We start from the raw sequence: 124,223 nt of genomic DNA, 5'->3' as shown, positions 1-124,223 counted from the left end.
TAACCCTTCAAATCAGCCCCACCATATAATATCATTATGGCTGATTTAAATCAAATTATCTTCTATGCCAGTTCCCCTGGTCCTCAATTCCTTGACCTTTCAAGTATTGATCTGCCTCCTATTTAAATCCGTCCAACAATCTAACCTCAATAAAAGCCTTTGGGTGAGAAAATTGCAAAGATTCATCAACTTCCAGGACAAGATGGATGGGACAGGTTTAAAGGGATATGGGCCGCACGCAGGAAGTGGGACGAGTGTAGCTGAGGCATGTTGGCCGGTGTGGGCAGGTTGGGCCAAAGAGCCTGTTTCCACACCATATGACTATGACATTCTTAGGTATTTGGAGTGTGGGAGGAAACCGGAATCGCACGCAGGTCACGGGGAGAACGTACAAACTTCATACACAGACAGCGCCTGTGGTCAGGATCGAACCAGGGCCTCTGGCGCTGAAGGGAAGCAACTCTACAGAAAAAACTGATACTCTAGGTATCAGTTTTAAATGGCTGATCCTTACCTTGAACCTTACCTTCACTTGCTGTGACTTTCCCCACTAGCGGAAATATTTGACCATCAACTGTGTCATATCCCTTTAGGATGCTTTCAGCGTTTAGTTAGAGCTCTTAAAGATAGCGGAGTCAAGGGATATGGGGAGAAGGCAGGAACGGGATACTGATTGTGGATGATCAGTCATGATCACATTGTATGGCGGTGCTGGCTCGAAGGGCCAAATAGCCTAATCCTGCACCTGTTGTCTATAAGATCACTCTCGTTTGACTAAATGGAATAAAGATCCAGGTGCAATCCTGACCGTGTCTGTGTGGGGTCTGCACATTCTCTGTGACTGTGCGAGTTGTCCCTGGGAGCTTCTCTCTTCCTCCCACGTGCCAAAGCTGTGCAGATTGTGAATTGGTTGTTGTAACTTTCACGTGGTCTGGATGGAATGATAATTGGAAAGAATACATCACGGAGAAAAATAGTGGGGAGGTTGAACTGCTCTGCGAGTTGGCCTGGACTCAATGGGCCAAAGGTTCGCCTTCAATGTTGGAAGGAAATGTGAAAATAACATCTGTTCTACCGAGCAGTTTGTTCAGCTTGATTCTATTGCATGTATATTTTGGGTTCAGAATTGATTCCAAATTGGGATCAGGTGCACAGATGCACATTTATGGCATGAAGCACACTAAACACATATTATCTTCTACGCCAGTTCCCACTGATCCTCAATTCCTTGACCTTTCAAGTATTGATCTGCCTCCTATTTAAATCCGTCCAACAATCTAGCCTCTATAAAAGCCTTTGGCCGAGAAAATTCCCAAAAATCATCAACTTCCAGGAGAGGATGGATGGGACAGGTTTAGAGGGATATGGGCCACACACACAGGCAGGTGGGACTAGTATAGCTGGGACATGTTGGCGAGTGTGGGCAAGTTGGGCCAAAGGGCCTGTTTCCACACCGTATGACTATGGAACATAGAAACATAGAAAATAGGTGCAGGAGTAGGCCATTCGGCCCTTCGAGCTGAATAGAAATTCCTAGGTATCAGTTTTAAATGGCGGATCCTTATCTTGAACTTACCTTCACTTGCCTGTGACTTTCCCCACTAGCGGAAATATTTGACCATCAACTGTGCCATATCCCTTTAGGATGCTTTCAGAATCGATCAGAGCTCTGGTAGAAAAAGCCCTAAAACCCAGACAGTGTAGTGTAGCCAGATAAAGATGCCAACTGTGAAGAGCACTATGCCAAATGTATCGTCAGCAGTGCAGTTGTGAAACTGACCACACCAGCTAGACTCCTTCATAACCTTTGATAGGCACAAAATGCTGGAGTAACTCAGTGGGTCAGGGACAGTTTCTTCCCAGCTGTTATCAGGCAACTGAACCATCTTACCACAACTAGAGAGCAGTCTTGAACTACTGCCTACCTTACCCCACACTATCTTTGATCAGACTTTACTGGCTTTACCTTGCACTAAACGTTATTCCCTTATCATGCATCTGTGCACAGTGAATGGCTCGATTGTAATCAGGTATTGTCTTTCCACTGACTGGTTAGTATGCAACAAAAGCTTCTCACTGAACCTGTACATGTGACAATAAACTAAACTAAGTTAATTAAAGGTACACAAAATTGCTGGGGAAACTCAGCAGGTGCAGCAGCATCTATGGAGCGAAGGAAATAGGCGACGTTTCGGGCCGAAACCCTTCTTCAGACTGATGGGGGGGGGGGGGGGGGGAAGGAAGGAAAAAGGGAGGCGGAGGAGCCCGAGGGCGGGCGAATAGGAGGGTGGGAGGAGACAGCTAGAGGGTTAAGGAAGGGGAGGAGACAGCAAGGGCTAGCAAAATTGGGAGAAGTCAATGTTAATGCCATCCGGACGCAAGCAACCCAGGCGGAATATGAGGTGCTGTTCCTCCAATTTCTGCTGTTTCTCACTCTGGCAATGGAGGAGACCCAGGACAGAGAGGTCGGATTGGGAATGGGAGGGGGAGTTGAAGTGCTGAGCCACCGGGAGGTCAGGTTGGTTATTGCGGACTGAGTGGAGGTAATTAAAGCATCTCTGGAGAAAATTATTAGATGACATTTCAGGCTGGGACCCTTCTTCAGACCCAGTCCCAACCAGATCCATTCTCTCCAGATATGCTGCCTGCCCTGCTGAGTTACTCCAGTGTTTTGTATTAATCAGCATCTGCAGTTCATTTTAATAACATCCTTGAAATGAAAAACACCTGACCAATAGTACAAGGCCAATAGCTGGCACAAGAAATTGCAGAGGCTGGAATCATGTGGGGGAACTCAGCAGGTCAGGCAGCATCTGTGGAGAGAATGTAGTTGAATGTGGTCCTGACCTGAAGACATCCGAGGAAAGGCACGGACCCGAAACGTTGTCAGTCCATTCCCTCCACAAATGCTGCTTGAGTTGCCGAGTTCCTCCACCTCTTTGCATTGAGAGCAGCTGTTCTGGACATTGAAATCTCCAGGTGGTGGGGTGAGCTCACATGCAGAGTGTAGAGTGAAATATTTTGGAGGCTGCATGTGTCATTATCATGCTCTCCACTGCATGCCTTCCCATGCAATCACTGCATGACTGGAGGGACAGAGTGGTGATCTTCCCATTCAGAATACAGTCCAACCTCTGCTTACCTGGCTGCGGAAACGTAGAAATGGCCACTTTGTTGAATGAGAAGTATTTGGCTTTCCTTCCCTGTCCATCCTTCACTTTGATGGGATCATGCCGCTTAATAAGAGAACAGCACTGTGCAATAAAACAATATGGTGCTTTTAAACAACGATCAGCATTTCCATTTAATAAAGAGCAATGGTAATATCACTCCTCAATCACACATCATTACAGGAATAAATATTAGGAATAGATGGTCACAAATGGTAAATGCTACATTCCTGTTTGCACAGCTGGTTCTGCAGCTGCTGACGGTTCCAAATCCTCTGGATGATTTAGAAATAAAACAGCCATTGGTGACAACAGGCAACATTGGCAATTACCTACAACTAATGAAGTGAATTGATTGCTTCTCGAGATGCCTTCATCATTCATCAGAATTTTACAATGACTTCTAGAAGACTTCCGTTGTAGGCTTCCTTGCACCTGCTCTAACCTTGAGCCAAGATTATCCATGGGCGGCGGCACAGTGGCTCAGCGCCAGAGACCCGGGTTCAATCCCGACTACGGGTGTTTGTCTGTACACTTTCCCCATGTGTTTTCTCTGGGATCTCCAGCTTCCTCCGACACTCCAAAGATGTACAGGTTAATCAGCTCGATATCATTGTAAATTGTCCCTAGAGTGTGTAGGATACACAAGGTATTAGTGTGCAGGGATCAGAGTTTGGTAGGCTTGGATAGAGTGCATGTGGAGAGGATGTTTCCACTAGTGGGAGAGTCTAGGACTAGAAGTCATAAGCCTCAACATTAAAGGACTTTCCTTTAGGAAGGAGATGAGGAGACATTTCTTTAGTCAGAGGGTGGTGAATCTGTGGAATTCTTTGCCGCAGAAGGCTGCGGAGACCGTCAATGGATATTTTTAAGGCAGAGATAGAAAGATTCTTGATTAGTACGGGTGTCTGGGGTAATGGGGTTAGGAGGGAAAGATAGATCAACCATGATTGAATGGCGGAGTAGACTTGGTGGGCCAAATGGCCTAATTCTGCTCCTATCACTTATAACCTTATGACTCGGTGGGCTGAAAGGCCTGCTTTGTGCTGTATCTCTAAACTAAGCTAGGCTATTAAATGAAACACTTTGTAGTTGACGGGTCACTGAGATAATGGAAGCCACACCAACACAACGTTCTCCACGTTCGATAGAACATGATGGCGGCTGCGGCTCGCCTGCAGTCTGTCTGTTTTTACTTTTTTTGTTGTTTTCTTGTGTCTTGTTTTAGTTACATTTTAGTTTATTAGGCTGTGTATATGTGTGTGTGTGTGTGGGAAGGGGGGGGGGGGGAACATGTTTTTTTGTACCTTTCTTCGGGGGAATGTGATTCTTCTTGTTGTATCCCCCTTCTCTGCCGCCGTCTGCGCTGAGGCCTAATGGCGGAGCTGGCGGCCTCCAACTGCGACCGACCTCGAGGCTCGGGAGGCAGAGCCAGTCAGGACTTACCAACGCGAGGCTGGCTGACCGGAGCAGTGGTGGCATTCTGGCGTTCCGGTGGCGGTGGCCGGCGTTCCGGCGGCGGTGGCCCGGCTTCAGGGCTGCGGCCGGCAGCGGCGACCTGAATTCGGGGTTCGGCCGCAGGCCCAGTGGACGACATCGTCGGGAGCTCGTAGGTCACAGGTTGGTGACCTGTTTTTTCCAGAGCTCCCGCAACTACAGCTGTGTCCGCTGGACTGGAGGGCGGCAGCTTCGGCAGCTTCTGCCACCCTGGGCCACGGAGCTTGAACCGGCCCGTTCGCGGAGTTCGGTTGAGCTGCGGGACTGACTCACCATCATTCGGCGGGGTCACAACAACGGAAGCCTGGATCGCCTCAGCGCAGAGAGAGAACAAGGAGGGAAGAAACTTCTGCCTCCATCACAGTGACGAGGTGCCTGGCGAACTCACTGTGGTGGATGTTAATTTGTGTTTATTGTATGTTTTGTTATTTATTATTATATGTATGACTGTAGGCAACAAAATTTCGTTCAGACCGAAAGTTCTGAATGACAATAAAGGAATCTAATCTAATCTAATGATCTAGAATCTCTTCACAGCAGCCTGCCCTCTCACACCCACAACAATTAACCAGTTTTATTTTCCCCACATTCCCATCATCTTACCCTGAGGTTTTAACACTCACCTGGGCAATTTACGGAGGCCAATTAACCGACTTACTGCATGTGGGCGGAAATTGGAAGCAGCTGGTAGAAACCCATGGAGTCAAAGGGAACTGTGGGACTTGGGAATGGGAAATGCATGTGTCAAATGTAGAAACATAGAAAATAGGTGCAGGAGTAGGCCATTCGGCCCTTCGAGCCTGCACCGCCATTTGATATGATCAAGGCTGATCATCCAACTCAGTATCCCATCCCTGCCTTATCTCCATACCCCCTGATCCCTTTAGCCACAAGGGCCACATCTAGCTCCCTCTTAAATAAAGCCAATGAACTGGCCTCAACTACCTTCTGTGGCAGAGAATTCCACAGATTCACCACTCTCTGTGTAAAAAATGATTTTCTCATCTCGGTCCAAAAAGATTTCCCCCTTATCCTTTGTGACCCCTAGTTCTGGACTTTCCCAACATCGGGAATAATCTTCCTGCATCTAGCCTGTCCAACCCCTTAAGAATTTTGTACGTTTCTATAAGACCCCCCCTCAATCTTCTAAATTCTAGCGTGTACAAGCCGAGTCTATCCAGTCTTTCTTCATATGAAAGTCCTGACATCCCAGGAATCAGTCTGGTGAACCTTCTCTGTACTCCCTCTATGGCAAGAATGTCTTTCCTCAGATTAGGAGACCAAAACTGTACGCAATACTCCAGGTGTGGTCTCACCAAGACCCTGTACAACTGAAGGATGGGAAAGGAGGAGAGTGACTGGGAGAGTGGGAGATAATGGGAGAAATGTTGCACATCAAAACGGGGGTCAGGTTACAGGAAAGACATTGCGATCTTTTATGGATAACTAGTGAGGAAACAAGGTGTGTTTAATGCCTCTGTTGAAGGATGCACTTCCAACTGTGTAGCATTCCTTCAAAACAGCCCTAAAGATTCAGCCAAGAGTTCTCTGCGCATGTCTCATGCGATGGGGAGTTCAGTTGACAAGTAAACATAAACTCAATTTCGTACTTACACAAATAATTTGAGTGCCATAGGAGGAGTTAATGATCCTAAGTGCGTTGGCAATTTCAAACCAAAAACCTGTCACAATAAGAAAACTTTGCATGTAATTTGAACAAAATGTGAGAACTGATGGGTCAGCCAGTTTTCAGTAACAATGATCAAGTGCGTAGCTCATTGGACATAATCTCCGAGCAATAGATTATCCAGTTGGAGCCCGTTAATCCTAAAAGTTGCCTGCCAGGAAATGCTATGCATGGATCAGGATTGTACAAGAATTATTTTTCCATAACATTTAACATTCTTTGCAAAATAGCTTATTGTACACAGTTAAGTTACCAACTTCATGATTGTGCTGCGCTCATTCCAGTGTACACGAGGAGCAAATCTAGTGCTATACAGTTATGCAATGAATTCAATATACGAGCCATGTATACTATCTTTGGATCAGAGATGCATGGGACTGAACAGAAAATGAATTTCGGAGCTCAAGTATTGCATTTGGGCATCACGGTGGCGCAGCGGTAGAGTTGCTGACTCACAGCTCTAGAGACTTGGGTTTGATCCTGACTGCGGGTGCCATCTGTACGGAGTTGGTACGTTCTCCCCGTGACCTGTGTGGGTTTTCTCCGGGAGCTCCAGTTTCCTCCCACACTCCAAAGATGTCCAGGTTTGTAGGTTAATTGGCTTGGTAAAATTGTAAATTGTCATTGGTGTGTGTGGGATGGGGTTTGCGTGGTCGACATGGACTGGTCGACTGGTCAACGGAAGGGCTGTATTTCTAAATTAAACTTGGATTTTTTAAGTGCAGGAAGAAACTGCAGATGCTAGTTTAAATTGAAGATAGACACAAAATGCTGGAGTAACTCAGTAGGCCAGACAGATTCTCTGGAGAAAATGAATAGGTGACGTTTCGGGTCGAGATCTTGAGTCTGAAGAATGGTCTCGACCCGAAACGCCACCCATTCCGTTTCTCCAGAGATGCTGTCTGACCTGCTGAGTTACTCCAGCTTTTTGCGTCTATCTTTGGGTTTTTTAGAAACTAATTTAAATAATACATGCTGTGTACATTCATATTAGCTTGGCCAAAAAGATATTCTACTGCTTGGGTGCAGGAGTTGCAAGTTTCTGCTTTTGGTGGTGTTAAATGAAGAGATTGTCTTTTTCTGTAGGAAGTGTGCCTAAAGGGCCTGTCCTATTTACGTGTCCTTGGCACGCAAATTACGCGACCTCGTGGTCGCGTTGATGCGCACGGGCATCGTATGGCCGCGCGGGGCCGGACCCACTGAGAAGCACGGAGGGGTATGTAGTTGTGCGAGGTATCGCGCGGGGCTCTGAAATATTTGTAGCGAACGAAATCTTCGCGCGCCGACGGCCTGTCACGTAACTGACAGCCAAAGTGGGACAGGCCCAAGATCCTGGCGCGACGCAATGTCTCACCTCCAACAGCAGCATATGCAGGTAAACGATCACCGAACTCAGCCTGGGGCTCACGGCCGTTGAGGTCCGGATCCGCCCCCACTTCTACTCCCAGTGCGGGGCCAAGAAAATTGAAGATAGACACAAAATGCAGGAGTAACTCAGCGGGACTGACAGCATCTCTGGAGAGAAGCAATGGGTGACGTTTAGGGGCAAGACCCTTCTTTTCAGACTGAAGAAGTCTCAATACGAAACGTCACCCATTCCTTCTCTCCAGAGATATTGCCCGTCCCGCTGAGTTAATCCAGCTTTGTATCCATCTTCAAATGACGACACACGCTTCAGACGGCTATGCGTACGCATGAAATCGCGCGCGACCTTCGCGGCTCAACGCGACCACGAGGTCGCGTAATTTGCATGCCAAGGACACGTACGTGGGACAGGCCCTTAAAGTATCCTAGTTGATACAGCTGAAGGATTATCTGGCTCCAAGCAAATGGACTGTAGACCTCTGATCCCAGCACAGTACATAAGCAAATTGTCAGTTATTTGTAGTGCTCAGCTTCTCCCCAAAACTTGAAAGCTCCGATTCTTTTAAGGACCAAGGGTGGTTTTAGTTTAGTTTAGTTTAGAGATACAGCACGGAAACAGGCCCTTTGGCCCACTGAGTCCGCACCAGCCAGCTATCCCCGCACATTAACCCTACCCTACACACACTAGGGAACATTTTTATACCAAGCCAATTAACCTACAAACCTGGTAGACACAAAGCGCTGGAGTAACTCAGCGGGGCAGGCAGCATCTCTGGAGAGAAGGAATGGGTGACGTTTCAGGTCGAGACCAGAATAAATCAGCATTTGCAGTTCTTTCCTCCACAACCTACAAACCTGGACATCTTTGGAGTGTGGTAGGAAACTGACGATCTCGGAGAAAGTACAAACTCCGTGCAGAAGCACCCGTAGAACCTGGTTCTCTGCCACTGTAAGGCAGTAGCTCAACTTCTGCGCCACCATGCCACCCGTGTTCCTGAACAGAATGAGGTCAATTATCCATCGTACTTCTGCAGCTAGCTTCAAATATTGGTTATCCACTTTTAATGCAATAACCTATGCTTTCTCCAAATCATATTTCTATTTCCCATTTAATATAGAACATAAAAGATACAGCACAGGATCAGACCGCTCTGCCCACAACATCCATGTCAAACATGATGCCAATCTAATCTCATCTGATCTGCCGTATAATGTGGATAAATGTGAGGTTATCCATTTTGGTGGCAAAAACAGGAAAGCAGACTATTATCTAAATGGTGGCCGACTAGGAAAAGGGGAGATGCAGCGAGACCTGGGTGTCATGGTACACCAGTCATTGAAAGTAGGCATGCAGGTGCAGCAGGCAGTGAAGAAAGCGAATGGTATGTTAGCTTTCATAGCGAAAGGATTTGAGTATAGGAGCAGTGAGGTTCTACTGCAGTTGTACAGGGTCTTGGTGAGACCACACCTGGAGTATTGCGTACAGTTTTGGTCTCCAAATCTGAGGAAGGACATTATTGCCATAGAGGGAGTGCAGAGAAGGTTCACCAGACTGATTCCTGGGATGTCAGGACTGTCTTATGAAGAAAGATTGGATAGACTTGGTTTATACTCTCTAGAATTTAGGAGATTGAGAGGGGATCTTATAGAAATTTACAAAATTCTTAAGGGGTTGGACAGGCTAGATGCAGGAAGATTGCTCCCGATGTTGGGGAAGTCCAGGACAAGGGGTCACAGCTTAAGGATAAGGGGGAAATCCTTTAAAACTGAGATGAGAAGAACTTTTTTCACACAGAGAGTGGTGAATCTCTGGAACTCTGCCACAGAGGGTAGTCGAGGCCAGTTCATTGGCTATATTTAAGAGGGAGTTAGATGTGGCCCTTGTGGCTAAGGAGATCAGAGGGTATGGAGAGAAGGCAGGTACGGGATACTGAGTTGGATGATCAGCCATGATCATATTGAATGGCGGTGCAGGCTCGAAGGGCCGAATGGCCTACTCCTGCACCTAATTTCTATGTTTCTATACCCTGCCTGTCAATGTGCCTAATCTAAAGGCTCCTAAACACCAATATTGCCTCTGCCGCCATCAAGAGAGATGATGACGGTTTCCCACAGTGAGTTCAGAGAGGTTGCTGATGAGCTGGTTCCTGATGGCAAACCCAGCACCATGGATCCTGGGCTCATCAACAGCTTTTCCTTTCCAGAAGAAAATGTAGCCACCCTTCTCCTCCTTCAGTTGCCTCTCGTCTGCCTGCCGGGTTTCAGAAAGGGCAGCTACGTCAACCCGGCATCTTCTCAGTTCGCTTGCGATGATCGCGGTTCTCCTCTCTGGTTTGTTACTGGTTGCACTATCCGTCAATGTGCGCACATTCCATGCTCCAAAGTTCATATTTCTGTGTTTTTGACCGCGTGTGGTGATACTTCTGGACGCGGTAATCCAGTCGGGAAGTTTGAGGCAGGCTATTTTTAGGGCACCTTTTCTAGCCCTTTCACCAAGTCAGGTGAGTAGAGTGGATCCTAAAGAGGACTGCTCAGTCGTGGGTGCAGCTGCCGAAGGGCCCATCTGCCTCATTCCAAGAATCCAGCGGCTGAATCTAGCACCCATCGCCTGATGTGCCAGCTCATGTCTTGGGGCTTCCAGATCTCACAATCCTGCCCTCGTCACCACTTGCTGATCGCCATAGGGGGTTAGGGTGGATTCCTTATATAGAGGACGTCTGCCTCCATCAACACCTCTGATGTACCTTGCACCCACCACATACTGTTAAAAAAAAGATGTCTCTGCACATCTCCCTTAATCTTTGCTCCTTTCACCTTAAAGTTGTGCCCTCTAGTCTCTATTTCCACCCTGGGGGAAAAATGTTCAGATTTTCTATCCTATCTATGCCTCTCGTAACTTTATATACGTCTATAAGGTCCCAATCCTCAATAATGCAAGTAGGTCCAACCTTCTTATAATCAATACCCTCTAATCCAGTCTCCACCTGACTTGGCATTGATAAACATTTTACCCAAAGCATTCATATTCTTGAGCCTTCCTTCGTGTCATGAAAACCTGAAGACAAATATAAAATTTAAGTACCTGCCAGTGATTGGAAACACAAATCTGCCAACAGCTATGGCTTCAAGTTCCTGTCCCACTGGAATGAGAAAAAAACCTTGGCTAACAATGCAGTGCACTACACGGGAGGTGCTACATTGTCAGTGGAACCAGCTTTCCGATGAGATGTAAACCTCTCAGGTGGAAACAAAAGATCTTGTGATATTGTGCTACGATAAGCAAGCATTCAGAGTCACAGTCATACAGGCCACCCAACCCAACTCATCCATGCCACAGAGTTCCATAAATTTGCGTTTAAACCCATATTCCTCTCATTAGTTTCAAGTACCTGTCTAAATGTTATTCTACCCGTCTCAAACATTTCCTCCGGCAGTCCAAACCCCTGTATGAAAAAGTTGCCTCTCAGATTCCCATTACAATTTCCCCCCCTCATATTCAACCCAAATCCTTTAGTGCATGATTCCTCAATCCTGGGCAATATACTCAACTATCACTTCAAGATTATTATTTTTTTTACTGATGCTGCTCATTTTTAAATAAACCACACATTGGAAATACTTTTCACTTTTGGCACCAACCAGTTTAATTTTCCATGCCGGAATTAAAAAAAAAATATCTGCCAACAGCTGCCCTGATGCAAATTCTCACCAGTTTCTTCTGAATATTTAGCTCTGCACTAATATCTTGGTGATGCTACAAACAATCTGCTGGAGGAACTCAACATCCTTGGGTGGAAAGGAAAGAAACCTTGCATCAGGGTTGTTTATAACCTGCAACTTGAAGTTACGTTTGTTAAATTGTCAAAGGTCGGTGTAATTAATGTTGACAGGACTTCGCTGATCCCATGGTAATCAACAAATAAAAGTTCACCAACCTGAAAAAAGAACATTTATTCCCATTATGTTTTCCTGCCCTTTCAATGAGTCCTCCAAGTATTTCAACACTTCATCACTCTTTGTATGCCTTCCGTTTGACGTAATATTTTTTGCGCGGTATTTTATTAAATGAATTTTGAAAATTCAATGCAACATCCCAAAACGTCACGCATTCCTGCTCTCCTGAGATGCTGCCTGGCCCGCTGAGTTACTGCAGCTTTTTGCGTCTGTCCTTACTGCTTTATTTTTGTTACATTATCGAAAGAAAACCAAGAGTTCATTTTCTTCTGTGCAGAAACACGTCAAATCTACCAAATCAAATTTTATCTCTTTGTTAATAATAGATTGCAGTTTTTTCCAAAAGCCAGTTGTCAAACTAACTACTGTGTAATTCTTTATTTCCTCTGTCTCTCTTACTTGCTACTTTCCAAAACTCGGGCAGTGTTCCAGAATCTAGCAATTTTGTTCGGATGATCAACTCTCACAACCCAAGGAAGTCGATTGTCGGTTCCAATGGATTTGTTGCCTTTTGAGACTTCTCCAGTGCTTTTCCTTCCCCAATATTATTACAAACAACATTTGTCATCTTCATTATGCCCGTGGCTCTTTGTTTCCTAGAAATTCTTCATCACCACCTTTGTGAATACAGAGGCGAAGCACTTAATGAATCAAGACTTTCTTATTTCTGCAAGTTCTTCTGCAAGCTTTGTATTTTCATTTTCTTCTCTTTATTTCCACATACATACTAGGTTTTCTTTTTTCACACTAGATTACTGCAATATTTCACAATTTTTTTTCCATCAACCATCTCGTCTTGTTTTTTAAAACACTGTAAATCCTCAAGGCATCTAACCCTCTTGCTATCAGTCAGTCATACAGAATATAAACTAGTCCTTCGACACAAAATCCATATCGACCATCCAACACCTGCTTATATTGATAAAACATTTATTCTCCCTACTTTCCCAGCAGTGGTGTAGAGCTGCTGCCTTGCGCCATCAGAGACTTGGGTTCAATCCTGATCTCGGCTGCTGTCTGTGTGAAGTCTGCACGACCTCCATGTGACTGTGTGCGCTCCGGTTTCCTCCTGCATGCGGGTTTGTAGGGTAACTGGCCTCTCTAAATTGCCCCTGGCATGTGTAGGAAGTGGATGAGAAAGTGGGATAACACAGAACTAGTATGAACAGGTGATCAATGATCAGCATGGACTCAGTGGGCCGAAGGGCCTGTTTCCATGATGTTATCTTTCAATCAATCCTCCTCCCAGAATCTATCACTGAACCACATAGCAGGGGCAATTTATAGCGGTCAATTTACCCATCCACCCTATTTTGGATTTTATTACAAACCTCTTTTAATATACTCACTTTAATCTCTCATTGGCCACAAATGGAGCAATTTTACCTTTGTTTTTATTTCTTTATAGGTGACATAATGAAATGTTTCTTTAATTGTTTGCCCAAGTTTATCTACTGGGCAAGTTTTTAAACTCAATTATAGCGAAGTCAAAACAAAGTTTTGACCAAGGGGAGTTGATCGGGTATCCTTGCCCAGAGATATTTTTTATTTCATTTGGACCCCTTAAACAAGCCATACTACTTTTAATATACTCACTTTAATCCATCACATCGCTGTGGCCACAACTGGACTCAATTTCAAAGTCACCTTTGTGGCGATTTGTCCTTCTTTATAGGGTCGCACATAATGAAAGCCCCCGTTTGCTTTAGAGTCCCGCGGCCATTCCAAGCCGCGCGGGGCGGTGGTGTCAGGCCCCGCTCCAGGAGTTTGCCCAAGTGGGCGGGGGACGTTAACTCGGGCGCGGGGGAAGTCTGAAAAGCGGCTCCCTCCAGGGACCCGCGGGCTCCCGGTGCCGCCGTCCACAGACCTGTCGTTGGAACTCTCCGGTAGCAGCAGCAATTAGCCGTAGCAGAAGCAGCAACATGGCTCCACCCGCTCCGGACTCGGCCAGCCCCCCGCGACGGTGACGGTGAGTCGTAGCAAAGTATGTTGAAACACTCAGTTGCGGCCCCACAAAATCACGAGGGGAGGGTCTGATCAGGGAGATTTAGAATCCCCCCCCCCTCCCAGAACACTCTTGCCCACATAAAAGGACAGAAAATTGAGAACCAGAGAGGCCGCTGCTGGTCGCGCCGCCCACCGGATCTTAAGGAGAATTGAGAACCAGAGGACATGGGTTTAAGGTGAGGGGGAAAGATTGAATAGGAACCTGAGGGGTAACTTTTTCACACAAGGAGTAATGGGTGTATGGACGAGCTGCCAGAGGAGGTAGTTGAGCCAGGTACTATTGCGACATTCAAGAAACATTTGGACAGGTACATGGACAGGTTTAGAGGGATATAGGCAGAATGCAGGCAGATGGGACAAGTGTCGATCGGACATGTTGGTCGGTGTGAGCAAGTTGGGTCAAAGGGCCTGTTTCTATGCTGTAAGACTTGGGTCACCTAGCATGGATCAGCAAAATACCTTTAAGAAAAGGCAAATATACATATTTATTTTAAGAAATCACAATACTACATTAAAAAAGTTGTGCCAGCATTGTCCAAACTGGATTCACTGTAATTCATAACTGCTGCTCATTAAAAAGCACTCTGAAGATGGTTTATGAACCAGAATGACCTCTGTCCATTCTCCCCTTAGATGCTGACTGACCTGCTGAGTTCCTCCTGCACCATGTTTATTTTGCTCACTTTTCTCAGCTTGGAAATACTGAGAAAATATTGGGGGATAGCAGACAAAGACAAAATCACACAATACCGCTGAAATGTATATTTAATACATTTGACCATTCTTCATAAGAAGGCAACAGTGGATGTTTCACATTTCAGTTAGAATAAATTAGGCATAAAGACAAAAGCAGAATTAGCAACAGAAACAGCCCATGGTACCAGATACCACGAGGTTGTCAATGTTTAAGAACTTTCATTAAAAATTTTCTTTTACATATTTTACCCTATGCCAATATTTAGCAATGCCCATGTTAGCACTAAAAGATGACTTCTAATTAATCAATGTGATTAACATACTGATAGCACTTGAAGATATTTCAATACATGTGATTCATTACGTAATGCTATCAATGCTACCTGATAAACCCATAAAGGTAATATGTCTTAATTGCTGATAACGTAATCAACTTTAGTCTTGTCAAAATGTGAGAGATTGCATATGTTTAAAAAGTCAGAAATGCAGAAACAGGTTGATATTGAAAATAACGTGGTGTTTTGTCAGCCCTGGGAACATAGCAAACATTGCAGATATGACAAAACATTGCACAAAATGCTGGAGTAACTCAGCAGGACAGGCAGCATCTCTGGAAAGAAGGAATGGGTGATGTTTTGGGTCGAGACCCTTCTGATGAAGCCGAGTTACTCCAAGCATTTTGTGTCTGTCTTCGGTGTAAACCAGCATCTACAGTTCCCTCCTACACATAGAAAACATTGCATTTACACAACAAAAATCAAAGCCCTCCGTGTCAATTTTAACCTAGCCTTGAAAGTGATTAGATCCTACTAGATGTTTTCTATCTCCTTCTGGAAGACATACTGAAACGGAAGACTGCTTATGTCCTTCTGAGCAGGCAAGATTTAGTCAAGTCAGAAATATTTACTTTTGTGCTGCATAAAAGCATTAATGGAGCTTGTTGGCCTTCATTACTACGCTGATCCTCTCGTCATACCAGCTTAGCTTTAGCTTAGTTTAATTTGAATTGAAGCAAAAAAATTCCTGTGAGAAAGAGCTAATGGAATCAACAGATTATTTTCTTCAAAATGATTAATAAACAGCTGCAGCAACTTTGATATATGTCCTGTGGTAATATATAAATTTATAAACTCTTTAAAAAAAAAAAACTGTCCAACAATGAACCTCTATCATATCTGCAAAACTATAGGCAAGCAAGGTGGAATTCAGTCATTTATTGGCAATATTCTTGGATATGTTGAATGATAAATACTTGTGATTCAAAATGTTTGATGCACTTCACATTTTGTTTTCTCGCAAAACAGTTAAATTACCATTTTCGCTTCAATTCTGTGAGTAATACAGTGTTAAAAGTAAAACAAACAAATCAAGGACCAAAAATGACAATTAATATTTTGTTGGCAAATAGCAGTAATTCAGCTAGATTCGGTAAGAGGATGCGTTGCAAGTTTTGGTCTTGATTATATAACTACTAGGATGGTTTCAGATCAACACACAGAAATTGAATTTTGACCTCTTAAATCACCCCCTTCACCAGGTGAGCAGTTAAAATGACTTCCATGTTTTCACCCTCCCCATCAGAGATAAATCAGCCATGATTGAATGGTGGAGTAGACTTGATGGGGCCCAACGGCCTAATTCTACTATCACTTATGCCCTAATGAGCATCTGCCTGATTATTACTTTTTTTGTATCTTTAATTAATTTGTTCTATATCTCTTTATATTTCCCGTTGCCCTTTCCCCTCTTAGTTTGAAGAAGGGTCCCCACCTGAAACATCACCTATTCCTTTTCTCCACAGATGCTCCCTGACCCGCTGAGTTACTCTAGCTTTTTGTGTCTATTTTTGGTTTCTATCAGCATCTGCAGTTCCTTCCTACATAATCTGCTCAACAGTTGGAGTGGGCCTCCAAACCTAAATATTCCATCTACAGAAGTCAGATTATTATTGTTCAACAGACAGAGGGGGTTCTAAAAAAAGTATTTGCCTTTCTTGGCACCTTGACAATTGTAGCTAGTTTTTAGTTTTAGAGATGCAGCGTGGAAACAGGCCCTTCAGCCAAACAAGCCTGCACCAACCAGCAATACCCACACATTACCCTACCCTACACGCACTGGGGACAATTTTACATTTATAACCAGGCCAATTAACAACCTACAAGCCTGTACATCTTTGGAGTGTGGGAGGAAACTGAAAATCTTGGAGAAAGCCCACGCAGCTTTTGAATACCAATTTTCAAAACTTTGCATTGTTTTCAAAGTTTAACATAACTTTTAAGGTAAGTTATAATGTTTAATTTTTAATGAGGTGTAATGACATTTATCACTTGCACAACTTTGGCTCTTACAAAAATCCAGCCAGGATTCTCATGTGGACGGCTTTGTAAGAGGCACAAGTAACTTCCTGATCACCGTGTTTAACTGTGATAAACAAGTCATTTGAGTGAGGTGACAGTGAGTTGCACACAGTGCCATGAAACAAGTCATCCCATTTCAGCAAAAGGTGAAAAATCTTAATGGGGGACAAAACTGCTTGAAACAGAAAGGCGCAACTTGAACCCACTGTTAAGTTTGAACAACTAAAGAAGAAAAAAATGCATCTTTGATCACTTGCCAAGTGGGTATGTGACTATTATCAGCTGGCTACAATCATCTCTGCTCATTTGATTCCAATAACCCCGTTCCAAAGCAGAAGATCAAGTTACATTTGTTGATATTTTGTGATGAACCTCCACCTCGTAATAATGAACCTGAACAATTTTGCTGGATATTAACAGCTTACAATAATGGATTTTAATGCATCCAAGAACGTCATTCTTTTAGCTAACCACAATATTGTACAACAATAGCCAACATACCAAATCAGCTATGGATAATTTAGAGCTTAAGAATGCTGTACCTTATAAATCTGTAGACGCCTCAGATGAAAAACAAGTCATGGACAGAAAAGACAAACAATTTATATAAAGAACAATGGTGCAGATTGTTAACTTGTTTCTCTCTCACTGATACAGTGAGCTGTAATTAGAATCATTTTACAGAAAGGCCTGCAATAATTCAAAAGCCCAGAACCCAGAGTTGCATAAATTATACCAACAGAATTATAATACAAAGTCTGGTAGATCATCAAACTGCCAAACCACTGCCTTTCACACACAAATTATACATCCCTTGGCACTGACCAACATGAAATACATTAAGGTATGACTGAAGTAACTGGTGTTACTGTGCAGATGAGGTGTTTGCGAGAGTTATTTCAATTTTCAGGGAAATGTCGTGTACCCCTGGAATGCAAATGAAAGTCTGCTGTTCCTCTGAGGGCCTAAAGTAAATTCACTCATCAAACAGTGAATGGGTGAGACGATTCAGCCATTGAGAGTATATTAATTTCAAGCTTCAAACCAGAAGTCTGCAATCAAGTTTCTGATAGGTTATAACGTAAAATAAAGAATGCAAACTGGTTTTAAGACCTGTCTTCACAACTGTGACATTCAATTATTTTACATGGAGTTAGCTTTTCAAACAGAAAAAAAAATGTTTTCATTGATAATTTGATTAGGCCTCTACAGCAGTCATTAATCTTAATTTTAGGAAGTTTCAGCACAATAAGATCTTGATCCTTCATAGCTGGATGGTGAGGGAGGTGGAGGGAAGAGGCAGGGAAAATATTTTTTAATTTCTTCTCAATGCTCAGGATTCATGATCCACAGCAAATATTGCCAACCACTAAAGCTACTTCACATATGCAGTTAAAGGCAGTGTGATCAAATAAATGTATTTATACCATGGCAGGTATGACTTTGAACAGTCTGGAAGAGTCCGCTTTTAATACACAACACTGCTATTTTATTTCTTTGGAGCTGTACTGAAGAGGTTTTTACTTTAATCCTCCCATGGAAGGATGTTATGAAAAGCCATTACAGTTTGCACTGACACAAGGCCCATTAAGATCCTGCAGGGAAACTAAGATTCGATGCCTCTGTGAATTCCTTCTGAGCTATAATTGCTCGAATAAGTGACAAATATACAGTACCTGCTTTCAGCAACAAAGCACACCGCGGCGAGTTTATAGCTAGCTTTTTGGAAAGGGGGAAACTTATTCCTACTCGTTGGGCCAATCGCTCCCCAAGTCGATTTTGGGCTGACATTCTTGCAACTTTCACAGGCTCAGCTGAAAGCTGCACATTTACGATATGCAATTATATCTCTGGGAGCTTTATGCACACAGTACAAGATCCCTCTGTGCTCGAGTAGTCTATAGTGTAATGTTCACTTTAAAGTGCTTTAGTGGATTAGCTCCAGTTTTTTTTATTGCTTGAGGAGATCTTTAAGTACAGTCCCGGCACTGGAGTCTGATGACACTGGTAGGGGTGTGAAAGTGGGAAGGGCGCTGGAGATTGGTTTCATGAGGAGATGCGGAGACCCAGCGGAACTGGCAGCTGCTGAGGTCATGAGAGGCACAGCAGCAGATCGTGGAGCCAAGAATGGACTGGACTCTGGTTTCTTCAGTTGACCTGCTCCAGATGCGCCTGTAAATTAAAATTAGTAGCATGATTCATGATACCAGTGAAATCATATACTAACGCACAAATGTTTCATAAAAATAATAATGGACATCTTTTTTGACAGAGATCTCAAACTGCGCTACATTGTCCATTTTGAACCACTTGAAATAACATTAAACCATTGACTTAAAGGTATCACAACTTTGGCCAATACAACTTGCAGATTGACAAGGAAGGCAAAGTGGGTGACACATAAAAGCTGGTATCAAAGCTTTCCAATTAGGAATTAAACATTCAAATAGCTTTAGAAACGTAGAAAACAGGTGCATGAGAAGGCCATTCGGTCCTTCGAGCCAGCACCGCCATTCAATATGATCATAGCTGATCATTCAGAATCAGTACTCTGTTCCTGCTTTCTTCACATATACCTAGATTCCGTTGGCCCTAAGAGCTGTATCCAACTCTCCTTTGAATACATCCAGTGAATTGGCCTCCACTGCCTTCTGAGACAGAGAATTCCACAGATTCACAACTCTCTGGTGAAAATTTTTTTCCTCAACTCAGTCCTAAATGGCCTGACCCTTATTCTTTAAATTGTGACCCCCCTGGTTCTGGACTCCTCCAACATGGGGACACTTTTTCCTGCATCTAGCCTGTCCAGTCCCTTAAGAATGTTATATGTTTCTATACGATCCCCTCTCATCCTTCTAATTTCCAGTGAATATAAGCACCTTTGGTTCTAATCCGTTGATATCATTCAATCTGGTACTCGAAGAACCTTATAATAAAGGTCAACACCTTACTAATTGGTGGATGTACCTGCATGTTAACCTCCGATGTTTTTATACCAGCACTGTCACACTTCAGCATTTACTACTTTTTGAACTCTTAAACAAACATTTTCTATTTGTAATTTTAGTTTAATTTAGAGATACAGCACGGAAACAGGCACTTCGGCCCACCAGACATTAACACTATCCTACACACACTAGGGACAATTTTTACATTTTCCAATCCAATTAACCTACACTGTTTATCTTTGGAGTGAGGGAGGAAACCAAAGATTTTGGAGAAAACCCACGCAGGTCATGGGGGGAACGTACAAACACCGGATAGTCTGCACCAGTAGTCGGGATCGAACCCGGGTCTCCGGCGCTGCAGGAGCTGTAAGGCAGCAACTCTACCGCTGCGCCACCTTCACAATTGTTTTCCTCCAGAATTAGTTCTATATTCTGTGGTATTTACAACACAGAAATAGGTCATTCAGACCAGCTGGGATAACCCGTAACATATCTCCAAGCTTCCTCTCAATCTTCTCCCACATCAAAGCAGCCTATCTATGATGGCTCTGTGCGATTGAGCTCATCTACCTCTTATGGTAGCAAGTTCGAAGTTCTTTCCATGCTTTTGAGAAATTAAGATTCTCCCAAACTCTCTACTGCATGGATTAGAAACTACGGCTATTAGTTTTGGTCTCTAAACGGGAGGACTTTGTTTATACATGATTGAAAGGATTCCAACTTGTAAATTGCCATTCTCCAGTGCCTCTGGATCCTATTCATTACAGAAATACAAGGCAGCACTTAGTATGTTTGAACAAAGTTTTGTGTAACATTGCTGGCTTTTAAATTCTATCCTTCCAGAAATAAATCCAAATGTTTGGTTTAACAAAATATGGCTATTTTAGAAGAAGGGTTCTGAAGAAGGGTTTCAATAGACAATAGACAATAGGTGCAGGAGTAGGCCATTCGGCCCTTCGAGCCAGCACCGCCATTCAACGTGATCATGGCTGATCATCCCCAATCAGTACCCCATTCCTGCCTTCTTCCCATATCCCCTGACTCCGCTATCTTTAAGAGCCCTATCTGGCTCTCTCTTGAAAGTATCCAGAGAACCGGCCTCCACCGCCCACTGAAGCGGAGAATTCCACAGACTCACAACTCTCTGTGAGAAAAAGTGTTTCCTTGTCTCCGTTCTAAATGGCTTGCCCCTTATTCTTAAACTGTGGCTCCTGGTTCTGGACTCCCCCAACAGCAGGAACATGTTTCCTGCCTCAACCCGAAACGTTACCTATTTCCTTTGCTCAATTTTCCAGCATCTGTAGTTCCTTCTTAAACGCTTTATTTTAGTTGTCTAGTTTATAGATACTGCGCGGAAACAGGCCCTTCGGCACACTGAGTCCACGCCGAGCAGCAATCCCCGCACACTTACACTATCCTACACCCACTAGGGACAATTTATAATTACACTAAGCCAATTAGCCTACAAACCTGTACGCCTTTGAAGAAAACCCACGTGGGTCACGTACAAACTCCGTACAGACAACATCTGTAGTCAGGATCAAACCTGGTTCTCTGGCGCTATAAGGCAGCAACTCTACCGCGACATCACCGTGCCGCCCACCAGTGTTATTAACCAGTGTCACGACTTTCATAGTTATTTGCAAATCTGTACTCATAATTAAATGCAGAAGAAATACATAAAGTAAATGATAAATGTCTGTACCAGATGTACCACTGGCTTGCTGGCTAGCTGCAGGTGTGTGTCCAAGGGGGTGAATGTCATAAATTGGAAGCTTTGGTGGCGGAAGGGAAGGTCGAGATTCTATTTCCAGGAACTTCACAAACATTTCCGAGAAAGACTGCAAGACAAAAATCATAAAGGTCCTTGGTATAATAATTCATTTCATCAGTACCAAAATCACAAATAATACACACCAGGTCGGTCTGAATGAATTCATCTTTGCACGTCAAAATTAGCAACACGAATAAGGGATAAATTCAGAGAAGTGATTTAGAATCAGAAATAAACCATTTATAATGTTATGCCTGTGTATTTGCTCTACCTCAGAACCAACTAGTTCAAGGGTTCCCGACCTAGGGTAAATATACCCCAGGGGGTAAATTTCGCCTACCCAGGGGGTAAATTTGTTGATTCTGGATTAGTACATATTTTTTCTCATTGACTGACTGTTTGGTTCTGGTTCTGGTGTCTGTTCATCATTAGTTGTTCATAAATAAGTGAAATACCATTGTTACGTGCTATTAGAGTTGCCCGGGTTAAACGGGACAAAAAGGGTTGGGAACCCCTGCACTAGTTCAATATGATTTCACTTTATCTTAGTTTAGTTTAGAGCTACAGCATGGAAACATGCCCTTCGGCCCACTGAGTTCGTGCCAACCAGCGATCCCTATGCACAAGCACTATCCTACACACTGGGAACAATTTATAATTTTTTTTTAACCAAAGCCAATTAACCTACAAACCTGTACATCTTCAGATTCAGATTCAGATTCAATTCAGATTCAATTTTCATTGTCATTGTCAGTGTACAGTACAGAGACAACGAAATGCATTTAGCATCTCCCTTGAAGAGCGACATAGCAAACGATTTGAATAAAAAATAAATAATAAGTGTCAGGGGGGGGGGGGTGGGGATTGGCAGTCACCGAGGTACGTTGAATTGAGTAGAGTGAAAGCGGGTGGAAAGAAGCTGTTCCTCGACCTGCTGGTTCGGCAACGGAGAGGACCTGTAGCGCCTCCCGGATGGTAGGAGGGTAAACAGTCCATGGTTGGGGGGAATTGAGCAGTCCTTGGCGATGCTGAGCGCCCTCCGCAGACAGCGCTTGCTTTGGACAGGATACTCAATGGAGGGGAGCAAATGTGGAACCGTATAATGTGATGCGTTGGGCAATTTTTGGTGGCACCACCCTCTGCAATGCCTTCCGTCGGGGGAGACAGAGCAGTTGCCATAGCATACTGTGATACAGTTGGTAAGGATGCTCTCGATGGTGCAGCGGTAGAAGTTCACCAGGATCTGAGGAGACAGATTGACCTTCTTCAGTCTCCTCAGGAAGAAGAGACGCTGATGAGCCTTCTTGATCAGAGTAGAGGTATTGTGGGTCCAAGAGAGTGTGAAAGGAAATAGGAGCTTTCGGAAAAAATGCTCATGGTCACAGGGAGAACATACAAACTCTGTACAGAGAGCACTCTCAGTCAGAATAGGAGATAAGTTTCATTGTAAGTGTGTGCACACAAAATTCGACAGTGGTGGAGCTGTTGCCTCACAGTGTCTGAAATCCGGGTTTGATCCTAACCTCAGGTGCCGTGGATGTGGAGTTTGCACATTCTCCTCGTGCTTCAGTGCTCAGCTATTTAGACAGAGACTTGAATCCATAAAACATGGGCTCTGAGTCACCTCTGTGCTAAGGATGATACTTCAATTTTATTAAGGAACATCAGAAAATAAATTGTGTAACAATTTTGAAAGCTGCTCTCCCACAACAGCTGAAAGAGCCATGCTGTTCTGGAGGGAGCGCATCAAATGCTCATCAGATTCCTGGGTTGGCACATCTGATCTAAGACAACAGATTACGACAACTGGGCTCATGTTTAATTAACCCTAACCCTAATGCTGCCTGGCCCACAGAGTTCCACCAACACTTTGTGTTTTTCTCAAGATTCGAGCATATGCAGTTGCTTGCGTCACCCTGAAACATCTGTTATTGCTTTAAAACCACAAATATATAAGAATTTATGAATAGAGTTGCACTTACATTGTTGAAGACTGTCTGCTGATTTGGCCTTTGTGGGGTATTTGGTACACTTTGGGTTCCACTAGCTCTGCTACCAAGCCAACTGGTCACCCATCCCGTAACGCCACGATGTTCACTCTCCAAGAGCTAGTAAAATAAATGTAATGTTATTTCAGTTTTTAGTTTAGAGATACAGCCCGGAAACAGAACCTTCGGCCCACCGGGTCAGCGTCGACTAGCGATCCCCGCACTTTAACACTATCCTACACCCGCTAGGGACAATTTTACATTTACCAAGCCAATTAACCTACAAACCTGTACGTCTTTTATGTGCGATATATTATCAGACACGCGAGAGTAATGCAATCAGCTTTTTGCTACAGTTTAATGTGAAGGCTCGCCATTCCTTCATTATATTTGTCTAAAGTATTCAGGAACTGGCTCCTGCTTGACAGCGAAAATGAGATGCATAGCTTTTAGCTCCACAAGATGTGAGGTTCAACATTCGACAGCTTGGAATGTGCTCAAAGACCATCGTAATTTTAATGCCAAACTAAGGCTAGATTATGTCTCATTCATAATTTATAAAAAGCAACTCCAGCACGCTTACAATATAACTGCTAGTCTATTGCAGAGGGCAGTTTAAAGTCATCATCTGCCAAACGTAGACTGGACGATCGTATCACGGAACACCTTCGCTCAGTCTGCCTGAACCTACCTGATCTCCCGGTTGCCGGACACTTTAATTCTCCTTCCCATTCCTACATAGACCACGTCACCCATTCCTTCTCTTCAGAGATGCTGCCTGTCCCACTGAGTTACCACAGCTTTTTTGTGTCTACCTATACAAACCTTTCTGTCCGAGGTCTCCTACATTGTCAGAGTGAGGCTAAATGCAAACTGGAGGAACAGCATCTCATATTTCACTTGGGCAGCTTACAGCCCAGTGGTCTGAATAATAATCTCTCCCATTTCAGATAGCCCTCTCCCTCTATCCATCCCCCACATTAGTCGCACTAGCTTCTCGTTTTCATCCTACAAACAGCTAACAATGGCCTGTTTCCTTTATTCTCGTTACTTTCATGTATATCTTTTATTCATTGTTCTTTATCTCTCCACATCATCATCATCTATATCTCTCGTTTCCCTTATCCCTAACCAGTCAGAAGGGTCTTGACCCGAAACGTCACCCCATTCCTTCTCTCCAGAGATGCCGCCTGTCCCACGGTTTCTCCAGCTTTTTGTGTCTATCATTGGCTCTTATTGTCTTGTGTAGTGTAGAAAAGGTCTCAATGCCATAATGCATTAGTACAGTTAAGATATGAGTCAATGTAAATACAGTACATGATAAAGTACTTGCTTGAGTTTAGAAGGACCTTATTGAAACTTACCGAATAGTGAGAGGACTGGATAGAGTGGATGTGGAGAGGATGTTTCCGTTAATGGGAGATTCTAGGACCAAAGGTCCTAGCCTCAGAATTAAAGGAAGTTCCTTTAGGAAGTAGATGGGGAGGAATATCTTTAGTCAGAGGGTGATGAATCTGTGGAATTCATTGCCACAGATGGCTGTGGAGACCAAGTTAACCGATATTTTTAAGGCAGAGATAGATAGTTTCTTGATTAGTCCGGGTATCAGGGGTTATAGGGAGAGGGCAGGAGAATGGGGTTAAGAGGGAGAGATAGATCAGCCATGATTGAATGGCGTAGAAGACTTATTGGGCCAATTGGCCTAATTCTGCTCCTAACACTTATGAATGTGAATGGTCAAGTGGAGGTTTTAACTTACTACTCTCAGTTGTTAGTCCAGGATTTATAGTTATAGTCTGGTATCTTAATGACTACTCCACAGCTACATCCTCATCAGTCATCAACTACACTAGATACATACCTGACTAATCTCTTCTCGCCTTAATCCCAGGACACTTCCCATCAGTCGCATTGCTTCATTCCGCTTGTTTTTCGGAGTGTGAAAGTAGCCGACAAACAAATTTCTCATCAAAACCCTTGGAAAGAAAGAACAAATAGTTAATGACGTAAACACTGTAAATGACAGATCTGCATCTGGACTAGTTGGCAAGCAAACTAGCATTGACTTTACTTTATGTGCATGGTGCAATTGTAATTTAAATAAAATCTGGCAAGGTACTGAACTGTTTAATGTAGGGAAAGATGTCCTAAAAGTGATCTCTTTTTAATATAAGCACATGTGCTTAAGTCAATGCATTCATGTGTTTAAGGACACCTCAACAAATAAAGAATTAACTTCTGCGTGAACAAAATGGACTTCCGTGCAATTTTAACATCCTTGTAACATTCCTTAGTTGCTCACCTTGAAGACGCATTGAAGAAATACACCTTCAGACTGAGTGGTGCCAACCTGAAACATCACCTGTCCATGTTCTTCAGAAATGTTGCCTGACCCGCTGAGTTACTCCAGCACATTGTGCCTTTTTTGTTGCCTTTGAGCAGGTGAAGTTGAATTGCTGCAATCCTAAGAGTGAGCATCCACCCACAACATTGGCAACAAAGAATTTCAGTAATTCAGCCCAGAGATTAAGTATGAGATATGCCAATTTAAGCTAGCATGTGATTTGGTGCGACTTGAATTTTGGTAGTTTCCTCATACATTTACTATCATTGTTCTTCTAACAGCGAAGATGATAGCCAATTATTGCACATGATCACCCAATATTGCTGTTTACCAATGCTGCTTCCCCTACACCCCTAATGTAATAAGTTGGAACATCAGGTGTTAATTTATTTTAGTATGACAAAAAACATGCGATACTGTTCTGAAAACAAGTACTGATGCTGCTTACTTATCAATTTTCCCTTCATTGTTGTTGACCAGGCTCAATAATTTTCTCTGGCCATCTTCCAACATGTCCTTTTGAGCAACAACTGTAAAAGAAATGGACACCATTTAGCAAAGAGCCAAAAGTAGCCTAAACACTCAAAATGGACAGGCAGAAAATTCTGAATCGGAGAAAACATTACTTCTCACACCACATTCAGGAAATTGTTCAACTTCAACCAATTAGGATCAGAAGCTAAAGACAAAAAGTGGCTGATTTAGAGGTCACTGTTAGACAGACGTATTATTCAAGATGACATTGCCAAAACAACTTGGATATGTTATATTCACAATTGGATAGGAAAGGGAAAGACTCAAGTTTTGGAAACAAGCAGTTCCCGATTTCATTTTTATGCTGCAACATCAACTAACACAATATAAACAGCATAACTATACACAGTCAACTGTGCACAGCATATCTAGCCTGAAACAAGAGTGTTGATTGAATCAACCTTAAAAGTTGTAATTATCGCATTTGATACAAAGAATATGTTACTGCCAGCAGCGCTTGGCCAGGAGCCTGGTGCGAGACCGGTCATCCTTCCGCAGCTGCGTCGAAAACCTGGCTGAGGACTCGGTCCTCCAGCGCTCAGTCCTCACGAACACTTTGCTCAGTCCTCACTAACACTTCACAATTAAAATTATCTCATCTCTGAGACTAAATGCAATGGCTTTAAGGGCTGGTGTTGCTCTGTGCTGAGATACAAGGCTCAGGAGGGCACCCTAGCCTACATGGCACAATATGTGTGAGCATGACTTTGCTGCACCTATCCCTCGCCGTACTTGTGCATGTAACAAAGTCAACTTGACGTATGTATGACTGAGAACCAGCAGTGTTTGCACCATGGATTGACGGAAGGCTTTGATCCGGAGATTTCTCTCATCACATTAAGCTGGCTGTTGAGTTCGTAACCACAGAAATCTCCCAGCTGGGGGAAAGCTGTGTACAGACAAAGAAGGGGTACTGCAGCTTCCATCGACTTCTAGTGATGGTCTGGTCAGGGTGTAGCCGAGGCCCAGATCTCAGTGCTGAGCAGCTGCACTGCGCCCACACACACTGACCAACCCAATGGCAGCCACCACAGACAATCTCCGCACATCGCCTCAATCTCGGCCATTGGGTCATGGGACAAAGTGATTAAGTTTCCATTCCTTCGGGAGCACCGGAAAAGGACAGGGATTTGTACTGAGATGGTTTTTTTTTTGTTTTTTTTTTTAAAAAGGTGCTGGGGAGTACGTACTTTGGGTAGTCAGACTATGGGACCCAAGACCTATAAAATCAATCAGCACCCCATGGAGAGTGCTATGTATGACACCAGCACAAGAACAAATTGAATATTAAAGCATATTGTTTAAGTTTTTACTAAAACCCTCTTTCCACCTGTCTGGCAACAGATTTAGTTTGCTAAACCATCTACGTAGTTCAAAAGATTAAAAGCTGGAATCGTTTTACAGCATTTTCTGAACACCTTCACTCTTCCAAACAAAAAAAGGGTCTCAGCGCTCCATATATAGCTATAAATTCTTTAAAATGTTTTCAATAAGTTTCACATTTTCCCAACAACTGAAGAAAATTAAAAATCTGCAAGGGATTAATTCTGATAAGGAAAAAAAAATGACATTAATTTATATCGAAAACACACATTGCATTTATGATGATAACTTTGTTAAAAGATCAAATTAGAAACAATGTTATGTTGCAGCAGCAATAGTGATCGATCAGGAATCTTCTTAGGTTGGGATCATGCTGAGAATCACGGTGACACAGCGGTAGAGTTGCTGCCTTGTAGCGAATGCAGCTCCGGAGACCCGGAAACGGAGTTTGTACGTTCTCCCCGTGACCTCGTTAGTTTTCTCCGAGATCTTCGGTTTCCTCTCACACTCCAAAGATATACAGGTTTGAAGGTTAATTGGCTTGGTAAATGTAAAAATTGTCCCTAGTGGTTGTAGGATGTGTTAATGTGCGGGGGTCCCTGTGGGCGCGGACCCGGTGGGCCGAAGGGCCTGTTTCCGCCCTGTATCTCTAAACTAAGCTAAACTAAGATAATCTGAATTAAGACCCACTGCCGAGTTAAATTAAAATGGAGCATCTCATCTCTATTGGCAAAGAATTCTAAATGCAAACCACCCATTATGGATGCTTTCAAGAGAGAGCTGGATTGGGCTCTTAAAAATAGCGGAATCAGGGGATATGGGGAGAAGGCAGGAACGGGGTACGGATTGAGGATAATCAGCCAGATCACATTGAATGGCGGTGCTGGCTCGAAGGGCCAAATGGCCTACTCCTGCACCTATTGTCTATTATATAAAGTGATTTCTTCATGTCACTATTGCTTATTTTGCAAATCATCCGTCAGTTCTTGACCACAATTAGGAATGGCTTGTCTCTATCTGCATAGAGTAAAGGCCCTGTCCCACTTTCCCGAGTTACTCACGAACTCTCCCGCGTTTTCCCCTTGATTCGAACTCAGGGAATGTCGGGTAATGTCGGTAGCAAGCCCGTAGGAGCCCATAGGAGTCCGTAGATGTTTCGCAGCGGCTCGAAATGCCAGCCGTAGGAACTCGGGGCATCAGGTAAGTTTGGACGTTTTTTCAGCATGCTGAAAAATGTCCAGGAGTAAAAAAATGCCCCAAAAGGGGTGAAGCAGGAAGTGCTATAATTTTTTGTGCATGTCCATAATGTTTGCTTTAGTAGTCTTTTTAGTGTACTATAAACCTTGGTAAAGATGTACTAAAATACCATTTTGAAGTTCATATTCACCTTGAGCGCTCTCTCTCTCTCTGTCTCGCCCCAATTCCCTCAACACTTTTCTGGATTATGCTACAACTAACATTTTATCACTGAATAACCCAAGGCATTCCAGAATGCACTGGCTTATGATCTGATGAAGAATGAAGGAAGCAAGCTGCTCAACAGTTTTGATTTACAGACTAATCCACAACATAAGAAAAGTCTGCCTTTTAACACTGTGAAGATATTTAATTATTTAACCCCACTGCTCCCGCTGTTATGAAAATGGACCAATGCCTTTTTGTTATTTGATATACATGACACTTAGATGCATCTTATTTTTATAAGATTATTAAACCAACTGGAATGCCTTTTTCCCCTCAAGTTACCCATGATCTGTCACATCATTTAATTTAGGAGAATTTGCTAAAACCTTAAAGGTCAACCACTTGCCTATCAATTGTTACGCAGAGGTATCATTTATGAATAAGGCATCCTCATTATTTTAAAAATAGGAGGCAAACATTTTTGGGTGACCACGTTTTAAATGTGGTGGTTAATGACGTTTTCACAGTAGAGCACATGAACATGCCGAAGGTACACACAAAATGCTGGAGTAACTCAGCGGGACAGGCAACATATCTGGATAGATGGAATGGGTGATGTTTCCGGTCAAGACCCTTCTTCAGGCAGAAGAAGAATTGGTTCAGTGCTTTGTTTCCTTTGCACCATAAAATGACACAAAGAATCGTCAATCACAGTTTGCCGCATGGAAAATGGCACTTGTATGTTCACATTAAAGTATGTTCACATTAAAGTATGGAATTGTTTGAATACTGCAACAAATACTGAATACTGCAACAAATCTGCCATGTTGCAACCTATCTATTTTCATACATCTGTGAGCATTTCCACTCCGGCTGAAGAAGGGTTTCGACCCAAAACATCACCCATTCCTTCAATCTATCAGAGATGCTGCTTGTGCATTTTGGTCTATCTTCGGTTTAAACCAGCATCTGCAGTTCCTTCCTACAACATGAACATGTCCTTTGGAGGAAGGATATGTTTTAATAACTAATAGCGCTGGTTCCCATGAATCTCTGTGAATACAACTAAAAATGAGCCATATTGACCGCCTGCATGTTATATACAATATATTTCCACTATAGAACACACTATTCCCAACGCTATGTTTACATGGGATATTTTCACCAAAGAGCACTGGTTAGAAATGCTCCAATTAAGTGGAAAGAGCAATCCAAAATATTGGAATAGATCAACTTGCATGGCAAATCCCCAATTTCATTTAAATCTATTTACTCGGAGTGGAAATGCTCACAGGTGTATGATAATAGATAGTTTGCAACATGGCAGATTTGTTGCAGTATTGAAACAATTCCAATTTTAATGTAAACATATAAGTGCAATTTCCCATGTGGCATATTGTGCATACGAACAAAGCACCGAACCAATTAGTTTGCACAGTCAAGTTTATTTCTTCCTTGGACCATGCAACAATTTGTTGTATCACAGACTCCATCTAAACATAATCCCCCGAAAAAATGTCTGGTAACTTCACCACGATTATTGGAAGAACTGCTGAAATTACGATCCATTCACACAATTGCCTATACGTTTTATACTTTTCTCTAAATTTAACATGCTTTGACTAGCACGTTAAAAATCTCTTGGGATGCTTTTCCACATTGCTTTATATGCACAGGTTGCTGGGTATGGTTTTCAGATTTCTCCAAGAACATGGGACGGGAGAAATGCATTCTTCTATTGCTTTGCAAATAACTGCCTGGGAGGGCTTTAAACCTTTATGTCTTTCTACAATGAAAATGAAAGAAGCTGTACTCAAAGGGTTAATAAAGGGAAGAATTTATATATTCATTTCCCTGTTCGAGCTGACTTCCTTTTATATTTGCTGCCAATTGTTTATTTATCTGTGGCCAAGAAGGCATTTTTTTAAATTCGACTTTTGTTGCCAGCAATCCAGACACACGGCTGTTTACTATCAGTCAATCAACTGCATGCCTTTTTCACAATTTTGAGCCATTGCTTATTTTCTTTCAACCTATCCACACAATGTTATGTCCATATTTAGCAAACTTGCTTCACATCCATATCGGGTACATCCAAAGAAATGCAAGAGGCCAATTTGAAAGTGGAAATTGATTTAGTTTGAAGCTTTAGAGATACAGTATGGAAATATGCCTTTCAGACCACCGAGTCTATGCCGACCACTGATCATCCGTCCACACTTGTTCTATGTTATTCCACTTTCTCATCCACTAATTACACTCCAGGGGAATTTACAGAGACCAATTAACCTACAAACTCGCACATCTTTGGGATGCAGGAGGTGACCAGAACACCCAGAGGAAACTCATGCAGGGAGAATGTGCAGACTCCACTCAGACAACACCCGAGGTCAGGATCGAAACTGTGCCTCAGGCGCTGTGAGGCAGCAGTTCTACCAGCTCTGTGTCAATGGTCACAAAGCTTTTAAATGCTAATACTTTATGTGTTGGTCAGAAATGAGTTATCTATTTTGGTTTAATGAGTTATCTATTTTGGTATGTTTTTAATTTATCCACTCTATATCCCAATGTGGAAAACATTGTCATGGAGTCACATGGTACGGAAACAAGCCCTTTCGTCCAACCTGCCCATGCCAACCTAGATGCCTTTCTACCCTAGTCCCTCCTGCCTGCATTTGGCCGATATATTTCTCTAAACCTAGCATTTCCATGAAACTGTCCAAATCTTTTTTTTTTTTTTAATGTTGACATAGTACCTTGTCTCAACTATTTTCTCTCGCTGCTCGTTCCATATACCCACCACCTTCTGTGTGAAAAAGTTGCCTTGCAAGTTCCTTTTAAATTTCTCACCTCTCACCTATGCCCTCTGGATTTTGACTCCCCTACACTGGGAAAAGACTGTGCATTCACCCTCATGATCTTGTCCGTCTCTAACATCACCCCTCATCCTCCTGCCCTCCCAAGAATATAGTCCTAGCCTGCCCAGCCTTTCCCGAGAGCTCGGGCCTTCAAGTTCCAGCAACATTCTCCGAGACGGCAGTAAAATGAGCTCCCAATGGCTTTTTGAGAGTTTGCAAACCCCTCCAATGATAAAAGAGAAACATTGACATTTTGCTACAGAATTGCTACTGTAACAGTTAAAACAGTTAATGCAGTGATGCCCAATTTAAATTATTTGAACTCAGCATAACTAGTGCTAACTCTGAAAACTTGCAGCAGCTGTATGAACTGAGTGCAGTTGTGTTAGGCCCAAAGAATCCATAACCATAAAATATCAATTGGTGGTGAATTATTGAGGATTCAGGTACTTTGAACACACATCATGGACGTGATATTTCTCTAACCCACAGCCAAGATGACATGCATTTATTTCATTTCATGATTTTGTTATCACTAAAGTTATCAATTAGGATTTCATTGTCCTGCCAAAGTAAATTTAATGCTCAGATCAATTGTTAAGGACACTTGCCCGTCTCCAGTTTATTAATAATAGTTGCAAAGATTGACTTTCAGATACATTTGTAAAACTTTTCTAGAAAAATCAATTAATAGCAGCAAAAATTATGAATTACCTTCCTTTTGAAGATATTCCACCTGCTCTTCTTTAAGATCCAATTGGTCAGTTAGTCTTGACGCAGAATCCAAAGCAGCATTTGCTTCCTGTAAGTGCTCCTGCAGCAAGAGGAACAAAATTAGTGATCAAAGCTACCAGGAAACTTACTGCTTTAATTCACCTGGAACAGAAAACCACCAACGATGATTATGAAATTAGCAAATCGTTGTATCAAAAAAATTAATTGGTTCAGCACAAGACTGAAAACAAAGATATCTGTCATCTAAGAATGCACAGCATGGAAACAGGCCAAATAGCCCAACTCAAATGTGTGGTGCCACAACAATTTTGGATTCAACTTGCCAACTTAGCTTGGATCCTACGCACCCTCGCCTTTTGAACAAGTCTTTCATGTGGAATCTTGTTATAAAGTTCTTACTGAATCACACCTACTTCTTCTTGCGTATGGCGTGCACAGCCTAAAGATGTAGGTCAAGGGTAGACATCCAGGCCAGGACAGCATCAGTTACTGGGTGGATGGCTTTGATGCCCCCAGGGAAAAGCCTCAGTGAGCAGTCATTCACGATACGTGGGATGGTCTGGTCTGGATGTCCGCAGTCACAAGCAGGACTGATGATGGGCTGTTCTTATGCAGGTGATGGGCTGTTCTTGCATGGAGGGTGCGGATTCTGTTCAAGGTTAGCGATTGCTTGCGATGGAGTTCAAATCCTGGTGGTTTCACTGTGGGGTCTGTGATGACCTCTCCGTTGTTGGTGTTATTATTGATATGCACTTTATTAGATTTTTAAATCATTCATTGTCACACAGGATCTGCTCTTGACAAAGTCATTTTCACTGCCTCGCATTAGTCGCACCATTTCTAAAATTGTGTGGCACCACACATTTGCTGTCTTCCAGACACATTTGCTGTCTTCCAGACATCTACAGCAGTTTTTGATGCAAATTATCTCATTTTAGAGATATTGACAACACCACAATATACTAGCCCATCCCTGATGGCTATTTAAAAGCAGCAACAAGCCATCTTCTTGGATCGCAACAGTCCCTCTGTTCAAGGTACTCCCACAGGTTTGTTTTTGTTGGGTGCAGTGTTCCAAGATTCAGATCAATCTGATGAGTTTATACTAAACCAAGGCAAGTATATCCTTTCAAGTAACCCACCTATGGTCTCACCAAAACCCTACAATCACAGCGCAGGTTCCTTACTATTTAAAAGCATAGCATTCTCTAACTGATATTTATACATCCATTTTTAAAAGAAAATTCTAAGACAACACATTCATCTGCACAGTCACCATTTTATGAAGAAAATGCTTTTATCGTCTTTCCAAAGTGAATACCCTCACAATTGTCCACATCATACTGTATCCGTCATTGCTTAAGCTATCAACATCTGTTTCTTCATGCTTCACATCTCCTCGCAGCACACTCTCTCAAGCAGCTTAATATCAACTACAAAATCTGGACACACGGCACAACATGGACATTTCTTATTGCACATTTAACAGCAGCAATGCATTCACTGGAGACAATGGGTTTGACTTTCAGAGGGAGAGTACAACCTGCAGTGAGTGCTATTGCATGAGTTTATTTAGCCCATGCAATTTAGTTGTTAAAGGAAACATAGAAACATAGAAATTAGGTGCAGGAGTAGGCCATTCGGCCCTTCGAGCCTGCACCGCCATTCAATATGATCATGGCTGATCATCCAACTCAGTATCCCATACCTGCCTTCTCTCCATACCCTCTGATCCCCTTAGCCACAAAAACAAAAACACTGTGATCTACAGCATCATTACAGTTTCAGACACTGCAGGATATTGCTGATGTAGGATCTCACAAAACCGCTTATGGTGAATTAAGTCAAGTCAAGTCAAGTTTATTTGTCACATACACATACGAGATGTGCAGTAAAATGAAAAGTGGCAATGCTCGCGGACTTTGTGCAAAAAGGCAAACAAACAAACATCCAAACAAAGTACAAACAGAATGGAACAGAATCACATATTCTTTTACATATTAAATATTGTGGGCGGAAGAAAAAAGGGAAAAAAAGAGCAATTTTTTTTTTAAAAAGCTGTAGAGTGGTACAGTAAAGTTAGTCCCTGGTGAGATTGGAGTTTACAGTCCTAATGGCCTCTGGGAAGAAACTCAAGGAGGAACTATCTCTTGCATACTACTATTCTACTATTACACATGAGCTTGGTTGCAAAACGCATACAACTTTATCCCTTACCTCTAATTCTGCAACTGTTTTCTCAAGACTTAATGCCTTCTTTTTCCACTCTGCAATGTCCTTCTGATATTTCTCCAATTCGGTTGCATACATTGCTTTTTCCTCTGCACATTGCCAAAGAAAATATACATGAACATAAAATGAGCAACGCCTATCTGCTTAATCATGGAATTTATTATTATAGCACGGTATCAGAGATCTTATTACGAAAAGAAACAGAATGTTTAGCAAGCTGTCATAGCAGAAAGCAGGAAAATAAATTCACAGTACAAACATATAATCATTGTGTGCTGGCCAAAACATCATTAACTACAATAATAAGGCCAAATATTTACACCCTGTTTTGCAATGAATTAACTGACACACAATATACTGGAAATGCTACATTTGGTTTTAATGTCCCATGTTTAAAGTGATTCACATCACAAAATGTGGAGAATTATTAAGACTAATGGCTCAGATGGAGGCTACTAGTCAGCCCACCGTGCTTGCACTGGTGAAATGAACAAAATGCTGGTGTAACTCAGAGACAGACAGCATCTCTGGATAGAAGGAATAGGTGATATTTCAGGTTGAGGCCCTTCCTACATATGCTTGCACTGGCTCCTTGATGGAATAATCCACAAGCTAGTTTTCACTCCTGTATCAATCTTGTATTTCCTTTGGTTTCATCATTATTCCCAACTATAATGTTCCCATTAACCATAATCTGTACTGCAAGAATCCTGCATACAAAATATTTTTAATTCCTCTTTTCTCACATGATGCACATTTAAAATTGATCTTTGCCTCAATACCAAATCCAAAACCTGTCAAGGCTTTGCTGTAAGCTCCCTATGGCCTTAACAAGCCTTTCATACAACATTTCTAAATGTAATGTCTTCGCTCCTATTACTAAATCCCATAGTCTGATCAATCTGTAGTTGTACTTTCATGATATATGCTCTGAGTTTTTCCAACATTTAATATAATCCCTCCAGAAATAATAACCACACCGAGCCATACTAAATTGCAACTGCCATGGACTACCCCATTCCATAATTTATGTGGTTTGACCATTTTGAATATTCATTAGTTCTAGCAACAGTCATAAACCTTCTTTACATCCTGGTGACATAATAGGTCAGGTCGGGGGGAGTTTCCCCCCGCCACAGGGTACCATGTAATCCCGTACTACCTGCTCCATGGTCGGATAGTCGGCGGCTAAACAGTCTCCCCCACCTAGTTTGCAGGTGAGGAGGGGGCTGTGGACCCCCAGCAGGACCAAAAACAAGACCTGTCAAAGGGCGGATGAGCTTCGAGTGTCACTGTCAGACATAGCATTGTAAGGAATGATGATAAAGCACACACACACACACCAAATCCTATACTTCCAGCGGTGGAAGTCCGCAGGAACTGGAGGACAGAGATGTGTGGTGCGTCCGTCACCGTTCCCGTCGGAAACCAGCGCCACTGTGTCGTTAATGTTTTCAACGATAGAGCAAGGCATAAATATTTGGCCTTATTATTTTATTAATGATGTTTTGGTCTCCACACCGATGATATGTTTGATCATTAACCCTTGATGAGTGAATCTAAGAACTATTGGGGAGAAGGAGACAGCTGTGGAGAGGGAGCGGTGGAGACAGTAAAAGCGATGGCTGACAGGAAGAAGCGGCAGCTGGTAAGAGGGGAGTGAGCCCCACAGTGACTGAGCCGCGTCATGTTGGCGGCGGTCTAAAGAGAGCGTTGTCGGCCAGGGGCGACCACGTGAACCGCAGCAACAGCCTTGACAACTAGATGGTGCAGCAGATGGTTTAGAAAGGCTCGCTAGTGGACTTTGTGGAAGATGTCGGCGACTTCGGCTTTCGACCGCCTCCCACGGTCTCACTCAGCCGCTCAGTAGCACAGCGAAACTGGAGTAGCAGCGAGTCCTGGCCACGGTTTTAGAAACATAGAAATTAGGTGCAGGAGTAGGCCATTCGGCCCTTCGAGCCTGCACCGCCATTCAATATGATCATGGCTGATCATCCAACTCAGTATCCTGTACCTGCCTTCGCTCCATACCCTCTGATTCCCTTGGCCACAAGGGCCACATCTAACTCCCTCTTAAATATAGCCAATGAACTGGCCTCAACTACCCTCTGTGGCAGAGAGTTCCAGAGATTCACCACTCTCTGTGTAAAAAAAGTTCTCCTCATCTCGGTTTTAAAGGATTTCCCCCTTATCCTTAAGCTGTGACCCCTTGTCCTGGACTTCCCCAACATCGGGAACAATCTTCCTGCATCTAGCCTGTCCAACCCCTTAAGAATTTTGTAATCTTCACAGTTTTATATCTGTGAAGCTGACAGAATGCCCTTGCCATCCACCCGTTGCAGTAACACATAGTCAGTCATGTGAATTGTTTACGTATGCGCGAGTCTACTTAAGGCGTCCATTATGCAAGTTGGGGAGTGCCTGCAACTTGTAAAATATGACATATATAATGAATGTTCAGAGCCCATGAAGTACTGAGTCACAGAGAGACCTTGTGTACAAGGGATTATATGTCAAAAATAGGTGACCTTTTGGGCCAGAACTCTTCTTCTGAAGAAAGGTTCCGGCCCCAAAACGTCACCTATCTTTTTCTCCAGAGATGCTGCCTGAGCCAGTCTGCTACTCCAGCATTTTGCCCATCTTCTGTTTGCCTTCTTCATTGTCTACATGTTGCAAATAATTATAATGTTTAGAATGCAATTAAATTGAGGTACAAAAGCGGGATAAATCTGAACAAGTAAAACTATGATGTAATCACCCATCTGATTTAACTCTTTTCTAAACCGCTTGCGTGGTTTAATCTCAATCTTACCCTTTTGAAACTGCTCTATCACCATCTGCAGGTTGGTTAGTGACATTGCGTACTGCTTGACTTGATCTTGAGATGTACTCAACTGCATCACCGCTTCGTCGCGCTGTTTTGCAATAACCTGAAGCTGTTCTTGCAAGGACTCCACTTGAAGACTGGCTTGGTGGCTGTTGGAAAGAAATGCACGGCCTTTGAATTTTTTTGACAAACATAACTTAGGAATGAAATAAAATTATTTGGACGAACAGATCTGCGAAGGTGAATTCATACCAATTAAGCACATTGAACACCCTTGCCTCACTGAAAATAAATCAAGTAGCAACTAATTTTCTATTATCACTCAGATCACACCTTCATACCACATTTACAGTGAAACTGCTTATTCACTTTCAATGTGTAATTTGATAATTCCATTCACGCTCCAATTGATATGTAGAAAAATTGTGCAAGGCTTTTCTGATTTCAAGCAAACTTTATTAAAATTGCCTCCCCCTTTATTTGCTTGGAGGAAATAGTTTTCCTAGAATGCATCCCTTGGTTAAATATGTTGCAATCTCACTGATATTGGATCTCGTACAAGCTAAACAAAAGGATGAATTTAGGCCAACATGAAGGAGATGCTACAGTATGACAGAAAGCTTAATCTAGTAGAAGGTGACATACCAATCATCTTCCTTTTCAAAAATACATTGCCGTTACTAAAATGATAGGCTGGCTAACCTTCAAATCCACCTCAACTAATATTGTGGAAGTTTTATTAACACCACTGCATCCACCGATTACCTGCCACGCTTTGTCTTGCCTCTCCTCCCACCCAGCTTTCTCCCCCACTTCCTACAATTAGTCTGAAGAAGGGTCCTGACCCGAAACGTCACCTCCCCATGTTTTCCGGAGATGCTGTCTGACCTGCTGAGTTACTCCAGCGATAAGACACAGAAAGCTGGAGTAACTCAGTGGGTTAGGCAGCATCTCTGGAGAATAGGGAATAGGTGACGTTTCAGCTCGAGACCCTTCTTCAGACCAGCATTTTGCATCTTTTTGTGTAATCAGCATCAGCAGTTCCTAGTTACTACCACTGACAATGGAGTTTCATTGTGAAGCAAAAACCCATGGAGGTCATGGAAGCAACTTATCCACATAAATTACTATTTAAAAATCTCATGTTTATTTTTAAAGGATTGCTTCTACCTAGCACTTTCCACCGCACAAGAAGATGATGCCAACTTTTTCTCCAGGAACGTAATCTTCCTCCTCAACTCAGTCTCCCGGTCTTCGGCTGCCAAGGCCTCCTTGGTGTACGATTCCTCCATCTCAAGTAAGTGGCTTCGGAGCCGCTGCAGTTCCTGGTTTAGACGCTGCTCTTTATCACGCATATGCTGCAACTGAAGAATAAGTGTTTCTATCATAGTGGACTAAAGTCCGATATACTAATCATTCCTTCTATCACAATGGCGAACGACGTGAAAATTCAGAGACAGGTATTAAATAAAGATAAGAAAAGACCATACAATCGTAGGACCAGATAGGAATTAAACCAAATGCACTCCTATTTTAACTGCAGAGGTGGAGAACGTTTAATTCAATGCTTCAATAGCGCTTTACTGTCTCATGTACCTAGGCACAGTGTCATTCAAATTTTTAATTAAGTTCAATAAAATTCTTACAAGTGTCATAGTCATACTTAAGTACAAGTGCGCAAGGTAGCAGATTACACTGAGGCAGTACACAATAGTTGCCAATGTTTTGGGCTCCCACTCAAGTTTCAAAGTTCTTCAAAATGTAGTCAAAATGTTGGCCAATTCTCCTCCTGCAGTCATTACATTTATGGCCAACTGCTTTCAAGCTAGTGATAAACTCGATTCTTCAGAATTGTCTGATTATGCAAGGAATATATGAATTTTTTTCTCTGTTTTTCAAAGTAACATTTAAGTGATTCTCTAGTTCCTAATCAAAATCTCACTAGCAGCCCAGGACAATGAAAACGTTCTAGCCTGAAAAGACATTCAGTGCCATACCCAGTGCATTAACACAGCCTTCTCACCCGCTGATAACAAATTTAGTCCAAGCTAAAAATCTCTATAAATGTGGCGTTTATATCCCCAGTACTGCAAGTCTATCTTAGTCAAAAGCACTCGAAAATGCTACTTCATTATTAGAATATACTATGGTGCTGCATTAGAAAAAAGTGGGGTAAGTAATTAAGCTACTGAATTAACAGCCAGAGTTTTAGACAAACGACTCAAGTTCAGAACTCATCGTGGCACCTAAATCTTAAATTCAAAGTATTAATTAATATCTTGAACTGTAAGTATAAAGCGCAATTCAGTAAAGGCAATCATGAAACTACTAGATTCAGAGAAGCAAAGATGTCATTGTTCCCATTATGGTCTTTGTGTGACTCAATACTCAAGTTATTGATTTAACTTTCTACTCAGTTCTGAGGTGATAGACAATAAATACCAGCATTGTTAGCAACTAAAACATATCTGGGATGGATGAAGAATTCAGCTTTTGTTTTAAATTTGACAGGATTAATCATCACTTATTGCCCGAGTGACAATATGATGCCACACCCTTGAATTGTGTAGCGTTGTTACAAAACCTACCATCAGCGGCGCTGCAGATCTGCCACTACCTGTGCGTGCCATTCCAGAGGCTTTGTGTGTGGTGGTGGGGGGGGGGGGGAACAAGGGACGGGATTAAAATGCATGTTTGTAATGGTTGTCGGAGAGGGATTTTCTCGGGCTGCTAGCTGATGAAGAAAAATTGTTTGCACTTCCGTTCCCGCTTTAAAAAAAAAAAAAATTGCTGGACGATTGCATCGCTGGATTGAACTGAAACACGACTTCTAACGCCTTCAACATCACGGAACGCAATATCAGGACAAAACAAAAGGTATGTCGTTTATTTAACATATTATCTTGCTTTTTGGTGTGGCTTCATTTTAATCTTATGATGCGAAAAATGTTATTTAGGCCCCCGTACAAATCGCCCATGTCTTGCCTACCGATATGGGCTTAAACTTTATGGCAACGGCAGCATTCCAATCGATCACATTCCAGAAACATCCACTCTCAAGATAATCAGATTCATTATTTTTTTGTATGTTCATGTCATAAGAACATCTAAATCATCTATATCTTGTGTTATTGTCTATCCATGATCAATATTTTCATACTAAATAGTACAAAGTACAGTTTTAGTCAGATGTATTGTGCAAAAAATAATGATTTTGATTATCTTGAGAGAGGATGTTTCTGGATTAATTTATGGGAATTAAACATTAAATTCCTAAATTTGGCATATAAATTCATGACAAAGTGAGATTTAAAAATCATGTTATATTGTGAATTCTTGTGTGAATGGGATCAGTTTGTTATTTGTTATTTGGATACTTAGGTGATTTAAAAATGTTAGCCTTTTCTTAAGAAATGAACAGATTAAACATCTGGCAATTGAATTTAGATGAATTTAATTGCTTAGATGAAACTGATGAATATGATTTTTTTGTTGGGTTTTTACTATTTGTTTTAGCGTTTAACTTTATCATTTCTACCTTTTTTTCTAAATCTGCAAATAACTTGTTTCTGTTAATGCTATCAAAGTGGGGTTTTTTCTTTACATTTTAAACAGACGACTCTGAAGAAGAAATGCAAAATGCAAAAATCAATCCAAATGCCCAGTAAAATAGACTGATTTACACAGCATTCGCAGAGATTATCCAAATTTGGACTACACCAAATGTGATGATCTACAAGACATTCTTAATGGGAAAGTAGTGGGCAGAAAGATATGTCATGTGTGGTTTGAAGAGCAAAAACTTGTTGTTTACAATGCCAAAATTGAAAAGTTGAGGAAAAACAAGGTGTACAGAGTAGCTTGTTGGTTACAATCTGAGGAGTATGATGATGCTACTGATTATCATATGCCAATATACCAGCTGGCAACTGATCTTCTCCATAAAGCCTTGGTCTTTTGCTAGAAATTGTAATTTATTTACCTGTCTGTTACGGACTTACAGCATATAATGCAATAATATTAAAGTTCTGATCTTGAGAATATCACATTTTTGAATTTTCAAGGCAGTCTGGGTGTTTATTACTAGTTCCGTCACAATGGTCAATTTTGTAATTAGCTTCAATTAGGTAACCAATTATATGCTTTAATTTCAGGTCACCCAAGTAAGATGTTTCATATTTGTTTCAGAATGCTTTAATCTATAATAACTGAAAATGTCATTCAGTTCTCTTAATCTTTAAGAAAGTTATGGGCTTTTGACTGTCCTCGATCACAGCTTTTGTGTTAAGTCAATGGAAAAGCAAGAGGGAACAAGATGCTAATTTCCGAGTATGAAAATGACCATAATGTTTTAAATACTGAAGATATGACAGTGAATTAGGTATCAAATTAAAGTTATTTTTATGCTTTATCTGATGGGATAAATTACAGGCTTGATTTTAAAAATCTCAAAATTTTGTAACATTTCTAAATTGTGCAGATCCTTTTGTGAAAGTACTCCACCTACTGCTGGGCTGGAAGCTCCAGTATTCTGACCCAACAAAGATGAAGGAACAAAATGATAGAGATTTTGGAGGGGATGTTAGAGTAGTTAAGGCAAGTGACTGTGGAGCATTTCGTAGTTAGGGCCAAATGAAGCCACAATGTGCTGTTCTTGGTGAGAGTGTATGTTAAGGGAGATGCACTGCCAGATATGAAGAGTTTTATTAATTGATGTCAAATGTAGGCAGTTCCGTTCTGGCTCTCAGTGCTCAGAAAAGTACCAAGAGCACAAGTACCAAGCTCCTAATGTCAAGATGGTGATTGCGCCAAGTACGTTAGTTCTGTGCTATTGAGAGTGCTTTGGGCCTGCAGTTACTTGGGGAACGGTTAATCAAACATTCAAGGAGTTTGCACAGCTGGGCTAGGTTTAAAATAAAAACAAACTGCCGAAAATAATCAGCAGGTGAGGAAGTGTCTATGGAAAGAGAAAGAGTTATAGTTGCAGACTTATAAATGTTTCATCACAACGCACAACACTCTTGCTGTGCTTCCCTGGTTGTGTTCGGCATTCTGATGCATTGCTCTGCCATTTTCAGTTATAATTCCACATTCCAACAGCGACAATATTTTGTTTTGTAACTGGATTGAAATCCTGGCTCCTGACATCCAACAGTCACACCTCTTTCAGCCACGCTCAACATGCCTTACCAGATGTATAATGTTTGAACTTAACCACCATTTTGATGATATCTTACTTCATTCACTAATGCAGTGGCTTCCATTTGCTTCTGTTTGAGGGCCAGCATAACTTGGTCTCTCTCATGCTGAAACATTCCTGCTTGCTCCTGCATCGATTTGACTTCGTAAAGCAGTTGATTTAATTCGCCAGTCTTCCCCTTCAAGTTGTAAAATAAAACTAATCAATTCTAAACAAATGTCATCGCTAGAAAGATAGCATTTTTATATGCCATTCACAAAATACATTATAAAATACATTTAAGATAGAGAACTGCACAAGGGTTTTTTTGGGGGGGGTTTTGCGCTATTTTGTAAAATCTAAAAATTGTGCCCCTTGTTTTATTAGGAATTATACTATCAGCAGTAGCATTTTCACTTTTTAAATAGTTCTTTTGGTATCTAACACTAAATTTGAAAGCACAAAGTTCCCTTTTTTAAGGATATCATCCAAATGATTGCCGACATGCATATGGTAACTGAGAAAGATTCTATTCAGTATTCATGGTGATTGAAGCATCCCAAGGCCATCTCGCTATTATCAGCAAGATAACGAGATCAAGGAGAGCCACTGCTCGAACCCACTTCAAAAATCCATGCTAGAGATGCTCTAGGGAACCCATTATTTTAGATGGAAATACAGAATCCAACCACTGTAATAGAGGTAATAATTCTCAGACCAAGAGGGAATGTAACCATGCTAGGATATATGTGCATCGTCTTTTTAAACTAACAAAGCCAGCAAGCTGCAAAGTGGCAATGACTTAAAAATTTGATACTCGAGCATTGCAATTGACAATTCTTCTAATTGGTAAAGAAATGTGGGACAGGGTCTCTTAAAATATTTCAACAAAACAACATTGAGATTCTCCTTCAACACAGATGGAGATGGAAACCAATAAAAATATCATACTTTCCAGATAAGGTTTTGCATTTACAGAGAAAATAATATTATTAGAGAAGAAATTGTAGCCCTGACTGAGATATATGAATCATCGCTAGACAAGGGAAAGGTGCCAGAAGACTGGATGGTGGATAATGTTGTGCTTCCATTTAAGAAGGCTGCAAAAAAAAAAAGCCTGGGAACTATAGACCAGTGACCCTAACATACGTGGTAGGCAAGTTAATGGAGAGGATTCTAGATGCATTTGGGTAGATAGGTACTGAATGGTGGTAAATTAGCATATTTTGTACATGGAAAATCACGTCTTACAGGTCTGGATGTGTTGCGATGAAGAACCAAAAAAGTTGACAAAGACAAAGCTATGGATATTGTCGATATATACTTCAGCAAGGCCTTTGACAAGCTTCTACATGGAAGGCTGTTCTGAAAGGTTAGATTGCATGGAATCCAGGGAGATTTAGCTGACTGGATAAAGAATTGGCTTCATGGAAGCAGAGGGTGATGGTGGGAGTTATTTTTTGGATGGAGGCCTGTGACAAGTGGTGTGCCTCAGGGCTTGGTGCTGGGCCTATTACTGTTTGCGGTTTGTATAAAAGATTTGGATGAGAATGTATAAGGCATGATTAGAGAGTTTGCAGATGACACTAACGTGGGTGGTATCGTAGACAGTGTCAGGTAGATAGGGTAGTCAAGAAGGCTTTGGGTACACTGGCCTTCATCAGTCAGGGTATTGAGTATAGAAGCTGGGATGTTATGTTACTGTTATACAATATGTTGGTGAATTTGGAATATTGGATTCAGTTTTAGTCACCCTGGCAGAGGATGGATGTTGTTAAGTTGGAAAGAGTGCAGAAAAGATTTATGAGGATATTGCCAGGACACAAGGGCCTGAGCTTTAGAGAGAGGTTGGGCAGACTAGGACTTCTTGGAGCTGAGAGGTGATCGTACAGAGGTGTAAAAGATCATGAGAGGGAAAGATAGGGTAAAAGCACAGTCTTCCACACAGAGTAGCGGAATCAAGAACCAGAGGACATAAGTTTAAGGTGAGAGGGGAAAGATTTAATAGGAGCCTGAGGGGCAACATTATCAGAGAGTGGAGGGTGTATGAGTTGCCAGAGGTAGTGTGGCAGGTACTAAAACAACAGCTATGACATTTGGACAAATTCATGGGTAGGAAAGTTTAGAGGTTATTAGGCCAAACATAGCAATGGAACTAGCATAGATGGGGCATCTGGTCGCCATGTGCAAGATGGCCAAAGGGCTGCTTTTGGTGCTGTGTGACTCTAGGACTCTTTGTTGTAATTAACTGACCAAATAATATCACTTACAGGATTAGCATGATCACTTTAGACAGAAATCTACCCGTGTGGGTGTAAATGGTGCAACAAAACTTAAGTTGTGCTCAGTACATTTGAGAAGCTTTACAAAATCCAGTACCAGCCTAATTTGCATCCTTAATAAGAATGCTTGGACAACAGAGGATTCTTAAACTGGGGTGTGATTGATAATGTTTGAGTGTTCTTGCCTGACTATATATTAAAAAAAAAAAATCCCATTATTAGTTACAAATATTACATGCCAACAATTCTGAATGGAAATGTCTCAATATATTTCTACTCAGTTGCTGCAAATTCTCCTTAAACCTCAATCCACAAATCAAAAAAAGTTCTGAACTAACCTCCTCTTTTTCTTTTAACACCTTTTCCAATGCAGAAGCTTTTTCTCTCATGGAATTTGATTCAAACTCTTTTTCTCTCAACATCATGGAGAATTGCATGTTAGTCTCCTGCAGGGCTCGGAATTCAGTTTCCTTTTCTCGGGACTTGGCTATGATTTGGTCATTCTCCTCTTGAGACTTCCGGATGTCTATTTCCAAAAGCAAAACTCTTTCCTTCAGATTAGTGACAGCCTGCTTTAAAACTTCATTTTCATTGTCCTTGTTTCTCAAGCAGCCTGTAACTGACAACAACTGATCACTTTTCGATTTGATGAGAAGGTCTTTTTCCCTGAATGATCTTTGCAACTCTGCATTCTTGTCTTTCATTTGCTTGACCTCCAGAGCTACATCGCTTTTTCCATTCACTGGCTTTGGTGCTAATGATTCAGCACTATTTTGAAATGCCACTATTGTGGCTTCTTTCCCTTCCAATATTTTACTCAAACGTTCCACCTCTTGCTGCAGTTCTTTTATTTGGTTCAAGTTTTCCACTGATGAATTTCCATGGGAAGAAGGTTCCATGTGCAATATTCCAGTGCTTGTTGCAACTACTTGTGGTTCTGGGGGCACACTGTCCAACTTGTCCAAGATCAGATGCTTGGTACTGCTGAGCTGCCCGATGCTTTGCTGGACCTCTGCAAGCTCTTGGCTAAGGGTCTGCAACTTCTTCTCCTTTTGCTCGTAACTATGAATTAAACTATTGTAGTCTATCTGAAGCCGAGAGTTGCAGTCTCCATCTGTAGACAGTCGACCCTGAAGCTTAATGAGCTCATCCTGGAGCTGAGCCGACTCGTGCTGCATGTTTTGAACAGTGGTGATCACCTGCTGCTTCCACTCCTCCATCTTCTTCACTTGCTGCTTTAATTTGTCACGCTCTTGCAAGAGTTCTTCAAACTGATTGCTGCTCACGAGGCCTGACTGACCATTAGACCCCATTCCGGAGGTCTGCAGAACAGTGACCAGAGTTTGGCATTTCTGACGAAGAGCATCAATTTCTATATCCTTCTCACGGATAATCCGAGACAAATTCTGGATCGTTTCCCGTACCATGTCCTCACCCTCATTTTCAGCCTTATTGACCATCCTCAGATTTTCTTCCTGAAGCTTCAAAAGCGCAGCTTCCTTCGCGGCAATAATATCCATCATTCGGTGATATTCAGTCTTCAGTTGGCTGTTCTCCCTTGTCTTTTCATTTAACACAGCCAACACTTGCTCTCTCTCCATAGCATACACCTGCAATTGCTGCTGTAAGTAGGCCACATCCGCACCCATCTGCCCGTGGATGCCAGAGGTCACCCTGGCATTAAGAGTTTGGATTTCCATGTTCTTCTGCTGAATGATGTGAGTTAGCTTGACCACTTCATCCTTAAAAAGAGAGAGCTGATCCAACTGCTTAATCAGAGCCAAATTCTTCTCACTCAGTAACTTTATCTCCCTTTCCTTTTCTTTTACACCGTGAACTAATCTATCAATCTCCACTTTAGACAAATCATGCTTTTCATTTCCATTTTCTCCATTCACTGTTTGCACTTTAATCTCTTGGAGAATGACTGGAGCATCTGTGGGAACAACCTGAAATTCCTTTTGCATTTTCAATTGGTTGATGGATTCCTGAAGGTTGCCGATTTTATCATCTTTTTCGGAAATGATCTTTTCATAGGTTGAAGTAATTTCCTCACACTGGGTTTTGGCTTCGTCCCCTCGATCCTGCGCAGAACGCTGAAGCTGCAGAACATTCTGCTTTTGTTCCTCCACAGACTTTTTGTGAAGCCTTACTTCCTCTTCCAGACTGTTCCTTTTGTTGTTCAATTCAGTTATTTCGGTCTCCAGCTCTGTTATTATATCAAGAGTCTTGGGTTCAGCAATGGGCGGAGACCTACTCTGTTGGTCCCCAAGTCGATCTATTTCTTCCTTGAGGTGGTTATTCTCCTCCTTCATCACGCTTAATTGCCGATCTCTCTCCTCGAGGTTGTGTTTCAGGGATTCACATTCTCTAAAAATCTTTACGTTCTTTTCAATCTCTTGCTGCAATTCTAGACCTCGTGCCTTTAATGTTTCAACAAATGTCTCTTTTTCTTTCAGGAGATCGGTCAACTGCTGCTGTCCCTCCAAACTAGATTTCAGCATTTCTTTGGTTTCGTCATGGTCCAATTCCAACAGCTGCTTATTACGTTTGAGTTCTTCAATCGTAAAATCCTTCTCTTGGATCGACTTGATTAAACGGTTGTGCTCTTTCTGCAAAGTCGTAGCATCTAAACTTTGGGCCTCTGTTAATTCCTTGATGGTCTGCTCGTACTTTTGTGCTTCCTCATTCAGCCGTTTCTCAGCCTGGCTCAGCTCTGACTGCAGCTGGACTTTCTCCATTCTCACTGCCTCCAGCAAAGTGCTGGTTTCCTTCGAAAACTCACTATTACTGAAAACGGTCTCATCAAGTTGTTCTCTAACTCTGCCCAAGGTTACGTTGGCCTCATCGTTATCTGCAACAAGTTTTTTATTTCGGATTTTAAGATCGTACAGTTCTGTTTGCAACTCATCACTAATACACCTCGTTTCCAAAACCTGTTTCCTCAGCTCTGAAATTTCTCGATCTTTATCTTGGAGTAATTCTTCTTGACACACATTGCTTGGAGTTTGCTGAACTGCTTGGGTTAACTCCGTTTTGGCCACCGCTAGCTGAGATTCTGTGTCCTGTAGCCTCCTTGCCAGACTTGTGACTTCGGCCTTCATGCCCGAATTGTCCACCTGTGATTTGTGTAGCTTCTCCGTTAGGTCATTGACTTTCATGTCCAGCTGCTGCTTGCTCATGTGCAACTCATTAAGTGCAAAAGCACTCTGGCTCAGCTTGCCTCTCTGAGTTTCCAGCTCTTGCACCATTGATGCTTTATCAGCCACAAGGATCTCCAGCTCCGACTGCAGTTTTACGATCTTTTCTTCCGAATCTTTTCGTTGCTGCGCCAGTTGATCTTTGGATCTAATTAAATGCTTCAGGAAAAGTCAAGAATTATAACGTTATTCAAGCAGGTTTCAACTGCATTTCTAATGGTGCATTGCATTGGTATAAATTGGTTCTAACATTTAGCCATTTTAGTAGGAGAGTGTGTGTGTGTGTGTGTGGTGCGTGATGTGTGGTGCTTGGTGTGCGGTGTGTGTGTGTGTGTGCGCGCGCGTGCGTGCGTGCACACACACACACACACACACACACACACACAGCGCGCGCGCGTGCATCACTTACTGGCAGGCAGTCCACAACTATGCTGGAGAAAATAACAATTATTTTAGACTCTAGACTTGAGATACAATGCAGAAATAGGTCTTCGGCCCACCGAGCCCACGCCGACCAACAATCAGCCTGTACATTAACACTATCCTACACATTAAGGACAATTTACACCTTTTTACCAAAACCAATTAACCTACAAATCGATACGTCTTTGGGGTGTGGGAGGAAACTGGAGCACCTGGAGAAAACCCAAGCGGTCACGGGAAGAACGTACAAACTCCATACAGATGGCGCCCGTAGTGAGGATCGAACCCAGGTCACTGGCGCTGTAAGTTTTCACGAAAGAATAAGATCTAGCTCTTGGGGAGAACAGAATCAAGGGATATGGGAAGAAAGCAGGAACGGGGTATTGATTTTGGATAATCAGCCATGATCATATTGAATGGCGGAGCTGGCTCGAAGGGCCTACTCCTGTACCTATTTTCTATGCTTCGATCTATATTTCTATGTAAGGCAGCAACTCTGCCGCTGCACTACTGCATTGGCTAACCAAACTATCAAGGAAAAAAAAACCTTATCGGCACAAATTTCTCCATCACCCCAAGTTATCCTTACCACTGCTACAACAGAACGGAAAAAGTAAATGACCCCAAAAATATGTTTACAATTTAAACATTCATCTCATTCAGGAAAATGTTACCAATTTGTGAGCGTTATAAACAAAAACTAAAGTACTATATTTCCATATTTACACAACATGCAACCAATATAGTTCCATGGTGAGTACCCAATAAAATTCTGATTCAGGCTCCAATATTATTCTTATGCCAAGGCTCTTGGCCACAAGGAGGGAATCAGTAACAACCAACCGAATAATAGTAAGATTAAACGAGTACTTACCAGTATGAAGTTTGATCTGTATTTTATGAGGAGTTACGGTGAGGTATTACGTGAAGATCCCAGCCCAGTGCGCAGGTGCGGCATACTTCGAAGCAGCGGTGTGAAATCACAGGATAGACACAATATTTGAAGTAAGATAGTAAAGATCATGAGACATCAGTTTATTAGTTTGATCTATATATTGAGGGTGGGAGCGGCGGGCACGTAATACCTCACCGTAACTCCTCATAAAATACAGATCAAACTTCATACTGGTAAGTACTCGTTTAATCTTACTATTTTACTTCGGAGTCACGTGAGTGATTCCGTGAAGACTTCAAAGGTCTGTGATTTCAAACCGTGTAACAGTTTTTATTTCACTCACTGCCGAAGTTTTTGAGGGAGGAAGTGTTATCGTAATCAACCAGTGGATCTGCTTTCACAAGAAACAGAAAGGTATTTGTTAACAATAACAACATAAAGAGCTCCCCTGAGCTTAAATTAATATTGCAGTTTGTAATATTCTTTCTGCAATTAAATCAGGTTTATCAACGGTTTATAATAAAAAATGTTCTGAATGTCGTTCCCTTGACCATTCTGCCGTTTTGAGAATGTGGTCAACCGGGATGTCCATTCGTTCAGCCGCTGATATCAATGCTGCCCTAGTGGAATGGGATTAAAATGTATTATTATCTATTCCGGCAGCTTTCAGTACCTGTTTGAGCCACCTTGGAGTGGTTGGCTCGTACCCCGTCTTGGGGTTTCTGTGGTTGACCCATAGGCTTTCCTCTCCCTCTAAGATTGTGGGTTGTGTCTTTATATTGTAGTAGATGGGTCACCACACTCAACCTGGACTCTGGTGGGTAGGCCCGGAATCCCACCAGTGAATTGGGCGTTCCTGGTCCATATAGCCATATAACGATTACAGCACGGAAAACACAGGCGATCTCGACCCTACTAGTCCGTGCCGAACTCATAATCTCGCCTAGTCCCATATACCTGCGAGTTAGATTTTTACCAGACCTAGAATATGAACGTGATGCGTCTGGGGTAATCACCATGTTATCCAGTCTAGTTTTATGGAGTGACTGGGCTCTGTGAGCGTGTACGAGAGCCATAAGCATGAGCGTTTTTAACATAGATTGAGCAAGCTGAGGGATCTGGCTGGTGCCATTCTCTGAGATATGTCAATATCACACCAATATCCCATACATGGGTATACCTGGGTTTTTGGGGCTTATTATTATAGTTGCCCTTCATAAGTTCAGTGGATGGGATCCCATGCCCTTCAGTGGATGGGATCCCATGCTCTGCTGTCATGCTGTTTTAGATAAGCAGATAAGGCGCTCCATGCTGTATTTACGGCACTGTAACTCACCTTTTAGTCATGGTGTAGATGTTCCAGGAACTCCAATACGTCAGTGGTTGAATAGTTTGTTGTCCCTGCGTCGTGGCAGTATTTTACCCATGTTAGCTTTTGGTGACTGTTCGCAGGGATGCCGACATGGTGGTAATGGTTCCTTTGGATAATCCCAGTCCCTGGTAAGGTCTATTCAAAACCTGCACCCAGGAGTTTGATGTTTTTCTGGCATGGGTGGCTTGTGCCTGATACTGGGTTGAGTCAGCAACCATGGTCCACTATGGAAATCCATAGGTGACTCGCCCACCGTGTCGTGATGAACTGGGAACCATGGCTGTGTAGGCCGGTCGGGCACGTTCAATATCTCGGAGACAGATCCCATCTGTATTGCGAAGTGCCCGACTGATGAGGCAGAAGGGAGGAAGGCAAAGCAGAAATTCCCCCTTCCAGCGTGTAGGCATCTATCGCTGCTGCCTCTAATCTGGTTCCTAAGTCACATACATAGGTTACTGGTGATTCCGTCTTGTGCAACCAAATTGATATCTGGCTTTCAAACTGCTTAATACCTTTAGCAGATATCTTGGGTTTGACATCGATTCAATGTTATCATAAATTTTACCCCGTGACATGGTGTCTCCCACTGTGTTCTAGCTTCCTAGGACATAGGCAGCTGATAGTTAAAATGTCTTTTGACACACCATTGCCAGATTTGTTTGACCAATTTGTTGCACAATAATGATTATTATGCTCCCCATATGGTTGATATAAGCCACCACCATAGTATTATCAATCCGTAACCACATATGTACGTGCTGCATTTGAAATGCATATGCTTTTTAGCCCAATAGGCGATCACCAATCCCAAGTAGTTGATGCCCGGTGTGTGTAGTAACGATGTTTGTGAATTGGTCCATCTGTTACCTGTGCTGGATATGGAGTTTAGTTGCTCCCCAGCCTAAAGTACTGGCATCGGTTTTTAATAACCAAGTTGGGATTGGTGATGATAATAGGGCTGAAAACTATGCCAAATATATGTCTGCCCACCACCGTAATTGTGATATAGCTTCAGTGGGTACATTCATGATTTGATTATAGTGACCCAAGTACCTTGGCAAAGTAACAGTCATATGGACGGAATTATTATTGAAGCCCAGATAATCCATGGTAGTTAACGCTTCAATTCTGGTTTATCTGGGCGTAGGATAAACCTCAGAGCTTTAGGGAGCTGTTTCGTAGCTAGAACTGCTGCCACAGCTAATTCCTTTGTTTCCCCTAATATGAGGATATCATCCAATATATGCCATGATTATGCTTGTTTTCTTAATATTTTCATGGCCATTTTTTAATATTTATAATAGTTTAGGGCTGAGGTTAGACCATAGGGAATGCTCTATGCTCCCGTAGTTGCCCTAACCGGGATATCCATTATCCAGGTAAGATTTTTTAGGTATCTATAATGATCCTAGTGTATGGGTATAAGATAGTTAGCATCTTCCATATCAATGCTCCCCATAGGTATCCTTTGGAGATCAGATGTCTGGCAGTGACAAAAACCCGTCTCCATCTTAAAGTGTATATACTCAACAGATTTATTTAGTGATATTAGATCAATGATGATGCTACATTCACCATCTTTTGTAGTTTTGGTGAATATATTCGATACAAATTCCAATGGTTCATGTTTACTCCCATGATCCGTTTAGTAATGAGCCTTTCTAGTTCAGCTTGACCTTCTCACTTCTCTTTCTTAGAGGGAGAAAATGCCCTTTGGGCGCATTGCTGAACTGGCGGTAATATGCCCAATTTGAATTCGTTTTTATCCACTAATACTGTTGAGTATATTTTAGTTATTTGTGACAGCATCCCATGCTTTATCAACAAGTGTAAATGCCCCCCCCGCAGTTAGTAGAACACCCTTATTTAGTGTAAACTGGGAGGAACCAGACTACCTACCTCCATGTTTATTGTTTTTTCATGAAGGCCTAGTTTGCTGGTATGCTGGTGCTGTCGGTGGGGCGGCGCATTTTCCCACGTTCCGCTCTGGGCCCCTGTCTAAAAGAACTTTGGGGGTAATGTGAAGCGGTCGCCAGGCTTTCACCAGTCCTTGTTTGATATTGCTGGTGGATGCCGAGGGGTGCTGCCAGCTGGGTGTTGGATGCGATGTCCTGCTCGTTCCATGGCCTGCCCTCATGAGGCGCACAGGTTTAGCTGCCTCTCTTCCCGCAGCTGCGGTTTGCATAGCCCCGTATATTTGGGGTTGCGGGCAGGTCTTATATGCACCATTGTTCAGTCGAGTATCCCAAATTTGGGAACATCTTAGGCGTCAGCACCCTGGTAGTGCAACGGGATAGTCTCATCCTGGGAGAACCACCTTGGTGATCATGGCGTCTCGCCTGCCAGGTGAGTATGATCCGTGGAAAACGAGCAAAGGCGGTGACATCTTGACCCTTCTGTTAGGAGCTTCAGAATTCGCTGCTTTTAGCTCTTGTCTGCGAGTCTGCTGACCCAGCTGCCTGCGGATTTGCCTCTAGAAAGGCCTGCTCCTGCAGGGCTTTGTTGGGAAGATGGTCGCGTGGAGGAGCCATGTAGTGGCCCACGACACCCAGTGGCTCTTCCTGATCCTGCTCCCCTGGCATACTGCTGTTCTCGTCCGCCTGCCCAGCGTTTAAGCCAGCCCAGCCCTGGCCTCCTTAGCTAGCCTCAAAAGAGGGAGCAAAAGGGTGTACTATAAATTGGAGGAGGCATAGCTCAAACTCCGCTGTTTCATCAATCCCTCGTCAAGGGAGATGGCTAGTGCAATAGCACTGGGGTAGGAGTGTCAGCTCCCTTGGCATTCAGCCAGTGCCCCTTTTTTCCTGGAGGTGTTGAACTCCATGACCTCCTCTGGCTTGGGGAGACAGACATACTTATTTTTGCTGTCTCCAACCTGTTCCAGTTTGGAGGAAGTTGGCTCCTGTAGAACCTGTAAATTGGTAAGATTTTTGTCTTACCTGTATGTAGAGGCTGCCTGCCGTTTTTCAGGCGGCATTGTAGCGGTTCCCGGGCGGCGATTCTCCTTGTCAGGAGTCTGCAGGGCTGCCGGTCGGGTTTTTTAATTTCCCGCCGGTCCGCTGCTGTTAACCAAACAGCTGTTCAGCGGACCGGCATCAGCGCAGCTCCCTGCAGCGGTCCGCAGCCTGTGCGGTCCCGTTAGCGCCTTTCCCCCTCCACTGTCGGCTCCTTCGCTGGAGTCGAACGGGGGCCGCTTCCTCTCTACTTTGCTCCCCCTGGAGCAAAAAAACCACAAGGCCCGATTAAGGTAAGTACTTACCTCACGTCCTTGGATGCGGGAGCTGCCGACTCCCGCTGGCCGCGTTGCACAGCTGTGCGATAATGCCGCACCTGCGCACTGGGCTGGGATCTTCACGGAATCACTCACGTGACTCCGAAGTAAAATTCAAGTGTCTGCAAATACCACTGTATTGAAATAGAGTTGAGATCAGATTGCTTGCTCATCTTTTCAATCGGATTAGGTGAGAAATAGATTTGACCGAAAATGACAATTCAAAAGTAGACCTTTCTGTTTACATTGTGCCCATGAAGAAAATATTTTCTGCCATAAACGCATTTATGGATGCAAATGAAAATTAGTTTTGACACTTTACACCAGGAGCTGCACTTCACTTCAGGGGCTGCAATGCGTGTCTTTTAAATTATGAGTCTCTTATAAATAATGAACAGTACCAGACATACTTCAGTAGCTTCTTGATTCTGTTTGTCCAATTCTTCCAACTCTGTCATTAACGTGTCTCTCTGCATGGATATCTCCGTCAGCTCACTCTCTTTGGTCAACAAGTTGTGTCTTAGCTCACTCACTTCCAAGGCCAGACTATTAAGGTCAGATTCATTCCGCTGGCTAGCCTGCAGGTTCGCGAGCTCCTGTTGGAAAGCCACCTGCCATTAAAAAGTGTACAACTTTGCTTATTATTTGCACTCAATACCACACAGTTTGAAACACATTCAAGTGATCATATTGGCATTTGTAATGCCATATTGATCAAGAGATCGGCAATCTAAAATATGTGAAGCATTCAAAATGAATTGGAAGATCTTTAGTGCATTTTTACAACAAAGATCATAAGACTGTTAAGTAAGTTATTTCTGAGCAATACAATATTCACATGGCATTAAAGCATTAAATCCAAGGAAGAGGCATACAAATTAGCCAGAGGAAGTAGCAAACCGAGGACTAGGAGAAATTTAGCACTCAACGGGAGGACAAGGGGGATAAGAGGGGGGAAGCATGAAAGAAAGCTTGTGGGGAATATAAAAACTGACTGTAAAAGCTTCTTTAGATATGTAAAAACACAAATATTAGTGAAGACAAATGTAGTGATCATTTTCCAATGTTCTCTCGACTCTGGATCAGTTCCTGTGGATTGGAGGGTAGCCAATGCAACTCCACTTTTTCAGAAACAAGTGAGAGAAAACGGGGAATTATAGCCTTACATCGATATTGGGAAAGGTGCTTGGAGATGTCGATTATTAAAGATGTTATAGCAGCGCATTTGGAAAGCAGTGACTGGATCGGTCAAAGTCAGCATGGGTTTATAAAGGGGAAATCATGCTTGACTAATCTTCAGGAATTTTTTTGTGGATGTAACAAGTAGAATGGATATGGGAGAGCCAGTGGATGTGGTGTATCTGGACATTCAAAAAGCCTTTGACAAGGTCCCACACAAGAGATTAGTGTGCAAAATTAGAGCACATTGTATTGGGGGTAGGGTATTGGCATGGATAGAGAACTGGTTGGCAAACAGGAAGCAAAGAGTAGGAATTAACGCGTCCATTTCAGAATGGCAAGCAGTGACTAGTGGGGTGCCGCAAGATTCGTTGCTGGGACCCCAGTAATTTACAATACATGTTAACGATTTTGACGAGGGAATTAAATGTGACATCTCCAAGTTCGCGGATGACACAAAGCTGGGTGGCAGTGGGAGTGCGATGAGGATGCTATGAGGAGGCTGCAGGGTGACTTGGACAGGTTGGGTGAGTGGGCAGATGGAATATAATGTAGACAAATGTGAGGTTATCCACTTTGGTGGCAAGAACAGGAAGACAGATTATCTGAATGGTGTCAGATTAGGAAAAGAGGAGATGCAACGAGATCTGGGTGTCCTTGCACATCAGTCACTGAAAGAAAGCATGCAGGTACAGCAGGCAGTGAAGAAAGCTAATGGCATGTTGGCCTTCATTGCAAGACAATTTGAGTTTACGAGCAAGGAGGTTCTACTGCAGTTGTACAGGGCCCTGGTGGGACCGCACATGGAGTATTGTGTGCAAATTTGGTCTCCTAATTTGAGGAAGGACATTCTTGCTATTGAGGAAGTGAAGCGTAGGTTCACCAGGTTAATTCCCGGGATGGCAGGACTGACATATGATGAAAAAAATGGGTCGACTGGGCTTGTATTCACTGGAATTTAGAAAGATGAGAGGGGATCTTAAGAAAATGTTTAAAAATCTTAAAGGATTGGACTGGCTAGATGCAGGAAAAATGTTCCCGGTGTTGGGGGCGTCCAGAACCAGGGGTTACAGCTTAAGAATAAGGGGTAGGGAAATTAGGACTGAGATGAGGAAAAACTTTTTCACCCAGAGTTGTGAATCTGTGGAATTCTCTCCCGCAGAAGGCAGTGGAAGCCAATTCACTGGATGTTTTCAAGAATTAGATTTAGCTCTTAGGGCGAAAGGAATCAAGGGATATGGGGAAAGAGCAGGAATCGGGTACTGATTTTAGATGATCAGCCATGATCATATTGAATGGCAGTGCTGGCTCGAAAGGTCGAATGGTCCTGCACCTATTTTCCATGTTTCTAGGGTTGTTAATATTAGTTTATTTTCCATACAATAGAACCATTGGAAACTATAATATTTCCAGTCAACTCAGTTCACTGCTGTCCAAAATAAAGGTCGCACTATTACCCTGTAAGCACATACCAAAACCTAAGAACTTAAGTGTGGGTGACACCTGACACAATTCAGGGTGCGTAGAAATATCAGCAAGGAGATTGGTGACAATTTAACAAGTAAACAACCACACTCTAGCAAATCTAGGCAATTATGCTTTGCAAAGTTATCAGAAATTCAGTCACAACATTTTGAACTGCCAGTAACATATTCATTTCTCCAGATTTTCCATTATTGTGCCAAATAAGTTGCCGATTTATTAACGGTGCTTTTCACCTTCCTGTGACAATGGGTACATGTACATAGACTTGTTTCTGATCTTCAATTGCCAGGCATTTTGTTTTGGGGGATACACCGATGTCAAAAATCTCCATTTATGTTTCTTTGCCCTGGGAATCGTCACTGGTTGATTATTAGACAACACAGGATGGCTGTTAGTCTTAACTAGAAAGGACTTTACATATACAATAAACTCTTCATATGTAGCATATTGAACAAGATAACTCACCTTAAAGTAAGTGTGTTGTTACCACTCTGCTGGTTTGGGCACATGCCATATCACAAAGGACAAGAGATTTGGATACACAAGCATATGTTTCACAAACAACTTTCAAGAGATGTTTGCAACTGCTGTTACCACAGATCTTATTCTCTCCACAACCTAATTGATCTACCCTAATGGCCTTGATAAAGCCGTTTGTGATACAGAAACCATCTTGATTTTCAAACACCACTTTCAAAAAGCATTCAAATGTATAGCAATCTGACAAAGGTCAAGTTACAATGCCAACCTTTTCTTTTTGTAGCTCTTCTTTTTCATGGTTCAATAAGTGCAGGCTTGCTTTCAGTTCTTGAACATCTTCTTGCCCATTAAAATTATTCTTAACAAAACACAACAAAAATTAAGCTACACAATTTTTCGATCAAATATTAAAGCAGCTTATATGATAACGTATAATAATAATAATAATAATTTATTTATAGAGCACTTTAAAAACAAACATAGCTGCAACAAAGTGCTGTACATCACAAATCATTGACAAAAAAGTTAATACACACCAAAAATAACAATCAAAAGAAATAGTAGGAAAAGACATGTAAAATAAAGAAACATCAAAAACACCACAAACAGAAGCAAAGCCTCAGGCATGGTCAAAAGCCAGGGAGTACAAATGCGTTTTAACACTGGATTTGAAGATGGACAGTGAGGGGGCCTGTCTGATGTGCAGCGGCAGGGTGTTCCAGAGTGCCGGAGCAGCAACAGAGAAGGCTCTATCCCCTCTGAGCCTCCGACTAGACCTCGGTACCTCCAGGAGCAGCTGACCAGCTGACCTGAGGGACCGGGCAGGAGTGTATGGGTGGAGCAGCTCAGAGAGGTAAGGCGGGGCGAGCCCATTCAGAGATTTAAAAACAAATAACAGTAACTTAAAATGAACCCGAAAGTGCACCGGGAGCCCGTGTAGGGAGGCCAGAATTGGCGATATGTGCTCCCTCTTTCGAGTCCCTGTTAAAAGGCGAGCAGCAGCATTCTGAACCAACTGGAGTCGAGCCAGTGAAGAACGAGCAACACCAAAATAGAGCGCGTTACAGTAATCCAGCCTAGATGTAATAAAGGCATGGATTACTGTCTCAAAATGCTGCCGCTCGAGAATGGGCTTCACCTTCGCCAGCTTCCTTAGGTGAAAGAAGCTGGACTTAACCACCGCGCATATTTGGCGATCTAATTTAAAGTCACTGTCCATCCTAAAACCCAGGTTCACAACTGTATGATAAATGCAGTATGTTATAAAATGTTTAAAACCTTTTGAACCAAAGGATATTGGAATCTTATTTCCCTCGTTTTGATTATCTAAAGTCTGTGACACTGTGCTGTAATTTTGACCAACCCCTGATCCGAATTAAAATAAGCACGACAAATTAAAAGATCTGAGATCACAATCCATCCAGGGCAGAGCATAAGAATAATTAAAAGTGTGAAAAACTATCAACGCTGAGGTGGTGGTAGCTCTCACAACATTTAGGAAGTACAGAGAAGGCCACAGGCCAAGTGTAGGAAAATGGGATTAATATGGATGTGTGCCCACATATCAGTGCAACCGTGGGGTGAATGGCCTGTTTTCATTCTTTTGAAATTAAAATGTTCAAAGATTTTGGGATTTTTTTTGTTCAACTAAAAATTCTTAAGTTATTTTGAATGTCATCTAACATGCATATGTCAAAAAAAATTATGGTTGTAACTCATTATTTATTGATTAATACTTCATACAGATATTAATTTACTAATTGAAATTTGTCCTTTGAGCTCTTCAAATGAACATTCAACTCAGACCCGCTAAGCTTTCTATTATTTACTTTTTACAGATAACCAAGGTAGAGTTTACAGTGCCTCATAACATACAACTTTAAACTACTCATCAATAATGATCACTTTGGTTTACATAGAAACATAGAAAATAGGTGCAAGAGTAGGCCATTCGGCCCTTCGAGCCTGCACCGCCATTCAATATGATCATGGCTGATCATCCAACTCAGTATCCTGTACCTGCCTTCTTTCCATACCCCATGATCCCTTTAGCCACAAGGGCCACATCTAACTCCCTCTTAAATATAGCCAATGAACTGGCCTCAACTACCTTCTGTGGCAGAGAGTTCCAGAGATTCACCACTCTCTGTGTGAAAAATGTTTTTCTCATCTCGGTCCTAAAGGATTTCCCCTCTATCGTGCACCCTTGTCCTGGACTTCCCCAACATCGGGAACAATCTTCCTGCATCTAGCCTGTCCAACCCCTTAAGAATTTTGTAAGTTTCTAAAAGATCCCTATGTGATTATGGGATTGTCACTATGGGATTAGCAGGATAACCCAAATTCAGTATACACTTTTTACCTTACATACCCCATTGCCTTTTTAAGAAAGAGCAGGAATATTTAAAACAAACATCAGATAAAAAGACATTACTCAGGAAGCCACTGGCAAATACATACATCGTGAGAGTTATTTGTTCCTTTCTGGTCTTTCTCTGTATCTGTAACAGTCAATGTGGAAAATATTGTTAAATTATAAAGGAACAAAACTCATCTTTATTCACCCTTGCAATTCATCAGCTAAGGACACATGGTTTCCGTAAATGTGAACTATTCAAATTTATCCAAATGGAAATGTATTACATCAGAAGCAGCCTGAAAATAAAATCTTAATCATTCCTCCTCTCAAGGTTGTACGTCCTCTTTAGTTAGTAATTAGATAATTTAACCAAAGGTTTGCTGTCTGATTTAGAGGCGACATAAATGATCACAAAAAAACACTCAATTCCGATCAATAAAGTCTGGATCCAGTCAGGTGTCACACCAGCCTCATTTAAAGCACTGACATTTTATAGTCTTGGAAGTACCAAACGCTACCAAAGTAATTAAATCATATACTATGAAGATTCGTACATAAGATGCAGTGGCATTAGCACATTATCCTTTCAACTGTGGAGTGATTGAATCCAAATCCAATTAGAAGCAAAGAAAATAGGTGCAGGAGTAGGCCATTCGGCCCTTCGAGCCATTCAATATGATCATGGCTGATCCAAAAATCAGTACCCCGTTCTTGCTTTTGCCTTGATTCCGTAAGTCCGAAGAGCTACATCTAACTCTCTCTGGAAAACATCCAATGAATTGGCCTCCACTGCCTCCTGTGGCAGAAAATTCCACAGATTCACAACTCTGGGTGAAAACATTTTTCCTCATCTCAGTCCTAAATGGCATACACCTAAAGAGCCTGTCCCACGAGCGGTCGCATGTGGCAAGCGCGACCTAATGTGGTCACTTGAGCCGTACGGCCTAGCGGGGCTGGTCCCACTTCGATCGACGGAGCCGTATGGAGTTGTGCGGAGCTGGTCCCGACATTACGCGGGGCTCCGAAAAACTAACACTGTCCAAAAATTCCGCGCGGCAACAGCCTGCCGGCCTGCAGCCCCATTGAGGTCATACGCACCGCCTCGAGGGGCGAGCACAGCGTCTCGGCGCCGTACGCAGCGTCTTGACGCCGTACGTCAGGCGCGAACTTCCCGCGGACTTCGCTCGAACTTCACGTCAACTCGTACAGGATCACTCGACCTCCACGCGGCCATTGCTTCCGGTTTGGTCGTGCTTGCCGCATACAGTCGCACGCTCGTAGGACAGGCCCTTAATTCTTAGTTAATAGGCTGAAAGCCAACCTCAAAAGGATGTTGCATCAGATTACTCTAGCTCATCTTCAACATAGTTGCTAGTATATATATTTGCCCAATATACACAGTTGTTTTTCTTTCAGATACAATTTGTATGATTGAAAGTCCATGCCAAGTTAATTCCCCAGTAAAAATGGTGTTGTGTTGTGATGGAGACAACACAACTTCAGGCACCTTGACCTTTAGAGGTCTATGAAGCAAAAAAAATCACCTGCAATTCCCTTCCTTAATGGAAATATGGTGAAAATAAAGAAATTGTAAAAGTGCATGTATATAGACTAGGGTGGTTTTGAGCATGGCCACCAGGTCACCGCACATTTAAAAAGCCAGTCATGACAATTTAACCAGGTATACACTTTGCACGTAATTTTGTTGTTAAATAATTTAATGTAAATACTCCACAGGTGAGACACATATACTTTCACATCATCACAAAATGAACATTTAAATGTTATTGTTATAATTGTCAATAGTTTCTCTGTCAAATGACAATGCATCTTAAAGCAGTTACTTCTAACCTTGCAATTGCTGCTCCAGCTCCTCAATCCGTTCCTCGTATTCGGCAAGCTCGCCCCTGTGTCGATTTGTCAGAGTAGTTATTTTCTGCTGATGTACATCCTGGAGAGTAGACAACTCATGCTGATGCTCATCAATCTCCCGACTGAGCTGTTGCTTCACCTCCTGTCATAATGAGCCAATTGGAAATCATTAGTGCCACATCGACCAAGCATTACTATTATTAATATGTTTTACGAGGGACATTAATCATGAAGTGTATGATTCCAATTCATCTGGGAAGCTGGCTACAAGTTCATTGGAATGCTGCAACTATTCATTGATGAAACACACATACCACTAGATTTTCACATAAGGGAGTTCATTTCCACATTTCCACAGGCAAAATTAAAATAGCTTAACTATATTTTTTAAATGTTGTGCATAAATGCATTTAAACTGAGTGATAAAGAGCTACTAATCTTAACAATGATGATTAGTGTTTGGTGTTCATCTCCATTGGTAATTTAACATCCTCCCGCTGTAAGGCTTTTTGACAATGTACCAGATGCATAAATTTTGCAATTTTGTTTAAAATAACAAGCATTCTTCATACTTTTAAAAGATATTCAATGAGTGGAAACATGCTAAACAACGTAACGGATCACTTGAATACCTGAACAGGTTTGACCAATGGACTCCATGAGTTGACGCAACAATTATCCAGCCATTCAAAGACAACTCGCAAATTTATACAGACAATGATCTTTGTAACCAATGAACGCACAACATTCACTGATTTCATTTGGCCAATAGTAGAGTATTGTTGGTGGCCTCAGGACCAGTGGCCCAATGATAACAAGATTGTCACTCATCACCTATGTCACATTTCAGAGTCTTACCAACTGGCTACAACCAAGAAGTGTAGTTGCCAAATGGAGTTACCATCGATCATCCATTCACACTATTTCTATGTCCTACACACTCGGGACAATTTACAGAGGTCAATTAACTTACAAACTTGCAGCTCTTTGTAATGTCGGAGGAAACTGGAGTACCCGGAGAAAAACCCACGCAGTCACAGGGAGAACATACATAGAAACATAGAAATTAGGTGCAGGAGTAGGCCATTCGGCCCTTCGAGCCTGCACCGCCATTCAATATGATCATGGCTGATCATCCAACTCAGTATCCCGTACCTGCCTTCTCTCCATACCCCCTGATCCCCTTAGCCACAAGGGCCACATCTAACTCCCTCTTAAATATAGCCAATGAACTGGCCTCAACTACCCTCTGCGGCAGAGAGTTCCAGAGATTCACCACTCTGTGTGAAAAAAAGTTCTTCTCATCTCGGTTTTAAAGGATTTCCCCCTTATCCTTAAGCTGTGACCCCTTGTCCTGGACTTCCCTAACATCGGGAACAATCTTCCTGCATCTAGCCTGTCCAAACCCTTAAGAAACTACGAGGACCCAGCACCCGTAGTCAGGATCGAACCCGGGTCTCTGGTGCCGTGTGGCAGCAACTCTATCCCTGCGCCTCTGTGCCGCCCAAAGAAATTGGGGAAAAAAGTCAATGCACCTGGAATGGGAAAACACCTCTCACTTCTTTCAATTGATAATTCAGTGCACTTACAGCTAGTTAGTTACACGTAATAGCTACGTAACATGCCTTCATACGCAGATATCTTATTTTAAGATGACTGTGAGAATTGAGATCCTAATTTTAATGGAGCACTTAAATTGTTTGAAAGATGCTCTTTACCTCATTGGTCTTTTGCAGCTTGTAAACATCATCCTGGTCAGAGCTGAGAGTCCCTTGGCCCTTATTTTCCTAAAATGATCGTAAAGAATTAACTTTTTCCATTCTAAAACTGCAACGAGCAATTAACATAATTACTCAACAAGATCCAGATTAAATAGACTAGTGAACATGCTTTTTCAAATGAAAATTAAACAGCATAGCAATTTAACAAAGGGCGTTATAAAATAGAAACCTTCAAGCATAGACTCTCCAAGGTGATGCGATAAAACTTGCAGCCTGACAAAGTATCCACCAAAAAGAAAAATAAATTTAATGGAGGCTTTTAAAATTCTAGGTTTGGATGGAGTGAAATAATATTGCATCAAGTTGAGGAGTCAGTGACAAAGGGAGTCAATTTCAAACTGTCAGCGTAATCCAGAGAAACGTCTTTGAATGGATGAGCATTGGATTATGAGTACTCTGCTGTTGGAACGCGTTGGAAGAGGAACCCTTCTATCCTTCAAGAGATCACTGTGTAAATATTTGGAGGAGGGGATAGAATTGAGTGAGGTTGGGGCCATGGAATTGATTTCACATTGGTTTCTGTAAAAAGTCATTGCAAGCAAGATAATCAAATGCCTTGATGTCTTGTTCGTAACTTTCCCCAAGTCCTGTTTCCGGACAGACAATCAGAAATAAATCTTCAGAGCAAGTTCAACAAATCCTGGGCATCATTCATCCTATTGATCTCCACTATTAATTTCTTCAGTCTACATAGAATACAACATTTTTTTTTTAAACATCCTACCAAATAGCATATTTAATTTGTTTTTGGCAATGGATTTCAAAAACTATTTCTCTACTCAATTCTCCAAATCCCCTGACTGGATCTCCAGTGAGTGTGTACATCTTCATCCACAGAATTTCCCCCAAATAATCATATTTTAAATATCTTGCTCAGCAACTGAATTACGTGCTTGTTCAAAAATTACATATTAATACATTTCCTGGCACATCAGTAGAGAATTGCACTTGAAGTATACATATCAAAAGAAAACTAAAATCTGAATGCGTTCTGTATCCACAGAGACAAATCATCATATCATGTGAGAGAATATTGGTTTAAAAATAAAAGTATAGCTACAAATGTGGAGGTGGCTGAGAGCTTGGAGTATTCAGATGTTCTGATCACATGGATTAACAAAGCAGCATTGAAAATCCCAGGATTCTGGGGTTAACTTCAGCATTAACAATTATATAACTGTTTGTTAACCTGGAGGGTGCAATTCACTGACCTCCGCCAATGCTTTCCAATGGGCAACGATAGTCTCCAACCTCGACACCTCTTTGGAAAGTCTATTGATCTCATGTTGGGACCAGATGACATCTCCAAAATCCCCAGTGTCTCCATCAAACGTGAGAGCGTGAGGCACATCACCAGGTAAAAAGTCAGCAGATGCTGTCGACGTGGTTTCTGTCTGTGTTGTCCGAGCAACAGACTGAAGTTTCTGCACTTGGTCCTGTAATGCATTCTGCCTGGATTTCAAATGGCTTATCATCACCTTAACAAAAAAATAATAAAAAAATCAGACGCCCATACCTAGCAATCTCGAAGAAAATTCAAAACAAAGCAAGATAAAATTACCAACAATCTTACAAGCAACAGGTTGAAACTATCTTGGAACAAAAAGAAACCATGTAAATGTTCCGTTATTAATATTATCATCATTGCAGTCTCTCCAATTAGTAACTTACAAGGATCACCGTAACGAAAAGATGAACTGGATCACCAATCAAAAGGACAAAGGACATTTATTGTCACATACACCAATTGGTACAGTGAAATTTGAGTAACCATGCAGCACACAAATAAGATAAACACAACACTATAGAATTTAACATTAAACATAAAAAACATCCCCCCACAGCGGAATCAACGTTTCCCACTGTGAGGGAAGGCAACAAAGTTCAGTCCTCTTCCTCTTGTCCCCTCGTGGTCGGGACCCATTGAGGCCTCCGCAGTCGCCGCTACGGACGGCCCGATGTTTCAGGCCCTCTCGCCGGATGATGGAACTCCGGCATCGAAAGAACACTCTCAGCGGCTTGGAGTTCCGAATCATCCGCTTCCTACCGGAGACCACAGCTTCGGAAGTCCACAGGCCAAGCCGGGCGGAGCGCCAACACTGACGACCTCGGCGAAAGATCCCAGGACTCTGCAATATTAAAGTCAGCGCTGCCCGCGGCTAGAAGCTCCGCAGACCACAGCTCCACGGTGTTAAAGTCGGCAATCCCAGCACTCCGGAACTTTCAACACGGCGACCCTAGTAAGGCATCGCCCGCTCCGCGATGGTACTTCAGTACTGCGCCGCTGCTGAAGCTGAAGCTCTGGCCAGTCTCCGCAGGAAAGGCCACACCAATCGAGATGTTAGGCCGCGTGGAGGGGGCGAAGATATGGCTCGGAGGAAAGACGCATCCACGACCAGGTAGCGACTATGAAAAACAGTTTTCCTCTTACCTCCACTCCCCCCACATAGAAAGACTAAAAGTCCTCCAAAACAACACTTTTTGACAAACTAAAAATAAAAAAAGGATGAAAGGACAAACAGTTGCAGGCGAGGCTGCCACACTCAATGGTGCCACCACCAGAGTCAGGATGATATTGCAGTGATGCACAGTGCAATCACACAAAGGGAATGAAATTATCATCACTTCACTTGTACAATAAAAATATCTGTTCATATGTTTTTATATCTAACCCAATTGACACATTCTAACAGAATGTAGTTGCTTCATCTGTGCCATCTTGCTGTGATGTCACGTTTAAAAGGTGACTAGAGGGCTTCTCAGATTTTGCATTTGATTAAAATTGACAATATTTTTTTGCAAACGACATGGCCCATTTATCATACGTACACAATGTATGAACTCAACGGCTTACATATGTTTTTTAGAGTTGAGAAACTCCAAATGTTTGAGAGTTTGGAAACTCCAAATTTGAGAAGCATTTCAAGGGCGGTGCAGCGGTAATTCCTGCCTTACAACGCCAGAGACCCGGGTTCGATCCTGGCTACGGTGCTGTCTGTATGGAGATTGTACATTCGCCCCTTATCTGCGTGGCGTTTCCTCCCATACTCCAAAGACAAACAGGTTTATAGGCTAATTGGTAAAATTGAAAATTGCCCCCAGTGTGTAGGATAGTGTAAGTGTGCAGGGATCTTTGGTCGGCATGGACTCGGTGGGCTTGACGGACCTGTTTCCAGGCTGTATCTCTAAACTAAACCAAAACTAAACCAAGCAACCACGATGCAGAGATCCCCAAATGCACGATGCTTACTTTCATGGTAACTTTATTTCTCCAGATATTATGGCTTTGCCATTAATTAAATAATGTATTCAAACATGCAATAATTAATCTGTAACTAAGGCTCTATTTTAAGGAAGGGAAATGCACAAAATATTTCAACTTACTTCTTTCTGCTGTAGCTGGGTTCTATAGTCAGATGAGAGGTGCTTTATTTGGAGTTCTGCTGCTGTTGCTTTCTCTTCGACATCTGCATAAAGTTTCTTCAACCGTTCATACTAAAAATGAATGACATTCTTAGGAACATGCAAATATTTTAAAGAAACAAAATAAAATTGTAATTATTGGTGTACCAGTATTCAAAAGTAAATTACCAAGAGGTTTGGAAAACATCAATGAGATGATGTCCTATGTTGAAATCCTATTTTTTCCTCTCTAGTTTGTTGTTGAGGTGCTCCATCTATCTCTGTTTAAGTTTTTTTATTGTCACGTGCCAATGACCAATGTACGGTGAAAAGCTTGGTTTTGCATGCTATCCAACCATATCAGATATACCATACATAAATACAATCAAGTAAAACTAGAGTACAATAGGTAGAGCAAAGCGGAAGATACAGAGTGCAGAATATGGTTCTCAGCAATGTAGCACATCAGTTCCATAGACAATGTCTGCGATGAGGTAGAGGTAAAACGGGCAGTGCCCTAGCTTATGGAAGGGCTATTCAGCAGCCTAATAACAGAGGGAAAGAGCTGTTCCTGAGTCTGGTCTCAGGATAGGCAGTAAAACTTTCAATATTTGGGAGCAATGCGTCTTAGCATTTCATACTAATAGTAGATCATAAGGACAACACAATTCAAAATCACAAGCAAAAGTCAGGTTGGGTGATAAGGTCATTGTGGTAGGAATGTCCTTTAATTCTGACGCTACGCCCTCTGGTCCTAGACTCTCCCACTAGTGGAAACATCCTCTCTCCACATCCACTCTATCTAAGCCTTTCACTGTTTGGTAAGTTTCAATGAGATTTCCCCTCATCCTTCTCCACTTCAGCGAGTACAGGCCCAGTGCCGTCAAACGCTCATCATATGTTAACCCATTCATTCCTGGGATCATTCTTGAAAACCTCCTCTGGACCCTCTCCAGATCTAGCACATCCGTCCTCAGATATGGTGCCCAAAATTGCTCATAATACACTACACAATTGCCTGTCAAGTTGCACAAGTTCCTCTCAAGTCTTCCGATGACAATAGCCAAATAACATCTCAAATGCAATGCCTTTGGGACATGGAAAGATCCCAAAGCACGCCAGAGAGACGCATGTGTCGCATGCAAACTCCACACAGACAGTCAGGATGGAACCCAGGTCACTGGAGCTGTGCAGCCAAATGGTATATAGTAACAAGGAACTGCAGATGCATGTTTACAAGCAAAAAAGACACAAAGTACTGAAATAACTCAATGGGTCAGGCACGTGGATAGGTGCCATTATGGGTCAAGACCCTTCTTCATACTGTTTGGGGGGGGGGGGGGGGAGTAGATCTGGAAACAAGGAGAAGCTGGACAAAGCCTGGCAGGTAATAGGTTGGTACAGGTGAGGAGGATTTTTTGATAAGCAGATAGTATATCAATGTGCCATCCGATCACATGCCCTGTAACTTATTCCCAATTTCTATCCCACCTACAGGCAATTCACAATGACCAATTAATAGTGCATGTCTTTTGGATGGGGGGGGGGGGGGGGGGGGGGGGGGGGGGGGGGGGGGGCACACCAGGAGGAAACCTACAAGATTACAAGAGAAAATGTGCAAACTCCATACAGAGGGCATCCAAAATCAAGATAGAAATCCGTTCACCAGAACAGTGAGGCAGCAGCTCTACTGGCTGTACCACCGTGCTGCCAACAAGCACAGTAATGATACTCAACTCCCAATGACATCCAAACCTGCTTCAGAGTATCCGTTACACTTGTGCTCTGGTATGGTGATGATGGCAGCGGTTTAAGTTAACAGTCCAGTAACCTGGAGGCTTAACCGTTCAAATCTCACAAAGGCAGCTATGGAATTTAAATTTGGCCAGTAATTTGTCATTGAGGTCTCTGTAACTGTGACCACGCAGTAACTAAATTGTCATTGTTTATATATTTACAGAAAAAAGTCTACCGTGTCTGGCCAATATGCAAAGGCCCACAGCAATGTGGCTGTCCCTTAAATACCCTCCACACAGACAGCTGCAGAGGCTAAGTCATTTGGTATTTTTAAAGCAGACTTTGACAGGATCTTGATTAGTAAGGATTTCAAAGTTTATGGGGAGAAGGCAGAAGAATGGGGTTGAGAGGGCAAGACAGATCAACCATGATTGAATGGCAGAGTAGACTTGATGGGCTAAATGGCCTAATTCTGCTCCTACGACTTATGAACTAATTCAGATTCACCAATATCCACTGTCAAACTAGAAAAGGAACAAAAAGCAAATTGACGTTAGCACTGCGACATTGCTGCCAGCCCTTTTGACCTTGAAAAGTACTTTTCACAAGCATCTTGAGAATGACATCTAAATTGGGGGAGCTGTCACAAAAACATTCAAACAACAATCTGACAGTCACTCGAATTCACATCAGCAGAAACGATACAACAGACACTAACACAGTGGTAACCTTAGTTGACAACTTAGTCTCAAAACCCTATGTATTGTCATGTCATCAGGTCTAACATGGGCAAGAAAACCTCTGCTGATTACCATTCTATTGCTGATTACCATACTCTGCTGATTCTGAAAAAAAGTATAAATGCTCCTCCATGTTTAACAATAATTAGCAGAAACAATGTAAGCACAAATTCCAGGTGAATGATTTTAAGGCCCATTACCAGGAGAGGTTTTGATGATGGACACCATTTAATTGGTGCATCTTCCATTGACCAAGCTGGCCAAGTTCTTTAAATGCAATTACTCCCACCATACATACAGTGGCTATTATGCAAACCAACGATGTTAACGCCTGGCTACTGTGGCAACATCTTCCAAATCCATGCCTTCTACTACCAAGAAGGCAAGGGACGGGGACAGCACAACCTACATGTTCCCCTCCACTTTGTACAATCCTGAGCTGGAAGTACATCGCCACTGGGTTTATGTGAATGGTATGTTAGCATTCATAGTAAAAGGATTTGAGTATAGGAGCAGCGAGGTTCTACTGCAATTGTACAGAGTCTTGGTGAGATCACACCTGGAGTATAGCGTACAGTTTTGGTCTCCTAATCTGAGGAATGACATTCTTGCCATAGAGGGAGTACAGAGAAGGTTCACCAGACTGATTCCTGGGATGTCAGGACTTTCATATGAAGAAAGACTGGGTAGACTTGGCTTGTACGACAGATGGCGCAATGGGCTAAGTGTTCGGCTGGCGACCGGAAGGTAGCCGGTTCGAATCCCGCTTGGAGTGCATACTGTCGTTGTGTCCTTGGGGCAAGACACTTCACCCACCTTTGCCTGTGTGTAAATGTAATGTAATTATGTGAAGCACTTTGGGGTCAATGCAAGTTGACTAAAAATGTGCTATATAAATAAGATTATTTATTTATTATTTATTTATGTACTCGCTAGAATTTAGAAGATTGAGGGGGGAATCTTATAGAAACTTACAAAATTCTTAAGGAGTTGGACAGGCTAGATGCAGGACGATTGTTCCCGATGTTGGGGAAGTCCAGAACAAGGGGTCACAGTTTAAGGATAAGGGGGAAATCATTTAGGACCGAGATGAGGAAAACATTTTTCACACAGAGAGGTGGTGGATCTCTGGAATTCTCTGCCACAGAAGGTAGTTGAGGCCAGTTCATTGGCTATATTTAAGAGGGAGTTAGATGTGGCCCTTGTGGCTAAAGGGATCAGGGGGTATGGAGAGAAGGCAGGTACAGGATACCGAGTTGGATGATCAGCCACGATCATATTGAATGGCGGTGCAGGCTCGAAGGGCCGAATGGCCTACTACTCAACCTATTTTCTATGTTCTATGTCTAAGTTCTGAAACTTGCTACCTAACAGCAATGCATGAGTAGGTACACTAGACATAGATTGGGATGGTAATGCTTGCCTTACTAACAGCCAGGTGCTGAAAAATAATAAATGTTTTTTAAAAATCAGACATCCATTCTCATGTGTCATGGGCAACCAGTGAAGACAGCAGCAGCTGAGCACTCTTTTCAATGAACAACCTGAAGTAAAATAACCCCATACAAAATAGTTGCAACTTCATTTGTTTCAAACTGCAACATCGTGAATGGATAATTACTTTAACAGACTGGCTGCCATTTGCAAAATGCTTACGTAGCCACAAAGGCTCTTCAGTTAATTGTCTGTAACTTAAAGAGATCACATACCAACCTCTGATTTCTGTGTGGTGTAAGCTGTTTCAATGTCCCTCAGTTTGGAATTGGATACATGCAGTTCACCGGTAGCATCTGAAATTCAAAACAATCAATGCAATTAACGCACATTATCACAATACAGGAGCAACTGCAACTTCTATTTATACCGTGCTCTTAAAGAAGCAATGTTAAAAGCATATTACAAAAACATCAAACAAAAAAGACATCTAGAGATGAACTAACAAAAAAGAGACAAAGTGCTGACTTAACTCAGCGGGTCAGGCAGCATCTCTGGAAAACATGGATAGGTGACGTTTTGCGATGGGTTCCATTTCCTTCTGGGGATCCTTGTTCATCAGTCAATGAAAGTAAGCATGCAGGTACAGCAGATGCTCCTATTGTTTATTGGCATTACCTTTAAACTCACCCGGTTCACTGGAAAATTTACTATAATACGCTGCAATGTATGTGTGAATTAAAATAAGTTGTATTATTAATAGAAATAACATCAAATAGCCCAGAAAATCTGCCAATTTTGCACCACGGTCCCAAGCATGTCAGATTATTGCCGTTTCCATGTACAGGGCAACATTTTTTTCATTGTCAGGTTCCTTTCTTGACCTATAAACTGTAGGATATATCCTATAAATGGTTGCTCAGTATAGATGCCCCCCCAAATGCAAGAAAACAAACTGCATATTCATATTGAAGGCCATAAAACCGCTGATGTATTGAAGTTTGCAGCACAAGAAGAAAAACTGACCCATTACAATGGTTTCCTTGCACGGCATCATCAGATATATTCCACAATTTTAAGATATATTCCACAATTTTAAATCACATTTTTACCATTTTTATCTATAATCTCCTTAAAAGGTACTGATACCTGCACTAATAACGCACCGCAGGAAAGCACTTAATGACTCATAAATCATCCAACTTACAAAATTCAAAGACCTAGTGACTATGTTGGATTGCCATAGACTCTACAAGCATTAAAATGTTTCTGCCTTCACAATGCCAAAATCCTCAAATCTTAATAGCATCTATTAAATTTCCTTTAGCCTTGCCTACTCAAGTGGAAATAATCCCAGCATTTCAAGTTTCTTCTTACAGAGCCCTCCATAATGTTTGGGACAAAGACCCAACATTTATTTATTTGCCTCTGTACTCCACAATTTGAGATTTGTAATAGAAAAAAAAATCACATGTGGTTAAAGTGCACATTGTCAGATTTTAATAAAGGCCATTTTTATGCATTTTCGTTTCACCATGTAGAAATTACAGCAGTGTTTACACATAGTCCCCCCCCCCCATTTCAGGGCTCCATATTGTTTGGGGCACAGCAATGTCATGTAAATGAAAGTAGTCATGTTTAGTATTTTGTTGCATATCCTTTGCATGCAATGACTGCCTGAAGTCTGTGATTCGTGGACATCACCAGTTGCTGGGTGTCTTCTCTGATAATGTTCTGCCAGGCCTGTATTGCAGCCATCTTTAGCTTATGCTTGTTTTGGGGGGTAGTCCCCTTCAGTTTTCTCTTCAGCATATAAAAGGCATGCTCATTCGGATTCAGATCAGGTGATTGACTTGGCCACTCCAGAAATGACAATTTTGTAGCTTTGAAAAACTCCTTTGTTGCTTTAGCAGTACGTTTGGGATCATTGTCTTGCTGTAGAATGAACTGCAGCCAATGAGTTTTGAGGCATTTGTTTGAACTTGAGCAGATAGAATGTGTCTATACACTTCAGAATTCATTATGCTACTGCCATCAACAGTTGTATCATCAATGAAGATAAGTGAGCCAGTACCTTCAGCAGCCATACATGCCCAGGCCATAACACCCCCCACCACCGTGTTTCACAGATGAGGCGGTATGCTTTGGACCTTGGGCAGTTCCTTCTCTCCTCCATTTTGCTCTTGCCATCACTCTGATATAAGTTAATCTTTGTCTCATCGGTCCACAAAACCTTTTTCCAGAATTGTGGTTGCTCTTTTAAATACTTCTAGGCAAACTATAACCTGGCCATCCTATTTTTGCAGCTAACCAGTGGTTGGCATCTTGCAGTGTCGCCTCTGTATTTCTGTTCATGAAGTCTTCTGCAGACAGGAGTCATTGACAAATCCACACCCGACTCCTGAAGAGTGTTTCTGATCTGTCAGACATGTGTTTGGGGATTTTTCTTTATTATATAGAGAATTCTGTCATCAGCTGACATTGGCGTGCCAGTCCCTTTGCGATTCGTAAGCTTACCAGTGCTCTCTTTCTTCATAATGATGTTCCAAACAGTTGATTTTGGTAAGCCTTAGGTTTGGCTAACGTCTCTTGTTTCTCAGTCTCATAATGGCTTCTTTGACTTTCATTAGCACAACTTTGGTCCTCATGTTGATAAACAGCGATAAAAGTTTCCAAAGATGATGGAAAGACTGGAGGAAAGACTAGGTGCTGAGCTCTTACACCTGCATTAAGGAGGCATTTAAACACACCTGCGCAATTACAAACACCTGTGAAGCCATATGTCCCAAACATTATGGTGCCCTGAAATGGGGGGGGACTATGTATAAGCACAGCAGTAATTTCTACATGGAAAAACCAAAATGTGTAAAAATGGCCTTTAATAAAATCTGACAATGCGCACTTTAACCACACGTGATATTTTCTATTCCAAATCTCAAATTGTGGCGTACAGAGGCAAATAAATAAATGATGGGTCTTTGTCCCAACATTATGGACTGTTAATGGCTTTCCACACACACCATCATGGTGGCAAGTTGACAAGATCCCAGTAATTTATGAAATAAAGCAGTCAAAGAAAATCCCTAACACGGACAAACATGCATTTTATTTACCCTACCTTGAAAAACATAGCACAGTACCACACAGGAACATACCCATCGGATCATAACACCTTCTCACCATGATACCAAATTAAACAAATCCCATGATCTACATCCCTCCAGCCTTTATTTTAAATGACTCGAGTCATAGAAGTAGACAACACGAAAACAGGCTCTTCCACCACCTTCCCTGTCGGTGTGCTCCAGGCACCCACCACTCTCCTGACAAAATCACCCTTGCCAATCTTACAATTGATGCATTCTGACGCTGTCGTTTACTGGCTCAGTTCAACACTGGTGCATTGACTGAAGATATAATATGCTAGACATGATAGATTATGGATGAAGCATTAAACCCAAGACCAATTTATTAATTCAGACAACTGCAATAATTGCGTACTAGCCAATATTCATTTCTCCAACAAACATCACCACAGGTATCACGTTGCTGTTAGTTGGTGCACACAACAAATTGGCTGCTTTGTTGCCCCATATTAGAAAAGTGACTAAAGTCTTTCCCCACTCAATTGGCTGTAAAACACACCAGGACAAGCAAAAACCAAGGATGCTCTGTATAAACACATTTCTTCCTCCTTTTGTATATAAAAACATTTACACTACAGATTAGTTCGTCCAGAGAAATCAGAGAACATGGATACAGCAATAATTATAGTCTTCCTATACTTGTCCCAAAGCTCAGGCATCATACAAGTACTTACATTATAAATACACATGAAGGAAAAGTCTCATAGGATGTATGCTTATCCAATATGTTAGCAACCTGGCAATTTGGAAAAATATCAAAAACAAACCGCTCTCTTGTAAGTTGTTTTAAAGACTTTGTCGTAATGTTGAGGGCTCAAGGCCCACCAAAGTTTTCAGAATCTAATCTAGACGGTCAGTGTGGATCAATAACACCTCCTCCACACTTAACATCAACACAGGTGCACCTCAGGCCTGTGTGCATAGCTCCTTGCACTAGTCTCTTTACACCTATGACAGTGTGGCTAAACACAGCTCCAATGCCATCGATAAATTCGTCGACAACACCACAGTGCTTGGCCAAACCACAGGAAGTGATGAGTGAGCATGCAGGAGAGTAGGAAGGAACTGCAGATGCTGGTTTAAACCGTAGACACAAAAAGCTGGAGTAACTCAGCAGGTCAGGCGGCATCTCTGGAGAAAAGGAATACGTGATATTTCGGGTCAAGACTCTTCTTCAGACTGAGAGTTAGGGGAAAGGCAAATGGAGATACCGACTGCGATATGGAGAGATATAGAACAAATGAATGAAAGATAAGCAAAAGGTAATGATGATATGAGTGGTGTTGCAACAACAACCTCTCGTCCAATGTCAACAAGACCAAGAAATAATCATTAACTTCAGAAGGGAGAGGTCAGGAGACCATGTGCCACCTTTCATTGGTGGGTCGGTGTGGAGAGAGTAAAGCCCCTGTCCCACTTAGGAGACCTAAACAGCAACCTCTGGTGACCTTGCCCGCCACCCAAGGTTTCCATGAGGTCACCGAAGGTTTTGGTCACTCTCCCTAATGGTCGACAGTGGTTTCCGCGTGGTCGAAGCTCCATCTAGGTTGCTGCTATTTTTTCATCATGTTTAAAACTGGCCTCGACTAAAAATAGGTTGCCGTTTTAAAAATCAAAATTTTTTTGTCACAGGTCTAGTCGAAGCCAGTTTTATTCATAGTTGAGGAAGGTTTTCAACATATGCGTGGGAGGTGGTAGGAGGTTGCAGGTCACCTCGACCTTGATTTTTTTTTTGGGTGACGGGCAAGGTCACTTGAGGTTGCTGTTTACGTCTCCTAAGTGGGAAGGTGCTTTAGTAGCTTCAAATTTCTGGGCGACACCTCAGATAACCTGTCCTGGGCTCAGCACATAGATATAATCACAATGAAGACTGCCAGAGCCTCTACTTTCTTAGAAGTTTAAAGATATTTGGCATGTCTCTGAATATTTTAACACGTTTTTAAAGATGCACTGTAGAAAGTATCCTAACTGATTGCAACAAGCCTGGTATGGCAACTCCAACAACAGGAATGCAAGAGGCGGTAGAGAGTACTGGGCTCAGCCAGTTCATCAAAGGCACAGGCCTTCCCTCCATTGAAAACATTTACATGAGACGCTACCTCAAGAAGGCAGCCCTAGAGCTATGGCATCTTCTCAGGTACTCTCACAATCGGGCAGCAGGCTGAAGTCCACACCACCAAGTTCAGGAACGGCTACTTTCCTACAACTATAAAGTTCCTGAATCAATCTGCACAACATTAATCCAACCTCAACAGAGCATTGTAATCCACCTCTTGGACTTGTATTTTTCCCCAATTATGTTTTTGCGCTAATGTCTTATTTTTTGCAGTCTATCTTTTAAAAATGGATGTATAATTGATGTACAATTTATTTTGTGTTTGTCTGAGTCTACGTGCCTGATGCTGCTACTAGCAAGGTTTTTCCATTATGACTATACCTCACCTTACTTGTGCATGTGACAATAAACTTGACTTGTCCAAACTTCAATGCGCCACTGAGGTACTGCTTGACTCTAGGTGAACTCTTACAGGTAAGACATTGAATCATGATCTCCAGGTGGTCATCCAAGATCTTATCATTATGTTCCAACAAAAGTTGGTAGCTCCCCTGTTGTCCCAGTTAACATTATACCCTCCAATGCATCTCTTCAAATTTCTGTGGAACCACATTGTGTAAAAACAGGATGCTACATTTCACCATAGAATAAATGCTTGCAGTTCAAAAGTAGTCCACTTGCTGTAAATTGACTTGCAGTATCATGCAGACAAAGCAGATAATAAAGAAAAATCAGTTACAGCAAATCACTAAAAAACAAAAAGCAACTGGAGGGGTAAGGGAAGAATCAGTCTTTACATTATTGTCCCATTCTGCCTCCTCTCCAAGCATCATTCAGTGATGTGGTAATCTCAATGTCTGTTTGTGGGATCCAATATCACGTGGATGAATTGGGCAGGTTAACGTTAGTTCAATTACATTTCTTGAAAGAAGCCAAAACTCAACCAGATATTTCTTGCTGGGTATCATTTAACCGCTATTTGAAATGGATATTAATTTACATTTCAATGCAATCTCACTAAACCCCTCACAACATCTTAATGCCCTCGATATACAATCCACCATTTGATGTGTAAATTACAAATTTCAGTCAAAAGCACTCTTTTATTGGGTTGGAAACAGATCTAGGGTTGGTTATTTCTGAGAGTTGAATTACCCATGATGTAACCCAGACTTTTTACTCTTAATGCCAACTTCATCCAACTGCTTTTCAAAAATGCTTTTTTCCAAAGTTTAATACGAACATGAGCCATGCTTCATCAAAATAAGAATTGTTCACACCCATATCAAGCCGCTGCTCTCTCTTCACATTGTGTTTTTTTATTTTTTTTTTATTTTGTGTCCTTGGAGCAATTTCTATCTTTAATTTGTATATTGATGATGTCCTTATTATTTATTTTTTATCCGACTATGTTTTTTTCTCTTCTGTTAATCTTTGTAAGGTGTCCTTGAGATTTGAAAGGCGCCCGAAAATAAAATGTATTATTATTATATCATTTGTTTGTCATGTGAACTTCAGGAATAAAGTCCAGTTGTTAGTTGTGAATCACCTGTGATCTCTCCACGTTTGCAAATGCCTTTTGTTATCATGCATCAGAATTCTAATATTAGTCATACTGAGTTTTAAACCCAACGTATAAAACCGGCATTTCTACTTCGACAAGATGATATCTTCCCTTTCATAATATCAGTTATCATCTTATGCACCAAGACTATGATGCAAAAAGATATGATTGTACATTTTTTGCATAATCACGCTCACTTCTTCTTCTTCTTGGGTATGGCGTGCACAGCCTAAAGTAGGACAACTTGATCTATTTGATCTTACTTGATTGTGCACGCCAGGTTGATTGCATTCATCAAAACAGGGCGGACCACATGAAGGTTGCAATCTCCCACCCCATCACGCTCGCTGAAGGCATGAAACCTATTGGAACTCACTTAAATCGCCTTCAGAAGAGTTTTCTGGAGAGTAATAAGTGATGTGCGAGACCATTTTAACTTTGCCACACACAAAATGAAGATTCTATTCTTAAACATTTCTCTTTGTGCTACTCATATTTGATTCAGCAACGTACATTCCTTCTCAGGTGGGTTGAAACCACTGGGCTTCACATTTAGATGGGTGATAACTATTTGTCTCCGGTGACCGTTTCATTCTGGCTTCTTTCCCAAGAATCTAAATCAAAGTCATTGTCAACAGTACAGCGTAGGAACACGCCCTCGAGTCCATGAGGTCAATGCTAACCATGATGCCACGTTAAACTCATCCCATTTTCCTGCATGTGATCCATATCCTTCCATTCCACAAATGTTCATGTGCCTGTCTAAATGCCTCTTAAAAGTCACAAATATATCGATTATCCTTGAAATGTCCTTTGCATCATTTGACCAAAGGCCTGAGCTGCTGCACTAAAGACAACAATGCATTTGATCATCAATGTCTGCCTTCGCAGGGAGGTGGCTTCCAAGAAATGAAAAGCAGTCCATATTTATATTAATGTAATACAACCCTGCTTCTGGTGCACATTTTGTACAAGCAGGCAGCAGTTTTGAGTAAAGTTAACCAAAAAGGGAGTTTAATTTCATATTTGCTACGTTGCTATAACTTGGGAAGACAATGGATTAATTTAAACAGAATAAGGTTTGGGCCCATTGGCCAATGGAGCAGAGAAAGACATGAAACAAAAATGTTCTCACATATCAGCTAGCGACAATAATTATTAATAAACTCTCAGGAAATTTCAACATTAGCAGATTGGTGTGAATTACAAAACCCTGCAGGAGAAGTAGTCAAACGGGCCGTGCTTTTCACACCTTATATACTCTTTGTACGCTTCCATATCTCTAGTTTCCCTCTCCCCCGATTCTCAGTCTGGAGAAGGGTCTTGACCCGAAACTTCACCCATTCCTTCTCTCCAGAGATGTTGCCTGTCCCGTGGAGATACGCAGCATTTTGTGTCAATCTTCGGCAAAATTACAACTTGATATTGTCAAGTTGGACAGGGTCGTCGTGAGACCACACCTGGAGTATTGCATACAGTTTTGGTCTCCAAATCTGAGGAAAGACATTCTTGCCATAGAGGGAGTACAGAGAAGGTTCACCAGACTGATTCCTGGGATGGCAGGACTTTCATATGAAGAAAGACTGGATAGACTCGGCTTGTACTCACTAGAATTTAGGAGATTGAAGGGGAATCGTATAGAAACTTACAAAATTCTTAAGGGGTTGGACAGGCTAGATGCAGGAAGATTGTTCCCGATGTTGGGGAAGTCCAGGACAAGGGGTCACGCTTTGAGGATAGAGGGGAAATCCTTTAGGACCGCGATGAGAAAAACATTTTTCACACAGAGAGTGGTGAATCTCTGGAACTTTCTGCCACAGAAGGTAGTTGAGGCCAGGTCATTGGCTATATTTAAGAGGGAGTTAGATGTGGCCCTTATGGCTAAAGGGATCAGGGGGTATGGAGAGAAGGCAGGTACAGGATACTGAGTTGGATGATCAGCCATGATCATATTGAATGGCGGTGCAGGCTCGAAGGGCCGAATGGCCTACTCCTGCACCTATTTTCTATGTTTCTATGTTTGATGAGTAACCGAGTAATTTATCGGAGAGAAGTGGATGGGAAAGAACACACAATGCAGCTCTTCAGTTTTCTCTCAAGGTAAAAAAATATACACACTGCTACAGATTCAAAGAGAATGAGATCCCTTCAATTGTGCACCACTGATTTGTAAATTAGTGATGTCAAAAGACAAAGTATAAGAAATATACATAGTATATTTTCAATGTTCTTTAATTTCACTATAGTCCGTATCTTGTGTTATGTTATTCATTTGTAGAAATTACCAGCTCTGTGGACAATGATCGGCCACATCACACTAGGGTGCATACTATCTTTCATTACTGGAAAGATGCACATGTTTTGCAAGTGAGATCACAGAATCCAAAATGGTAATAAAAGGGTTCATAGTTACAGTTCTCCAATCACAATTATAGGTGCTGAAATATTGAGCAGCAAATATATTCCTGTTGCAAGCAGGTTAAAACAGAAACTGTCTATGCCTTATTCAAAATTTGTTTTCATCAATTATGTTATTTTGCTGATGCAGAAATCCAGAAACCCACAATAACAAATCAGGAGGCACAATGACAACTATTTGAGTTGTTAATTTAATGATGAAAATAAAAGGTCTGAACTTGCTGGGAAATGCCAAAGTGAACCACACATAGCCAGTTCAAAAGGTTGGGAGCAAACCTGGGTAGGTGTAGCTATGAGGCAGCAGCTTGTGGTTGCCACTACCCTGTGGAGCTTTTTTCCAAAATAAAGTGAATCAGATTAAGGTATAGTAGGGAAGAAAGTCTGAAGAAGGGTCTCGACCCGAATGTCACCCATTCCTTCTCCTCAAAGATGCTGCCTGTCCTGCTGAGTTACTCCCGCTTTTTTGTGTCTATCTTCGATTTAAACAAGCATCTGCAGTTCCTTCTTGCACAAAACATTTTAATCCACTGATTCAGATCTACCAAAGAAATATACCAACAATCTACTTCCTCGCCCTTTCTTCACGTCTCTGCAATTTTTTTCCTCCAAGTGCATATCCAATTACATTTTGAATTCTGACCTTTAAACAATTTGCACTATTCCGGTTTGCCTACATTAGGTCCATAGCCCTCTATGGCTTGCCAATTCAAATGTCTGCCTAAATGCCTAAACGTAGTGATCATATCCAATTCCACCACCTCCTCTGGCAGTTTATTTTAGATATAAACCATATTTTGTGTGAAAACATTTTCCCCTCATATAGAAACACGGAACTGCAGATGGTGGGTTACAAAAAAGGACAAAATGCTGGAGTAACTCAGGGGATCAGGCGTCTCTGGAGAACATGGATCGGTGACATTTTAAGTCGGGATCCTTCTTCAGACTGTGCAGGTGAACAGAAAGTTAGAAGAGAGGAGGGGCAGGACAAAAAGTGGGAGGTGATAGGTGAACTATTACAAAGTTATTCCAGCACTGTCTTTTTCCCTTCATATTCTCTTTAAAGCTTCTCCTCCTCACCTTAAACCTATGCCCTTGTTTTTAATGTAGACTAAATGGCCTTTAGCCAGATGTAAAGATCCCCTCCATTCTATCCCTGCTGCTGCTGCTGCTGCTGCCAGCCCTGCTGCCATGAACTTATGTTCCTTAACATGCTGTTTTATGGAACACCTCTTCAAAGTCCATTGGCCACATGTCTTTCCCAAATTAAAAATCAAGAAAAATTTGATTGCACATAATTAACTTTTCATTAGTCCATACTAGTCCAATGACTTAGTTTTCTCCCAATTCACCATTTCTAGAAGATACACGGAAGTTAAATTGATCAACTTGCCATTGTCAGAACTATTTACTATAATGTACATTTTCAATAACGTGTTGTGTCGCAAATTTAAAAGTAGGGGAAAGGAATATGGGCTCAGCTGTCAGTTTTTCCTGTGCTAGGATATGACAGATTATATAATTCTAAATTTTGTCTCTGAACACTAATGAGTTGCTTTTGAAAAACCACTGCACATAGCCAATGAGGGAAACCAAAAAGTAAAATTGTATCTTTTCACCTTGTAATACTAGTAGGGATCATCTGCTAACTGCAGATGTGTTTAGGATCATTAGGTAAATCTTAATATTAATCTTGCTAGATGTCAGAAGTGATGGAGCACACATGTACTACGATGAAAACCAGGGTAAACAGACAAAGCCCCCAGGAACTTGGTATGAATGTTCTCGCTTAGTTAGTTTACTGCATGGGGATCCCCGTGAGACCAACATGAACAAACCAGAAAAAGGAAGCACAGGAGCTGTATAAACTATTTGCTTGGGAAAAACATAAAGACATAAAAGACACGCAACATTCTTCGGCAGTCCCTTGGGGTTAAAAATTACTTGCTTCCTTACTTTTTCTGTGAGTTCTGCAGTGGCTAACAATACCATGACGGGAACCTCAGGTCCTTCTGCTGATGGGGCAACGGTGGGCATGAAGTGGTACAAACCTTCATCTTCTCATCAAATCAAAGGTTTTCCTATCTTTTATTTTTTTTTAAACTCTTCCATAATTCTGTTTGAGCAAAATTCATCTTCACTGTACTGCGTTTTGCCATCATTATCTTACCTTGGCATCGCAAAGTTATAATTTCAATCTCAATATTGCCAGATGTAAAGATTCCCTCTATTCTATCCCTGCTACTGCTATCCCTGCTGCCATCTCAATATTGCTGCCAGATGTAAAGATTCCCTCTATTCTGTCCCTGCCGCTGCTATCCCTGCAATATTGGCACCATTGGGATTTAATAGAAATGGCGAAAGTCAGCTTGTTACCAAGTTGAAACCTCAAATTCATGCCAAATTTCAATAATCACCAATGCAAGTACAGTATAAAACCAAAGATAATAGAAAAGGGAATGAGCTTACAATCTATGAGACCATACTGGTTTATTTCCCAAAAATATGCTTTATTCATACTGCACACAGCAATGCACTCAGAATGCATCTTTTTATTTATTCAATATACCAAGAATGTAAATGCACTGATGCAGATTCTTGACTCGAACATCAACCACCCCTCTGCCCCCACAGATCTGTCTGACCCAGCTATTTCCTCCAGCAGTAGAAATAAAGAACTGCAGATGCTGGTTATTACACAAATGGACACAACGTGTTGGAGTAACTCAGCTGGTTAGGCAGCATCCCTGAAGAACATGGATAGGTGACGTTTCAGGTCCTTATAGAAACCTACAAAATTCTTAAGGGGTTGGACAGGCTAGATGCAGGAAGATTGTTCCCGATGTTAGGGAAGTCCAGGACAAGGGGTCACAGCTTAAGGATAAGGGGGAAATCCTTAAAAACCGAGATGAGAAGAACTTTTTTCACACAGAAAGTGGTGAATCTCTGGAACTCTCTGCCAGAGGGTAGTTGAGGCCAGTTCATTGGCTATATTAGATGTGGCCCTTGTGGCTAAGGGGATCAGGGGGTATGGAGAGAAGGCAGGTACGGGATACTGAGTTGGATGATCAGCCATGATCATATTGAATGGCGGTGCAGGCTCGAAGGGCCGAATGGCCTACTCCTGCACCTAATTTCTATGTTTCTATGTCTAAGACCCTTCTTCAGACTCTGCAGCAGTTTGTTTTTTGCTCCAGATTCGTAGTATCTGCAGTATCGTATCCAATTCAATGCATTCACTTACAATCTTGCTAATGAACCTACAACAGTACAGCACAAGAATAGGCCCTTCGGCCCACAATGTCTGTGCCCAACATAATTACAAAACCAACTCCTGTCTGACTGCACATAATCCATATCCTCCCGTTCTCTGCAAACCATATGCCTATTCCAATATCTCTTCAATGCTAATATCAAATCGTCCTCAACCATCACTCCTGGCAGCGTGCTCCAGACACTCACCACCTGTGTAAAAAAAACTTGTCACGCACAAAGCCCTAAAACTTTGTCCCCCCCAGCTTCAAGCTATGCCCTCTAGTACTACCTCTAGAAGATACAGGAGCCTGAAGACTGCAACAACCAGGTTCAGGAATAGCTACTTCCCCACAGCCATCAGGCTATTAAACCTGGCTCAGACAAAACTCTGATTATTAATAACCCATTTTCTGTTATTTGCACTTTATCAGTTTATTTATTCATGTGTGTATATATTTATATTATGGTATATGGACACACTGATCTGTTTTGTAGTGAATGCTGAATATGTTCTGTGTGCTGAAGCAAAGCAAGAATTTCATTGTCCTATACAGGGACACATGACAATAAACTCACTTGACTTACCTTTTCATTCTGGAAAAAAGAATTCTGACTGACTACCTTATCTATGCCTCTCATAATTGTATATACTTCTATCATGTATTCCCGCAACTTCCGACATGCTAGGGAAAACAATCTAAACTGTCCAACCTCTCCCTGTAGCTAATACCCCCTATCATTCTGGTAAACCTCCTCTGCAACCTTCTAAAAAGCCTCCTGTAATAAGACCAGAACTGCACGCAATACTCCAAATAAACCTAACTAGTCATAAGGTCATAAGTGATAGGAGCAGAATTAGAAACACAGAAAATAGGTGCAGGAGTAGGCCATTCGGCCCTTCGAGCCTGCACCGCCATTCAATATGATCATGGCTGATCATCCAACAGTATCCTGTACCTGCCTTCTCTCCATACCCCCTGGTGCCTTTAGCCACAAGGGCCATGAAGCCCCATGAAATCTACTCCACCATTCAATCATGGCTAATCTATCTCTCCCTTCCAACCCCATTCTCCTACCTTATCCCCATAACCCCCGACACCCGTGCTAATCAAGAATTTGTCTGTTTCTACCTTAATGCGGGTACTGATTGGGAATGATCAGCCATGATCACATTGAATGGCAGTGCTGGCTCGAAGGGCAGAAAGGACTACTCCTGCACATATTGTCTACTGTCTATTAAAAATATCAATTGAACCTCCACAGCCTTCTGTAGCAAAGAATTCCACAGATTCGCCATACGCAGACTAAAGAAATTCCTCTCCATTTCCATCCTAAAGGAACGTCCTTTAACTCGGAGGTTATGGCCTCTAGTCCTAGACACTCCCACTAGTGGAAATATCCTCTGCACATCCACTTTATCCATGCCTTTCACTATTCTGTAAGTTTCAATGAGGTCCCCCCCCCCAATTTTTAAACTCCAGCGAGTACAGGCTTTTCTATTTTCTAGGAAAAATCAAAGCATTGGTTATCCAGTAAAAGTGTAGGCCAACAAGGAAAACTAAAGACGAACTGTCTGAAGAAGAGTCCTGACCCAAAACGTCACCCAATACTTTTTCTCCAGAGATGTTGTCTGACCCGCTGAGTTACTCCAGCACTTTGTGTCTATCTTCGGTATAAACTAGCAACTACAGTTCCTTTCAACACAAGCAAAACTCAGTAAATCAGGCAGTATCGTGGGTAGAAGTGCACGGGCCAAGGATTGCAGTTTATGAGAACAATTCTGGAACAGATAATGGCTTCTGTCTTCCCAGTGTTTAGCCGGAGGAAATTTATACCTATCCATTACATGTTGTTAGACCAACATCCTAACAATTTGGAGACACTGGATGGACCAAGAAATTATACGGCTAAATCCCATCAATAAACATGTGGAAATTTACATCATGTTTTCAGTTAATGTCCCGAAGGAGCAGCATATTGATGACAAATTGGAAAGGAAGAGACAAGCAGGAAGAGAAGCATGTGATTGTGACTATGACCTGATAGATGACCATAAGCAGCACAGAATGTTCAGTCAATTGTGTGTACATAGGTCAAGAAGGTCAAGTAGGCACAGATTCTTTGCCACAATCAGATAGGTTGTTATTAATGACTTTGATAGGTGCATTTTTTGATGCTGTGATTAGAGGATTGGTAGACTACGGGTGCTGTCTATACAGAGTTTGTACGTTCGTCCTGTGACCGTGTGTGTTTTCTCCAGGTGCTCCGGTTTCCTCCCATTCTCCATAGACGTACAGGTTTGTAGGTTAATTGGCTTTGATAAGTTGTCAAATTGTCCCTAGTGTGTAGGATAGTGTTAGCGTATGGAGTGATCGTTGGTCGGCGGGGCCTCGGTGAGCTGAAGGGCCTATTTCTGCATTGTATCTCTAAAGTCTAAACTTTTTCCACACAGATGTGGTGGATATATGACATTTAAAAGTCATGCACAGGGAAGGTTTGGAGGGATATGGACCAAACGCAGGTAGATGGGACTAGCATAGATGGTTGGAATGGACTAGTCGGGCCGAAGGGCCTGTTTCCATGCCGTATGACTAATATTCTATGACATACATACCAATTGAACCTTTATAAAACACAGCTCGACCAAAATTTGAATATTTTCTGATCACCTAGAGAATATGTCAAAAAGATTCACCGGAATGGTTTCAGGAATTGAGGATGTCAGCTGGAAGGTTATGCAAAAGGAACTAATGTTGTTCTCCTTGAAAAAGTAAAGAAAGTTAAGGAGCATAACAGTGTGCAAGTGTAACATATGGTAAAGAAAGCAGTTACCATTAGCAAATGGATCAAGGATATGGTAGCACAGCTATAAAATACAGGACTGGAGATGCGAACAAAAACCTTTTTTGTGATCTGCAACGTATTGCCTGCAAAGATGGTTGAAACAGGATTGGTGCATTTTCAAGGAGACCAGATAGGCATTTAAGAGAGAATAATTGCTGTTGAAAGTGCATGGGAATTCCTGGAACCTACCAGATTACTCTTCCATGAGTATGTAGCTTCTAATCACGTAAGAAGTATCCAAACCACCATTCTTGAGATCTTGATAAAAAAGGGTCTCGACCCGAAACGTCACCCATTCCTTCTCTCCAGAGTTCCTGCCTGACCCACCGAGTTACTCCAGCACTTTGTGTTTAAATTCTGGCATGGGTTTGTTTATTTATAACCCGATCACACAACAACCTCCTCGGGTTTCTCCACAAGACAACTGCAGATAACAAACAAAGGCCTTAACAGCTGTTGGACTGACAACTGCTCTGACCATACACGTCCTCAAACTGAAGGCTCATTTGTCACGATCAAGGACTTTAAAAAAGGATTAAAAGTGTTTATTAGGGACCAAGACACAATAGCGATTTTTGTTGATGTTGTTAGCAAACCTTTTTTAGGGGGGGGGGGGGGGGGGGGGAGGCTCACCTTGCACTTCCTCGACGCCTTCGGCCAACATGTCCTTAGTGAAGTTGGACAGTTGGCCTGTCAGGGAGGACAGGCTGCCGCCGACCTGCCCGAGACCCGAGCTGATGCCCCCGAACCAAGACATGGCGAGGAGAAGATGGGGGGAAGAAGAGGGGAGAAGGGAGAAGAAGGAGGGATGAGAAGGGGGAAGGGGGAGGGAGGGAGAAGGTGGAGGAGGAGGAGAGAGGGGAGAGAGAGGAGAAGGGAGAGAGGGGATGGGAGGGAGAAGGAGAGAGGGATTAGGAGGAGAGGGAGAAAGAAGAGAGAAGAGAGGGAGGAGGAGGGAGGGAGTAGGGAGAAGGAGGAGGGAAGGGAGGACAAGAAGAAGAGAGAGAAGGGGGAGAGAGGAGAGAGAGGAGAGAGAAGGAGGAGAGGAGGGAGGGAGAAGAGGGATTAGGAGGAGAGGGAGGAGGAGGGAGGGAGAGAAAGAAGGAGGGGGGGAGGAGGGAGGAGAAAGAAGAAGAGAGAGAAGGGGGGAGAGGAGAAGAAGAGAGAGAGGAGGAGGAGAGAGGAGGGAGGGAGTAGGGAGAAGGAGGAGAGGGATTAGGAGAAGAGGGATTAGGAGGAGAGGGAGGAGGAGGGAGGGAGAAAGAAGAGAGGGAGGAGGAGGGAGGGAGGGAGGGAGTAGGGAGAAGGAGGGGGGAAGGGAGGACAAGAAGAAGAGAGAGAAGGGGTAGAGAGGAGATAGGAGGGAGAAGGAGGAGAGGGAGCACTTGTGGGAGCGAGTCCTCGTTGAGGAGGCACCCGTCGGGCGAGGCGGTCTCCGCCTGGTCACAACCGCGGTGAGTGAGACGTGATGCGGCCGCTCGTGCCGGTACCGGTGCCGGTGCCGGTGACGGTGGGGGGCCGGGTCGGGTCGGGTCGGGGCCGTCAGCCGCGCTCGAGCCGCCGCCGTCGTCGTCGTCCTGCCAACTCAACGGCCGCCATGTTGTCGGCGTCAGCAGCCACACGCCGCCAGGAATGCTGGGTACCGCGTTGGCCGTATAGACCCCTTTCCCAGCCGCCATCTTGGCAAGCGCTGCATTATGGGTCAAGGCCACTGATGGCCGAAGAGATCAATTCCAACATTCTAAACTAAACTGAGACAAACCGAGGAAGTGCACAGCTGCCCCGACTTCTAATTATCCCGTTTTTAGTCGGCAGAATGAGAACCCTCTGAGTTCCCCTGGCAGTACTAAACGTTGTTGTTGCACTTAAAGTTATTCTGTACATTGTAAATGGATCGATTGCAATCATGTATTGTCTTTCTGCGGACTGGTTCGCACGCAGGGATACGGATATGCAGGAAACAATGGGATATGGATCATGTGCAGGCAGATAAGAGATTGTCTTAGCCTCATGTCCGGCACAGATATAATGGGTTGAAGGCCTGTTACTATTGTTCCATGTTCTAAAAATACATTGATTTCAATCATACCATCTCTTCAACCCTTTTACCTACACACCAAACAACTGTCTCTTCTTCTTCATGATTCTTTAATAAACGTCATAAGCAAAGCCTGTAATGCATTCCTCACCAACTGCAGGATGACAGTGTGCTTATCTCTTGCAACAATAGGTAGGTTCAGACATAAGTTCTTCACAAACATTTAGCTGGTCCTGTAGTGAACGTGTTGCCTCACAAGAGGGCGCATCTTCTGTGACCTATTTCCATGTTTGTGATGAAATTCCTCTTTTAGACGGGAATAAAACATTGTCTTGCTTCATTGCAGCTTTACCTTTGCTGAGTGTCATTATTGTAGGCACTGCATTCATACTGATTTACCTAACATGCTGATTTAAATCTTTCTTCATGACCAATGAGGCCGGTGTCAGCATGAGATAACCGATCTTTATCAAAGGGGCGACATTATGGCGTGTCACCAAGTCACCAATTAAGATTATTGGAAGTTTGTTTGTTCATCTTTGTTTCACTTAGTTTTGCCATTTGCCTGTATTAAAGGATAATTTATAGCAGGCAATTAATCTTCCAGCACTTCTTTGGGATGTGAGAGGACACCCGAGTACCTGGGGGAAACCCATGCTGTCATAGGTAAAATATCCAAACCCAGCACAAAATGTTTCCGCGGCAGGGTTGGATCCAGGTCCCTAGAACTGCGGGGCACAAGTTATTGCAAGCCGGCGAGCCTCACGTTAATGGTAGGGAAGCTATTGGAGAGGATCCTTCGGGATTGGATTGATTCCCATTTGGAATAGGATGGGTTCATTATGGACTGTCAGCTTGGCTTTGTACACAGCAGATCGCACCTTACTAAGTTGGTCAAGTTTTTTGATGAGTTGATGAAGGTGCTTGATGAGAGTAGGGCAATGAATGTTGGCTGCATGGATTTCAGTAAGGCATTTGATAAAGTCCCCAATGGCAGGTTGATCCAGAAGATAAAAATGCACGGTTTTAATGGTGACTTGATCATATGGATTCAGAAATGGTTTCCTGATAGGAGACAGAGGGTTGTGGTGGAAGGACAATATTCAGCCTGGAGGTCAGTGACCAGCGGAGTTCCACAGGGATCTGTGCTGAGAACTTTGTTGTTTGCTATATAATAGCAAGATTGCAAATAACACCACGTTTACTGGGGTCGCGGACCGTGAGAAAGGCTGTCGCAACATGCAGCTGGAAATAGATCAGCTGCAGAAATTGGCGGAGAAATGGCAGATGGAGTTTAATCCAGGTACGTGTAAGGTGTTGCACTTTGGGCGATCGAATGTAAGGGGAAAATGTACAATAAAAGGCAAGACACTTAACAGCCTTGATGTACAGAGGGATCTTGGGATAGCCCATAATGCCCCTGTCCCACTTAGGCGATTTTTTAGGCGGCTACAAGTGACTAGGCTGTCGCCACACGGTCGCTGGGGTGTCGCCTATATGGTCGTGAGTCGTCTCCTCAGTCGCCCAAAGATTCATAGCGTTTTTCTGGTCGCCGCTGAGTTTTGAAATGTTCAAATCTTTCTGCCGACAGTCGGCGACAGTTGGGATGACGCCAATGAGCGTAGCTTGACTTCTCCTGAGGTAGGTGCTGTCGTAGGATGTCGCCAGGATGACGTAGGTTGACGCCGGTGCTGACTTTGGTGAATTCCGTTGGCGACTACCTACGTCAACCTATGTCAACCGGCGACAGATACCGGCAACTGAATTGTCTAACCTTGTCGTAGCTTGTCGCGGGTGGACGTAGGTTGCCGGTTTTTCGGCGATCTGCTATGAATATGACAGCGCTGAGAAAATCATCCAAGTGGGACAAGCCCATAACTCCCTGAAAGTGGCAACACAAATGGAGGGTGGTAAAGGAGGCATATGGTATGCTTGCCTTTTTCAAATTTCCTTTCCTTTCAAATTTGTAGTTTTAAAGGCATGGAAGGGAGGAGAGGCCATTCACTCCTCAAGCCTGTTCCATCAATATGTGAAATAATGAGTAATTTGTGCCCTAACTCCACATATTCCCCTTTATCCCATGCCCTGTATTTTTAAGGCGGAGATTGACAGACTCTTGATTAGTATGGGTGTCAGGGGTTTTGGGGAGAAGGCAGGAGAATTGGGGTTGAGAGGGAAAGATAGATCAGCCATGATTGAATGGAGGAATAGACCCGATGGGTTGAATGGCCTAATTCTGCTCCTTATGACAGGAACTTATCAACTTATCCTTTGGTAATCAAGATTACTATCACTCCTCAATGTGGAATTATGAAGTCACCATGCATTAGTTGCCATTTATTGAATAGAGTTCCTGCATTTATGTGCAAAATTATTTTCTCACCATTCTATAGTTGCTATGGATTTGGAACTCAATTTCCTATCCTTGTCTCCCCAAATGGTGAAAATATTTTCTCTTTGTCAACACTATTGTTTCAACTTAGATCTTGAAGATTTTGCTCAAATTGCCTCTTAAACATTCAAATTAATGGGAAGACCAAACTATTTTGTTAAATCTCTCCAACTAAATCAACCCTGAATCCCTTCCTTGATCATCTACCATATGTTGTCCAGAGACACAACGATGTGCTCTAAAAAGAACTTTCTACAGCGGCATCATAACTTTTACACACTTTTGTTTTCCTTCCTCTAACATAAAGGCCAGCCCTCCACCTCCCTTTTCACACAGATAGTGGTGAATCTCTGGAACTCTCTGCCACAGAGGGTCAGTTGAGGCCAGTTCATTGTTGATGTACTTCATAAAAATAAGAGGGAGTTAGATGTGGCCCTTGTGGCTAAGGGGATCAGGGGGTATGGAGAGAAGGCAGGTACGGGATACTGAGTTGGATGATCAGCCATGATCATATTGAATGGCGGTGCAGGCTCGAAGGGCCGAATGGCCTACTCCTGCACCTAATTTCTATGTTTCTATGTTTCTAATATTCTTCAACATTTTGTGTACAGACTCAAGAGCATTAGTTGAACACAATGTACCAGTTGCCAAACATGGTCAATTCTGTGGAAGAAACACCACTACATTGTTGATGTACTTCAACAAAAATGCTGGTGCAAATGCAGCCAGCGACATTTCAACTTGGAGCAACTTGTTCTCCTGAAGCAAGCCATCAATCTCGAGGCAGCACAGTTAAAGAAATGATTCATGTGCAATCGATGTACTGCAAGACCATGCCAAAGTCAGCTCAGAGCAGTTTGGCATAGTCATACAGCGCAGAGACAGGCCCTTTAGCCCAATTCATCCATGCCAACCATGATACCCCATCTAAGATAGTCCTAATGCCAGCATTTGGTCCATATCTCTTTGAACTTTCTCTATCTTATGTTCCTGTCCTCTGAAGGTGGTGAGCCAAAGAATCCAGAGATATTTGATATGTGGAGGAAGGAACTGCAGATTCCTGGTTTAAACCAAAGATAGACACAAATTCTGAAGTAACTCAACGGGACAGGCAGCATCTCTCCATAGATGCTGTCTCACCCGCTGGGTTTCTCCACCATTTTTTGTCTACCTTTGATTGGGTTATTGATTGTTATTGATTGGGGACGATCAGCCATGGTCTCAATGAATGGCGATGCTGGCTTGAAGGGCCAAATGGCCTCCTCCTGCACCTATTTTGAATTGAATCGAATTGAATTGAATCCTTTATTTGTCATTCAGACCTTTCGGTCTGAACAAAATGTCGTTGCTTGCAGCCATACATGTAATAATCAACAACACACAATAAACACAAATTAACATCCACCACAGTGAGTTCACCAAGCACCTCCTCACTGTGATGGAGGCAAAAGTCTTAGGGTTACTGTCTCTTCCCTCCTCTTCTCCCTCTGCGCTGAGGCGATACCCCACCGGGCGATGGTAAGTCAGTCCCGCGGTTCAAGCTCCGCGGCCCGGGGGTGGTCGAAGCTGCCGCCCTCCAGTCCAGCGGACACAGCTGTTGCCACGGGAGCTCCGGAAAACAGGCACCAGCCTGTGACCTGCGAGCTCCCAACGATGTCGTCCACTGGCCCGCGGCCGAGCCCCGGATTCAGGTCGCCGCCGCCAGAACGCCACCTCAGCCACCGGAGCTCTATGTTTCTATGTTTCTATGAATGTTCCAGCATCTGCAGTTCTTTCTTAAACACACCTTTAACCTACAACGTCTAAGCCAAAATTGATGCCAAGATAAACTAATCTCATCTGCCTGTACATGATCCATATCCCTCCATTTCCTGCGTATCTGTGTACCTATCTAATGGCATTTGATACACCACTATCGTGTCTGCCTCCACCGCCACCCCTGGGGGCACATTCCAAGCATCCACCATCAATCAATCAGTGTAAAAACTTGCTCTGCTCACCTCCTTTACACTTTGCCCATCTCACCTTAAAACGATGCCTTCTAGTCTTTAATATTTCCATCCTTGGAAAAAGGTTCTGACTGTCAACCCTACCTAAGCCTCGTATAATTTTATCCACTTCTATCAGATCTCCCCTCAACATCCAGCATTCCAGGGGGAAAATCCCAGTCTGTCCAACCTCTCCTTATTGTTAATATTTTTTTTTATCCAGGTAATTTCTGGTAAACACAAAATGCTGGAGTAATTTCAAGATCGAGGCAGCATCTCTGGAGAGAAGGATTGGCTGACGTTTCGGGTCTCATAACGAAACGTCGCCCATTCCTTCTCTCCAGTGATGCTGCCTCACCCGCTGAGTTACTCCAGCATTTGTGTCGACCTCCAATTTAAACCAGCATCTGTAGTTCTTTCTTACATAATTTCTGGCAAATCTCTGCAGCACCCTTTCCAAACGACACAAAAAAGAGACTCCAAATGTTTGTTCGATCCCCTATTAGATCATTAAAGCAGGGAGTTTGAGTTTGTGTTTAGTTTATTGTCACATCTACCAAGGTACAGTGAAATGCTTTTGTTGCATTGACAGTTGAATGACAATACATGATTATAATCGACAATGTACACATACTTGCTAAAGGGAACGACGTGAATTGTGTTTAGTGCAAGATAAAGTCCAGTAAAGTCTGATCAAAGATAGTTTGAGGGTCTCCAATCAGGTAGATATTAGCTCAGCACTGCTCTCTTGTTGTTGGTAGGATGGTTCAGTTGCCTGACAACAGCTTGGAGGAAACTGTCCCTGAATCTGGAGGTGTGCGTTTTCACACTTCTATACCTTTTGCCCGATGCGAGAGGGGAGACGAGGGAGTGACCGGGGTGCGACTCATCCTTGACTATGTTGGTGTGCAAGCAACCTCTCTGTGTGCAGATACCAACCTGCCTAAATGAAAGAAAGAACTGTAGAAATACTGCTTATCTCAGTGCAAGTTCTTTGTATTTAAGGGTCACCTCCTTTAGGTTCCTCAGGACCACCATACATCAATCCCTATCATGGGAGCTCAACACCAGTCTCATAATCAGTAAGTGCCACCAGCGACTCTACTTCCTGCGGCAGCTCAAAAAATTCAGGGTCAGTCGACCAGCCATGACCCACTTCTATAGGTCTACCATAGAAAGCATACTCACATTCTCCATGCTTGTCTGGTATGGTCACACAACCTCGCAGGATAAGACTCGGCTGGAGAGAATAGTGCGCCGAGCTTCTAAGATCATCGGTTGCAGCAGACTTCCCTCAGTGACATCACTTTACTCAACAAGACTCACCAGAAAGGCCAAAAAAATCATAGCAGACCACTCTCACCCGGCACATTACCTCTTTAATCTCCTCCCATCAGGAAGGAGATATAGAAGCATTAAAAGTAAAACATCTCGCTTCAGAGACAGCACCTACCTCCAAGCCATCAGACATTTGAATTTGCACTAATCACTTTGCACTTTCTCTTGCACTTGCACTTACGTTTAACATGACGCTGCTGTCCTTCCTGAATATATTGTCTGTATTATCCATTGTGGTGTATGTGGTGGTTGTATTGTACTGTATTGTATCTGTCTGAGAGCGAACCAAGACACATTCCTATCAACTTGTTGTCATGGCAATAAACTTCTTGAATCTTGAATCTAATAAGGCAATTATTTAGTTTACAATTATGGGCTACCTTGTGATATCAAAGAGTGTGGATGACAATTAATATGGAGGGGCAGGATAGTTTAGGAGATTTAAAAGGCTAGTTATACTTTAATATGAGCCTCACAGGCAACATCAGCATTTATTTTGCACGTGGGCAAGTTGAAAATGAACGTACGATGGGTTATCATAAATATTTTTGGCATATCAATATAGACTTTGAATGCTTCCTAGTTCTTAATTGAGCTGCGTGATAACAGCTTTGCCTATAGCTGGAAGCTTTCGCCAAATGGTCAATAACCACGAGTCTTTTTTCCTTCCCAATCCATTTTCTATAAATAACAATTGCACTTTTAATCGACACAGATCAAATGAATGAAGTCACTTAACCCGCCGAATGATGTTGCGGTCAATTTGTTGGAGTGTAAATCAGCATTAATTCCTTCCAAGGGAATAAAGTTGGTCAAGAAATTGAAATAAGGATCTGTTTTTTCTGCGAAGGACCATGGGATTTGATTGCAGCAACAGGAATGGAGGGATTCAGATCATGGTCCGGCTGATGGAGTTCATTTGACGTCATGGACAGATCAGACGGCACGGTGGCGCAGCGGTAGAGTTACTGCCTCACAGCGTCAGAGTCAGAGACCCGGGGTCGATCCTGTCTACGTGTGCCTGTCGGTATGGAGTTTGTACGTTCTCCCCGTGACGGCGTGGGTTTTCTCCGGGTGCTCCAGTTTCCTGCCACTCTCCAAAAGACGTGCAGGTTTGTTGGTTGACTGGCTTCGGTTAAATTGTAAATTGTAAAGTGTAAGTGTGTATGATAGAGTTTGTGTAGGGGGTGATTGCTGGTGCGTGCATTCTCGGTTTGCAGAAGTCAGTAAGTAAGTCAATTTTAGTTATATAGCGCGTTTAAATCAATTCACGTTGTCATCAAAGTGCTTTACATAGAAGAAATAATTAGGTTTCCGTACATGCATAGAAAAATAAATAAATAAATAATAATAATGACTCAACACATTATAGAATTTAACATGAACATGAACAACGGAACAACGTACCTCGGTGACTGCCAATCCCACCCCCCCCCCCCCCCCCCCCCCGGACACTTATTATTATTTATTCAAATCGTTTGCTATGTCGCTCTTCCAGGGAGATGCTAAATGCATTTCGTTGTCTCTGTACTGCACACTGACAATGACAATTAAAATTGAATCTGAATCTGAATCTGAATCTGAATCTGAATGTCCCCCCACAGCAGAATCAAAATGTTCCACTGTGGGGAAAGGCACTAGAGAGTTCAGTCCTCTTCCTCTGTGATCACCCGGTGTTGGGGCCTATTTGTGGCCTCCGCAGCCAGTCCGATGTTTTGAGGCCCACTTGCCGGAAGCTGGAACTCCGGCGTCGGGTGAACACTCCTCAGGGGCTTGGAGTGTCTGGAACAGCCGCTCCCTCCCCAGAGACCGCGGCTCCCGATGTCCACAGGCCGCGCTGGTCGGAGCTCCGACTCTGGCGATCTCGGCGAGAGATCCCAGGCTCCACGATGTTTCAAATCCAGCGCCACCTGCGGCTGGACGCCCGCAGACCGCAGCTCCTTGATGTTGGAGCCGGTGGTCACAGCACTCTGGAGCTTACCGCACGGTGACCCGGTAAGGCATCGCCCGCTCCGTGACGGTGTTTCAGTGTTGCGCCGCCGCCGAAGCTGGGATTCTGGCCGGTCCCGACATGAGACGCCGCTGCAGTCCCGATGGTAGCCACGAGGAAGGGGCGAAGAAGCAGCTCGGAGGGGAGCCGCCTCTCTGACCAAGTAGGGACTAGGAAATAAAGTTCCCCCTTCCCCCACCACATAAAAGAAGACCTCCAACAAACTTTTTTTTTAACAAGACTAAAAATAAAAATAAAAAAGGGCGAAAGGACGGACTGCAGGCAGAGCAGCCGTACACTATGGCACCCCACTCCTGCAGTCCGCCATCTGGGGCCTGTTTCCGCACTGTATCATTAAAGTCTAAATTCTAAAGACATCACGGGCCAAAGGGCTTGATCTGTGCTGTGTTGTATGTTCAATGTTCTAAACAGTGCAGATAATATCATAGTTTAGCACTGCACCTCAAAAATAGCACATCCAACAACTTAATTTTCCTTCAATTCTACACAGGGAATACCACCAACAACTTTTCCTGGACCACCCATATTGAAGCAACGACCAGGAAAGCACACCAACGCCTCTACTTCCTTGGAAGGCTGAGTAAGTTTGGCATGTCCCCTACAACTCTCACCAACTTCTACAGATGCGCCATAGAAAGCATTTTATCGGCTCCATCCAAGACCGCAAGAAATTGCAGCGAAATGTGGACACAGCCCAGACCATCGCACAAACCAACCTCCCTTCTATATGCCTCACGCCGCCTCGGCAAGGACAACAGCATAATCAAGGTCGAGTGGGTGCCTGATTACAATCGAGCCATTTACAGTGTATACATACAGCACCTAGACTGTGGAACAGCATCCCTCTCCTCATCAGAACTGCCCCCTCCATCTCCTCCTCTAAATCAAGGCTCAAAACCTATTTCTACTCCCTAGCGTTTTTGAGGCCCTCTAAGGGGGCACTGTAAACAGTGTATGTATGTATTGTTAGGTCTGGGTACCATTGTATGTAGTACATTAGTACCTGCACTGATATACAGCACTTCGGTCAACATGAGTTGTTTTTAAATGTGCTATACAAATAAAAGTGATTGATTGATAAGGGAATAACATTTGGTACAAGGTAAAGCCAGCAAAGTCCAATCAAGGATAGTCCGAAGGTCATCAAAGAGGTAGATAGTTGTGAAGGTTAGGATAAAGAGCTGGGAGGAATGTGTGAGTAAAATGGAATGGGAAGGCAAGGAAATCAGGAGGGTAATAACATGAGGAACAGCTGAATAGATTTCCATGAATCAATCCCCAATGATTAGGTCTAACAAACTAATGCCAAAACAAAAACAAGGTGCTGGGGATAATCCGTAGTCAAGCAGCATCTGTGGAAAAGGAACTGTGTTAGTGCAGACACATGAGAGTGTAGAAAAAAAACAAGGTACTGGAGGAATGTTATGGGTTAGGCAGCATCTGTGGAGGGAATGGACAGATGACATTTCAGGGCAGGACCCTTCTTCAGACTGACAGATTAGGCGTTTCAGGTGATAACCTTTCCCACAACAGTATTTTGCTCTTCAATGTATTATCCACACTGAAAATTCTTTTTTTTAATTTAATGTCTGGAAATATTCAGACATTATTGCGAGGAAGCAAATATTGCACACCCCAGTAAGTCGGGAGAAAATCCAATTGGGATCCCTTGTCAGTTCATCCGTTGGAGAAGGAGGTTTGATCTTGACAGCTGCTCTCACAGCAGAACGAAACGGAAATGTTGTAAATACTCCGCAAGTCAGGTAGCATCAATAGATGAATGAACAGTGTGTGCAGAATGTGTATAAAGGAGCTGCAGATGCTGGATTACACCGAAGATAGACACAAAATGTTGGAGTAACTCAGCGGGTTGGGCAGCATCTCTGGAGAAAAAATGCATTAGGTGATAGGTGAAACAAAATAGGTGATGTTTTGGGTCGAGACACTTCATTTAACAAAAGAATGGGCGTAGAGCTACTCCCTTGCAGCGCCAGAGACCCGGGTTTGGTCCTGACTATGGGTGCTGTCTGTACGGAGTTTGTACGTTCTCCCCGTGACCGCGTGGGTTTTCTCCGGGAGCTGCAGTTTCCTCCCACACTCCAAAACCGTACAGGTTTGTTGGTTAATTGTAAATTGACCTTAGTGTGCAGGATAGTGCTAACGTATGGGGATCGCTGTTTGGCACGGACTCAGTGGGCCAAAGGGCCTGTTTCCACACTGTATCTTTAAACCAAACTAAAGAAGAAAGTTTGACCTTGATAACTGCTCCCCCAGCAGAACAAATCAGAAAATGCTGGAAATACTCAGTAAGTCGGGCAGCATCTGTGGAGAAAGGAACAGAGTTAATTAATATTTTGTCAAATAAGGATCATTAACCTGACTGCTTCTCACTCCACAGTTGGTGTTTAACATGCCAAATATCTCCAGCATTTTCCATATTTATTTTAGATTTCCACCATCAGCAAATTTTTGATTTCTCCCTGGAAAGGCCTGACTAGGATTGATTAACTGTCCAAACATGTGGCCTGTGAATAATGTGGAACTTCAAAGGTTCAAAGGTCCGTTTAACATCACGTGAACTTAACACTAGTAATAACAAACAAATATAAATTCATCGGGCAAATTTTGGGAGATTGCTTGGGAAACTTGCAATCGTAAAGGCCTTGTACAAAATTGATGTTTCTGAGATGAGATGGTGAACAAAATGTAACAGTCACAGATTTTGAGGCCATGTTGATAAGTGGTAGGAGCAGAATTAGGCCATTCGGCCCATCGTCTACTCTACCATTCAATCATGTTGATCTATCTCTCCCTCCTAACCCCATTCTCCTACCTTCTCCCCTTAACCCCTGACACCTGTACTAATCAAGAATCTATCTATCCCTGCCTTAAACATATCCATTGACTTGGCCTCCACAGCCTTCTGTGGAAAAGAATTCCACAGATTCACCACCCTCTGACTAAAAAAAAAATCTCCTCATCTCCTTCCTAAAGGAACATCTTTTAATTCTGAGCCTATAACCTCTAGTCCTAGACTCTCCCACTAGTGGAAACATCCTCTCCACATTCACTCTATCCAAGCCTTTCACTATTCAGTATATTTCAATGAGGTCCCCTCTCATTCTTCTAAACTCCAGTGAGGATAGGCCCAGTGCTGTCAATCTATTTTGAAATCATCTCCAGTACTCTGGGATTTTATTGAACAATACTATACCAGATTGTACCCGATACAATACCATGGGATGATATTGAAAGTTTAGGCAATCAATTAATTGTTTAAAAATCCATGTGTCTTGTCATTAAAGATTAAATTAATTCCACTGAGGCTCATAAGCTGCTACATAAGGTCAAAATACCATAATTAGATCACATACATTTGGAAAATGATTTATTTCACTGCAAATTAAACTTAATTGGTTGCACAGCTGGAGTTTTGACTCATTTAGTTATATTTTGTAGACAATAGACAGTAGGTGCAGGAGCAGGCCATTCGGCCCTTCGAGCCAGCACTGCCATTCACTGTGATCATGGCTGATTTTACAATATTTTATATTTGGTTTACATTTTAAAGCGTGGTGGTTTGCCACATATTCACAACCTGTGCATAAAATCATGAGAGGAATAGATCGAGTAGATACACAGAATCTCCTGCCCAGAGCAGGGGAATTGAGGACCAAAGGACATAGGTTCAAGGTGAAGGAGAAAAGATTTAATAGGAATCCGAGGGGTAACGTTTTCACACAAGGGGTGGTAGGTGCATGGAACAAGCTGCCGGAGGAGGTAGTTGAGGCTGGGACTATCCCAATGTTTAAGAAACAGTTAAACAGGTACATGAATAGGATGGGTTTGGAAGGATTTGGACCAAGTGCAGGCAGGTGGGACTGGTGTAGCTGGGACATGTTGGACGGTGTGGGCATGTTGGGCAGAAGGGCCTGTTTCCACACCGCATCAATCTATGACTCTCTCTCCTTCAAACATGTGCACACAAATACACACTCTTTCACGCATACATACATACACACACACACACATGTGCATATACACCATACAAACATCATACAGCACGGTATTGGCCATCAAACAACAATTCACACTGATCCTATACTAATCTAATTCTATTCACCCCCAATTCCCATCAATTGCTGTCAACTCTCCCAGACTCTACCATTCACCGTCACACCAGCAGCAATTTAAAGTTGGCAATTAACTGACCAATGCATGCTTTAAGTTCCTTTCACATGCATAGCCTTTACTGCAAGAGGGTTTCAGTACAAGGTTTCAGAGCTGGGAATTTCAGTACAAGGGAATTTCAGTACCTGAACGGAAACCTCTGGAGACTTTGCGCCCCACCCAAGGTTTCCGTGCGGTTCCCGGAGGTTTTTGTCAGTCTCCCTAATGGTCGAAAGTGGTTTCCGCTTCATCTATGTTCCGGTGATTATTTCAAAAAATTCAAAACCGGCCGCGACTAAAAATAGGTTGCCGTTTTAAAAATCTGTAATTTTTTAGGTGAAGCCGGTTGCGATGCTAGTTGAAGGTGGTTGCCGGAGGTTGCAGGTGGTTGCCGGAGGTTGCAGGTGGTTGCCGGAGGTTGCAGGTAGTGGAAGATAAGACCTTCCTGGTGGAATAAAACTGGGTGAAAAAAAGGTCTACCCTTCCACTACCTGCACTTTCGACCATTAGTGAGACTGACAAAAACCTCCGGGAACCGCACGGAAACCTTGGGTGGGGCGCAAAGTCTCCAGAGGTTTCCGTTCATGTTTCCTAAGTGGGACAGGGGCATAAGGGTGCTGTCTGTATGGAGCTTGTACTTTCTCCCAGTGACCGGCGTGGGATTTCTCCGGGAAGCTCAGGCTTCCTCCCACACTCCAAAGACGTGCTGGTTTGTAGGCCTATTGGCTTGCTTTCAATGTAAATTGTCCTTGGTGTGTGTAGGACAGTGTTAGTGTGCAGGGATCGCTGGTAAGTGCGGACTCGGTACGGGCTTGTTTCCGCACTGGATATTTAAACTAAACTAAAAATTTGATCGTGAGCAGCAGCTGAAAGATGAAAGAGAGAGGATGGGAGAGGGCAGTGCAGGGGTGGCTCCAGGACTACGAACACAGCTTCCTCAGGATGCTTTACACAATGTTAAAATGCCATATGGTACATCCATTGGGGCACTAACCCAAAAGTTCCCTGTCACTGTCTGTACTGTTAAATAACTCCATCAAGGAGAGCGAAGTGGCAGACTATAGACACAGGATACAAATATCCCTCCACTGTGCTCCCCCGGAGATAGTCCCTGCATGAAAACAGCCTTTACAGGCATCAGCTATGTATGGTTCATATCTTTTGACACCTGACAGCTGGTAATGCATGCAGATTTCACATGTACATGACCTTATATTGACGACAATAGCTTGCAAGCCAACATCTCATATCTTTTACTGGTGTGACTCTGTTTGATAACGCTGACATGTTAATGATCTGTGGGTTTCGCGGTTGTACAGTTTCAGATCTAGTTTATTATGATATACACCAGGGTGCAATGAAATTCCTTGTTTGCGTGAAGCTTAAAGTGTACGCAGTGTACAAGATAATAATAATAATAATAATAATAATAGATAGCAGTAAATACAACAGTAAATATAAAAGAGGAGAATGGAACAAAGATTGTATTCAATCTGAGGTACTGCAAAAAATTAATAAAGTGCCAGAACAGAATAACCAAATGAGGTGGAGTTATGAATGACAGTATACAATGTGATATGATATGATATGATATGGAACTTTATTTATCCCAGGAGGGAAACTGGTCTGCCAACAGTTATAAAACACAGCAAGATGCATGAAACATGAAATTAAAGTGACGAGTGGAAGCTCCAGGATTTGGGATTTGCAAAGATTGGGAAGAGGGATTGGGGAGAGAGAGAGGAGTCTACCCCATGACAGAAGGGGGAGGTGTTATAGTAGTTTATCCTGAAGTTTTTAGTTTTATAGATACAGGGCAGAAACAGGCCCTATGGCGCACCGAGTCCGCGCTGACCAGCGATCCCTGCACATTAACACTATCCTACACACACTAGGGACAATTTTGTCAGAAAACTTTCTATAGCACAGTTTAGTTTACAGATACAGAGCGGAAACAAGCCCCTTTGGCCCATCGAGTCGGCACCAATCAGTGATCCCCACACTATCCTACATGCACCAGGGACATTTTACATTTATACCCAGCCAATTACCCTACAAAGTAGGTATGTTACAAAACCTACCTGAATCGTGGCTGAGAATCTGCCCCACCCCGTGTGCGCGATTTTGGCGCTGTTTTGAGGGGGCGGGTTTAAAACACGATTTTCACTAGGCTGTTGCAATCGAAAATGTTCAGCCTAGTAAATCATTAACGGAAAATCGCTGAAAGACCCCGTCGCAAAAGGTATTATTAGTTTTTATGGCCTTGTATAATAGTTATAGTAGTTTAAAAAATCACTCTCTAAACCCGCGACCTCTCGCAGCCCCAGGGTTTTATAAAGCAAACAATTAAAGGTATGTACCTTATTTATACATTAAAAGGGGCTTCTTAAGAACCCCGTATATAAAATTTTCGATAGCGAGTAGCTCATTTTGGGCTCTTTATATCCCACAGTATTTTTCTGGGCATTTGAGGGCACAAATCCAGCGCAATGTGAACGTTCTAAACCAGCGCGTTCACAGGAACCCACTAGAAAGCCGATTTAAAATGGACTTTAATTTACAGCAATTGAACACTAAATTCCTTCCATTTGGCCTATAAATTAATGTAAATGAGATTTTAAAATCATGTTTTATTGTGAATTATTTATGAATATTATTTGGACACTTAGGCTATTTAAAAACGTTAATCATTTATTAAGAAATGGATAGATGTTTAGATCTAGTAATTGAAGTTTGAAATTTGCTACACTTGGGTAACTAACTAATTATATACTTTAATTTCAGGTCATCCAAGTTAGATTATTTTATGTTTGTTTCAGAATGGTTCAATCTACGATAACTGAAAATTTCATTCAGTTCTCTTAATTTTTAAGAAGGTTATGGCCTTTTGACTGTCCATGATCACAGCTTTTTTGTGATGTCCTTAGAAAATCAATAGGGAACAAGATGCTAATTTCCAAGTATGAAAATGGCCATAACTTTTTAAATACTTGAGATATGAAAGTGAATTAGGTGTCAAATTAAACTTATTTTTATGCTTTATCTGATGGGATAAATTACAGACTTGATTTTTTAAATCTCAAAATGTTGTAACTTTGCTATACAAACCTTTACGCCTTTGGAGTGTGGAAGGAAACTGAAAATCCACGCAGATCAGGGAGAGAATGTATAAACTCCGTATTGACAAGCACCCGTAGTCAGGATTGAACCTGGGTCACTGACTTTGTAAGGCAGCAACTCTACCTCTGCGCCACCGTGCAGCCCTTTACCTCAGTTCTAAAGCAAAGTTCAAGAGATTCTTTGTGGACACGTCAAATGTTCTCAGATGCCTGAGAGATTGCAACCTTCACGTGGTCCACCCTGTTTCAACTAATGCAATCAACCCGACGCCCACAACAAGATCAAATAGAAGAGGATGTGGAGGAGGAGGAGGAGGAGGAAGAGGAGGAAGAGGAGGAAGAGGAGGAAGAGGAGGAAGAAGAAGAAGATTAATATGCTGTTGTGCTTTTCTGATCACTGCTTCAGTGTGAAGGTTACTGGTGTTGCGGATGCTGAGCTATTTGACCCTGTCAACCATCACTGTTGAGGACAGGGTTTGTGTTCGCTCAATCTCTTGCTCACTCACTCACCCACTCACTCACTCGCTCACCCACTCACTCACTCGCTCACTCACTCACTCACTCACTCACTCGCTCGCTCACTCACCCACTCACTCGCTCACTCACTCACCCACTCACTCACTCGCTCACTCACTCACTCACTCACTCGCTCACTCACTCACCCACTCACTCGCTCGCTCACTCACTCACTCACTCACTCGCTCACTCACCCACTCACTCGCTCACTCACTCACTCACTCACTCACTCACTCACTCACTCACTCACTCACTCACCCACTCACTCACTCACTCACTCACTCACTCACTCACTCACTCACTCACTCACTCACTCACTCACTCACTCACTCACTCACTTTCTCAGGTCAAAAAAACATTGGAGGCAAGGTTATTGTTCTCAAGAGTCAGGAGTGTTTAATAGTGAGATTAAACGAGTACTTACCAGTACGAAGTTTGATCTGTATTTTATGAGGAGTTACGATGAGGGATTACGTGAAGAACCCACCCAGCGCGCAGGCGCGGCATACTTCCAAGCAGTGGTGTGGAATCACAGGTAGACACAATATTGAAGTAAAGATAGTAAAGATTAATGAGACATCAGCCCGAGTTTGATCTATACAATGAGGGTGGGAGCGGAGGGCACGTAATCCCTCATCGTAACTCCTCATAAAATACAGATCAAACTTCGTACTGGTAAGTACTCGTTTAATCTCACTATTTTACTTCGGAGTCACGTGAGTGACTACGTGAAGACTTCAAAGGTCTGTGATTTCAAACCGTGTAACAGTTATATCACTCACTGCCGAAAGATCATCGAGGGAGGAAGTGGTATCTAAAGACCAACGAATTTGTTAGTTTTTTAAAACAAAAATGTTTATTTAACAATAACAAAAAATAGCTCCCCTGAGCTTTAAATTATAAATTTGCGGATTCTAAAATTTTCTCCGCAAAGACGTCCTTCTCCATCAGCGGTTTGTGGTAGAATTTTTGGAATGTCGATTCCCTTGACCATCCCGCTGTACTAAGGATGTGGTCTATGGGAACCTGCATCCGTTCCGCCGCTGACGTGGACGCTGCCCTGGTTGAATGGGATTTAAAAACATCCGTGTTAATCCCCGCGGTATTTAGGACCTGTTTCAACCATCTAGATATTGTCTGGCTGGTAACCCGTCCAAAAGGCTTTTTATGGCTGACCCATACGGCTTTCTCACTCCCTCTAAGTGTTTGGGTTGTGTCTATGTAATCATATAGGTGGGTCACAACACACAACCTAGGTTCTGGAGGGTAGGCCCGGAAGATTAACGGAGAGTTGGATATACCTGGCCTGCTCTGTTTAACCAACCCCGGCATGGTAAAAGTAATGGAATCTGGGGTGGTCACCATGTAGTCCAGTCTTAATTGATGCAGCGACTGAACCCTCTGAGCAGAGACGAGCGCCATGAGCATGAGGGTCTTGATAGTGGACTGCTCCAGGCTCAAGGATCCCACCGGAGGCCAACCTCGAAGGTGTTGCAAAACTACACTAACATCCCACACATGGGTGTATCTAGGTGTAGGGGGTTTGGTATTATAAATCCCTTTAAGGAGTTTGATAACCAGGGGGTGGGATCCAATACTATGATGTCCTGAGGGCATAAGGTATGCGGACAGGGCGCTTCGTGCTGCATTGATGGCACTGTAGCTCATCTTTTGGTCATGGTGCAAGTGGCCCAGGAACTCCAGCACGTCCGTGATCGAAGCTGTCTTGTAAGATGTCCCTGCATTCAGGCAGTACTGTTCCCATTTCCTGATGTAGGTCAAGTACTGTTTCTTGGTAGAAACTCGCAGGGATGCCGACATGGTGGTGATTGTTCGTTCTGATAACCCCAATCCCTGGTAAGGTCTGTTCAGAATCTGGAAACCAGGAGGTTCAATTTTTGATGGCATGGATGGCTTATGCCAGATAGCGGGTGAGTCAATAGTTGTGGGTGGCTGTGAAAAACCATAGGTGACTCTACCACCATGTCGTGGAAAATTGGGAACCATGGTTGGGTAGGCCAGTCGGGTACGACCAGAATACCTGAAGCTGAGTCAGCTTGTATTTTCTGGAGTACCCGACTGATGAGGCAGAAGGGAGGGAAAGCATAGAAAAAGAAATTTCCCCAATCCAGCGTGAAGGCATCTACCGCTGCTGCCTCTGGGTCTGGTTCCCAAGCCACATACATGGGTAGTTGGTGATTTAGTCTAGATGCAAACAAATCTATATCTGGCGTACCGTATTGCTTAACAATTCTAGCAAATATTTTTGGGTCTAACATCCATTCGATGTTGTCATTGAATTTTCGTGACCTGGTGTCCGCCACTGAGTTTAGCTTGCCTGGTAAGTAGGCAGCTGATAGCCAAATATGTCTCTCGACGCACCATTGCCAGATTATAGTAGGAAATTTGTCGCATGATACTGATTTTATGCCACCCATGTGCTGGATGTAAGACACCGCCGTTGTGTTATCAATCATAACCCTGACATGCACATGCCGCATATCGGATGCATATGCTTTTAGCCCATAAAATGCGGCGAGCATCTCCAAGTAGTTTATGCCAAGTGATTGTAGTAGCGATGCCTCTGAGTTAGTCCATCTGCCACCTGTGCTGGCTATAGAGTTAGTAGCTCCCCAGCCTAAAGCACTGGCATCCGTTGTGATGGTTATGTTAGGATTGGTGACGGCGATAGGACTGTAACTGTGCCAAATGTTATCCACCCACCACTGAAGTTCTGATTTGGCTTCAGCGGGTAATTCCATTTTACGGTCATAATGCCCCCTACTTAGACGTAGTGCATGTGTCCTTGCTCTTTGCAAATTTTGATAATGCAAGGGCCCATATTGAGCAGCTGGGAATGCTACTACTATACTACCAATGGCTCTGGCTACGTGCCGTATCCTTGGTTGCGGTTTTGCGATTAAACTGTTACAGGCTTCTGTTAGTGTAACTTTTTTATCTCTTGGCAGAGTGACAGTCATACGGATAGTGTCAATAGTGAAGCCTAGGTAATCCATGTTAGTAGTTGGCTCCAATATTGATTTATCTGGGTGTAGAATAAATCCCAATGTTTCAAGGAGTTGTTTAGTGGCTAAAACTCCTGCGACAGCTAGTTCCCTTGTTCTCCCTAATATGAGAACATCGTCCAGATAGGTCACGACTAAATGTTTTTGTTCTCTCAATTTTTTCATGGCCACTTTAAGGATTTTGGTAAATAATCTGGGAGCTGTCGTTAAACCATTGGGTAATGCTCTATACTGCCATAGTTGCCCCATCCAGATAAATTTCAGATATTTGTAATGATCCTTATGAATGGGTACTAAATAGTAAGCATCCTTGATATCTATGCTTGCCATGAAGTATCCCTTGGAGATCAGTTGTCTGGCAGTGACAAACGTCTCCATTTTGAAATGTTGATACTCAACAGACTGATTAAGTGATGTCAAATCAATGATAATACGACATCCACCATCTTTTTTAGTTTTGAGAAATATATTCGATACAAATTCCAACGGCTCGTGTCTGGTCCTTTCTATGATGCCTTTGGCCACGAGCCTGTCTAGTTCAGCTTGTCCTTCTACCTTCTCTAATTCTGAGGGAAGGAATACCCTTTGGGGCATGTGCTGAACTGGCGGTTCTATGCCTGGTTTAAATTCAATTTTGTATCCACTGATACTGTTGAGTATAAACTCGTTGTTAGTAAGGGAGCACCAAACATGTTTGAAGAACCTTAAACGCCCTCCTGTTAATACAACACCCTTTGTCTGTGTATGTCGACAGGAACCAGACCCACCTACCTCCATGTTTATTTCTGGGAGCGTTTCCGATGGGTTTGGCCCGAGGGTGTCCTTGTTGGTGCTGCGGTGGGGCGGCGTATCTTCCCACGGCTCCGCCCTGGGCCCCGCTCTAAAAAAGAGCTCTGGGGGTAGTGGGAGGCGGTCACCAGGCTTTCACCAGCTCGGTACCTGCTGGTGGATGCCGAGGCGTGCTGCCAACTGGGTGTCTTCACCCTGCTCGGTCCTGGCGCTGCCCTCATAAGGCCTACAGGTTTGGCCGCCTCTTCCAGTTCCTTGAGCTTTTTTGCCAAGTCTGCTCCGAATAGCAGCGCCTCCCTTTCTGGCGCCGGAGCTTTGCAGAGGCCCGCGTATTTGGGGTTGAGGGCAGGCCTGATGTTTTCACGCCGTAGGTTGTTGAGCTCGTACTGCGTGTTACACATTAACGCCAGCACATCCTGCTGGGGTGTAGAGAGCTCTGCGTTTCCGATGGACCGAGCAAAGGCGGTAATGGCTGCAGTGTGGAGCTTCAGGATCCGCTGCATTTTCACCTCCTGAGTCCTGATCTGCTGCCCCAGCTGGTTCCATATTTGGCCGTTTACGGTCTTTACCCGCAGCGCCTCGCAGTTTTCCGGCGCTGTATAGGTGTCAAGGGCCTCCTGAACGACCTTCTCCTGCAATGGCTTGTTGGAGAGCCTGTTGATACTGGCCGCCATTCTTGGTGGTAGTATCATCCCGGTCGTCGTGGGCGCCGCGTACCGACTGACTACACCCAGTAGCTCTTCTTCCCTCCAGCTCGCCCGGCATACTTGTGCTGTCGTCCGCCTGCCCTTGTGATAGGCCAGCCCAGTCCTGGCCTCCCTTGCTGACCTCAAACAGAGAGGGAACAGAAGGGTGTGGCGATGGTTTGGAGGAGGCCAAAGCCCGTCCTCCTTGGAGATGCCTAGCCCGCATCTCCTCGTCGAGCATCTGCTCAAGCAGCTGCCTCATGCAGCTGATGCGGCTGTCTCCCCGTTTCGCCGGTGGAGAGCGTTCCCCTTCCTCCGACGAGTCGGACGTCACCGGCCGGTCTGTTTTGCGAGTTGCTTTACTCCCTGTGCGGGGCGTCGTAATCGGCGGCACAGGGAGCGGCTCGGCTTCTGGTGTGCGGGAGCGTCGAAACAGCTCCTCCGCCACTGGTGGCTGCCGCCCAGATATTGACCCCTCCTCGGGTGGAGTTGGGCAGGCAGTCCTTCTAGCTGGTCGCTTTCGGGAAGCCATGGCTTTTTTCCCGTCCGTTGAGCGACTCTGTAACACAAAAGACACTTACCTGAGGTCTTGTCTTTATGCTGCCGCTGGAGAGCCTGGCTCCAGCTGCTGCCGCTGTTGCGCTGCTGACGTAATGCCGCACCTGCGCGCTGGGTGGGTTCTTCACGTAGTCACCCACATGACTCCGAAGTAAAATTGTCCTATGTACTGACAACGGTATAATTAAATTCCTACTCGCATATCTTTAGACTCTCCCATTTGTATACATTTATTTGCCTATGTACCAGTTTAATTCATCCACAGTCCACACATTGTTAACCAGTATTTTTATTTTTATTTCTACTCTCTTGCACTATGACCAGACGCTAAACTGCATTTTGTTGTACCTGTACTCGTATTTGTGCAATGACAATAAAGTTGAAATGAATTGAATTGAATTGAATATAAAATTCTTAAGGGATTGTACAGGCTAGATGCAGGAAAATACTTTCCCGATGTTGGGGAGACCAGAACCAGGGGTCATAGTTTAAGAACGAGGGGTAGGCCATTTAGGACTGAAGTTCGATCACTCGTGTGTCAGACAACGTACAGCTCGCTGTTGGCTTCTGTGGTCGGCCAACATGTTGACAGAATTGGTCGACCGATGCATCACAGAGCGCACCATGTCATCGTTTCCGGGGATCGCCACAAGGAGGCTTCTATCATGATCCCCAGGACTGAGGTGAGGAAAAGCTTTTTCACCCAGAGAGTTGTGAATCTGTGAATACTCTGCCACAGAAGGCAGTGGAGGCCAATTTACTGGATGTATTCAAGAGAGAGCTGGGGCTAATGGGATGAAGGGATATGGGGAGAAAGCAGGAACGGGATACTGATTTTGGATGATCAGCCATGATCATATTGAATGACGGTGCTGGCTCGAAGGGCCGAATGGCCTACTCCTGCATCTATTTTCTATAACAGGCCTGTGAACACCATACACATAGATAATATGTAAGAAACAAAAACATCAATAAGTTAATAACCCCAACACTAGTGCAAAAGCAAAAAATCCTCAGTACAACTAAAGGCAGTCCACGGTTCACAGTTGAGGTTAATGTTTGTCTATTGTTGCGATAGACTCGGCTTGTACACGCTAGAATTTAGAAGATTGAGGGGGGATCTTATAGAAACTTACAAAATTCTTAAGGGGTTGGACAGGCTAGATGCAGGACGATTGTTCCCGATGTTGGGGAAGTCCAGAACAAGGGGTCACAGTTTAAGGATAAGGGGGAAATCTTTTAGGACCGAGATGAGACTAACATTTTTCACACAGAGAGTGGTGAATCTCTGGAATTCTCTGCCACAGAAGGTAGTTGAGGCCAGTTCATTGGCTATATTTAAGAGGGAGTTAGATGTGTCCCTTGTGGCTAAAGGGATCAGGGGGTATGAAACGAAATCGATCTCTCCCTTCTAACCCATTACTCGTGCCTTCTCCCCATAAACCTGACTAATCAAGAATCAATGCAGAGTGAGTGGAGAGCTGCACATTTGGATGAGTGGGATGAGATTGAATGAATGTATTACTGAATGAATCAATCAATGAATCAATGAACAAATTCTACCTTATTGTCATAGAATTGGGATGGAACTCCATGATGGGAATGGGTGAGGAGAATGGAGAAGTTAAGACAGACAATAGACAATAGACAATAGATGCAGGAGTAGGCCATTCGGCCCTTTGAGCCAGCAACGTCATTCAATGTGATCATGGCTGATCATCCACAATCAATTTCCCGTTCCTGCCTTCTCCCCAAATCCCTTAACTCCGCTTTCTTTAAGAGCCCTATCCAGCTCTCTCTTGAAAGCATCCAGGGAACTGGCCTCCACTGCCCTCTGAGGCAGAGAATTCCACAGACTCACAACTCTCTGTGTGAAAACGTGTTTCCTCGTCTCCGTTCTAAATGGCTTGCTCCTTATTCTTAAACTGTGGCCCCTGGTTCTGGACTCCCCCAACATCGGGAACATCAGGAAAGATGGCTGATAATTGGAAATAGAAAGGTCAAGAGAAGATACAGAGCCAGCAGGGAGTGTTGAAGAGGAAGAGTTGTGCGGAGTTGGGAGAGAGGGACGTCAATCGGAGGCAATGACTGCTTGCCAAATAAATAGGCAGCGGAAGAAGGGCTCGACATTATGGTAAAATATTAATGTTTAAAAAATATTAAACAGTGCACCACAAATGAAAGACATTAGTTAGTGCAACAGTGGGAAGTGATTTTTTATTTGCAAAGGGATAAAGGGCCATCCATCACTGCAAGCTTGGAAAAGCGGAAATCAAGAGAAGAATCAAGTGTTTTATTGTCCTATGAAAAACAATGAAATTTCTACTTGCAGCAGCACAACAGAATATGTATCGATAGGTTCTCTATTAGTAAAGGTGTCAAAGGTTAAGGACAGAGGGCAGGAGAAAATGATTGACAATGGACAATAGACAATAGGTGCAGGAGTGGGCCATTCGGCCCTTCGAGCCAGCACATTTTTGAAGCGGAAAAGTAGACCAGCCATGATCGAATGGTGGACCCTACTTGATGGGCCGAATGGCCTAATTCTGCTCCTATGTTCAGTTTAGTTTATTGTCACGTGTACCGAGGTACAGTGAAAAGCTGTTTGTTGTGTGCTAACCAGTCAGCAGAAAGACAATACATGATTACAATCAATCCATTTACAGTGTATAGATACATGATAAGGGAATAATGTTTAGTGCAAGGTAAAGCCAGCAAAGTCCGGTCAAGGATAGTCAGATGGACATCAAAGAGGTAGATAGTAGTTCAGCACTGCTGTCTGGTTGTGGTAGGATGATTCAGTTGCATGATAACAGCTGGGAAGAAACTGTCCCTGAATCTGGAGGTGTGCGTTTTCAAACTTATATACCTTTTGCCCAATGGGAGAGGGGAGAAGAGGGAGTGGCCAGGGTGCGACTTGTCCTTGATTATGCTGCTGGCCTTGCCGAGGCAGCATGTGGTATAAAAGGTCAATGGAAGGGAGGTAGGTTTGTGTGATGGCCTGGGTTGCGCCCACAATTCACTGCAATTTCTTGCATTCATGAATGGAGCTGATCCCAAACCAAGCGGTGATGCATCCTGATAAACTGCTTTCTATTGTGCATCTGTAGAAGTTGATGATAGGTGTCTCATGGTCTTTGGCTCAATTGCACAGACCTGGGATTCCAATTTTCTGTTATTGCTACCGTTGGCCGCTGGGGGGCGCAAATGTAAAATATACACAATTTATCAAAAGGTTGACTGAAGAAGGGTTTCGGCCCGAAACGTCGCCTATTTCCTTCGCTCCATAGATGCTGCTGCACCCGCTGAGTTTCTCCAGCAGTTTTGTGTACCTTCATCAAAAGGTTGAACCAGGATTGATTTATTGTCATTTACTCTCTGAACACTGTTTTTTTAATTCCTTATTAAAGTTACATTTTATCCAAAAGGAAAAGAAGTGAGAGGAAAGGCTTTTGTTTTGTTTGAGCGGCACAGTGGTGCAGCGGTAGAGTTACTGCCTTACAGCGCCAGAGACCCATAATAAACAACAGCAAATAAAGCAGTATATACGTTTTAAAAAAGATAAATATATTAACAATCATAGTGCAAAGTCAAATCAAATGACCCCCAAGTCTAGTAGTTTGGAGTCTATTTGGAGGTTGTAGTGTTTAATAGCCTGATGGTTGTTGGGAAGAAGCTGTTCCTGAACCTGGACGTTGGAGTTTTCTGGTTCCTGTACCTTCTTCCCGATGGCAGGAGTGAAATGAGAGCATGGCCAGGGTGGTGTGGGTTTGATAATGCTGGCTGCCTTTATGAGCAGCGACTTGTAAAATCCCTTTGATGGTGGGGAGGTTAGTACCCGTGATGGGCTGGGATCAAGGAGCATGTTATTTTACTTCAAGGCATTATTTAATTGCTAGTTATACTGATGAGTAATTTCAGGACAACTTCAAGCCCTGTTATAGATTCATACAGCAGAGCTCAACCTGCCCAAGCCGACCAAGATGCCCCATCTATGCTACTCCCATCTTTCACTTTTAATGCTTCATACATTTTGTAAATCATTTGTACTATAACTACTGTAGCTCCCAACACTTCCAGTTCTCTAACTCAGCATCTAAATTTAGCTATGGCAATTCTGATGAAAAGTCATTGATCTGAAGTATTAATTCTGTTTCTCTGCCAGTGGCGCAGTGGGAGAGTTGCTGCCTTGCAGCGTCAGAGACCCAGGTTCGATCCTGACTACGGGTGCTACCTGTACGCACTTAGTACATTCTCCCCGTGACCACGTGGGTTTTCTCTGGGATCTCCGGATGCCTCCCAGAGTCCAAAGACATAAAGGTTCGTAGGTTAATTCACTTCGGCAAAAATTATAAATTGACCCTAGTGTGTGGGATAATGCTAATGTACAGGGATCGCCAGTCAGCGTGGACTCAGTGATCCTCAGTCTGTAAAAGGGACTCGACCCGAAACGTCACCTATTCTTTTTCTCCAGAGGTGCCATCTGACCACTGAGTTACCCCAGCTTTTTGTGTATATCTTCGGTTTACCGAAGGGCCTGTTTTCACGCTGTATCTCTAAAGCTAAAAACTAAAACTAAGATCCTACATGATCTGCTGAATATCCCCAGCACTCACTGTTGTTATTTTACTGATGGCTCAGTATTTTCAGAACATAACCACTGTAAATCAACATTCATCACAAGTACTCTCAGTGCAGGTTGCCTGAGTTTGCAAATTGGCTGTTACATTGCAAATGGAAAGGCAGGTTTCAGATGTGCCTTGATAGTCGGCATGTATGAATAATTCAACAGTGGTGCTGGTGCAGAGGTTTGATTAGCATTGGTGAACTGAGAATGAGAGAGATAGGAAGAATTATATAATTCAGGGAGAATAAAGGAACAGAGGTCACTATTCCTTCGCATTTGCTGATTGAAGTCAATGGAATAACAATTTAAAGAAATGGTTAACTTCTGTATGCCGACGAATACTCTCTTGAATGGCCTGCTTCAACAACTCGAACACCCGGGAACAAAGGAGATTACAAAATGTGGTGGACACTGCCCAATCCATCAGGGGATACTGACCTCCCAACCATTGAAGGGATCTATAGGAGACGTGGCTGTAAAATGGCAGCCAGCATCATCGAAGCCTGGCCACACTCTCATTTAACTCCTGCCTTTGGGAAGAAGGTATACAAAGTCTACAAACCGTGACCTCTAGGTTTAGGAACAGCTTGTTCCCAACAAATATCAGGCTGTTGAAAACCACAAACGCCAACTAAACTTCGAACTGCGAACTGTCTTTGTGTCGCTAGAGTCTTTGGACTTTAGTTTTGCTTTGTACTAAAATTCATTTTTACTTATTTAACTGTTTTTTGTTTGTTGATGATGTTACCTCTTTGTACAGATCTGTTATGCTGCTGCAAGTAAGAATTTCATTGTTCCATTTCAGTACATAGGAACAGTTAAGGGCCTGTCCCACTTGGGCGTCATTTGCGTGTCACGCTGATGGCGTGCGAAGATTTTGTACATCATAAAATTCTGGGGCGCCGTGCGCAACCGCGCGTCACTGCCTATGTCACCACGCACCATGCGTGCATAATGCGCCACCTTTGCACATACCACGCGCACGTCACGACACGCGCGTCGTGATGCGAAAATGATGTTGTGTAAATGACACGCAAATTACGCCCATGTGGGACAGGCCCTTTAAACAATCTTGACTCTTCAAATCCTTGAACCATGAACCAGTTTTCCCATCAGCAATGAGTCCTAATGTGACTGAAGAAAGATTATTGATTTTCAACATTAACTTTGTTTCTCTCTCCACAGATGCTGATTGACCCGCTGTGTATTTTCAAAATGTTCTTTTTTTTAACTTCTGAAACAGATAGACTTGACTGCAGCGAAGCTCAAAGTACTGGTGGAACGCAATGGCTCAGCCAGCACCTCTGGTGGGAATAGGCAGATAACGTTCCGGGTCGGGTCCCTTCTTCATACATGACTACAGGACTAAGAAGAAGAGGTATTTCTTTATCCAAAAGGTACTGTGAGTTTGGAATGTTCTAACTAATTGGGCCATGGAGGCTCACTCAAGATAGAATCGGTAGATTTTCTTTGACAGAGTGGTTCGATGAAGCATTCTTGGCACATGTGCACTGTATGTGGGTGGCACGGTGGCGCTGCGGTAGAGTTGCTGCCTATACTGGGCCTGTCCCACTTAAGGGCCTGTCCCACTTAGGCAACTCTTTAGGCGACTGCCAGGGACTAGTTTTAATGGAATTCGCCTACGACACCTGGCGACAACCTACCATAACAAAAATTGTTGCCACTGTCGCCGAAAAATGTTCAAGATTTTGAAAAGTTGAAAATTTTGCAGCTGTCGCCTGTGGTCGCCCAGACAAATGGCCACAGCGCCAGAGACCTGGGTTCGATCCCGACTACTGGTGCTGTCTGTATGGAGTTTTCACATTCTCCCCGTGACCTGCGTGGGTTTTCTCCGAGCTCTTCGGTTTCCTCCCACACTCAATAAGACGTGCAGGTTTGTAGGTTAATTGGCTTGGTATAAAATGTAAATTGTCCCCAGTGTGTGTAGGATAGCGTTAGTGTGCAGGGATCGCTGGTCGGTGCAGGACTCGGTGGGCCGAAGGGCCTGTTTCCGCGCTGTATCTCTAAACTAAACTAAACACAGAGAAATTATTTTTGCATAGATCACACGTGCGTGCGTCGCCATAATTTGGCACCATAATTTGGCATCAGCCAAACCGGCTGCCTGGCCCCTTTACCGGGATTATGTTCGTGCCCGGGTGGGGTTAGAGAGGGGCTACACGCTGTCCATGGCCACCCTGGGGGAGTTCCGGGACCGCGGGGGGTGGAATGTATCCTCGATTTGAGTATAGGAGCAGGGAGGTTCTACTGCAGTTGTACAGGGTCTTGGTGAGACCACACCTGGAGTATTGCGTGCAGTTTTGGTCTCCAAATCTGAGGAAGGACATTATTGCGATAGAGGGAGTGCAGAGAAGGTTCACCAGACTGATTCCTCGGATGTCAGGACTGTCTTATGAAAAAAGACTGGATAGACTTGGTTTATACTCTCTAGAATTTAGGAGATTGAGAGGGGATCTTATAGAAACTTACAAAATTCTTAAGGGGTTGGACAGGCTAGATGCAGGAAGATTGCTCCCGATGTTGGGGAAGTCCAGGACAAGGGGTCACAGCTTAAGGATAAGGGGGAAATCCTTTAAAACCGAGATGAGAAGAACTTTTTTCACACAGAGAGTGGTGAGTCTCTAGAACTCTCTGCCACAGAAGGTAGTTGAGGCCAGTTCATTGGCTATATTTAAAAGGGAGTTAGATGTGGCCCTTGTGGCTAAAGGGGTCAGGTGGTATGGAGAGAAGGCAGGTACGGGATACTGAGTTGGATGATCGGCCATGATCATATTGAATGGCGGTGCAGGCTCGAAGGGCCGAATGGCCTACTCCTGCACCTAATTTCTATGTTTCTATGTTTCTATTTACAAAACAAAAAGTCCAAAGTCCAGTCAAAAGAGTCCAAAAAATGTCAAGGGAATCGATGAATGGATTTGGAGTTAGTGCCGGGAAAGTGGCATTGAGTTAAAAGGTCAGCCATGGTCCAATTGAATGGCGGATCTGGTGTGCGGGAGGGCTCAAAAACTCTACTCTGCTGGTGGGGAACCGCAACAAAGCTGTCAACAAATCAATAGCTGGAGAAATGCCGAGGAAAGTGAAGGATGACAGTGAGGCAAGTGGCAGAAATAAATCCATTTAGCCCATTCGGGGATAATGAAACATTTTGCAACAATCTTTGCCGATACTACATCAAACGAGTGAACTCCCGATGTCAAGGCTGACAACTTCCAGCCTTCGGTTGCAGCTTTTAAGTGCAGCCTATCAGCTGTTTGTTAAAGTACTTTATCACGGTATCCTTTCAAACTGACATTTTGGCAAGTTGGACAGTTTGCTGTCCCGCACTGACACAGATAAGGATGGGGGTATTTTTTCTTTCTAAATTAAGCAACCGCGTCATTTGTTGCTTGTTAAATTAAACCAGATTCTCATGTGTCCTATATCGTGGTATTACACGAAATACATTAAGATAAATGAAATGGTAGGTACACAAAAATGCTGGAGAAACTCAGCGGGTGCAGCAGCATGTATGGAGCGAAGGAAATAGGCAACGTTTCGGGCCGAAACCCTTCTTCAGAGATAAATTAAATAACGCACAATTTTAACCAATTTACGCGAAATCATTGGCACATTAAAGAAGTACTCTGGAGCTTTCTCGTTGGAGAAGCGAGATGGTTTAAATAGCTGGGGAATCAAATCCCAACTTGTTCAATTAAAAATCGTGAAGGGTCGAGCATGTGTCACGGATGGACTATAAATAACTCCCCCTGTCCCCAAACATAAGGGACATTAATTCCACTTTGTTGGGAGATAGGTTCGCGGCGTCACTGATTTCATTCAGTAATCCCAGCTATCACCGTGCAGGAAGACAACAAGAGGCCCAGATCATTGCACACACTACACAGCAAGAGGCAATGCTCTGCGGTATTTCGTTAAACAGGTGCACCTGAGTCTGGTTTCACAAACGGAGTCACATTTGGAATATTATTCCTTAACATTTCCTTTCATGTCGCTCCAGGACAGGGTGGACCTTGGAAGGAAAGAACAGCAGTCGCGCCCATCATGAGAAGAGGGAGCCCATCAGCAAAGAGCGACTGACCGCCCTCCCTCTGTCAGGCATAGACCAGGTGACCGGGGCGGCAGCTGGTCGAGCTGCTTGCTGCCTCGCAGCGCCAGAGACCCGGGTTCGATCCTGACCTCGGGTGCTGTCTGCGTGCGTGGAGTTTGCACGTTCTCCCTGTGACCGCGTGGGTTTCCTCCGGGTGCTCCGGTTTCCTCCCACGCCCCCCCAAAGACGCGCGGGCATGCAGTTTAGAGAACCAAGGGTCTGCAGATGCTGGTTTACAAAAACAAAAGACACAAAGTGCTGGAGTAACTCCGCGGCACAGTCAGCATCCTTGGAGAACATGGACAGGTGAGGTTTCGGGACGGGATCCTTCAGATAGTTGGTAGGTTAATTGGCCTCTGTAAATTGCCCCGAGTCTGCAATATTAATCTCCAAATGATCACAATTCCTCCTCGTCTTCCCTTGAGATAAATTTGAATTCTGCCCTGTACTGCCCCTCTCTTCGCACTCTATATTTCAATCCGTTTTCGACAGAAAAAGTTGCAATTTCATCTGCTTTGTCATCAGACGCCCTTTCATTAGCCAGGGTTACACTCCGATCCACCTCTGGCCCATTGCGGACAATGCCGTTTTAATTTCTAGAACTGATGCGCTACAATGCCGAGTACAATCGAGAATACAATGCAGTACTCTGTATCTCTCCCCCTTTGCTCCGTCTACTGTATTCGACTTTGGCGTGATCGTTATTCTGTATAATATGATCTAATTTTAAATGAATAGCAGAACAAAGCTTTTCACTGTACCTAGAGTCACGACCCGAAGCGTCTCCTTTCCATGTCCCGCAGAGATGCTGCCTGATCCGCTGAGTTATTACACTATTTCGTGTCGTCCTTTTTCACTGTACCTCGGTACACATAGAAGACGGGACACATAAAAGAGTACAGCACGGGAACAGGCCATTCGGCCCATAATGTCTGTGCCGATCATGCTGCCAAGACCAAGCCTTACCTGCCTGCACATAATTCATATTCCTCGTTCCCTGAATATAAATGTCCTTATCCTTATATACTGGAAGGAACTACAGATGCTGGTTTACACCAAAGAGACTCAAAATGCTGGGGTAACTCGGCGGGACAGGCAGCATCTCTGGAGAGAAGGAATATGTGACATTTCGGGTCGAGACCCTTCTTCAGACTTCAGACGACTCCTTCTGAAGAAGGGTCTCGATCCGAAACGTCGCCCATTTCCTTCTCTCGAGAGACGCTGCCCTGTCCCGCTGAGTTACTGCAGCATTTTGTGTCTATTTACATGTTTCGCGGTAGGATGGGTCGCGAAATAGTTAACGCGAGATAAATAAATAGTTGACTTGGGTGTTAGTCATGTCCCACGCAGTAAATCCCAGCGTGTGTAAGTGAGCCCATCCCATTGTGTGTGTGTGTGTGCAAGGAAGGGAGGGAGGAAGGAAGAGAGAGAGGAGAGAGAGAGAGACAGGGACAGAGAGGCAGAATCGTTGTGCTGTTCAAATCTCTTTCACTACTACCTGCCTTTAATTCTGTTTGCCTTCACTTGGATTGGTCGCCGCCTAGCGAGTGACACGACGGTCGGGTGAGAGGCGTTGCATTCACTGGCGGGGAGGAGGGCTAGTGTGTGTGTGTGTGAGAGAGAGAGAGAGAGGCTGAAGTTCTTTTGTTGCGAGTATCGATTTCAGGAAACTAGTTGCACTTTGCAGTTGCCTGGCGCTCTTTGAACGCGGAGACTCCGCCGACCGTGCGGTGCGGTGCGGTGAAGCCGGGGCTGTGGGGACTGTTCAACGCTCTCTGCCGCTCCTCCTGTGCACGGAGCAACCAGCTGCTAGCCGTCACAGCTGACCAGTTGTGTGGGATTATAATTTCTCTTCAACGACAGGCAGAGGGTTTTTTTTTTTAATTTCATCTCCCTTCCTTGCCGACTGGGAATCCCCTTCAGACGGGAGAGTTGTTTTTAATATTTTAATATCTCTTCCCTGCGCTCTCTCTCTCCTCTCTCCCCTCTCTCTTTCTATCTATCTCTTCTTGGCTGCACCTCCCTCGCTTCTAAGGAAGGGGGGGGGGGGGGGGGGGGGGGGGGGGGGGAGAGAGAGGAGAGAGAGACCGGTGGGGGGTAGACGGGGACGACTACACCGAGCAAGGCAAGATGAGTTGGCTGCAATCCAGCATTAGGAGGTGAATCGGAAGGCGAGGTAGAATCAAAGCGACTGCACAGTACTCGCAGCGGAGAGATCGTTGCAAAGGCGAGGTGGACGGTTTGTCTACACACACACATACAGGAAGGAGATGGCTAAAAATTCTCCGGATGGGTCCAAGGAAGACTTGTCGAAGATAGCGGACGAGGAGCTGGTGAAATGGGGGAAAGTGGAGCTGGTGAGGAGGCTCCGACGGACGGAGGCGGAGAGGATGAGCCTGATGCTGGAACACGGCAACCTGATGAAGGAGGTGAACCGGCGGCTGCAGCTTCACCTGCAGGAGATCCGAGGTCTGAAGGACGTGAACCAGCGGCTGCAGGACGACAACTCCGAGCTGCGGGAACTCTGCTGCTTCCTGGACGACGACAGGCAGAAGGGCAAGAAGTTGTGCCGGGAGTGGCAGAGGTTCGGCCGCTTCGCCGCCGGGTTGCTGTGGAGAGAGGTCGGGGGCTACCAGCAGAAGCTGGGCGAGCTGGAGAGCAGGCAGGACGCGCTGCTGGGCGAGAACCTGGAGCTGAAGGAGATCGCCCTGATGCTGGACGAGGAGCGCAGCGGGGCGGGCAGCCGCAGCTCCATCGACAGCCAGACCAGCCTGAGCAACCTCAACGGCGGCTCCGGCCCCAGAGACTTGGGCGACGGCAGCAGCACCTCCAGCGCCGGCAGCCCCGACCACCACCACCCGCCCAGAGCGGCCGACAAGCCGGCTCCTCCGCTCAAGAGCTCAAGCGACGACCTCACGATTCCACCACATCACCACAGGAGCATCCCCAACGGGCTGAATGGTGAGTCTTTCCCTTTCCCCCTCCAACCCCCTCATCCCTTCCCTTGCATTTGGTTTGGTCAACAATTTGGGATTGGGAAGGAGAGATCCTGGGCTTGTATTCGCTGGATGAGATGGGATCTTACAGAGGCATATACAATTCTTAAAGGATTGGACAGACTAGATGCGGGAAAAATGGTCCCGATGTTGGGGCAGTCCAGAGCCAGGGGTCACACAGTTTAAGAAGAAGGGGTAGGCCATTTAGGACTGAGATGAGGAAAAACTTTTTCACCCAGAGAGTTGTGAATCTGTGGAAGTCTCTGCCACAGAAGGCAGTGGAGGCCAATTGACTGGATAGATTTAGCTCTTCGGGCTATGGGGAGAAAGCAGGAACGGGACACTGATTTTAGATCAGCCATGATCATAATGAATGGCGGTGCTGGCTCGAAGGGCTGAATGGCCTACTCCTGCACCTATTTTTCTATGTTTCTACTTGATTATGTGGGAAGGAACTGCAGATATGGTTTAAGTCGAAGATTGTCTCCGATGGGCCAAGATCTTCATGTTTCAGTGTGTGTGACTCTCTTTGTTGAGGTGAAGGGGGAAAGGATTTAATAGGAATCATTTATAATGAATCATATATTATAATTGATTTTCACGATTTCCTTTTCTGAAAAAAAAACGTGCTCAGAGCTAAATTCAATTGTGAATCAAATTAAGCCATTAAAGACTAGAAATACCTAGGTCAGCCACCACCTGTGGCTAGAGAAACAGCAGCAATGATACACTTGCCCTGAATGAAATGTTAACTGCGTTTCTGTTGTTTTTGCTATCTGACCTGTGCCTTATCAGCATTTAATGTTTTTATATTAATTTCTACACCATTTGTTTTCTCATGCTGTATAAATACTGATTGTAACGTTATTGTTGAGTTTCCCCTGCCTCTTTCCTGCTCAAGGTTACTTTAAACAGGGAAATATCTGAAATGAGTCCAAGGTAGTGGAACTTTTCCAACCAATACATTCTATATGTTTTCCATCCACCAGCAACAAAAAAAATATTCCCAGTAATCTCTTCTTTGATAGTCATATTGTCCCATCAACTAGAGGTAGATAGTAGTTTACAACTGCGTCTGGTTGCTAACTACTATCTACCTCATTGGTGACCCTCGGACTATCCTTGATCAGACTTTGCTGGCTTTACAAAAAATGACATTTTCTATTTTATATTAAGACCATGTTTATATCTGTACAGCTTAATCACACTCTGCAATTCCTAATAAGGAGAGAAGGAATAGGCGACGTTTCAGGTCAAGAAGAAGGGTCTCGAGACAATAAACTCACTTGAACTTGAAGAAGGGTCTCTACCCGAAACGTCACCTATTCCTTCTCTCCATAGATGCTGCCTCACCCGCTGAGTTCCTCCAGCATTTTTGTCTACCTTCGATTTTTTTAAGCATCTGCAGTTCTTTCTTCGGCTTCTTAGATATCTTATTTTTATTGAATTGTTTTGTTCCTTCCCTGCATTAAGTAACTAATTTTCATCATAAAATGTAATTGTACCGATTCTGTAAAATTAAGTAGACTTACTTGTCAGAGGTACTGTGCATTAGAGTTAACAGTGCCCAATACAGAAGCTTTGGGCAGCACAGTGGTGCAGCAGTTGAGTTGCTGCCTTATAGACCTGGGTTCGACCCTGACTACATGTCTTGCCTGTACAGAGTTTGTACATTCTCCCCATGACCTTGTGGGTTTTCTCCAGGAGCTCCAGTTACCTCCCGCAGTCCAAAGACATGCAGGTTTGTAGGTTAATTGGCTTCAATTAGAATTGTAAATTGTCCCCAGTGTGTAGGATAATGCTAGTATGCGGGGATCATTGGTTGGCACCCACTCAGTGGCCGAAGGACCTATTTCAGCGCAGTATCTCTAAACTAGACTAAACTAAACTTTCACCAGAACAATTTCAGAAATGGCCTTGGTGAGCAAAACTTGTGAATCAAGAATAATTCCATATTTGTTTGTGCTATAATATCACATTTTGCCTTAACAGTGGAATATCCACGCCAGGTACCTGATTATTGCATATTACCCCACATTTCAAATCTTTGTGGCATTATTCACAATCTGCCATTTCCAGTGCCATTATCTGATGACTATGTAAAAGTAATTTAGTTTTAGAACAACTGGAATTTAAGAGCAGTATGCATGGCTTTAAGAGCTATAAGCATGATATTCATATCCCTGCAGTTTGTGTATATTTTAGATAAGCGAGTGCTGCAAACAATTATCCAAATAACATTCAAAATGTGCAGAATGTCACATCTGACACCACGCACAATAAGCCAGTTTTGGTTTAGGCTGTAGAGATAGCTGGCTGCAGTCTCTCAGTTATTTCACTGATGCACGTCATGATTTATTCTGGCAGTTGGAGATCTGTCTTTGGAGGAATGGAATTATAAGTGGTTTCCAGGCATGAGAAGTATTTTCTTTTTTTTTTTAAGTTTGCGATGGCTTGGATAATAAATGGAATGTCGAGAGTGTCACCAGTTGATACGAACCAGGTTTGTATCAGTTTCGATCTTTGAAGGTGCAGGAGGAGCATGGAATCCTCAGGGTTCAAGGAAACTGTGCCGCAGCTGGTAGAGTTGCTGCCTCGCTGCGCCAGAGGCCCTGGTTCGATTCTGCCTTTGGGTGCTGTCCGTGTGGAGTTTGCATATTCCCCCCTCCGGGTGCTCCGGTTTCCTCCCTCGTCCCTGCAACGTGCGGGCTTGTAGGTTAATCAACCTTCTGTAAATTGTCTCTGGTTTGTACGGGATGGATGAGAAAGTGGAATTTACCACAAATCCTATATTTATTTCAATCAATTCCAATATATCTTCCAAAAATTTTTTCCTCAAAAATTAGACTCAGACATTACAAACTTTATATGGGATTATAAATCCCACAGAATACAAAGAGCACACCTCAGTAAACCAAAAGAGATGGGTGGTCTAGCGCTCCCTAACTTCATGTACTATAATTGGGCAGTAAATATTAAAAATATGATTCACCTGCTGGACAACTCTGCCCAGCAGGTGGACTGGATTGTAATGGAGAGAGAGGACTGCGCTCCGTGTAATACAGGAGCGATTCTCCTCTCACCAACGAATTTGAATAACAAAAATTATAATAAAAATCCAATGATACATAGTACAATTAGAACTTGGAAACAAATAAAACAGATCTTAAAATTAAGAAATCTATCTCTGCTAATGCCAATAGTCAATAACCCTTCGTTTAAACCCTCAATTATAGATAAATCATTCACACAATGGGAAAGAACGGGAATCAAAACGCTCGGAGACCTGTAGGAATTAGGGAAATTATTATCATTTCAACAATTACAACTGAAATATAATTTGAAAAATAACCAATATTTCAAATATCTTCAAATCTGTGATTATCTGAAAAATACACAAAAGACTATTATAACATGCCCCCAGACTTATTAGATGAAGCCATGAAGATAAAGGCTGAATCAGCAAATCTAATATCATACTTATATAATATTATTTGGAATATAGAAATACCTACAACCGATAATATTAGAAGAGACTGGGAACAAGAACTAGCTATAAAATTTTCAAAAGAGAGCTGGGATAAACACTTATTATATGTGCATAAATGCTCGATCAACGTACGACATACTCTAATCCAATACAAAACATTACATAGACTATATTATTCAAAAACTAACATAAATAAACTTTTCCCCAATGTCTCACCCATTTGTGATAAATGTCAGGTACAAGAAGCTAACATAGCGCACTCTTTTGTTTTCTGTATCAAAATTCAAAAATTCTGGAACGAAA

General features: G+C 43.2%; 2 protein-coding genes across 7 annotated transcripts in view; one reads left to right on the top strand and one right to left on the bottom strand.

Annotated features, from left to right (window-relative positions):
* Positions 1 to 14,427: 14,427 nt before the first annotated feature.
* On the bottom strand, positions 14,428 to 86,935 carry trip11 (thyroid hormone receptor interactor 11). The gene is made up of 20 exons (XM_055640112.1): positions 86,702 to 86,935; positions 71,068 to 71,144; positions 66,860 to 66,970; positions 64,687 to 64,953; positions 63,413 to 63,481; positions 61,674 to 61,836; positions 59,924 to 59,964; positions 57,732 to 57,821; positions 54,730 to 54,930; positions 45,500 to 48,520; positions 42,938 to 43,078; positions 38,871 to 39,064; positions 37,686 to 37,849; positions 34,859 to 34,962; positions 32,621 to 32,720; positions 26,236 to 26,317; positions 25,305 to 25,419; positions 23,438 to 23,563; positions 21,387 to 21,522; positions 14,428 to 18,905 (listed from the first exon to the last, which is right to left on the bottom strand). Exons 1-20 carry the CDS (start codon positions 86,823 to 86,825, stop codon positions 18,685 to 18,687), a joined length of 5,547 nt encoding a protein of 1,848 aa, XP_055496087.1. The 5' UTR covers positions 86,826 to 86,935; the 3' UTR covers positions 14,428 to 18,684.
* A 32,582-nt stretch (positions 86,936 to 119,517) lies between these two features.
* ccdc85ca (coiled-coil domain containing 85C, a) overlaps positions 119,518 to 124,223 on the top strand; it is a 191,762-nt gene continuing 187,056 nt past the window's right edge. For all 6 annotated transcript variants that reach the window (XM_055640111.1, XM_055640109.1, XM_055640107.1 and 3 more), the window contains exon 1: positions 119,518 to 120,395. In XM_055640111.1, coding sequence (XP_055496086.1) covers positions 119,705 to 120,395 — 691 coding nt within the window. In that variant the 5' untranslated portion in view covers positions 119,518 to 119,704. The remainder of the gene's footprint in view (positions 120,396 to 124,223) is intronic.

Source organism: Leucoraja erinacea, chromosome 9 (assembly GCF_028641065.1).
Source record: "Leucoraja erinacea ecotype New England chromosome 9, Leri_hhj_1, whole genome shotgun sequence".
In the NCBI taxonomy this organism is placed as follows: domain Eukaryota; kingdom Metazoa; phylum Chordata; class Chondrichthyes; order Rajiformes; family Rajidae; genus Leucoraja; species Leucoraja erinaceus.
This window is presented reverse-complemented; position numbering and strand designations above follow the sequence as displayed.

What these genes read in the sequence shown, in the direction of transcription:
- trip11 (XM_055640112.1), bottom strand. Translation starts at nt 86,825, where the DNA reads ATGTCTTGGTTCGGGGGCATCAGCTCGGGTCTCGGGCAGGTCGGCGGC. An exon ending in AAGAGCTACAAAAAGAAAAG is followed by an intron (nt 54,931 to 57,731) that starts GTTGGCATTGTA and finishes TTTTAATGGCAG; the next exon opens with GTGGCTTTCCAACAGGAGCT. An exon ending in GCAAGCCAGTGGTACATCTG is followed by an intron (nt 18,906 to 21,386) that starts GTACAGACATTT and finishes TTTAATTTACAG; the next exon opens with GCGCATCTGGAGCAGGTCAA.